This window comes from Rhinolophus ferrumequinum, chromosome 26 (genome assembly GCF_004115265.2).
Source record: "Rhinolophus ferrumequinum isolate MPI-CBG mRhiFer1 chromosome 26, mRhiFer1_v1.p, whole genome shotgun sequence".
Lineage (NCBI taxonomy): Eukaryota > Metazoa > Chordata > Mammalia > Chiroptera > Rhinolophidae > Rhinolophus > Rhinolophus ferrumequinum.
Window position 1 is genome coordinate 26,562,311 of NC_046309.1, and position 127,630 is coordinate 26,689,940.

General features: G+C 38.4%; 1 protein-coding gene across 3 annotated transcripts; it reads right to left on the reverse strand.

The window, feature by feature from the left end:
- Positions 1-55,698: 55,698 nt before the first annotated feature.
- On the reverse strand, positions 55,699-99,069 carry TES (testin LIM domain protein). 3 transcript variants are annotated; one of them, XM_033099180.1, is made up of 8 exons: positions 98,874-99,069; positions 77,211-77,308; positions 75,735-75,820; positions 63,928-64,180; positions 62,726-63,061; positions 61,631-61,846; positions 61,066-61,224; positions 55,699-55,983 (listed from the first exon to the last, which is right to left on the reverse strand). In XM_033099180.1, exons 3-8 carry the CDS (start codon positions 75,818-75,820, stop codon positions 55,795-55,797), a joined length of 1,239 nt encoding a protein of 412 aa, XP_032955071.1. In that variant the 5' UTR covers positions 77,211-77,308; positions 98,874-99,069; the 3' UTR covers positions 55,699-55,794. The 3 variants fall into 3 exon arrangements, with proteins under 3 accessions (XP_032955071.1, XP_032955069.1, XP_032955070.1); XM_033099178.1 differs by lacking the exon at positions 77,211-77,308 and having other exon boundaries at positions 98,874-99,068; XM_033099179.1 differs by lacking the exons at positions 77,211-77,308; positions 98,874-99,069 and adding an exon at positions 98,387-98,765.
- Between the last annotated feature and the right edge of the window lie 28,561 nt (positions 99,070-127,630).

Consider the following 127,630-nt stretch of genomic DNA (forward strand, 5'->3'; position numbering starts at 1 on the left):
GTCGGCAGAACCTGTGACTTGCTCCTAACCAATAAAATGGGGCAAAGGGAATGGAATATCACCGTTGATTAACTAGGTTGTGCAAAACTGCAGCTGGAGCTTCTGCCACTGGCCTTGAAGAAACAAAGAGCTACAACACGAACTGCCACATGCCAAGGGTGACCTCTAAGACCTGAAGGCAACATCCAGCCAACAAGCAGGAAGAAGCTGGCACTCAGGCATTCAGCCACAAAGAAATAACTTCTGCCAAAATCCTGAAAAAGCTTGAAAAAGTGGACCTTCCCAGTCAGGCCTGCAGATGAGATGTAACCCAGTGGACAGCTTGCCTGCAGCCGTGTGAGCTCCGGCTGGCTTCCAGCTAAGCAGTGTCCAGCCTTCTGATCCACGGACTGTAAAGGCTTTACATGGCTGAGTTTACAGGAATTTGTTACGCAGCATATAAAATGAATCTACAAACCTAGACTCATTACTCTCTTTCCCAAGCTTCTTGTATTTTCTCTTAATCAGCACCACTTGTTCCCCATGAAATTCATCTTTGATTCCCAAAGTCAAGCAGCTACCACATCCTGCTGAATTTATACGCAAACCACTTCATATGTAATTGCTCTCTTCCATCTCCCTTTCCATGTTCCTGATGTATGCCCTCACGTCTTCCTGTCTAGGCCACTGCACATCTTTCCGTTCCCTTAGCCTTTGGTATGTCTGTATCCTGCACAATTGTTACCCAAAGCTGTGCTTCCTCAAACACCTACAGACACCAGTCCATGAAACCTCCACTAGAGTGCAAGCTCTGGGAGGGCAAGGAAAGGGGCTGTATTGCCCACTATGGTATGCCCGATGTCTAGTAAGTATAGACCTTGGAAATAATAAGCACACAGATCAGAATGTTCCTGGCAGAAAATTGAGAGTATCATAAAAATAAAAGCCTGATAATTTTTTTGCTTCAGGTTACAAAAGGAAGTATAATTATTTTCCTACTACAAGAGTTTTCAGAGCCCACCAGAGACTCAGAAGAGCTGTGGGATATAAGTGCAATGAGCACACATCCCGCATAAGGCTCTCCTTTTAACTCAGCATCATCTTGGTTGTGACGATAATTTTAAGTTGGCGGTTGGAATGGGGTGCTAGTGCATGAGAATACTAGATCAGGTAATTAGGTAGTTTTCCTACTGTGGACCAGCCCATGCTTCCCTTTAAACATCACTGAATTGGGAAGAAATGTAGAGATTTGTGAAACTGAATATTCTTGATCTGTTGTTGTCGTTAAGCCATTGCAGTTTGCCAAGCCCTTTCACCCTGATTATAAATCTCAAAGGGAATTCAGTCCCATGTGTTTCTGATTAGCTTGCACTTGAATTATCCAAAAGTTTTGTAAGAACCATTTGAAATATAAAAACCTTTGAAAACTAAAGCCTATTATAATGTAAAGTTTTATTTATTTATTTATTTAGGTAGTGGTGTTGGGGAGAAGGACTTAAGGGCGTAGTAAAGAAGAATGGTGAGAAGAAGGTATTTTGAATTAGAATCTGGATCATCAGGAAATCTCCCTAACTTGCTAAAAATTCACAAAATAATCAAGTTAAGTCTTGAAACATGAAATCTATGTTATTGATATTGAGTGCGGCACAGTATAATTGCCTCATTTTTTAAATTAATTGCTGCCTATAACTAGTACCCACATATTTTCATAAATATGGCATTTATATACTATTAGATTTCAAAATGTCTTTTGTTTCCTTTTCAGAAATCACTTTAAATGCTTGGTTATATATCATTGAATATTAATGTAACCTTTCCCCATTAAACGAGAATGTCCAAAAGTAGAGAGAGCAAGAAAATATTAAGCAAAATAGAGATTACCAAAGTAATCACTTTGTCTAAAGGAATGAAACGTCCTTTATCAAATTCTGATATGTGTGCAGTAATATCATCTATGACTACATTTGAAATTAAATGACTTTATATAAAAAAATATAAAGTTTGTAGAATTGTTACATTTTAAGAAGCATTACAAGTGCTTTATGCCATGCAGAAATGCACACAGACTAATAAGTTGTACTCAAAAACTCCTTTTTGTCCATATTTTTGGCCAAGTTTTAGTGTCTCGGAGGTACGGAGTATGCCAATGCGCCTGGAACTCAAGAACGGTCTCCTACCCCATTGGCTCTGTTAAAGGATATACGGGTTCAGATTTACTCATTGGATATTGTGTCTAAGTACAATGGCACATTTCTTGCATAATGAGTACAAGGACTTAAAGTTATGAAACAAAACTGTCTTATGAAACACGATTTCTTAATTTTCTGAAATTTAATGCCAAGACACATCCAGGATTGGAGCATACGTGCCTTAGTGCACAGCTCCGTGTCCTTATTTTGAGCTGTCACTGACCGCATTCGACACCTCTTATTCTGGCACAAAGGCCCTCACCACCATCATGAAAGGATTAACTTGCCATGAAAGTCATGCTCACCACATTCTATGAACGGTCCAGGATTTCATAGGACATACTTGATTCCTTCAGGAAACATGATGATTTTGGGGTTTCTGAGCAGATGCCTTTCTGCAGTTGAATAACAGCTTGCCAAGAAGTTTTTGAAATCTAGCTGTTGTAATAAGAAAAGCCAAAATAATGGTACAAATTGGTGACCATCTGTGAGTGTTCTTATAGAGAACATTACTGCCTTGGGTGGGAGAGGAGAATGCATGAATCCTTAGTGTCACCTAGTTCTGAGTCTATTATTCAAGCACCTCAGATTCATTTATAATTTTATACGATTTATTGTAGTTTACTTTGGGACTAGTTATGCATACATTTGTGTTATTTAGGATGCATAAATATACTTCTCAAGTCTATTCCTTTACCTTCACTAATATCTCTTCTTAATCTCTGATGTGCAGATGTTTTCAAAGGTGGAGTTGGGGGAGAAGATATTACTTCCCATGTCATGTTATAAACAACTTAAAAATCCTTTAAGGGGAGAATATCCAGGAGTTTTAATTTTCACTAAGGTAAAAATGGCTAATATCAGAGCTTGTTCAGTGAGCAAACTGGGATAGCAGACACTAGACAGCCCTGAAGGTGTGAAAAGGGGCACCTTACAGGACAGGGGTGGCCCCCTCGCAGGATGGGGGCCACCATCTCACAGGGTAGCCACAGAAAAGAGTCTGGAACTTCACTGTTTGCTTTAGAGTTGACCCATCTAGTCTTATGCCTTTTACAGGCACAAAAATTACATTCACTCCACAATTTTAGACTTGATAGTTCAGCACCCCAAAGTGTAGGAGAATACCCTTGAGTGATTACAGTGCAATATTATTTCACTCTACAAATATTGGAATTATTTTCATTAGGTAAAAATGGGCAATCAATCTACAAATAGCACTGAATTACATGCTACAAGGAGTGTACAGAAGTACAAAAGGTAACAGCCAGTTTTAAATAACACAGAAGGAAAGGAAACACTAATCTTCAGAATAAATTGCCATCCTAATGAGTTAAGACCAAAATAAAGTATTTTTGCATCAAATTAAAAATGTAATCCCTATCAAAATTATTTTTTCACAACATCTATCTTTACTGACCCAAAGTAGGTTATTGTTTAGTTAAAATAATAATAATAATAATAATAGTAAGTACTTATTACTCATTTCCAATAATAATATCTGGCAGAGGAGCAAATTGGTTTCTGTTCGTTTTAACAGGCCATTCATGACCCTATTAGGAGATGTTTTAATGGCGTTTCTTAGCATTTTGAAGAAAATATTTGTGCTCCTTGCTGAAAATAGCTTAACATGAACATGAGGTCCCAGAGGAATCCTGTCTGCCTCATGAAGTTGCGTTTCTGACTTTCTCCTTCCAAATGCAGAGTGGATATACATTCTAACTTCAAATTCAAGCTTTAAAGAAATAATACATTTATCTTTCTAAATAACGGACTTTCCCCCCAATTCTTTCAATAAGGACAACTTGATACACTAAAATTCTTAATCCCTATTTTTGTAAGTGGTGAAATATAAATTAATTACTCACCCCATGATGCCTAGTACACTCAACATAACTTCCCTTTTCATAGGTAAAGATATGTGTATTCTTTTAACTCGATCCATATACTAACCTGCGGAGCCATGTACTCTGTTGAAAGTGTGACCTCTAATTCAAAGCTCAACCAGCTGAAGAACCTTGAGCAAGTTACTCTGTGTAAGGATTCTACTTCCTGGACTGTAAAACAGGATCGCAGTGATAACCAGCAAATACAATAGCTGTACCCCGGAGAAGGTGAGATAGCGAACATGGAGTTCGTGGCATAGCAGCCCGCAGGTAGAAAGCTCTCCATAACCCTTAGTGGTTTCCCCCTATTGTTAATTCATCTCTTTCCTGGATTTTGTTTTTCGAAAACTGACACTCTGTTTTTACTTAATTAAACAACTCTTGTGTAAAGAAGAATTATTTTTGCTTTTACTTCCTTTGCCTTTGAGGTCAAATTCATAATATCCTCTCCAAACCCAAGATTCATGTTGAGTACCTTTGCTTTCTTTTATGCAATTTATTGTTGCAAGTCTTACAGTTAGGTCTTTGATCCATTTTGAGTTAATTTTGGTATATAGTGACAGATGGCAGTATACTTTCATTCTTTTCCTCGTGGTTTTTCAGTTTTCGCAGCACCATTTGTTGAAGAGACTTTCTTTTCTCCATTGTATACTTTTGGCTCTTTTGTCAGAAATTATCTGCCCATATACCATGTTTCCCCGAAAATAAGACCTACCTGAAAAACAAGCCCTAGTTAAGATCGCCAACCAGATGGATGCATTTAGTACGTTATGACAATGTTACAGAAGAAGATGGCATGACTGTATTTTGAATAAATGCAATTGTTGTACATGAAAAAATAAGACATCCCCTGAAAATACGCCTTAATGTGTCTTTTGGAGCAAAAATTGATATAAGATCCAGTCTTATTTTGGGGGAAACACGGTATATGTGGGTATTTCTAGGCTTTCAGTTCTATTCCATTGATCTGTGTGTGTGTTTCTCTGTCAATACCATGATGCTTTGATTATTGTTTCTTTGTAGGATAAATTGAAGTCAGGCAGTGAGCATGATACCTCCTCGGGCCTTGTTCTTTTTTCTCAGGATTGCTCTGGCTATTCTGGGTCTTTTATGATTACATACAAATTTGATGATTTTTTTTTTTTTGTATTTCTTTAAAATATGCCGTTGGAATTTTTATGGGGATTGCATTACATCTATAGAGTGCTTTGGATAATATGGCCATGTTAAATATGTCAATATTTTAATAACATCTTGTAGTTTTCAGTGTATAGGTCCTTCACAACATTAGTTAAATTTATTCCAAGGTATTTTATATTTTTGTTGTTGTAATTGCAAAAGTAATTGTTTTTCTTTCTTTTTTTTTCCTGAGATTCTATTGTTAGTATATAGGAACACAAAGGATTTTTAAAAAAAGATTTTTATTGAAATATAGCTAACATGCAATATTACATTAGTTTCAGGTGTACACCACAATTATTTAATATTCATATATATAAAGAAGTGATCACCATGATAAGTTTAGCAATCATCTGACACCGCACCACATTATTATGGACTATATTCCCCATGATGTACAATTACAGCCTTATTTATTTTATACCTGGAAGTTTGAACTTCTTATTTCCCTTCATCTTTCTCCCCACCTTTTAAAATTTTTCAATGACAGTTGACATTCAGTATTATTTTATGTTAATTTCAGGTATATATTATAGTGTTTATACATTTATATAATTTAGAAAATGATCCCCTGACTCGTCTAGTACTCAACTGGCACTGTACGTAGTTATTACAATATCATTGATTATATACCTTATGCCATACTTAATATACCTGTGACTACTTTGTAGCAACAAATTTGTATTTCTTAATCCCTTCCCCATTATCACCCAACCCCAACAACCTTCCCATCTGGCAACCATCTCCCCAGAATTTCTGATTCAATAGGTCTGGGATGAGGCCTTAGAAGTTGCATTTTTAACAAGCTCCCAGTTGATGGTGATGTACCTGGTCTGAGGACAATTTGATATTTTTTTAAATCTTAAATTATCTAGTACAAATATATCATTATGCATAAAATTCTGAAAGAGCAAACCAAACAAGGTTGAAGAAATAGGGGTCTTCATTTTTAAGTCTCTTTAAATAGGTCGTCTTCTAATCTATTAGCATGATATATGACATTATTTTATTTTATCTTCTCTTTAATTTCAATTAAAAAAGTTTTATATAAATATTTTTTTGGATTTATCCCTGTTATACTGTTTTTATATTTTCAGTGATTTATTTTATTTTTATTTTCTAATATGTTTGTTGCTGGTATATAAAATGCAGTTAATTTTGAATATTTATTTTGCATCCAATAACCTTTGTTAAAAGGTTTTGTTTTGTTTAATAATGAATACATGAAGTTTATCAAATGAATTCCCTGAATTTATTGAGACAATGATATGGTTAATCTGTTAATGTGCTGAATTACATGAACTGATAATCTGTTGTAAATCAACTCTGCATAGTTGGGATAAAACACTTTGGTCATTGGACGCAATGAGAGTTGTGGGGAGTGAGGAGGGTGGCGCAGGGTTAAGAAAAGACAGTGGTCATGAATAGAGTTTTAGTGCAGAGGCCAAGGGACCCCCCAATCTCAAGGATTGGAAGCCCTGCAAAGGCCTCCCATCAGCTTTTATTAGTTCAGTGGGGAAGTAAATGAGATAAAGCTTGTCAATCTCAAGATCTGTGAATCCTATACATCATAATAGGAAACCGATTTAAGTCAATCACCCTTGCCTGCAGACAGCTGGACCTTAAGTCTCAACTTCCCCAAGCGACAAAACCTATATGCATATGAATCGATGGAGAGCACCTCATTGAATCACTTCCCTTGCAGGTTCTGGGAAGGAATGCAGCCACAGAGGCTGAGGCTTTCCTTAGCCTGAGGAAGGTGGGGAGCTGTGCCCACCTCTGTGAACCCTGTGGGTTCTCCTGTTGGTCCCCACGACTACATCTGGCTTGAGCTGTTCCTTCTGTGAGGAATCTTACTCGTCATTGACTGTCCAGTCATCTTTCTGGGACCAAACAGGGAGGCATAAGGTGCAAACACAAAGGTTTAGCAAAGTCCCTGAAAGGATCCATCTTACAGACTCTCCTTTCTTTTGGGGGCAGATAGAAGGAAACAAATGGTTAAGCTGCTTCGTGGCGACAGGTCATGATGTAATAGCCTTAATACACTGCCGGGTACACTTGGCTAATATTTGGTTTGGGATTTTTGCATGAGTTAGCCTGTCATTTTCTTTCCCATGCTGTCCCTAGTATTTTGACATCAAGCTACAGAGTATTAGAGAGTGTTTCTTGTTATTTTCTTTGGTAGAATTTACACAGCATTGCAAATATTTGTTTCCTCAATGTTTTGTTAGAATTCAGTGGTGAAGCCGTTTTTGTTTGGTGTTTTCACTTGGGGACAAATTTTACAAAATGATGCAGTTTCTTTAACTCTTCCAGAAAAATACAGGTTTTCTATTTCTTTTACAGTTCGTTTTAAGATACATTATCTGAAGAATTTTTCAATTTTATTTAAATTTTTTGGAATGAAATTGTTTTTATTATCTTCTTACCATTTTTTTTTTTAAATATCTGCAACAAGGCAGCTAGTTATACCTCCTTTTTCATTCCTAATACTGACTACTTGTGTCTTTGCTCTTTATCAATCTCATCAGAGGTTTATCAATTTTATTAATCTTCACAAAGAATCATAATTTGGCTCTTTTCTCTCATATATACTTTTATTCTTAAAACTAGTTTATGCTGTTTTATATGTTTTATTTTAGTTTATTTATTTTTAGATTGTTGCTTAGCAGTAATTCTGAGCTTTTGTTCTTTTCTAATATCATAGAAATTGAGACTTAAGTACTAATTTAGTTTTGTCACATAAATTTTGATATGTAGAACTTTCATTATTATTCAGTTTTAAATATTTATTATAATTTTTTCTTTGACCCATGGGTTATTTAGAGGTGGTTTTCTTCCAAGCATATGTTTTTCTAGTTTTCTTTTTTTTTTTAATTTTTAGCAAAATTTCATTATAGCCAGAGAACAGGATCTGTCGGCCTCAGTTCCTTGAACTTTGTTGAGACTACTTTTGGACCAGAATATGGTCAGTTTTACAATATGCTTTGTGTATGCTCAAATGCTTTTGTAATTTGCAGTTGGTAGATATAATGTTTTATATATATTTATAAATTAAGTTTTGTTAATTATATTTTTCAAATCATTAATATGTTACTTTTATTTCATCAAACTCTCCCATTATTATTGTGCATTTAGTTTTTCCTCTTTTTCCCTCCAGTTTTGATTGCCATATTTTGAGGCTGTGCAAACAGTTTTAAAACTGTTATATTCTCTTGAGTTACTGAATCTATTAACATTATCCAGTGACTATTTTAATCTGTCTTAATGCTTTTGCTATTAAATCTATCTACAGTGATGCTAATAGCTTACCACCTTCCTTTTGCTTAGATTTTGATCAGCATATATTATTTTTTAAAAAGCATTTTACTTCCACATTTTCTGAATCTTTAGGTTTCAAATGTGGCTCTATAAATAGCTCTGGGTTTTTGTTTTTTGGTTCTTTTATCCCAGGAGGCTAAAGCATTTTAAATCAAATTCAAGCTAATTATCAAATACTGTAACAATAAAAGAAGGCTGTAGAACTCTACTTACCTATCTGGATACCTACTTTTACTCAGTGATGAGACTGCCTTTTAACATTGCTAATTCATTAATGATTTCTAAGAATATATATTTATTCAGGATTATTCGTTGGTTTCAGCAGGGGGTTGATCCAGATAGCTTGCCATATTATAACAAGGCAAGCTTGCCATATTATCAAAAGACAAAATAGTAAAATTTTAATCCACTAAATTTTATGATTTAGTTATAAGATGTGGTAATTCATACATGTTAAATAGTTATTTAATATTTATTGATGGCATTTAATTTTTTCTTCTTTTTTATAAACATACACTTTACATACAATAAATTTTATCCATTTTAGTGTATAATTTTGTGGGTTTTGACAAACAGTTTTATATTTTTTGTGTGTGTAACCACCACCATAAAAAAGACATTTAACAGTTCCATCACCCAAAAATATTTCCCATGTCCCTTTGAAACAACTCCTTGCTCTACGTCCCACTCATGGCAACCACTGATCTGTTTTGTGTCCTTATAGTTTTACTTTTTTCATAATATCATGTAAATTGGATCATTCAGTATGCAGCCTTTTAAGTCTGGCTTTTTTCACTTAGTAAAATCCATTTGAAACTTGTCTGTGTTGCGTTTGTCAGCAGTTAATTCCTTTTAACTCCTGAGTAGTATCCCGTTATAGATGTACCACAGTTTATCCAGTTACCAGTTCAAGGGCAGTTGTGTTCCAGTTTTGAGAAATTACACATAAAGCTGTCATAAATTTTGCATACATACTTTTTATGTAAATAAAACTTATCCTTGAAGTGGTATTGTGAGTGGATACTTAACTTTGTAAGAAACCATCAAACTGTTTTGCAAAGTGGCCATACCATTTTGACTCCCACCAGCGATGTATGGCAGTTTCAGTTGTTCTATATGATCGTCAGCATTTGATATTGTTAGTTCTTTTGATTTCAGCCATTGTAATAAGCATATAGTGGTATGTCATTATGTTTTAATTTGCATTTCCCTTATAACTGATGATGTTTAGCCTCTTTTCATGTAGTTATTTGTCATATGAATATTTTATTTGGTGAAGTGTCAATTCAAAAATATTTTCCATTTTGTATTAAGCTGTTTATTGTTTTATTACTGAGTTTTGAGAGTCCTTTATATATCCTTAGTATAAATCCTTATCAGATGTGTGATTTATAAAACACTGTCTCCCACTCTGTGGTTTGTCTTTCAAAAAGCAGAAGGATTTAATTTTGTTGAATCCATATTATCAATTTTTCTTTCATAAATTATGGCTTTGGGATCATAGCCAAGAAATTTTTGCCTAACTCAAAGTCACACAGATTTTTCTCCTGTGCTTATTTTTAGAAATTTTACAGTTTTAGATTTCACATTAAGTGATCCATTTTGAGTTCATTTTTGTATGTGAGATGTGATTTTTTCCTTCTTTTTATTCTCCCTTTCTGTTTTCTTCTTCTCTGTTTCTTTTGATCTTGCTCTCTTGCGTGTTCTCTCTGCATATAAATATTAAATTGTTTCAGCACCAATTGTTTGTGCATTGAATTGCCCTGGCATCTTTTTTGAAAATCAATTGAACATATATGTGTAGGCCCATTTCTGGACTCTGATTGTCTTCCATTGACCATAAATCTATCCTGTCACCAATACCACATTTGCTTGCTTTATATGTCTTGAAATCAGGTATTATAAGGACTTCAACTTTTTTTTTTTTTTTTTCCAAAATTGCTTGGCTGTTCTAGTTCCTTTGCTTTTGCATATAATTTTGGTGTCTAAAAAAACCTGCTGGGATATTGATTGGAAATACATTGAATCTGTCAGTTTGGGGTAAATAGACATCTTAATGATACTGAGTCTTCTGATCCATGAGATATATTTCTCCAATTATTTTGCTCTCATATTTATTTCACAGTGTTTTATAGTTTTTATCTTATAGATTTTTACATATTTTGTTAGTTTTGCCTAGGAATTTCACGTTATTTGGTGTTTTAAGTATAAACAGTGCTGTTTTAAAATTTAAACTTATAATGTTTCATTATTAAGATATAAAATATGATTGATACATTTGAACATTGACCTTGTGTCCTACCAGCCTGCTTATCTCATTTATTAGTTCTCATAGTTATTTTGTAGATTCTTTGGGATTTTCTATGTAGACAATCTAGGAACTTGAGTATGGTGTTGTAAAGGAATGATGAGAGCAGACATTTTTGCTTTGTTTCTGATCTCCAGCGGAAAGATTTAGTCTTTCACCATTAAGTATGACGTTAACTATATTTTGTTTTTCTTAAATAGATGTTCTTATTAGGTTAAGGAAGTTCCCTTCTATTCCTAGATTAATGAGAGGTGTTCTTTCCATATTGAAGTTTGTTTTGTCAATTGGTTTTTCTGTACCTACTGAAATGAGTTTTTTTATTTTTTTTTGTTTCTTAATATTATGAATTACATTGATTGATTTTCAAATGTTTAACTTGCCTTGTACTCCATGATAGATCCCATTTATTTATGATGTTTTATACTTTTTATGTATTATTGAATTTGACTAAAATTTTCTTAAGATTTTTGGATCTATGATTATGTAGAATTATGTTGGATCTATGATTATGGAGGATTTATGGTTATGTAAGTGTGTAGTTATCTTTTCTTGTACTGTCTGGATTTTGGACTAGGGTAATATAGTACTCATAGATGAATTGAGAGTCTTACCCTTTCTGGAAGAGCTTGCCTAGGATTGATATTATTTCTTTCTTAAAAATTTGGTACAAGCAAATGAAAATACTTGAAAGAAAAGGTTAATAACTTTAACATTAAAATTTAAAAAAAATTAAAGGTAAAAAGCACACTAGTGAAAACAAGAGAAAATTTTAAAACTTCTGAAACAAATTTAAGTGCATATATCAAGAATTATAGCTTTACAAATCAATAACCCAATGGATGAGTGGCATTGATTGTCAGTTTAGAAACAAAAATACATGGTTAAAAAATTTCTTAACGTTATTAGGAATACAAGAAATAAAGATCAAATAGTAAAATCTGAGTTTTTTGCCTCTCACGTTAAGCAAGACTTTTTAAAGTAAAGATAACACATATTACTAACAAGACTGTTGTTGAACACTGGTAGTAGAATTTTCAACTAACACAAATGTTCCTAAGGGCTATTTGGTGATGAGTAAAAGGAACTTACAACATTCGTATAAGTTGATCCTCTAATAATTCTAGGAGTTTAGCTCAATGAAATAATTTTAAATATGAAAAAAAAATATTTATGCACTAAGAAAGTAATCAAAATAATATTAATAATAGGAAAAAGTAGAAACATGCTAAATGATTAGCACTGACACTGGGTAAATACCTATGAATATTCACATGATAAAATATTATGCAACGATTATATATAATCAAATAATATTTAATGACATAATAAAATGTTCATGGCATAATGTAAATAATTATGATATAAAAGATATGTACATTAATATGAAAATTTATAAAAATGTAGGAGTGGGTTAGTGGGTAATTATGCGTATAAAAACAAAGACTGAAGGAATTGCTGAAAATCTCAATACTAAGTGGTATTGACTATGGGTGAGATGGATTAATTTTTATATTTTATGATTACCTATATTTTCTTTTGTAAAACAATGCAGCTTAACTACATAAAACATGAGCTCTGGGTTCAGACAAATAGATATGCATTTGAATCCTGCAATTATTCACTTAGTTATATGCCATCCTCTCTAAAACTTTACCAAGCCTTGATTATTTGCCAGGTAAAACAGAAAAATTTTCTGAAAGGATCAGCAAAATTTTCCTGAAAAAGGTGATGTAGTACATACTTTAGGTTTTGTGGGCCAACAGGCAAAATCGAGGGCAATATGTAGGTAAATGTGTAACAAGGCAGGAAACAAATTTTCACAATTTTTTATTGACAAAATTTAAAAAATATAGTGATAATAATTAGATGCAATTGTTTTGTACTATCTGTCTGCTAATGAGAATAATGACACTTTTTTCCTCAAAATAATATTTTTTAAATTAGCTTTGAAAGTTAGTATTCTCTATCATCAAAATTAATCACAAATATATACATCTACTAATGTTTATCTGTAATGAAACTTTATGTATTTCACTTTGCAGATTTATTTTTACACAGATAGCTATTGTTAAATGCTTGTATCTATCCATGACCATAACATTTTAATTAAACATAGTTATTGTTTGGAAAGCATTTATAGAATTCTATTAAATTCTTCTTCATATTTGTTTTTTAGTATATCATTGTAATGCAGATTAGTTACTTGCAACTGAAAGGTAGGTGGAAGCTACTCAATTGCATAGTTAAATAGATTTTGAAATGTGACATTTCCTTCTCATTTGCATTTGGGTCCGAAAATACGTCTGTAACTATAGTTTGAGGTCAGAACACAGATCTGTTGTAAATTTGAATTGGACTGGATATCTCACTTTTGTTTTAAACTTTTGACAGCAGCTTGACATTTCTTATGATTCAAATAACATTAGTTGTTATTGAAATTACTGAAGTATAAGTTCCACATATGAGCACTGATTTGCCTTGTAATTTAAGATTAAACTAATAGAAAACACATTCAAGTCTGCAGCAAAAGCTAACTTCCAAAACTATTCAGTGTTTAGTAATAGTAGCTGAGAGTGGTTCTTTTTCATTCATAAAAATTTCAGTCTTGACCCTGAGCTCCAAAAATTTGAATAAAATTTTACCACTGCTAAGCCATTGAACTTCTGTATGATAGAGAAAGTCAGGTTTTTCAGCTTCTATTTCTGACAAAAAATTCACAGAAATGGTGGTTAAGTCCATGAGAGTGAATGCAGTTCACCATCGATACTACTAGATCAATGACACATGATAGATTTAACTATTTTCTGCAAAGTACTTGCTGATGAATCAACATTTTACAGTTTTACAAATGTAATAAATGTGTCTAAATAAGCCTGTTTCTGCTTCATACATATTTTTGCTACTATCAGTTGTAACACACCGTAGATTCTACTTCAGGTTGTACTGACTAAGTGTTTTCTCAACATCTTTGAAAATGTTCTCCTCTGTATTTGCTCCAATGCAGACAAGCAATACAAGCTGCTTCTTCAGTCACTCCAAATTCACTATTACTTCTTGAGTCATGAAAAGCCAAGAAAAACCACTTGATATTATTTGCCCAGTTTTCCAATTGACTATTGATGTTACTCCAAATGTCCTCAACTCTTTTTTTAAAGATTATTATTATTATTTTATTAGTTTCAGGTGTATAGACCAACGTAATAGACATGTAAAACCCTCACAAAGTGATAACCCCCCTCCCCAACCTACTGCCCCTCTGATGTCATTTATAGCTGTTACAATGCCATTGACTGTACTCCCAATGCCGTATTCCACAGCCTATGACTATATATATATATAAAGTTATAATTGACATTCAATATTATTCAGCTTCAGTTTCAGGTGTACAGCGCAGTGGTCAGGCATCTACACTGTCCATGAAGTAGTCTCCCTAATAAGACAAGTGCCCATATGGCAACCTACAAAATCTTTATATTAATGATTATGTTCCCCAAACTGTCTTTCGTATCCCCGTGGCAATATTGTGGTGTCCTCAGCTCGTTAAGCAATTGTTCTTATGGAAAGGCTAATAGTTTTAGACAAGTTTATTTTCTATGAGCACATGCCTTCTGTTGGTACAGTGAAATATGACTTGTTAGCTCACCAGTGGTAAACAACTTTCCTTACTTGGCTAACAAATGAATTGTTCAGAAGCTTAATTTTGTTGCAGCTTCATTATTGATTTTTAAATTTTTGTGTGGAAATTCTGCACGATAAGATATTCTATTTTAAGTATCCTAATTTTCCTGGCTGTTTTCCTGTGAGTTGAGAATATTGTGAACTCATAGTCTGGGAATAGCAACACATATTGTATTCTATAAGCACAACTATAGTGTCACGGCAGTATAAACACAATGCTTTGCTATCAAACTCAGTAAAAATAATCCACACTCCACTGTGGATGATTAAACATATGGTCTTAACATAGAACCTTGTATTTGAAGTCCACTTTTCTATTCTTGTTTTAACATGATATGTATGCACTAGTAATAACTATAAAGTAGCAAGTTGCAAGATGGTGATATGCATAGCACTCAACACTATGTCAAGTTGTAACTGCTTCACAGTGATCTGTAGGACACCAAATAGCACTGCAAAACCAGGAGTGCCACATTCTGTCTCTGTCACAACCACTCAGCTCTGCATTGCAGAGGAAAAGCAGCCATGGACACTCCCTAAAGAAATAGGTCTGTGTTCCAATAAAAAATGATGTACGGCTAATGAAATGTGAATTTCATATAATTTTCAAGCAAAATGTATGAAATAATATTCTTGTTTTGATTTTTGGAAAAAGAAGTTAGTAATGCAAAAAGCATTCTTAGCTCATGGGACATGTAAAAACAGGTGACAGGCTACACTGGGCCCACAGACTTTAGCTTGCCTCCACCTGCTCTACTTGAGCCAAACTGTTTTGTGCCTTATACATCTCATGCTGTTTCTTTCCTAGTTGCCTTTTTTGATTTGTGTTGTCTCCAATACCTGGAGACAGCATAAATCCCCTCCATTCACTGCCCACCTCGCCATCTGCCTTGTAAGATTAACTGTTACAAGTCCTTCATGATCAGCTCACTTCTCACGTCCCCAAACTTTCCCTGATATGCTCCCATCCCTCAAGATTTTCTCTCTTGTTTCCATAATAACCTGCGCATAACTATTATTGATCTTATCTTACTATAATAGAATTTTCTGTTTATCCAATTCTTTCCCAAGAGACTATACAATTGCACACAAGAACTATGCCTTTTTTTTATTACCATGTCATTGGTACCTATACAAAGAAAACATGGGGTTTACTTACGATAGGCGCATATGAAGGTCTGACAATTAAGTTCATGAACTCATGCTAGCAAAAGTGCTACATACCTCATTGCTGAATATCACCATGGTCACCTTCTAAGTACTCCCCTTGGGAAGCTATGCACCAATGCCAGTGCCTAGTCCACCCTTAAAAACAATTTTGGAACTCTTTTCCTTGAATGGCCATCAGAGCTCTCGTTCTGTTACCCGTGATGTCCTGAATGTCATCAAAATGACTTCCTTTCAATATTTCCTTTATCTTTGGAGAAAGAAAGAAATAATTGGGGTCCAAATCAGGTGAGTAGGGAGGGTGTTCCAATATAGTTATTTGTTTACTGGCTAAAAACTCCCTCACAGATAGTGCTGTGTGAGCTGGTGTATTGTCCTGATGAGAGAGCCATGAATTGTTGGCGAAAAGTTCAGGTCATCTAAATTTTTCATTCAGCCTTTTCAGCACTTCCAGATAGTAAATTTGGTTAACTGTTTGTCCAGTTGGTACAAATTCATAATGAATAATCCCTTTGATATCAAAAAAGTTTAGCAACATCGTTGCAACAAGTTCCCAAACTTAATTGTCAGAGCTCATGTATTACACATACATAATTCATATGTGTAAATATGTGAGCATACATTTGTATATTTATATTATGTATATTTATATTACACATATGTAAAAGTCCATCTGTTTTTATCACTTTCATAAAACAAAAATCTTCAGCATCATAATTTATTGAAGTCACTGCCCATGCTTAACCTTATAAGATTTAGAAAACATTTGGAAAAAATTTTTGAGCCACGAAGTTAATTCTTGTAAGGAAAGCCAGGTTGAGAGCAATGCCAATTCCACATTTTCTAGGACTCAATTGAAAGACTACATATAAATATTTATTAAGCCAACTCTGGTTATTGGGCATCTATATATTCATGTAAAAGTGTCTAGTTTTCTTCCATATTTCTATGTGTCTCCTTTAGTATTTTCCTTTCTAAAAAACAGGCTATATTACTAGGCATATTTTAACACCACAATTAGTCATGGATGTGGTGATTCATCATGTTGGCTTATAAAGTGAAAGCAGCCTTGCCCTTCCTAAGCGTTCACTGTTGGCAGCTCTCTTTTCCCCCCTCTGAATCAGACATGTATTTGTTTGAGTAATCAAGAAAGAACTGTCTGTCTTATGACCTTAGAAGCTGGTGAAAGGGAGCAACTGAGTGCTTTTGGCACAGGAAAGTTAGCAGAACAATGCAAATCTGTAGACCAGAGAGTGCTCTGCTTGGCCACTTAGTCGGGGCAGACTTGAATGTCACACAGTCCTCTGATTTCCGGCAGGATTCTTTATCCTCGGCAGAAAACTATTTTAATATAAGCAGAATGGATTTCAAGACTTATAAAAACAATTCTGAAACTCTCTGTGTGCATTTTATTGAATTCTCTATCATTTATTAAGATCCCCAGTCTTTCCAAAATGAGCATTCTGAATTCTAGTGTGATAAGAGCCAGTAAGACAGCTTTACACCATGGATGCCATTTGGGGGAACAGCACATCAAATACCCCTGCTGGGGAATGAGTGAATCAGCCTAATGCAAATTTAGATGAGGCCATTGGACCACACAGAGGTGGTGTTGGAACCATTTCAAAGATGAGTGAAAGGGTGATAATCAGTGAGCCAAAGAATTTCGAATGCAGTGACAGATCTGATGACAATGAGGCTGAAGAATCCGGTGGAAGCAAAGACATCACTTCTCATAATGAATTCACTCTTCTTATTTGCCTGTTAATCAATGGGTATTTTAAAGTTAGCAGTTGGAGGTAGTCCAAGTATCTGACATAAGGACACCTATTAGGCTAGTTAAAAGAGAGTGACTCTCTCTTTCTTTCTCTTGCTAAGGGTACGAGAGAGATCATTAGAAGGCCAGTTAGAGGGATAAACTATAACGCAGCAAAATATCCCAGTGGACTCTTTCCTGCTTTGTTTGGAAATCGAAAAAAAATCTTTGTTTTATAGGAAATCTATGTCCTATATCTTGATTTCTTTGATCAATCTACAAAGTTCTTTGGCTTGCCTGGGGAAAATTATTTCATTAGCAGAATTGTGCTAGTACACATCTTTTTTGACTTATGTACCCAAGTGATCTTATTTAAGTATGATTTGCTGACAGTTGCATGCACTGTTCTGATATCTTCCTAAAATGAAATTATTTTGGAAAGAAGTCACTAATAAAATCAATTTAGGAAAATGTACTCTGTCAATATTCATATGAAAATATGAGCATTAATAAAGGCCTTGCTGTAAAAATACCAGTTATTTTTACTGGATGGCAGGTACAATAGAACAAAGATATGTCTTTTAGGGGAGAGTGACAGGATCTCAATTTGAGAAACATGAGGCAGCAAAGGTTTTAAATGATTATGTTCAAGAGGGTATTCTTGTCTAGAAGGGGGGAGGTAAATGCTGTGCTTACCATCTCTCACCACCACCTCAAATTTACAACTAAACTACAGAACAAACATTTTTGAGAATCACCTGAAGTCTAGCTGAACCAAAGTCCTATAACTAAGGATATACAGAAGAAGCCACATTGAGAATGATAGAAGGGGCAGAGATGTGGAACGGATTGGTCCAACACCCACATGTGGCAGTTAAAAACTGGGACAGACAGCTTGGCTGCAAAGGTCCCCATGGAGGAACGATGGGTCCCACACCAGGCTCCCAGCCCAGGGCTCCAGTGCTAAGGAAAAATGACCCCATAACTCCTGGCTGTGAAAACCAGTGGAGATTGTGGCTGAGTGAGACAGAAGGTGCTGAAGTCCCAGGCACTCCTCTTAAAGGGCTCATGCACAGATTTACTCACTGACAGACTCAATACACTGAGCTCTGACACTGGAGCAGCAGCTTGAAAGCCACCAGGGACATACAGGGAGGAACTGAATTGTCTGGCTTCAGAGAGAGGACTGGAGAGGCAGTTTAGTCTCAGATGGAAGTGCTGACACAGGCCATTGTTTCTTTGTTGAGCCCTCCAACCTCCCAAAATGCAGGTACAGGCAGCCACCAGATCTGGGTCTCCATCAGCCTGGCTAATGCCAATCACCCTGCCCTGGTGATTTCCTGAGACCCAACCCATCCAGCTTGTGGACACATCAAGCTGCTTCCAGTAGCTTTTCCATATAAATGGCCTATTGCAGCTCATGCTGAGGAATTTCCTAAAGATATCTCAAAGGTTCACAAAATCCAAACAAGGATCACTCGGCCTCAGCATGCCCTATACCTCTTGCTGAGCAGGCCCAATCTTGACACTAGCAGCAGCCATGCTCAGTTCACAGCTTGGCATTTTGAGGCACCTCCAAGCCCAGCGCAGGTGGTTGCTATCTAAGAATTGCTTTGTGGATCATGACAGGTAGTTCCAGGCAGGGCACAGGTGGAAGCTGAACTTGGCATGCAGTCAGGCCCCTCCCAGGAGGACTTGGGGCCTGCACACAAGATTGCCAAGTTTGGACAGAGCTGGATTACCAACCAGCTGCCTCCACAGATGTCACACACAAACGACAGAGTGGGCAGGCACCAGAGCCTTGCTAATGTGAATCCTGCTCTGTAGTGTCAGTCCTTGCACAAGGCCCACTCTACTGTATTCAAGGTCAGTCTTTACAACCAATCAACCCAAGGGTCAATCTCTCCCGTTGACATGCAAACAACAACCAAGGCTCAACTACAACAGGGGGCACACATAACCCACACAAAAGACACACCTGGAGCACCAGCTCAGGTGATGAGGGAGACTGTCACTGGGTCACACAGGGCACCCACTAAATAAGGTCATTCTACTAAGACAAGGAGACATAGCAGCCCTACATAATACACAGAAACAAACACAGGGAGGCAGCCAAAATGGGAAGACAAAGAAACATGTCCCAAATAAAGAATAGAACAAACTCCAGAAAAAGGACTAAACAAAATGGAGACAAGTGATCTACCAGAAGCAGAGTTCAAAACACTGGTTACAAAGATGCTCAGTGATCTCAGTGAGAATTTTAACAAAGAGATAGGAAACAGAAAAATGGAGATAGAAAACATAAAAAAGAAACAATCATAAATGAAGAATATAATAACTTGAATGAAGAATACATTAGAGGGAGACAACAGTAGATTAGATGAAGCAGAGAATCGAATCAGCAATATAGAAGATAATGCAGCAGAAAACAGTGAATCAGAATAGCAAAAAGAAAAATGAATAAAAAAAATATGAGGATAGTTTAAGGGGCCTCTTGGACAACATCAAGTGTACCAACATTCGCATCATAGAGGTACCAGAAGGAGAAGTGAGAGTGCAACGAATTGAAAACCTATTTGACGAAATAATGACTGAAAACTTCCCTAACCTGATGAAGGAAATAGGCATACAAGCCCAGGAAGCACAGAGTCCCACACCAAGACATATAATTAAAGATAAAGAAAGGATCTTAAAAGCAGCATGAGAAAGGCAATTACCTACAAAGGAGCTCCCATAAGACTGTGAGTTGATTTCTTAACAGAAAATTTGCAGGCCAGAAGCGCAAAATATTTATAGTGATGAAAAGCAAGGAGGTACAACCAAGATTACTCTACCCAACAAGGCTATCATTTAGAATTGAAGGACAGATAAAGAATTCCTCAGACAAGAAGGTGATGGAGTTCATCAACATCAAACCAGTATTACAAGGAATGTTAGAGAGATTTCTTTAAGAGGAAGAAGAAGGAGGAGGAGGAAGGGAATGAGGACGAGGAGGAAGAAAAGGGGAGGGAGAGGGGAAAATATGAATAATAAAATGTCAATAACTATATACCTATGAATAATTATTTTAAATGTAAATGGATTGATTGTTCCAATCAAAAGACATAGGGTGGCTAAATGGTGAAGAAAAGAAGACCCTTATATATGCTGCTTACAAGAGACTCACTTCAGATTGAAAGACCCACACAGACTGAAAGTAAAGGAACAGAAAAAGATATTTCATACAAATGGAAACAATCAAGAAAGCTATGGTAGTAATATTTATATCAGACTTAATAGACTTTAAAACAAAGGCTATACCAAGAGACAAACAGAAACATTTCATAATGCAAAACATATCAATCCAATGAGAGGATATAACCCTTGTAAACATTTATGCACCCAATGTAAGAGCACTGAAATATATAAAGCAAATATTGACCAACATAAAGGGAGTGATCAACAGTAATAATAGGGGACTTTAACATCCTACTGACATCAATAAATAGACCATTCAGATGGAGAATCACCCAGGAAACAGCTACCTTAAATGACACATTAGATCAATAGACTTAATTGATATTTTAAAGATATTTCACCCCAAAGTAGTAGAATATACATTTTTTTCACGAGCACATGGAACAATTTCCAAGATAGACCACATGTTAGGCCACAAAGCAAATCTCAATACAGAAGACTGAAATCATATCACGTATCTTTTCCAAACACAGTAGTATGAAGCTAAAAATTAATTAGAAGAAAAGAACTTAAAAAACACACAAACATATGGAGGCTAAATAACATGTTAATACACAATAAATGGGTTAACAATTAGATCAAGGAACAAATCAAAGGATACCTTGAGATAAATGAAAATGAAAACATGACCTCCCCAAAAATCCATGAAATACAGCCAAAGTAGTTCTAAGAGAGAAATTCATAGCAATACAGTCCTACCTCAAGAAACAAGAAAAATCTCAGCTAAACAATCTAACCTTCTATATTAAGGAAGTGGAAAAAAGAAGAACAAATATAGCCCAGAGTAAGTAGAAGGGAGGAAATAATAAGGATCAAAGCAGAAATAAGTAAAATAGAATCTAAAAAATATAAAAGATCAATGAAACCAAGAGCTGGTTCTTTGAACAGATTAACAAAATTGATAAACTGTAAGACTCATTAAGAAAAAAAGAGGAACCCAAGTAAATAAAGTCAGAAATGAAAAAGGAGAAGTGACAAGGCCCACCACAGAAATACAAAGGATTATAAGACAATTCTATGAACATTTATATGCCAATAAATCAGACAACCTGTAAGAAATGGATAAATTTCTAGAAACATAAAACTTTCTAACACTGAATTAAAAAGAAACAGAATATCTGAACAGACTTATAACTACTGACAAAATCAAATCAGTAATAAAACAACAACAACAACAAAAATCCTGGACCAGATGGCTTCACAGGTGAATTTTACTGAACATTCAAGTAAGAATTAACACATATTCTTCTCAAACTATTCCAAAGAATTGAAGAGGAGGGAAGACTTCAAATCTCATTAAAAGGCCAACATTACCTGATTGCAAAATCAGACAAAGACATTACAAAAAAAAGAAAATTATAGATTAATATCCCTGATGAACATGGATGCAAAAATCCTCAACAAAGTACTAGCAAACAAAATCAGCAATACATTAAAAACATCAGACACTATGATCAAGTGGGATTTATTCCTGGGATGCAAAGTTGTTTCAATATCTCCAAATCAATAAACATGATACACTTGTAAACAAAATGAAAGATAAAAATTATATGATCACATCAATAGATGCAGAAAAAGCATTTGACAAAATCCCACATCCATTTATGATTAAAAGCTCTTAGCAAAGTGAGAATATAGGGAATATACCTCAACACACTAAAGGTCATATATGACAAACCCACAGCTAACAACATACTCAATGGTGAAAAGCTGATAACATTTTCCTTAAAGATCGGGAAAAAGACAAAGATGTCCACTTTCTCTACTTTATTCAACACAGTATTGGAAGTCCTAGCCACAGCAGTCAGTCAAAAAAAAAAAAAAAAAGCATTCAAATTGGAAAGGCCAAGTAAAACTGTCATTATTTGCAAATGACATGATACTATACAAATGACATGATACTATATGTAGAGAACCCTAAAGTTTCCACCAAAAAAATAATAATAATAGAACTGATAAATGAATTCAGTAAAGTAGCAAGATACAGCATTAATATTCAAAAATTGGTTGCATTTTTATATACCAATAACGAACTATCAGAAAAAGAAATTAAGAAAACAATGCCAATTACAATTGAATGAAAAAAAAAGGTATAAATTTAACCAAGGAGGTAAAAGACCTATACTCAGAAAATTATAAGACATTGAAGAAGATACAAATAAATGGAAGCCTATACTGTGCTCATGGACATGAAGAATTAACAGTGTTCACATGTCCATACTACCCCAGCAATCTCCAGATTCAATGCAATCCCTATCAAAACACCAAGGACATGTTTCACAGAACTAGAACACATAATCCTAAAATTTATGTGGAACCATGAAAGACCCTGAATAACCACAGCAATCTTGAGAAAGAAGAGCAAAATTGGAGGTATCACGCTACCTGCTATCAAACTATACTACAAGGCATGGAACTGACATAAAAACAGACACATCGATCAAATGGAACTGAATAGAGAGTCCAAATATAAACCCATGCCTATATTGTCAATAAATCTATGACAAAGGAAGCAAGAATATGCAATGGGGTAAAGACAGTCCCTTCAATAAATGGTGCTGGGAAACCTGGACAGATACATGCAATAAAATTAAACTAGACCACTTTCTTACACTATATACAAGAATAAATTCAAAATGGATTAAAGACTTAAATGTAAAACCCCAAACCATAAAACTCCTAGAAGAAAACATAGGCAGTAAACTCTTTGACATTGCTCTTAGTAATTTTTTTTGAGGGGATATATCTGCTCATGCAAGGGAAACAAAAGAAAAAAATAAACAAATGGGACTACATCAAACTAAGAAGTTGCACAGCAAAGCAAACCATCAACAAAACCAAAACACAATCTACTGAATGGGAGGAGATATTTGCCAGTGATACATCTGGTAAGAGGTTAATATCCAAAATATAAAGAAATCATACAATTTAACACACAAATAATTAATAAATAAATAACCCAATGTGATTAAAAAATGGACAGAGGACCTGAATAGACTTCTCCAAAATGGACATACAGATTGCTAATAGACATATGAAAAAATGCTCACCATCACTAATCATTAGAGAAATGAAAATAAAAACCACAATGAAATACCACTTCACTCCTGTCAGAATGACTATCATCAGTAAATCAACAAACAAGTGTTGCTGAGAATGTGGAGAAAAGGGAACCCTCGTGCACTGTTGGTGGGATTGCAAATTGGTGCAGCCACTGTGGAAATCAGTATGGAGCTGCCTCAAAAAATTAAAAATAGAACTGCTTTATCACCTAGCAATTCCACTGCTGAGTATTTACTTGAAGAAATCCACACTAATTTGAAAAGACATATGTATCCCTATGTTCATGCAGAACTATTTACAATAGCCAAGATATGAAAGCAACCTAAGTCCCATCGATAGAAGACTGGATAAAGAAGAGGTGGTACATACATACAATAGTTTATTACTCAGCTGTAAAACAGAATGAAATCTTACCATTTGCAACAACATTTATGAACCTAAAGGGTATTATGGTAAGTGAAATAAGTCAGATAGAGAAATATAATTTCAGTTATATGTGGAATTTAAAAAACAAAATAAATGAACAAAAAAAACAAAAACAAACTCATCGATACAGAGAACATTTTGATGGTTGCCAGATGAGAGGGGGTTTGAAGGCTGGGTTAAAAAGGGGAAGGGATTAAGTACAAATTGGCATTTACGAAACAGTCATGGTTCAGTATAAGAAATATAGTCAATAATATTGTATTATTGTATAGTCCATAATAACTATAGAGAGTGTCAGATGGGTACTAGACTTGTCAGGGGATCAGTTCTTAAGTTATATAAATGTCTAACCACTATGATGTACACCCAAAACTAATATAATATTGACTGCTAACCGTAATTGGAAAACAGAAAAAAATTAAAAAGAAATACTTTATTAATTTGTGTTGGCAAAAATCTGGGTGACACATGTGGGAATGAATTCTGAAGGGGCTAGACCAGGAGGGTGTAGTTTCATGTGTGTTCATTTTGCAAAAATCCACTGAGCTGTTCATTTATTATATATGCCCTATTTTTCATGCATATTGAAATAAGTAACACTTTTAAACATCAACAAATCTGCATGTTCAGTCAAATGTGAACATGGTACTAATCCAACTAAACTTTCTTGCTTTACTTTCTGCAAATTGCTCCCCAGTGACTTTTGAGTTTACCTTTTGTACATATCTGAATCATTTATGACATTCATTAAATTCATCCCCTTTTATAGGTGCTGGCTTTTATAATTAAACAAAGCAGTTCCTTCCAAGATTTGAACAGAATGGGGCCCAAAAGGGCTGCAGAGGTAAAAGCAACCTGGGACTCTGTCCCCAGGTCTTCTTCCCTCTTGGGAGTCTGCGACACTGATTGCTGCCACTCTTACCTCCCAAATTTTTACCACCCTGGCTCCAGCACAAAAAAGCCTTTTCTGTTGCTTCCACTTTGAAAAACTAAGACAGGTTGATATTTTCAAAATAAATTCTACTAAATAGGAATAAAGAAGTACGATAGAAATCTAGAAAAGAAATTAAGCCAGCATTGCAACAGTCAGGTTTCTAATACAATTTCTCATCCTGTCGTAACTACCCTATTTCCCTCCTCCACCTCTTCCATTTTCCTACTATTTTGTATTGGGAGGGGTAGGTAGTAGCTAACCTTAGTATTTCGTCCATAGCTTACAACATTTCAAGACAGGGTCATGATGGAACTAGAGGGGGAATGAGAATTTCTGAGGGACCGTAGCTGGGAACCAAATGTAGTAACTCATGAGATTTGAACTACCTTATTTAACGTGGATGGAGAGTATTTTATTCACATGGTAAATAGTGCCATAATGTTGGATAAGAAAGTAGTGTTTGGGAATTTTAAATAAAGAGGGTAAGTGTTGGCATCGGGCAGCAAAGGATAGTTACTGGGCGTGCCCCACATTTGTGAGTGACCTCTAGCTTTTCGAATACTCTTTCTACACTTCAGGAAGCCACAACGCTATTGCCTAGTCTCCTTTGCATGTAGGATTTAGGCATGTGATTCAATCGGATGCATCTATATAAGTAATTAGGTAAATTAAAAGTATCCCCTTAAGGCAAAAAAAAAAAAAAAAAAAGAGAGGGAGAGATATGAGCCTTTTATTTTCTCATGAAATACACTGGTTCTGATTTGAGAGTGTGCCCTCAACCTGGGATCTTTATAAACCAAAAGATAGGTAGATAGGTATAGAGCTAGGAGAAAAGGAGGCTGAATTTTATCCATTTCTGAAGTTTTACCAACTTATGAAAAAATTCATTTGAGCACAAATTCTGCTTTATATGTGTCCCTTTTAACACTTATTGCTTTAGAGATGGTAGAGGTTCAGTGAGGATTACATACCTTATTATTTCAAAAATCACCCAACTACTATGTTGGCAGATATTCCACGTCAAGGTTAGTGTGACAAGACATATGAGATCTGACAATTAAGTTCACGAACTTGCCACTGTGTGCTTACACTGACAAAAATGTAGCAAACATTCATCGAATTGTGAGTCAAAATTGTCGGCTGACTGTAAGAAGCATAGCAGACCAAGTAAACATCAATAGAGAAACAGGAAAATGTTAACTGAAAATATGAGCATGAGAAAGATGTGTGCTTTCTTTTTCATGAGAAAAAGCTCTTGTGTCACAACAATGCACCAGCTCACATGGCGCTGTCTGTGAGGCAGTTTTGAGCCAGTAAACAAATATTTGCATTAGAACACCCTCCCTATTCACCTCATCTGGCCCCAAATGACCTCTTTCTTTACCCAAATATAAAGAAAATATTGAAAGAAAGACATTTTGATGACATTCAGGACTTCAAGTGCAATACAGCGAAAGCTCTGATGGCCATTCCAGAAAAAGAGTTCCAAAACTGCTTTGAAGGGTGGACTAGGCACTGGCTTCGGTGCATAGCTTCCCAAGGGGAGTACTTCGAAGGTGACCGTAGTGATATTCAGCAATGAGGTGTGTAGCACTTTTTCTAGGATGAATTCACGAACTTAGTTGTCAGACTCTATGTTAATATGTTAAACCAACATATACTAAGGGACTTCGCAGCATCTCTAGTTTTAACTCCATAGTAGTGGGGTAAGGAAGGGAATGTAGGGAAAAATAAAACATCCCATTGTGGAGCTGGGAAATATTTTGAATCTGACATCACAATTAATATGAGGGGAAAACAAAATTTTCCTAAAGCATGAGCTCAAAATTCCACAGGTTCTTGCCAGGCAAGGACAGGCCTTGGTCCAGCTACAATAGTTGTGTTAGCGCCAAACCCTGAGATAGAAGAGATAAGAGTAACACAGGGATCATACATGTAACTTAGAAAAAACGGAGGCTTTTTAAAGGAAAATTGTGAGGTACTCAAGAAGTCCCATGAACTGTCAGAATGAAATCTGGCGCTTTGGTTAATTGACATCTCACTGACTCCATGTAATGAGAGATCACAACTTATTCCAAAACCTGTGTCCTTCCTAGTAAGCCATTAATCAAAATCTCCAAATGGACACTCAGAAAGTCAGACACCTTTTAATTTCAATTAAATGTTATGCTTAAATTAAATACATATGAATATCAGATTTAAAATATATATATATGTACTCATTGCCCATATTCTTGTGAAGGTCAATTCATTCTTGTCTGCATAGAGATGGAGAGGAATGGTGGTTCTTGAAATAATGTTAAGGGAACTATTAGATAAACTTAAGTTCAAGTACAATATGTGTGGACTCAGCCTGAGTGATTTGGCTGTGGAGTTCCTTGCTTCTCTAGCCCACATCCTGTATTGTCAATGAGATTAGTTAGCTAGAAAAAGATTTTGAAAAAACAAAATCCAGCTTTATCATTCATTTTGACTTCTCCACAGATCAAAGGTTGATATTTGCCTCACGCTTGCTATGGATTGGAGGAAAAGCTTTCTAAAAAATGACGTATTTTATTGGATTCAAGAAAGTTGGTAAAAAACATCATTTATCTCTAGTTGGCCCATACAATCTCTTTAGTATACTTATAGTTTTGTTAGTTGGCAAGAGTGTCAGAAAAATAGCCCATTCATTCATCACCCATCAAAGGAGGCTTCTTAGATGCTCAGGAGTGGGAATAACACAGGGTGAAGGTATGAGTCACTTGCTTAAATGAAAAGAGTACACTGTGTCATCATCCATCCTGCTTCCAGACGTTTCTAAAAAGTTTAAAGCACTACAAAGCCCTTGAAGTTCTGAGCTGTTGTCGGTAGCATTGGGGTAAACAAGTTTGCTCTATTAGTTGTTTAAGGTTGGACCCCAACATGGTAGTCCCCGGCTGGGCCTTGCCATCGTGTGCTCAGAAATTCTAAAGTCATGTCTGCAGCTGAATTTGATCCTGAAATCCTTTCTCACTGCTTGCTCTGATTGCCCAATCACCTCCTTTCTGATCTGGTCTGTTACTGCTAATGAAACACCTGGCTGCCTGGAGGAGTCAGGTCTGAATCATTCAGCAAATATTTATTGAGCAACTGCAAGAAGCCAGCCCCCAGGCTTGTTGCTAAGGACGCAGAGTTAAATAACATTTCTCCACTGTTCAGTTACCCAGAGTCTAGTGGTGTAGCAACACTGATCTATTCCTTTCTCTTGACAAATTCCTTGATACCTAGAAGGTTTAAAATGGTAGCTATAGCAATGAACTGAAGTAAACAAAGAAAAAGCATTGGACACATTCTAAAAATAAGAAATAAGATGAGATGGCCTTACAAGTCACATGTGAATGAATGTTTCTGAGTTGGTCTGGAGGACTTAAAAGAACAAAATTTTGCATTAAGTTAGATTTGGGTCAGTAGTTTCTAAGAACCTGTAGAATTCTCAGTTCTACCCCAAATCTGAGACTAGATTTATCAGGTGGCTCAAATTTCCCACGAGGCCCTGAGTAGCATTGTATTTTCATTCTCCGTGGCTCTTGCCTTTAGTCCCAGAATAACACAAGCATCAACTTTCTTGCCTCCAAGTATTTCTCCTTTGTATTTCCATTTAAATGATTTTGTGGTATTTCCTGTCCCTTCCAGTACCTTCCCTAACACCCGTAGCCCCTTGCTCTTCTGGCTTATTTTCACAGGTTGTCTCCTACTTTCTTAAGGCCACCTCTCACTCCAGTAAAATTTGTCTTTTCTACCTACTGCTTCAAAGTCATGATGCTAAAACCACCAATTATTTCTTCATTAATATTCTTTTCTTAGAAAAAAAGTGCTTCCCAATTACAAGCTCCCAAAGTATGCAGCTTCATTATCACGTGGCCCATGACAATGACTGATCGAACCAGGAGTGGAAAACTGCCTGAAACTGGGCCAATTGGTGTGCAATTTTAGGAATTTGACATTGAGACACACCTGTGTCAGGTTAGAGTGAAGAGTTCACAGAAAGTGGTAATAGAGAATCTAGGCTGGAATCAAAGCCATAGTGAGCCAAACGCACACATAAAAGCTAAATTCACGCAGGAAGCAGGAGAGCCGTGATGAAAGCCATGATGGAGACTCTTCAGACGAGAAGGTGGGGGAGGTTTTCAATGAAATGTAAGGAAATAAGAAGACACCTGAGTGGAAATTGTATGGTTCCAATTGTCAGGTTTTCCTTGACCTTCACAGATCATTTGTTCCTTTTGCGTGTTCTGAGTCCTTTGGGGGAAAATAAAATGTAAGCCTTGGAAATTTAACTATAGCTTTCTATTTATATTTTTGAACACTAACATGAATACATATTTCATTGTGTTAACTTGGAGAATTTCCCCAATGTATATGAAATCTGATTCTAGAAATATCAAAAATTACTCCCATTGGCTCAGGTGGCTCCGGCTGGCTCTGTTTACTTACAAACGTGTACGCTGGGCCAGTTGCTCAATGTCTCTGTGCCTCCATGTCCTCATCAGCAGAACAGGGATAAAAATATTATCTTTATAATAAGGTTTTTGTGAGGATTAAATGAGATCACATGTAAAGGAGATAATGTATAACAGGCTTCTGACTGCCTGGCTCTTGGTTAGACACACTAGAAATGCAGGTCATTATTGGTGGTGGCATGATCAAAATGGTATTATCAACATCAGATTTATAATCAAGTTCACTTCCACCACCATTTCTTCAGATCTTTCCTATCTCCTGACACATCCTGTCCCCAGCCTCCTCCACCTGAGGACGGAACCCTGGGTCAGCTCTCTCCCAGTATCCATACTCTAAAATTACCTCTGTTCATTGTTTCACCTTCCCTCATTCCTCTACCCGTACCTCCACTCTCCATCCACAGTGAATTTTTTGAGAGCTCAGAGTCGTGGATGGGAGCAACCCAGTCAAAGTAATTCACATTAAAGCTAGAATATCTAAACGACTTAGGAGGATTGGCCTCTTAAAAATAATACTTGTTTAAAAAATCTTAAACTGGAAAAACTTCAGAGAGTGTAATGAAAGAATGAACTGTTTCTGGAAGATTTTAAAGAAACAGGAGATCAGAAAAGACTGAATCTAAACTGTTTTAAAAATGAGTTGAAATACATGTAATGGCCCATTTTGTAGCAATGTTGTATTTATAACATTTCTGAGCAATGCAGTGTTCTGGGCCAGTAAATCTAATAGTTTCTGAGACCTGTTGTTTCAGTTCTAAAACCTAAAATATAAAGGGGGCGGATATGTTCGTGCAAGCTTTTCTAAATTGCGGGATAGATGAGGGCACTCTGACAGAGTGGAAAGAGATGAAATCTGCAGCCCCCCTCTGCCCAAAATCAAATCCTGATTCTGACACTTACTTATAATGACAGTAGTACTTAAAGTCTCTTACCCTCAGTTCCTCATGTTAAAAGCAGTGACAATATTGTTTATTCAATGTGGCATTTTAATTAATATTTTAAAATGTTATTATTAATCTAAAGACTGGCAAATACCATAGCAGTTAACTTGTTATTCAAGTGGTCAGTTACCATAACACTGAAAGTTCACATACTGAGTAACTAGAAGTTATGTTAAATAATTTGATAGAACTCTATGAGTAGTCCACATATGGCGTCACTAGTCACTACATTCTATCTTTTGAAATTCCAAGATGCTTGGTGATATTTGTGACTGGTATAATATGGAACGTATAGCCTGTGTTTAATAAATGCTTGCTCATTTATGGATGTTGATCTGATGACTTCTTCATTTCCCAGTAACATTTATAATCTGGCACCTTTATTAATGGTAAGGAGATTTTACTGTAAAATTTTTAGTGGCGATGAAAGAAAATAATTTTTTTTGATATTGTCTAATAAAATGAAGATGCACATTTTTAAAGCTTTATAATCCCTATCACATTCAATTTACTTTCTGTCTCTGTGGGTTACAGAAATCCAAACTTCCAAGTTGTCTAAGGGAGGATTTCCATAGTTTTATTTTAATCTTTTATAAAATTAATACATATTTTCATTGTTAAAGTTTAATCAGTTGAGAAGTGTATCTTCAGCATCCCTTTAGCACCCCTCCCCAGCTCCACTTGCCTTTCCAAAGAATGTTATTAACAGTTGTGGTATATCTTTCCAAAGTCTTTTCTAGGCATTTATGCAAAATGACACACATTTTTACAAATGGGATCAGACTTTATATATTGTTTTGCAACTTCATTAAAAAAATTCTAGTGTCTTGTGGATCTCGCACATCAACCCATAAATTTTATTTATAATTTTTGCATAGTATTTCATGGTATAGATATATTACAATTTAATTAATCCTCAATTGATTAACAGTTGGATAATTTCCTGTTTTTTGCTCTTAAAACAATGTTCCATGAAACTTCCTGTTCATGGTTTGTTTTTTTGGTAAACTGTTCTGGCATTTATTCAACTGTTATGTACCAGAAGTCTCAAAAAACAAGCGTGAACCCAAATCTTTACAAAAATTTTTTAACAGCTTCACTGAAATATAATTTCAATGAAGGGTCTCATTGAATCCTTCATATATTTGATGTGTACAATTTGATAAGTTTGAACATATACAGACACAAGTGATACCATCATCACAATCAAGGTAATAGACATAAGCAATGCCCCCAGAGTTTCCTTGTGTCTTTTGGGGGGTTGTTGTTGTAAGAACAGTTAACATGAGATCTACCCTCATAACAAATGTGAAATGCACAAATCATAGTTTTGGATAATCATGTATAAATGTTTTTCTAGGATAGATATTTATAAGTGGAACTGCCGGCCCAAAGGCTATGAATATTTTTAATTTGCGTAAATCCTGCCAACTTGGGAGTGACATTTTTTGTGCTTCAACTTCTGGCTCTCTAGTGTATCTGAAATAACGTCTGACCTCCCCGCAAAATCTTTGACTGCCTTGCGGACCAACATTCCTAGTATAATGTGGGCTTAGCAAAGTTCCAATATGTTGCAGGGGCTCTGGGGAGGTATGTAGAGTCACTGCATTGAACAACTCCACCATTTCCATCTTTTATTGTACACAGATGGACTCACAAAACCTGGGGAAAATCAGATGTGCTGCTTCCATTGGTAAACAAAGTATTTCATATTGTGTCTTCTATTCCTCTTGGCACTTGCCATGGGTTTCAAATATAAGGAAGAAACTTCCTCTTTTCTGATGGACACTTTACTGGGAAAAATCCTTTTACCTTATATTTGGTTATAAACATGAATAATACAGAAAAACACTTACCTTCTTTAAACAGAGAATATAGATTTCTTTCAAACACCATGGAACATGTATAAAAATGCCAAGAGTCCTTTTTAAGGTAACAAAGAAAATTCAAAAATTCCAAAAGGTAGAAAAAAAGAAAAAAAAACTGGATGTTATTATATTGACATGTTTGTTGAAAATAAAGATAATAAACCTTTATATACTGTGTACCATAACCTTGAAATACATTTAGAAAAATTTTTTTTAATGGAAATGAAGTTCTAAAGAAAAAAAGCAGACTTTTACACAAATTTCCAAGTCCTTGTTTAAGACAGTTAAAATGAAATGATATAACTTGAATTCATTGGACCTATCAGGTGTAATATAAAGCAACTTTATTCTTTCCCCATAGTCTCTGAAGCTCAAGCTCAACAAATCTTTCCCCCACTGTTGAACAATATCACAGGTGGGTCACTAAGCCACAGGGACACTCACAGTTCAGTAATTAAAATGCCCACTCCAATTTAGTAATCAGAACTCAAAATTTCATTTAAGGTGAAGCTTTCTCCCTTTCCTCAGACAGGGAGCAGTTCACCCCACATAGCCTTCCTCTGTTGGAGTCCTTTGTATCTCTAGGCAGCTTTCTTTTCTATTCTTTCTTTTTTTAAAAATTGAAATTTATTGTGTTGACAGTGGTTATTAAAGTTGCATAGGTTTCAAGTGTACAAGTCTGTAATACATCATCTATATATCACATTGTGTGCTCACCACCCAGAATCAGTTCTTACATTTGATCCCCTATTCTCTCTTCTACCGTACCCCTTCTCCCTTACCCTCTGGTAACCACTACACTGTTGTCTGTCTATGAGTTTTTGTTTCTTTATCTGTTTGTCTTGTTCCTTTGCTGCTTTCAGTTTTATATCCCACATATGAGTGAAGCCATATGGTTCCTGACTTTTTCTGTCCGACTTATTTCGCTTAGCATAATAATTTCAAGATCCATCCATGGTGTCGCAAATGGTACTATTTCATCTTTTGTTATGGCAGAATAGTATTCCATTCTGTGTATATACCACATCTTCTTTATCCAGTCATCTATCAAAGGGCACTTTGGTTGTTTCCATGTCTTGGCCACCATAAATAAAGCTGCAATGAACATCGGAGCACATATATCTTTACAGATAAATGTTTTTCAGATTTTTTTGGCATACATCCAGGAGAGGATTGCTGGGTCATATGGTAATTCTTATCTTAATTTTTTGAGAAAAAAAAATACTGTTTTCCATAGCGGCTGCACCAATTTACATTCACTTTAGGCAGAGTTCTTGAATAAGGGCCCTTTTAAAACTTCCCAAGTATGTTCCCTCCCAGAGAACTACTTGTCTCTTGTCAGACATGCTTGCCCTACTCCTTGGAAAGTATAGTTTGTGCTCAAGGCTCCAATTTCTGTTTACTAAAAAAAAAAAAAAAAAAAAAAAAAAAAAAAAAAAAAAAAAATACCAGTCATTAGAAACTTCCAAGGAAGCCTCAGACACCATTTCCTCCACAAGACATGCTAACTAACACCTCAAGATGATTCTTTCAGAGCCCCTTGTCACCTGACTGAGGCGATGGGGAAACCCTTCCTCACAGTTGGGGACAAGGGTGGGGGTGATTGTGGGGACACACAGTGATTTAACAACTTCTCCAGCTTCTTTAGCCATCAAACTTGTGTTTATTTGGCTTGAGGTGAGAGCATACAAATGAATATTCTCTTTAAACTCTTTAACACTTCATTCCTTAGTCACTGAAGGTGTGCAATCACCAGAGAACCATTTACCTTTTGTGGGGCCTGAAGTTGATGCAATTCTGTGGGAACATTAAAGAAAAAATGCAAAATTAGGAATGAACATGAATATTTACTAAGAAGATTAAAAGAAATCAAAACTAATTAAAAGTTTTGGAAGCTTACAAGTACCCTAGACCTCACAAAATTAAAAAATAACAATATTTTTACTAATTAACTCTCTGACACACATCTAAAATACCTTTTTCCCTATGATGTTTGGTTGCATATTCTTCAATCTCCTCTTCATATACCAATGATTTTGAAATACTTTTTTCAATAGATATATTAGGAAGATATTTCATTTTTTGCTCTAGCATGATTATAAAAATTTGTGTTTTTTATTATTAGTTAAAAGGTTTATTCCACCTTCCCACCCCTTATTGGAACTGCCATGTAAATTTTTGGAATTCTTGTAAAATTTGGGAAAAATCACTATAAACTTTCTCTCACGTATGAGCTGTAAGATTTCAGGATGCTTCTAGTTTTCTGGTGCAGTGATTAAATATCCTTTTAATGGACATGATTCATTGTCTGGGGAGGGGCCTGTGCAAGTTAATTTGCAGTAAATCCGCTGTGACCCGCTAATGTTGGAAGAACTGGTTTTATAATCTCTTGCCATGTATCATCTAGGTCATCAGTCCCTTCACTTGGGATGTGGGGACTCTCATCATCTAATCTATTGTTCTTAGTCTTTAAATTGTTCTCAGTCTTTGGGGCTTCAGCTAAAACCGAGACGTTAATTGGTATTACATAATGACACGTGGAGTCTGACTAAGAGGGTCACGTTTGTTTCACAGACTAAATCAAATTCTGTACCCTATAGACAGAGAATAAACATCCCACCTTTCAAACCATGGAACTTTTAAGATGTTGTTGAAAGGGTCACAATCTCTGACAACAAGGCAATCAACCTAGAAACTCATTATATAGTGACCGTAGAAAAGGTCACCACTTATGTTACACAAGGTACTGGAAAACAATTTTTTAAAATCATATAATTATATAAGAGTGATCTTTTGCTTGTACTAACCCTTATATTTATATTTTGATGTGAATGCTAAGTGATGATTTGCTTAAATTTGCTCCCACCCTATCTCAGTTTCTGTTATATAATGGACTATTAGGTAATAGTACGTCTCATAGATCATCTCATAAAAGTCTGCTCACTTACAGATGAGAAAAATGAGAATCAGATATCAAGGTGGCTTGCCCTAGGGGCACACTAGCATCCAGGATTCTGACCTCCAAGTTGGGTCAACTTTCACCACCACACACCATGCTAACCTCTGGTATTCTGTGTGCTCACAACCCAGTCTTCCATTTGCCCCTAGTATTCAAGGGTTTTTATTTCTTCATCTTAAACTGGTTCTTTCATCTGCTGATCCCTTAGGTGGAAAGTCCTAAATCCCACCCACTGCGGCACCAACTACATTGAATAAAGTTTTGGCCATGAACTGATTGGCCAAACTTACTGTCTCCCGAGGTCCCAAGATGATTGGCTTTGTTGGGTTTTACTTCCACTTTCTTCAGGGAGATCAATATCACGTCAGCTATTTCCAAGCAAATCTAACATTCCAGCACAGGAATGACTGCTTCTTCTGGGCGTGTTTCTGTGTGCACGGCTTGTTCTTTTCAACGACCTCCCCATGAGATTCTGGAATGTGAAGATTGCTTTCCTCTGAAGAAACCACTGGCCTACACACTTCTATTAAAAAACAAAACAAAACAAAAAAAAAAGATTGTTACAAGGGGCAATGCTGTAACAAGTAACATAAAGTCCTGGAGTTTCCTACTGATCTTGCTGCCTTTATCCGTGTGCCCAAGAAGAGTGATGCAGTTTTGAGAATCAGCTACATAAATGAAATAAAGAACAAGTATCTGAAGGACAGGCATCCACCTGTAAAGCCAGTGCTTCCACAGTGGGCTCCTCTCTGCTGCATGGCTTTCTTTACAAACACCCTGTTTTCCTTACCACTTACACTTTCGAATTCCTAGCACTCTGCCTTCTCTTAAACCCAGGTCACTGCCTTTCCTTTCTGCCCCTCTTCCCTGTCTCCACTGCTGCATTTCCTTTAAGCATTCAAACAAAAGTGCAGTTTTAATCATTGAATCATACGATACTGGTTGTTATCAGTTAATAATCCATTAGTAATATTTAGGTTAGGTCTAAATTTTATTTTGACTTTTTGCTCCAATTTTCTCATGGTGGTATAAGACTTTTTTGTAATACCAACAATAAATGTAGAAAAAGAATGAGTTTTGTGTGTGTTTGTGTGAGAGACAGAAACAGAGACAGAAAGAGATGTAGAGACAGATCGCAGATGAATGTTATTTTATATTACTTGGCAACACTTCCAAAAAAAAAAAAACAGAAACCCAAGGGACATTAGCAAGATCAAGCCTCTGTAATACTTAAGTGGAGTCTGAAGAAAGTAGCAAAAGATACTGGAAAACAATTTTTTTTAATCATGTAATTATATAACAGTGATTCTTTTGTTTGTACTAACCTTCCCACTTACATTTTGATGTGAATGATGTGATTATTTCCTTAAATTTACTCCCGGCCTATTCTCAGTTGCTGTTACATAAAATCTTGTTTCTTAACATATTAGAAAGAGAGGCAGAAAAATCATCCTGGTCTCCAAGTGACATGTGCCATACCCACTCCTAAACCATCCATTAGAACAATTCACGCGTCTCCCCCCTCCAATTCTAAGGGAGACTGGGGGATGGAGGCCCCTGCCATACTTGGGGTAGTTGAAAGTGCACAGGTCTTGGAGTCCAGAAAATCTGCGTTCCACTCTACCTCAAACTCAGCAGAGGAGACAGCACTTTTCATTTTTCAATCAAAAGGCATGCTCTACTTCTCCATATTCCCAATCTCATTTACAATCATGCTACAACACCTAACTTTCAAAAAGTTATTTATTTTTTTCAGTTACAGTTGACTTCAATATTATTATATATTAGTTTCAGGTGTACAGCATTGTGGATATGCATTTATATAATTTGTGCAGTGATCCCCCTGATTACTAGTACCCACCTGGCACTATACATAGTTGTTGCAATAATATCGACCATATTCCCTATGCTGTACTTTACATCCCCTTGACTATTTGCTAACTACCAATTTGTATTTCTTAATCCTTTCACCGTATTCACCAAGCTTCCCAACCCCTCTCCCTTCTGGCAACCATCAGTTTATTCTCTGTATCTAAGAGTCTGTTTTTGTTTTGTTTGTTTGTTTATTTTGTTCTTTAGATTCCACATATACGTGAGATCATATGGTATTTGTCTTTCTCCGTCTGATTTATTTCACTTAGCATAATGTTCTCTGAGTCCATCCATGTTGCTGCAAATGTAAGATTTCATTCTTTCTTATGGCCGAGTAATACTCCATTGTATTACGTTGATGAAGTAATTGTGGTTTAAAATGTTAAAAAAATTGCAAAAACTGCAATTAATTTTGCATGAACCTAATATATATGTACCATCTCTTCTTTATCCGACCATCTCTTGATGGGCTCTTTGGTTGTTTCCATGTCTTGGTTATTGTAAATAGCTCTGCAATGAACATACATAGGGGTGCATATATCTTTTCAAATTAATGTTTTGGATTTCTTTGTATAAATACCCAGATGTGGAATGCTGGGTCATTCAGTAATTCTATTTTCAATCTTTTGAGGAACTTCCATACTGTTTTCCATAGTGGCTGCACCAATTTGCAATCCTACCAACAGTGCACAAGTGTTCCCTTTTCTCCACATCCTCATCAATACTTGTTGGTTGATTTATTGATGATAGCCATTCTGATAGGTGTGAGGTAGCATCTCATTGTGGTTTTTATTTGCATTTCTCTGAGGATTAGTGACATTGAGCATCTTTTCTATGTTTATTGGCCTCTGTATGTCCTCTTTGGAGGAAAGTCTGTTCAGGTCCTCTGCCCATTTTTAATTGGATTATTTGTTTTTTTTTGGTGTTGAGTTGTATGAGTTCTTTATGAATTTTGGATACTAATCCTTTATCAGATATATCATTGGCAAATATCTTCTCCCACTCATTAGGCTGTATTCTCATTTTATTGAACACCTGACTTTTAAATGGACACTTTTTGCTGAAAAATATGTAAAGCCCTTGATTTATTGTTGTCATTTTACTTGAGAGCATTCATATGGTATTCTATGGCAATATATAACATTTCCAACAAAATCAGAAGGAAACAACAGAAAACACATAGGAGAGGCATTTATTTTATGATTTATTCTTCTGTTGATAGAATAAAAGTTACACATAAAAGAGTGTATGTGTCATTAGTGTGAAGTTCAATGAATTTTCACAAACTGGCCATACTTGTCCTGGGGCTGGCCACACAGAGGGTTGCCATTGGCATTTAACTCATTCTTTAATTGTGATGTGGTTTCCTCTCACTAGCGTTACTCATAATGTATGGTGGAAAGACCAATTATTTTCTATAAAAAATATCCATAGTTTTGGTGGGAAAAGTGTAGTTTCCTGGTGAGTCAGTACTAGGAAAATGACCCATCAGAAAATATTTCCAACTTTCATTTTGATTTTCATTAAAGCATTCCGTAAGCATAATACCAAAGACCCTGGGGAGGTGGTAGATGGTAGTGGAAACTGCTTTACTGCCTTCTGTAGTTGAGTTTAGAATTATCCTAAATTCATGTGCTGGTCTGTTCGAGCTTCATTTTTATTAATTCTCTGACACATTACTTTTTGAGAGGTAACAAAAGTTTTGAGCAATTTTCTTCAACTCCCATCAGGTCATAGTTTGCTTTTCGCATTTCCTTTTCACCAACTTCTGTCTGCTCACTGCGGGATTTTGCTCATATGAAACTCCCCCCGCCTCTTCTAACCGCCTTTGTCCCAACTTTCCCCAACATTGTATTGGGATGAAGATATCTTCCCCAAGATGGTCTATGGGTACAGTTTATTGAATAATTTTACAAAGAAAATACCAAAATAGACTACTTGGTAATTTAAAATGCGTGACTGGTTAGCTTTTGGTGTTGTTGAACTGCACTGATGGGCTTATAGTTTTCACAGTTCTTAAGGCAGAGGAATAAAGTGGAAAGGTGGATTGCTTTCTTCTAGGTCAGGGCATGGTAATGCCAAACAAACACAGGCAGAGCATGAAGAACGGTCGCAGTCACTTCTAGAAGCTGCCTAGGGTAATAGTAGTGCCAGTGGTCCCGGCAAGCACAGAAGGCATCTGTTTCTGAAATTGCCGGGCTATGAACAGCGCGGGGAGGGTCCTCTCATCCCAAGAAATACTATCTGCATTGTAGTTAGAAGTAATAGAACGCACCCTTTGGATGAAAGTAAGCACCCCGGCAGTTTCCTGATGGTGATAAGGAGGGGCCCCCAGAGGAAGCTGGACCCTCTATGCATCTAGGCAGGTGGGATTCTTCTTACTAACTGGCTAACAGATGTGGCACACTCTGTGTCATTGCTCCATTGTATAAATGGGAAAACAAGGCGCAAAGAGATTCAGCACCGCGTACAAGGTCACCGATAATAAGGGGCAGTCAGAACCACACACAGGCAGTGTAGCTTGACACTCTGATATGATTTGATTAGCATTTAAATCCAGTAAAGAGAGCGGAAGGATGACTCTGTTGCTATTCAAATAATTGGGCCAAGAAAGGGAAAGAAATTGTGCATGAGTACTTACATGTTAGTGTGAGTGGATGGGAGGATATCTCTGGCATTTAACACGAGACAAGAGTCCTGCAAGAGTATCTTGCATTTGTATTGGAAAACTTGAAACTGCCTTGTGGACACAGACTGAGATATTTGTTTCAGCAAAATATTTTGAGTCTGTTCATTTTTATACTCTGAGGTTTGGAAAACCTGACATTTTGTTAGCCTCGCTAGTGTAATCTATTTTAGCATTAGTGTTCTCCATTTTCCAATGAAATTCGAGTTTTAGGTTAAAGGGAAGTATTTATTCAAGCAAACATTGTTTTTACTGTAGTGTTGTTTAATTTAACTAAACCGGTAGTCCAAGTTGCCCCTGGAATGCAAGCTCTATAGATCGTGAAGCTAGGAAGCTTAAAACATACAACTGAGTGTGTTCTTGAGGAATCTTAAAATCTCAACTAATGTGTTATCGTTTCCAATCACCTTTTGCGAACGTATACAAAATCCATTTCACTGCCCGTTAAAGTCTAGGAGGCCAGGTCGTAGCTCGGGACCCCCAATGTCCACTGACTCAGTTATTTAATATGAGACCCAAACTTCTCTTCTAAACTTACTTGTACGGCATTTATGTCAGTGACCTTTTGGGGAATATCTAGCTCGTAAAAAAAGTGGTAAAATTTCATGTACTGTATTTAGAGAGTAAAGATTAAGCCAAGGCTAAAGTTACAAGTTTGGTCTGGCTCAACTAAAGTTGTCTGCATAGAGAGAGAAGCTCTCATTTAATTAAAAACACCAGCAGGTGGAGACTCTCACATCCAGATGCCTTCAAATCACAGACTCCAGTGTTCCCTGTTTCCAGAACTCCAGGCCCATCTTATCAGGCATGTGCCCCTGGATACGATATTAACATTTTACAGAAACATGCCCCCAACAGGCCTTACCATCTTTTTCTGTCAAGCCCGCTCCTCCTCAGCCTGTGGCTAGATCCATCCCTGAAGCTACAACTGCAGAATCAGCGCTGACTTCTGTTTTGCACCTGTTGGATTTGCAAGTATAATCGCTGTTATTTTTTTAATGTGTTATTTTGAAATAATTTCAAATGTATAGGAAAGTGGTAAAACAGTACTAAGAATTTCCATTTGTCTTTATCTAGATTGGTCATCAATTTTAAATTTTACCGTTGTCTCATATTTGCTTTATTGTTCATTTTTTCCCTCTCTGCATATATATACATTTATGTAATTTCTTTCCATTCTGTTTGAGAGAAAGTTATGGACCTCATGTTCCTTCCCCCCTAACTATTTCAGTGTTATTTTCTAAGATTAAGAACATTCTCCTACATATAAACAGTAAAATTTTTGAATCATAAAAATTAACATTGACACAATGCATTATCTAATCCATAAGACCTACTCACATTATTCCAATTATCTCTTTAATATCTTTTAGAGCATATTTTTTGCTGGTCCAGGTTGGAATTCAGAATCACACTTGCACTTAGTTTTCATATCTCTTGATCTGGAATACTTCAGCCTTTATATGTCTTTTAGTGACATTGATATTTTTGGGGAGTACAGTCCATTGATTTTATGTCTATCAATTGGGTTTATCTGATGTTTTTCAAGATTAGTTTCAGTTTATGCATTGTTGTCAGGAACCTAATGTAACTGATACTGTGTGCTTCTCGGTACATCACATCAGGAGTCCCAGGGCATCCATCTATCTCTATATTGAAAATCTTTCGCTTTTTTACTTTACTTGGTTAAGTCATTATTTACTCTTTCCTTCTCATTCACTTCTTCACTCATATCCAGCTAGCCCTGTGATGCTGGCAACTCTGAAAATCTCCCCAGTTAAGACTTTCTCCTCCATTCCAATGGCCTTTTCTTAGACTGTTGTATTAGCTTCCCAACTCATCCCCTAACTCTGTCTCTCTTCCAATCCCTCTTCCTTCCCTGATCTTGCCAAAGTTGCATTTCTGAAATACAAATTTGGACATGAACCTTCAACAATTAAGACCTTAATTCCACTCTACTGCTTATAGTAGCATTTCTAGTGCAACAAAGTTTCTTCAAAGTAACCTGTTCAAAACAGGGTTCTACGGTCAGTAAGTGTGGGAAATCCTATCCTAGTTACCTGGTCTTGTCTAACCATATAGAATAACATATTGAAGACTCTGAGAAGTTCTGCAGAAATAGGTCCAACATTTCTCAAACTTATGAACAAGAAACCTTTCGTTTGCCCAAGTTCACTCCACATAACCCAAGAAACAAGTGGTCTATGGAGTTAATATTGTATAAACGCCTTTGGGAAGATATTGATGTATAGTCTATGCTCCTTAGCAAGCCTTACAATGAAACTTACACCTTGGCTATCTTCACCAGCCCGAAGTCTATCACTTTCCCCATCAATAGTCCCTCCCTTTCATCAGTCGAAACTACTACTACGACCTCATTACACCCTATACTCACATGCCTTGCGACTACACAAACAATGCCTTATATCTAGAATGCCTTTTACTGCTTCATCTGTCTTATGGAAAAACCACACTCCTTCTGTGTGTCTCTCACTACTCACAGAACCCGTCTGTGGTGGCAGCAGATGTTTCCTTACTTGCGCACTGCATTACTTTCCTTCTGGCATTTCTGATCAGCAAATGTGTGAGTTATTCCCAGACCAAACAACTCTGTATCCTACAATTTTTCTCAATTCCAACACGATCTTCTATGTGAAGATGGCTTTAGATGCCACAGGTTAAGGGCTCAGTCTTATAAGACTACCTTCTCAGCACTGCAGAAGCCAGTCACAAGTCCAGGCTGTTACCTGTGTGTCTGACAGACTGGCTATAAATCTGAGGTACCCACAACTCTTGCATTGAATTAATTTTCTAATGCTGCTCATGCAACTCAGAAAAACAGTTTATTTACTAGATGACCAGTTTATTATCATAGGATATAACTCAGGGAACAGCTGGATGAAAGAGATGCGTAGGGCAAGGTGTGGAGAAGGAGTGAGGAGCTTCCATGCCCTCTCCAAGCACCCCATCTTCATGTACTCAACACCCCGTACATTCCCTCTGACCCTGTCCTTTTGGGTTTTTGTGGAGGCGTTGTTACCTCGGCGTGATTGGTGAAATCGTTGGCCATTGATGACTGACCGCAGTCTCAGTCCCTCCCCCGTCTCCAGAGGTCAGGGAGGGGTGCTGAGAGTTCCAACCCTCTAATCACAAGGTGGGCTCCTCTGGCACACCCAAGTATGGTTGAAAGGCGCTTGTGATGAATAACAAAAGACACCTTTGTCTCTCTCATCACTGAGGAGATTCCAAGAGTTTTGTAGTTCTGTGCTGTGAACCCTCACTGGAGCGTGTCCCACTCTGGCCAATGGCCCGGTTCAAACGCTGCCCCCTCCTGGATGTGTTCTTCTCTCATCTCCATGCCCCTCAACTGAGGCTCCACATGCCCCACGGTCAGTACTTGTCTGCATGTCTGCCTCTCCCCACATGGCCAGCTTCATGAGCTCATGGCTCCTTGTGCACTTGGTAAACATCAGTGTTGGGTAAACTCTGAGTGACTGATTGTTAAATAAATGAATGAACACAGCTTGATGTTTTCTACATGCTGATGAGGCTATTGTCTGGTGAATTTGCCAACATCAGCTGTACCTAGTGACCGTATCAGATTATTGATACTGAAGTGACTTGTATCAAGCCAAAATTTTAAGTATCCAAAATAGATTACTTATTTTTTGTTCCCCTTTTCTCACTTCACTCACCTATATTTGGAAATATATGTTATAAAGTATGTGAAGTAATTAACGACTTGTTTCTTTGAATATTAATCAAAATCAGCAAGTGCCAATTCATTTTGCCAGATAAGTGCATATTACTGGTATGAAAACCCATTTTCTTCAACTTAGTAAAAACCATGGTGGGAAACAGCGTTTGCACATCTGTTCTGACCTATCTTGTAATATTTTTTAGCCTTCTTCTTGCCATTAAAGGTGTGATTCATCAGATTTTACATTTGTTGAACAGAATTGATAAGAGCCTTTGTCTGTGGCAACCGTGTATTCTCAGCCATTCCTGTTTCCACCCTGACTCACCAAGGAAGGGCTACTTTTATTACCCGGACAGGAAAGCTAGGTCATCGGCAAGGGTCATGGAACTGACTCTTTTCTGATCGGAGACCTCGGAGCCTGAATGTGTGCAACTTGGTCCGTATCCCTTTGAAGACAATCATATGTTTCTCAATTTTTCCACAGCAGGAGAGACACCATGGTTTTTCCATGCTGCACTCCAATTTCTTGAGAATGTGCTTGAAGTCAGATGTTGAACTAAACTTTAGATTTTTGTCTTCTCTTTAAAACGCATTCCATACAGATTATGGCACAAGTGCAGGGTACACCACTTAGCCTTCCCACGCACCGTGATTCATAAGGAAACCCCTTTTACTGGCTGCCAACCAACTGGGAGCTCAGGACTGCACGGTTCCAGAGCACGTCCTCAGAGTGGGCTCGGGCTGCACAGGAACGCGGCGTGCATTCCAGGTTGGCAAAGGGTACAGTTTGCAATTGCCAGGCAAGGCGGACCTGCCCGTGCTGAAAAAGAGTCAAGGAGGCTGTAAATACCTAGGAATTGAGGCCAAGGAGTAAATGAGATCGTAACTCTGATTTTTCTCTCCCGCCTCTCTTTCTCTCTCATTTCTCTAATGTAGTTTCAGAGCTGAGACGTTAGATGTAAATTTTCCACAGTCCCTTGTTCATCGTGTCACTGGCACCACTGCGTGACACCGTCGCTGTTTGTGAAGCTACACACTGATCCATTTCTGAACTCACCACTACACTAACGCTGAAGGGAGTGTGTGCTTGTCTGAAACGGCACTGCCATACAAGGCAGCTTTGAATTCCTCATGCTAACCTTTTATTACTCTTTTCAAGCTTCCCTAGCACTGCCAAATGTCTTGAACTTTCTGGAGTGATTATAAACTTTATAAACATAAACCTCTGATTCCACTTGGTAATCTGTTAGAGAATGCCAAAGTTACATTAACAGGGCCCATTTCAGAATCAAAGACCTGGTGTATCATTTTGATTACTTTGACCCTAGAAAACATTTGTTGGTATCTCTGGACAATTGATAAACGGGCATTGCAACAGCTGTGCTGGTTTGCAAGAAGATTATACGACCCAGAAACAGTGCTTAGGCTGCAAAGCTGGTCTGTGTGTCTGGGTTGTTTGCAAATGCCTCAGATATTTAGAAATCTGCCCCTTTAAAATCTCCAAAACATTTGTTAGAAACACTTCATAATACAAGTATGTTTCCTTTGGCACCTCAGTAGGGCAGTTCTATGTTCATCTCAAAATATGAGAGATCTGGTTGAGAAACAGAATGGGTTTCGTCTCTCGCGGCTGACACGGTGGCTGCTGGTTACATGGCCCCGAGTCACTGCCACGTGGACCAACTCCTGCGAGGCAGGACCTTCGTTCCAGGACAGGCTAACGGTGTGGAAGATGCAAAGGTGTGTGCAAGAAATCTCCGTGGAGGGCAAACAAGCAAATGCAAACTATTTGACGTGGTCCTGACATAGTTTATCTGAAAGGGAAGCGATGTGCTCAGTGAGACGGTGTGTTGAGGTAAATCAGAATTCAGACTTTGGGGCCGACTGCCTGGGTTTGAATTCCAGTCCTTACGGCTCCTAGCTTTGTGGCTTTGATCACATTACATGATCCCACTGTCCTTAGTTTGCTTACCTAGGAGGTGATATAATAAAACTGCCTACCTCCAATGGTGATCTTAAGGATTAAGTGAGTGTGTGTATGAAGCATTTAAAGCAATGATCAGCTCCACTGCTCAGAGGAATGGCAAGGCAATTCCTAAAAGGAGAGTGACTGAAAATGAACGTCGTTTAAAAAAATGTTTCAGCCAAAATTTGCTCTCACATGATAACTCTTGACTCAAGACATACACGCATAAGAAAGGTGATTCTGAAGCTATTAACTCTTGCTTTGGTAAAATCCATATTAAGTACTCCCAAAAAGGCTCTACGACTATCTCCCAAAGACCTTTTGGTTGTAGATAAGTAATGGAAATTCCCATGTTTGTTTTATAAGTAAAGGAGCCAGAAGTATTCTCAGCTTTCCATGGGAATACCGAACCCTCCCTCTGGGATGCAGCCGCCTGGGGCCCCAGCCTGTTGCTCTGTCTTATGCTGCCATGGAAGTGGGCAGGGCGAATCCTTAATAAATACTCAGTGCTGCTGATGATTTCACAGTAGTGCCTTAAGTCGCCTCACAGATTTTGCAAAGCCGTAAGGTGTATTTCCTGATATTAGAAAATACTAGGTGCGGTGCCATGTGGTGGAAAATCAACTCAGAGTGAAAGGACTGCTTGTCGCTGTGGTCCTGTGTGTCCTCCAGTTTCTCTCTTCCGTGCTTTCCTAGCCCCCATTTCACCACCATTAGCAGAACTTCACTGGGAACAAGGAGAGAGAGAATGTGTGGTGAAAAAATAGTGCCCTATATGCCTTGGTCGGGTAGGACGGCCAGAACTCGCACGTGCCCCCTTGTTAGTCACTCTTTCATACAGATAAGTGCTTTCACGGTGTGATCCCTAAATTTTATAAATTACAATTCAAAGGAAGTAATTCATTTTTAAATTTCAGAAAAAAAAATTGTAAGAAATCAGGTAAATAACTGATTATGAAAGTATCTCACGCCATTATTCTTTGGTAAACTACAAGTATTGACAAACTTCTGGGCTAATCTCCAGATTTTCTGTCTTCTATTTGGTTTATCACAGTGGATTGTTAGTGTGTTTAAACACCTGTCTCCTTTATGAGACATATAGTTTTATACTTACATTACTGGGGAGCTTGTGGGTAATGAATAAATCCCCTCTTAGTTTTCCTTCAATAAACTTTTACTTCATAGAAGTTGGAGAATAAATAAGGCCCTGTGTTCTAAGTTCTTTCCCACTAAATCTTTAGTGGCACCAAAGGTGTTTTTCAACTTGGCAGCTGGTGTGCTGAAGATTCCATTTGTCCAGCAAACAGATTCAAAACCTGAAGACTCTCCAGGGCATAGAAGTCTCCTGCTTGTTCCCAGACCAGGACCCTAATCCCTGGAATGTACTGTGCTGAAATAGAGCTCAGCAGTTTTCTGAGTCTAGATGATTATAAATGTTCCTGATGTTTATAAATTCTACAGGTAGAGTTTATGGACTTAGGTTTACTAAGACTGCACAACCTTATAAATCCTGAAGCAAAGGGAGAGGAAAGGTGGATAGAAGGATAAAGGCTAATATCCTAAGTAGTGCATTTGTATAAATAACACTTTGTAGCATGCTGAGTAGTCAAATGTTTTCCAGGCATTCCCCTTTACATGTCAAATAATTCTGCTCAATAGGTGTGACAGATACCATCCATCGCTATGTAACAAATTACCCCCAAACTTTGTGGCATAAAACACCATTCATTTAAGTTCATGGGATCTCTGGTGTGGGAATTTGGACAGGACACAGTAAGTTCAGTGCGTCTCTGCGGATGTCAGGGTCTCCAGCTGGAAGACTCAAGGCTGGGGTGAGGGGGTGCGGTGAACTCATTTGGAAAGTCACTCATTTGGAGAAGCATTCACTCGCATCTGGCAGCTGAGGCTTGGAGCCTCAGTTCGTCTTCACACGGACCCTCCAAGTGGGCTTTTGGGCTTCCTCACAGTGTAGTAACTGGGTAGTAACTCACAGTGTAGTAACATGACCTCTCCAAGCTCTCCCTGAGACAGAGCTTGGAGAGGTCATGTCACTTGTTATGACCCAGCTGAGGAAGGCAAACGTGCCGCAGTCTGGTCATCCAGGAAGTCACTAAGTCCCCCTGAGGTCCAGGGCAAGGAAGAGACTCGCAATGGTGAGTGGCAAGTTTCCGGAAGAGCATGTGGGAGCAGAACTATTACTTATGGCTATGTTCGAAAATGCAATCTGCCACCTGGGGATTGGCATTCCCATTTTATAGATGACAAATTGAGACACAGAGAGGTTAAGAGTGATTGTTCAGAACTTTGTGGAAATGTTAAAACTGCTAGAATAATTTTTATTTCTTCAGAAAAGAGAAAATACACTGAACTTGTCTTAATTTTACACTGGAGAAAAACAGAGTAACATAAAAATCATCTCAAAAGTATCATTGATGTAATGTCACATTTCATAAGGAGAATATGTTTTGTGTATGTTAATGTGAGATGCTGACATAACTTTTATCCATTGATTTCTTTATCTACATCTCTAATCAGAGGGGTTTTTCTTTCTTTTCTTTCTTTTTTTTTTTTTTTTGAGATTTAGATTTCAGGTCCCAAACTTTACCCCTCCGCCTGCCTCAAGCTCCACATATTCCAAAGCAAACTTTCATTTTCTTTCCACCTAGTGGATTTCTTGTTTCTGTTGATATCACCTCCATGTTTCCAGTTGGCAAGGGCTGGAGCTTCGGGATTGTCCTTATTCCTCCCTGTCCATCAATCCCACTGTGACTAGGCATTTTAAGCTCTGTTTTTGCATGATTTCTATTTATCCATCCACTCAGCTAGGAAAACCATGAAAATAATAATCTCTGTTATTAGAGAAGACATTTCAATATTACAGTCACTTTCAGATCATTTCCATTGTCTCCTTTCAGGGAGAAGTCTTCGTTACTTTAATTTCCTGTTTACCCATCTGTGTCCTTCCTGAGACCATGAGTAACTGACAGCAGAAGTCTTAACCTTATTCACCTCCAGTTTCCCAGCATCCTAATGCAACACTTGACCTCATCAAGGGATGTCTGTAGAATGAATAAACGGTCTGCTTTATTTATCTGTACTAGTTGGGAAAGGCTAATTCCTATGACAAACAACCGTAATCTCAGTGGCTTAACACAATAAATGCTTACTTCTTCCTCACAACATGTTCCAGTGCGCGACAGTGTGGAGAGGAGTGCCTCCTTCATCTCTTGGCTCTAGCATCTTCTAGGGAATCCTGACTTGTACTGTTCAAGCCTAGAGGGGGATTACATTACATCTGCTCATGTTCTATTGTACAAAACTCAATTACAAAGCCCCACACAACTGCAGTGAATGCTGGGAAATATAGTCCCACTGGAAATAAGTTTGGTGATCATCTAGCCAATCTCTGTTACGTTATCCTTCTATCTAGCACTTATTTGCAATTACAATAATCGTCTTGTAGATGGCCCTCTAAATTGCTGACCCTAAATTTCTTTACTCCCATTCTGTTCCCACTAAAGCCTCATTTGGGGAGAGTTTTAACTGTTTGCTTAGGTTGCATGACTCTGCCTCCTGGGCATAAACTGGTTTGAACAATGGGAAACAATTGGTATCAACCAGATTTTCTTTTGGGGAATTTGGAATCAGAACCTGGAGGCAGTCCACTAGTCTCTCAGTGTGACTGAATTTGTAACATGAGCCCAGAAATGTTAGGGCATCCATCTTTCATGTGGACTGAGGGTCAGAGAGAATGTGTCCAGAGAAAAAGAAAAATGGAGCAGATATGCTGGGAGTGACTGGGATGAGAGCAAGATGGGGAAAAAATTTGATGGTTGCGTATTCCAGTTCCTGTTCTCTCAGGCTGACAAGTTCCTGCTGGTACCCTTATAATGAATAACGCTTTTGGTTATTTGGAAAAGACAAAAAATAATGCTAACTAAAAAGACACCCATCTAACTCCACAAATAATTTGAAGTAGGTCAAAAGGAGAACTTGTACAAAAACTAGTCTGAAAAACCAACAGATATTTAAATCATAGTAGCTGTGAGAATGGCGGCTCAGATTTTGTTTCAAGCTTCCTGGAAGTCAAAATTAAAGGGAGGTATAGTTATCTGTGTCACTCTCAATTTCGGAAATGAGGAAATCATACCTTCTTTTGTAGAGTGAAACTCTGTTAGCACTAAGATCTAATAGTAATTTCTTAGGCAGTGGGGTATAAATGATTCATGTGGGAGAGTTTACAGCCTTCCGTCAACCCTCTCAGACTGTCAAAAAGGACCCCAATTCTCACATGTAAAGACAAAGGGCAATGCTTGGAATCTTAGAACAATTTGAACCTCCTTATAGCAACTATGTAGGCCCTTATTATCTAATACTTTCAATGGCTTTGACCTCCTTTTATTATTTATACTATATTCTCTGATCTTGAATCTTACTCTCCCCATTCGGCCATACTTCATTGATTGCATGTGTTAGAATTCCTTTTTCTTTTTTTTTTTTTTTTAAATTGGGGATAATTGAGGAACAGTGTGTTTTTCCAGGATGTCGTCATTGCTGTTTTTTTTGTTTTTTCAATCTAGTTGTGGAGGGCGCAGATCACTGGCCCATGTAGGACTCGAACCGGTGACCTTGGTGTTATGAGCACTGCGCTCTAAACACTGAGCCAACCAGCCACCCTGTGTTAGAATTCTTTACTGCTATTCTCTCTAAAACATAAAGCACTGTGAGAGCAGGGATCTTGTTTGTCTTGTTCACTGCTTTGTTCCCAGTGCCTGTGACCAGTCCAGGCATACAGAAGATGCTCAACAAATATTGACTGACTGAATGAGTGAATGAATGAATGAATGAATGAATGAATGAATGAATGAATGAATGAAGCAATGGAGAGAAGTGGAGATAACAGAGTACAAGAGAAGCTAGGCAAGATTGAGGTTTGGGGAACTTGTGGAGATAGTAGCTGGAGTGTGAGGAAAGCAAGTAGAAGAGGAAATTTTAATAAGATTGCTGAGGGCAATGCACTATGATCCTTGTATCAGCATTTAAAAAATTCAATTAAACATTCAGTTTTTTAAAACTCAAAGTGACTGAGCTATGTTTCTTCTATTGCTCCATTCTTTAGACCAAATGAATTCCGTCTTGACTTATAAAACCCTTACCTGGTTTTCAGAGCTTATTCAGATGTCACTTACTGTGTATAATGCAGTTTTTTTGCCCAAATTTGTGAGGGAAAAATGATGTACATTATACATGGGTAGTATCTATATAAATGTTTTTCATTATTTTATTATGCTTATGAGTTAAAAGTGTAATTCTAGAAATCAATAACGATATCCATATACAAAATAATACCCTGGAATATGATATTTGGTTTTGTTGAACTTACGACAAACTTGCAACGACGAAGAGTTCTTGGCCTTCTATGATGCGTATATATCATAAATTTGTTACGCCACATAAAATTTCTTGTACCTTGTATTTGTTCTTGTGTTTTGTAGTTATTTGCTACACAAAATTTCTTGTAATATTTAAAAAAATAAATGCTAAAATTCCTTTATAATACAAAACCCAAGTACTTAAATGTAAACAAAAATTTGAATTAAAAAATTAAAACGAAACATTTTTCCCCTGAAAGTTTGGGCCAAAAACGTGGTGCACATTATACATGGGAGCGCATTATGCATAGCAAAATACAGTAATTCATTTTATTATTCACCATTTTGGAGGCACATATCATGTGTTAAGCATTCTGTTGGGTTCCAGGGAAAAAATATAAATAACATTGTATTCCTGCACTCAAGCAGGATGACCTCTTCATCTCCTTGCTCCTGCTGATACTAGTTACCCTTCAGGGTCTCTGTTTCCTCTGTATGTTGAACTTTGAAGTAGGAGCCAGTTATTATTTCTCCCATGTGGGCATTTCACAGGGCTGTGAGGTTGGTGACTTACTCATTCTGCACTCATTCCTTTTTATTTCCTAACAATCAAAGCTCTTTGAAGTATAATGCATGGCCTCGGACTTCACTGCTTCATTTCTATCCTTAGTTGCCATCTTCTATCAAACTCCAGAACACTCCTTCACATTGTTTTGATAACTTTAGCCTCTGGTTCACTCTTCTCTTCACCATTTTCCCTGTTATTATTCTTGGTGACATAATACATTTATAGATGTCCATGCCACACTTGGGCCTCTTATTTCCTAGACTCCTCAAATCCAACCATCTTGTCCCCATCCTACTCAGCTGTAACTCTGAGGAGAGGGATAATCAGGGGACTTAGCCAGAAGGTCCCTAGACTCCTAAACCCAGCCCTCTTCCTTTCAACTATACTACAATGCCTTCCCAATCAGTATTTCTGGTGATATCAGTTCTAATGTTTCTGCATTCAGCAATGGCTGACTCTAGTAATGATAACTGGGTACAAGTTGTTTTTGTTGCCGTCTGAAGGTCAGGATATCTTGGGGAGAAGTATCATTGAAGAAAAATCAGTAGCAGCCTTCGTTAAACATCAGCATGAAATGCCATTCAAAAAAAAGTATAAAATAATGATACCTTGTTTTGAGTGTTTCCAAATACATTATTAAATAGAAACTACAATGACCTGTTATTTCCCAGGAAGAGATAAAATAATTAGCTAAAGCTATTTAAGCATCTAATAAATATATGAAAAGAAGATTCTATTAGTCAAGCAAGAATGTGTTTCAGGTTGTATATTCAAAACACACCCATGTACCCTGCACAATGAGTCCTTTTCATACGTGTGAGTATTCAGTATAATTGTCAAAGTTGTCACTGAACACTTAAATCAGGAGGGGCCAGGGAGGGGCAGAGAGAATCCAATAAGAATTGTACAGTGCTATTTCATGGAGACATTACTGGAGTCATAAGTTTTCTGAGGAAGTAAGTGAACAAGTTCAGATATGCCAGGGCATCTTGAAACAAAGGCGTAATACTGATCTTGGGTGGTGGTGTCTCGTTGGTAACCATGGTGAAGTTGGATGAGCTTAAACACTGTGTTGGAAATTCCTTAAGAATGAGTCAATAATGAATCTTTTGCCTTTGGTGAAATTAGGCTGAAATACTTCAAAGTCAGATTTGGAGATTTATACTTGAAGACTTCAGAGTCATAGAAGTTTCAGCTAAAGTTGATTAAAGGAAAAACAGCCCTCAGCCCCTCATTTCTTAAAAAAAAAAAAAAAAAGAAAAAAAAAAACCCAAAAAGATACCATACACAACGAAGGCCAGTGAGTCTCTTGAGCAACTGTTATTTCTTAATGGGATTAAATAACCCAAATCCACTGATTTCTCAAAATTATAACTGTATCCAAGGGTTCTGAGCAAAATTCTGCTTAGAGATGAGTGGGATACGTGCACATTCTGGGAATGAGTTCATGATTAATCACTCTAATATGGTCTATTCCAGTAGGACGATAAATGTATTACTTCAATATACTGCAGCAACTGACAATGTGTCAAAATCTTTTTTGAACTTCCTGGGTGTCAGGAAAGAAATATCTCCCGTCTTTTTTCTCTTCCAACCCCTCCTGTTCTCAAGAACTCACTGCTGACTGGCGGAGTGGGGGGATGACAGAATCAGAAGTCATCATTATCCCTTCTAATATCCGAGATGGTGGCTTCTGCAAAAGGGCCAAATACATCTCTCTTCCTGCTCACCGGTGCCTTCATCATGTTTCCTATTCTGGTACTCTCTCCCTCCCAGTCCAGTCCCATTCGGGGTGAGGGTCTGTTAAATGCATTTAATGATGTGACTGTTAAATGCCTGCTGTGTTGAATACAAAACAAGAAGAAAAACTCTCTGAAAAACAGAACTTAACTGGGATTTGGAATGGCAGAGATTTCCATTTACCGACCAACAGGAACTAAGTAGAACAAAAGGTTATTCTTCACTATTTACTTTTGAAGAAAAAGAAATTCATGAATCTAGATAAAAACTTTTATTACTTCTCTATCTTTTCCCCATTGCAAGGGAAGGATTTCACCAATCTAATAACCATCTTATTCTCTTAAGTGTTTGTGGGAGAAAGTATTTGAAAGTTTTTGTTGTTTTTTTTGATTGTTTTAAACATGACTAACAATTAAAAATGGCAGGGGACTTTGAAATCTCTCCTATAGAAAGTTCATTCTCTTGTATTACAAGGCCAATCTAAAAATAAATCAGGATCGAGTCAAACCTGGTGGTTCTGTTTATCTTCCAGGCAAAGTAGTTTATTTTTTTAGGACATGCCTAATATACATGCAATTATTAGGTTGGTGCAAAAGTAATTGCTGTTTAAAAGGTTAAAAATAATTGCAAAAACCGCAAGTACTTTTGCACCAACCTAATAGAATCTTTGGTAGTAAATTATGGATTCGGTCAAATATCATGGGCCTATACTCCCCAAACCAGTCTGATTCTACCTCAGCCCCAGAAGAATGGAGGCCCGGCAGGCAGACATATGAAGAGTGGCCATGTTAGCAGACAGGGGAATTGTTTCAATTTATTCCCACTTAGCCATGTCTGGCAGTGGTAGTGGTGGTGGAATTTAAGGAGAAGCACTATCAGCCAACAAACAGGAACTGAAAAAAAAAAAAAAATCAAAATCAAATTATTCTGCGTATGTGTTGGAGAAAACTGCTATTCCCACTATGACAGAAATATTTCACACTGAGGGAAAAAATAAGTCTCATGATTTGCTAGTATTAGGAAGAATGAGTCTACTATGATTCCATATTTGCTTCCTTTTCACAATAGGTTGCTATGAAAAAATTCTTAGAAAACCAAATAGAGTTGCAATTTGAGTATAAGAGTGATATTTGTTTGATTCACCTCAAGAGAATATAAATTTTCCCAAACTTCAACTAAAATGACACTTTCCCTTTCTCCTGAAAGAAAAAAAGTCCCACATGACTTGAAAATGAACAACTTAAATGCCTTTATTTACTTTAAAGTTTCATAAAACTTATCCTTTTATCAAAACGAAAAGCCTCTTTCTGTCCTGTCTTGTCAGAAGCAGCCCTTATTTCAGTTTGGGTAATTTTTAATCCTTGTAGCCAGCGCCCCCTGCTGTAACAAGTGCTTAATTGCAGAAGGATTTTTTTTGCTCTCAAAAAAGATGAACAAAGGTACAATTATTAAAGTGAGATTTTATTTTGAATAATAATATACGTATCAGTCATTACATTTAATTTTCATAGTGCATAGTGTATGGAAGTATATAGGGAAAATAAACATTAGGAATACCTAAGAATGGAAGTATATAGGTGAAGAAGACATTCGATAAACCCATGAACAGGCTTAGAAGCATCACGGGACAGTATCCATTAGAAAAGAATAAAACCCTTGCAAAAAAAAAATCTACCCACACCACGTCAGGCAAGTGCAATTGGTACAAGTTATAGTTTCTTGGGTATAAAAAGTATATATGTTCTTTGGATTGAAAACATTGTATCAATGAATGGCTTGGCTTTTATATCCAAGCCAAAAGTCATCTATAGAAGTAAAAAGTGTGGATACCACATGTGACAATAAAATATCCAAGGCCACAGATGGAGGTCACCAGCTTACAAAGAGAATACGTTTATGAGAGGAAGCGTAAATGAAGACAAAAAGAGAAATGCAATAAAGCCACCTCTGCCTAAATTAGGAAATAGCGAGGACCTAGGAATTAAAATGATAGCAGCTGTCCATCTGATGCTGCGTCTAGTTCTCTGTTAGAAGAATTCACTACATGTCACTACAGAGTTCAGTGCCTAAGATGAGGCAGTAAGTGTCCAGCCTTGGCGTAAAGGTATGTTTCATTTCCTTTGCATTTCACAGTAGAGGGAAGCGGGGATATACAGAACCAGAAATGCTCATCTTCTCATTCAGCACACTACATTGTAAATGTTGATATGTACTATTTGGCACAAGGGGGATGAGGACATAAAGATTAATTAAACCCAAGCTTCCAACTCAAAGATTTTACACCTGGAAAGCTAAGGAGAGATAAAATTCTTTACCGTTTTTAAAATCAAATGCTTAAAGCAGGGTTTAAATGTTGAGATGAAAAAAAATGGGTAGGGAAAACCAGGAAAGAAAGATACTTAACAAAATCTTCTGGTTCCCATATAGTTTCTTTTCTTCTATTTATTTTTCCAAATTGCATGTTACAGTAGCAAATCAGAGCGCGGGGCCTGGCGTGGCTCCGCTCGGCCGGGGCCTCCCCCTAGGACATCATCTTCTTACACTCCACGGAGCAGAAGACCATCCCCTCCACCGGCATGAACTTCTGCCCCAGGAGGCACTTGCTGCAGCAGGAGCACAGGAAGCACTCGGCGGCCGCGTGCCAGCTGAAACCGTTATAAGTCACCCGCTGCACTTCAGGGTCGATGGCGTTGTGGCACCCTTGACACACCTGGGAAGGACACAGGTAAGAAGAGAATGAGTGACCTTCTAGTCAATCTCCTCAGCCCACAACCATTAATGGGGGTCTGTGCTGAGCACCAAGGGAATCATCAGGTGACTGACACCCCGAGGTACTGTAGTCAAGGCAGAGTCTCGATGGTGAGTTCCAAAGCCGTGCGTCTGGTTCCAGCGTATTCTGTTAGACTACACACTAGGAATTATTAAAAAAAAAGGTCATGATTTTCCTACAACTCCAAATGCTGGGGAGGACGTGGAGCCACAGGAACTCTCACCCACGGCTGGTGGGGACGCAGATGGTGCAGCCAGTTTGGAAGGCAGTTGGGTGGTTTCCTTTAAAAGTAAACATACTCGTATCACACAATCCAAGAATCATGTTCTTTGGTATTGAAGATAGGAGTTGACAACTTCTGTCTACTCAAAATCCTGCACCTGGATGGTTATAGCAGCTTTATCCATAACTGCTAAATTGGAAGCACAGATGTCCCTCTTTGGTGAATGGATAAATAAGCTGTGGTCCATCCAGACAATGGAATATTATTATTCACAGCTAAAAAGAAATGAGCCATCAAGGCATGAAAAGACATGGAGGAAACTTAAATGAAAATTACTAAGTGAAAGAAGCCAAAATGAAAAGGCTGCATACTGTATAATTCCAACTATGACATTCTGGAAAAGGCAAAACTATGGAAATGACAAAAAGATCAGTGGTTGTCAGGGGTGGGGTGGGTGGTGGGAGGTGGGAGAGAGGAATAGGCAGAGCACAGAGAACTTCTAGGGCAGTAAAACTTCTCCGTACGATAGTATAACGGGGTGTGTGTGTGCGCGTGCATGTGTGTAAAACTTTCCGTTCTATACACTGTCCAAACCATAGAATGCACAAGACCAAGAGTGAACCCTTAGGTGAACTATGGACTTTGGGTGATTGATGTGTCAATGCCGGTTCATCCTTGGTAACAAATGTGCACTCTGATGAGTGACAATGGTAATGGGGGAGACTACGCCATGTGGGGGAGGTGGCGTATGTGGGAAATCTTTATCTTCCTTTCAATTTCGTTGTAAACCTAAAACTGCTCTAAAAAAATAGTATTAAAAAAAGACTTTTCCTCACTCATTAAAGCTTTGCAGTAATTTTATCAGTTACCTATGACACATGAGATTATTAACACCACTAATTTCTAGACAGTAGTAAATGAAAGTGATGTTCAAAGTAATTAAAGATTCAATTAAAAACACTGATAACGAGAATAATTAGTTCGCACTAAAAATATAATTTGTAAAATAATTTGTAATTAATTGGCTTCTGCCTTGTCTGTCATTAGTCAAAAAATACATATCATCTAATATTGGACAATAATAATTACATTCCCTACACCATTCAGTGTATATGTATGTTATATATAAACATATTTATGACAGAGACACATCCACACCCACAAACACACATCATTTTCTTCTTTAGCTGTATATGTCTGTGAAGAAAATAACTGAGTAACTCTCATAGCAGAAAGTGAAATTACCCAACGGAGACCTGCAAAACACTACAGTCCATATGCCTTCTTGTTTATACACGTTCTGAGTGAATGTGACTATCTAAAGTTTTTGTTCTCAGTATTTTATAGCAAGTGAAGAAATCAACCAGATTGTCCCACATTACATGCAAGTGACTAAACTTCAGCACTCTTGGTCTCTTCATGTGACTGTCAGGACTTACTGAGAGCTGATGAGTGGGTGGGTTGAGGGGAGTTAGTTAGCCTGAGCCCCGTATTTGAAAAGACCTCAATATGCGGCTGCTACTCAGTGGGTAGATTGGTTTCGGTGTGAAGTGAGGCCTTGTTACAAATATCCATTTGAGGTCTGCAATATAGTTTCCAAATTTTTAAGAGATACATGGCTTCTAATTACAGATATTGCAGCTGCTTAACTCACACATTATATCAATGCAGTCTTCCCTGAGAAACAAGGGAGCTATTCTCTTTGTACGTCTGTCAGTACACTATTCCTGAAGCCGGCAAAAGTGAGTCTTCTAATAACAGGCGTGCTCCTAAGGGTTAGCTGTACCATGCAAACACTTGCTTTTGCATATTCATTTTTTATAGCTTTCTAATTCATTTAGAATGTTCTCCTTTGTAGTTTTCTATATATTAATTTTTCAATATTTTTAAACTTGTTTGTGTAAACTGAAGCACTTCACAGTCCATTTTTTATTCCTTTGCTTTTAGACCACGATTTACCTTTTTTATCTCAGCCCTGTAATAAGATTTGTGGTTCTTTTTATAATCTTTTAAAACACTGATTTTCATCATTTGCAATTTATAAAAGAGATAACTACTATTCAACTATACATAAAATTAATGAAAAAATAACTAATGGGCACACTGCATGGTATCGGAATTTACGCTTTGCAGTTTCATAAAATTTAGTTTTCTTACTATTTGATTGCCATTCATCCCAAGTTCTGACATATAATCCTAGGTAACGCCTTATGATCCCTAATTCTTCATAAATCTGAAGCTCTCCAGGCCTCCCTGAGGGCCTGAGGACTACAAAATCCTTTAGGGGATGATGAGCTGCTTCCCATGTTCTTACACCTCAGCTAGCTCAGAGTTCTTATTTCCTTCAAGCCCTCCTACTTTTTTTACTTGGATAAGTAACGTGAAATAGCTAATGACACTTGCTGTAATGAGCTCCTGGCAGCAGATCCTGTGAAATCCTGAAGATGCGAATTCTGGGGGTGGCCACTTCAGACTGGAATTCAGAGACAGTGCAGAGAACAACTCAGTGCATTTCCCGTTATCCTCCTCCTTCCAGGTCACTTTATTCCTCAGAAGAGCTCTGTTTTGAGCAGAGTTCTTGGTGTCAGGTTAAAAACAATTTGTATGTCCCTCCTTTAAAAAAACTTAAAAGATCTAAGGAGATCAGTGCCCTCAACTCGATAATCTTCAAAATTTTAGCATATTGCATGGGTAGCTTTCTTTGCCATCAGCTGGAGTTTGTTTAGGGGATAGATATGTTTATTTTGATATTAAGCAAAGGGCAATACTATGTCTTAAACAAAAGTAAACCTTTAAAACAAAGCATGCCATATTATAAAGCTAAATAATTTAGAGATTCTCTCTTTTTGTAAAAATCACACCTGTGGTTATAATCCTCTCCATTAATTAGATACAATGTAATATAGATACAATGTAAAGGTTTTTTAAAAAGCTTCATCTATTTAAAACTTTATAAAATAAAGTATTTTATAAATAAGTATTTATCGAGTACCTACTCTTTTGTTATAGTGTTGGAAATAGAACAGAAAGCAAAGCAGACAAAAATCCCTGCCTTCACGGAGTTTACATTCTAGCCCTTAAGACCAAGGTCACACACCCTACAATAAATACACATCATGATAACCCTCTTCTGCAGAGAAACTGTTGCAACAAATTCAGAGAAGCACTTTTTTGGCTAAATTATGTGTCAGGCCACATTGTGATTCAGCATCTTTTCCCAGATATAAGGAGGGCTCATGTGGACCCCAAACAAATGAGAACTATCAGAACACAAGTCAGTAACTTAGACATTTCTTAGGTACAGACATTGAGGAGATGGAAATAAAAGGCAAGCTCTATTCTCAGCTGCTTACACTCTCCTGGAGAAGACAGATGAGTGCTATTAACAATTACACACTTGGGCCCCAAGGAAACAGGCCTCCAGCCTAGCCAGAGAGAAAAGTGTGGAGCTTAGGGTAGGGAATCAGGAAGGTGTTCTGAAAAACGTTAAGCCTAAACTGAGTCTGGAGGAATGTGGAGGCATCGTCAGGTGAAACAGGAATAGGAGGGTGTATCAGATAAAGGAGTAAGTGCAAGCAGAAGACAAAGAACAGTGTAGAAACTAGAAAACACTGGTAACTTGCTGTGCAGATATATGATTTGGGTTGGATAACTAGTAGAAGTGTCTAGACAGGCAAGAAGGGTCAGGATCTATTCAGCAAAAGCTGAAGGATCAGATTTGCATTTTAGAAAGAGTATCTTCCAGCATTATAGAAGGCGGCTTTGAACAAGATCAAGAATGGAAGTGGAAAGACCAAATATGAGGCCACTGCAATAATACAAATAATGAAACATAAAGGCCTGCAGTAGAGTAACTGTAACTATGAGGATTTGAGATCTACTGATGAGGCAGAGTTGACAGAAATGACTGATTATATGTGGAGACAATGAGTAAGGGTCGAATACTGGCATTGACACCAAAACCTGTTACCTGATTTTCATAGCATCATATTCCTAAAACTATATCAATATGTCATTTTATTTCTTAGCCAGAAGTCTCCTCTACTTCATAGCTAAGGGGGATCTTTAACTAATATGTATTTTCCTGCATATAAATACTTAACATATATGGTTAGTTTTTAAAATTTACCTTTATTTAAATTATCTATCTCTTGGCCATCACGCAATAGCAGCTCTGTGTAAATAGGGTAGAGCCAAGAAAAAAATATATACTCTCACATTAAATATTTAAGCGTTTGGCTCATGCAAATAAATCATTTAGATTTATTTAGTTCAACTCAATGGTAAATAGTAAATCGTTAAGATTTAGCAAATCCAAACCAAAATTTGCAGGTCAAGTTTTGTTATACTAAATCAATTCAGTATGTGTTTTTGAAAATTGGCACAGTCTCTAAGCAGCACAAACAAAGCCCTACTGGGTGGTTGAGTAACACGAGGAGAAACCATAAACACTAACATAAAGCTAAAGAATGTCAACAGCCCCTGGGAATCTTATTTAAATGGAATCTGATCTGTATGATGAGAATCAATCAATCTCATTCTCATTAAGGCACTTTTTTAGCGGGGATCTGATTATCACGCAGCATCTATACTCCAGAGTGTAAACTGCACAGGTAAGAAATCTGGAGGTGGCCCTGTCAGTGCATGTACTGCTTTTGAAGTATCTGGATTTTATAATAACAGCCTATGGTTTCCTACTTGAGAGCAGTGCTTGCTGTTTCTCATTTGTAAGAACTTAAATGGAGGTACAAAGTCCGTCATAATGCAGGCGGAGGCAACAGCATCAGAATACGTCTCACCACAGCGTGGTTCTTCACGTAGCAGGGCTTGCACACGGGCTTGTCATCGACCATCACGTATATTTCCCCAGCTAGGATGTTGTCACAGTCAAAGCAGCAGAAGTGTTTCAGGTGCCAGTTTTGGTTTTCTGCCTGGGTATACTCATTGCTGAATATCAGCTGGGAAGAGGATAAAAATAAGATGAAGCATGGATTTTGCTTTTTGCTACAAATAACAAAGCTAGGTTCTTTAGACAATAAGGGATTTAGATCCACAAGTAATCAACTTACTTTCTTGGGTTGAAGTTTGGAAATAACCTGAAGTTTGAACTTAGGTTACTATTTGGTTTTGTCAAAATCTATCTTTCATGTTTCTGGACAATCTTTCATTAGTCAACACAATTAACACAACACTCAGAATGACTGAAATTTAAAGTTTTTTCATTTAACTCCTTTATATGTAAACAAAGCAATTGCTGCTTGGTTAATTCATGTTGCCATCTCGCTAAGGTAGCCTTAGAATGGTAAAGGGGCCGCATGTGGGTACAGAGATGAGCCTGCATGCAGGTGGCCCTAGAGAACAGACCTCATCACAGCCAGCACATCGGGGTTTCTCGCTGTCACAGTAGTGTCTGCCACAGTACAGCTTCCCATTCTTCCAGAAATAAATCATGTCGACCAGGAGTTCCTCGCAGGTACTGCAGACGAAACAAGCCGGGTGCCACAGTTTATCATAGCCGGCCCTTTCAGCATAGATGGCTGGGTCACCTTCCTTCATACTCAGTTTGCAGCAGTAGCAGGACTGAAAGGGAAACCATGCAAACAATCTGGTCATCATAAGACTGGCGTTTCTCATCATCAGCTTTAGGAGAAATATGGAAAAACTATCAACAAAAATAATTTCCACTGAAATTAGTAGTTTGTCCAGGTAGACAATTAAGGTGTTGGTACTTCCTGTGAAACAGAATCTTCCAGGTGGTTCAAACCTAATTCTTGCACCCTATGTGTAACAGAGGATTGTTTCCTTAATTAAAGCCATTTACAGAAAAAAGCTAAATTTTAAGTGGGTATCTAAAAACTGATTACTATTGAGTTATTAGTACTTAAAATTTTTTTTTACAAGACTAAGCCTTATTGGTTGATGTGCTAATTGGATCTTTGAGAAAGATACTAAGTTTAATTCTTGTTTTTTTCATCTAGTTTCTTCAAGGTATAAAAAAAGACTCGAATTTCCCTCTCTAGGAGATTTAAAAAATATGATTGAACATACATGCACGTAAATTTGAGTTTGAATTTTAGGCACAGTCTCACAAGCAAAACTGAATTCACCTAAGCTTACATTATTTTTATTCATGGGAAGAGACAAACAATTGACACCAAAATTATGTTTAGAAACAGATTCTAGATTAGTATGTTGTATTCCAGAATGATACACTGATGCTAACTACTAATACATACGTAAAACTGCAATTATACTTGGCAAAAAGCAATCAGAAAACTGGGCCTTAGGCAGAGGTTTCAAACATAATGATTCTCTAAAATCCGCCTAAACTGACAGTTTATTTCCCTCACTTACTCCCTTTTGGAAACAGAGGAACAGCCCCCAAAAAAGGTTCCAAGAAAGGGAAAAGGAACCTATAGAATCCACCAGTTGGGCCAACGGTGCGGCCGCTCTACTCACATACTGAGTTCTCCGGTGCTCGGCCGACTTGCCGTCCATGGCCCCCACCGCAGCCGCCGTGCTGCGGTCCCCTCCAGGGCTGTCCATCCTGGGGGGGCCTTGAGCGTCCATTTCACGGGGAAGTTTGACGTCTCCTACTCCCAGAGCCTCGCTCTTATATTTCTTCACAAACTGCTCCATCTCCTTCACCTCTTTGGGAGACAGCTCATGGCACTTGGATGGGTCCTGGTCGTGTGCGGGGAGCTGCTTTGCCAGCTGCTTCTTCCGGTACTGCGCCCCCTCGGAGCCCGCCACCGGCTGCTTCTCCTTGGGCAGCATCTGCATGTAGTGCCGGGCCTGAACCACGAGGGGAGCAGTATTAACGCGAGGCGCGGCCATCAGCCGTCACACGCCCGGAGCAAGTGACTAATCAAAGCCGTCGGTTTTATCTATTACTAACAAATGGTCTTCCTCATCTAAATATCTAAATGTTAACAAATGGTACACTTGCTCAAAAAATGGAACACTAAACAGATTAAGTTCAGTAAAAATGGACACTTTTATTCATGAAATTAGTTTTTTTCTTTCCAATTTGTAAAAGATTTTGGTTACTAATGTTTACTTGTGCTAAATATATGTAAGTGAACAACTGGAAAAGAACACATATTTTTAGGCAGCATGTTTAGAATGATCTATGGATCAACAGCATTTTCATTATAAAAATATCATCACAAGATTCATTTTAATGATTTAATTAACCTTAAAAGACTCCCACATGTCTCATCTAGTTGTTAAAATAGGAGCATGACACAAAAATGCCTTACATAGTAAATGCTTTACATAGTAAAAGAAATAGTGCTGGACATTTTTTGAGTTCTAAACAATGACAGAAATTTTACTCCTTTGGTATTATTTACCATCTTAAGAGAAATCGTCTCAAGAATAAGTTAGAAGAATAACTAGATTTGTATAAAACATCTGTTTTTAATCTAATTATTAAGAATTTCAGACCATTCCCTCAAAAAGGTTAACATATTTGGTAGTCAGAAATAATTATAGGAGATATCTTACTTTGAAAAGACTGTAATACGAGTTCAAAGTCAAAATAATGAGGACCCCAGGAAAACAACAGACTTAAGGTGGATACGGTCAATGAAGGAACTGCCCCAAATAAGCAGTCCAGGAACTTTCCTAAGGAGACTTCTGCCTCCCTTATTACTTACCAATGCCTGATTCTGGACAGGAGGAGCCCACTCATAGGTAACTGTATTGATCGAGACATTCTTCTTGGCAGCAACCGGATTGGTCAATATCATAACGTTGCGTTTATACATGGGAATTCCATCTGATTTTAGCTTTGCAATCAGGGTCGTATACTTGGTGTCTTCAAAAAGTTTCCCCACTTTTCGATCCTCTTCATTGCTCAATAGGACATCATGTTCTTCTTGGCCACACTTGCAGTTACGACATATTTTTCTGTAATTTTGGAGAAAAGCAGGCAATGATTAATTACACCTAATCAAAAATAATTATGTGCATACATTTATAATTCATAAAATACTTTTACACACATTTCATTTAATGGTATGCAAAGGCAAATCTTTTTTTGGGGGAATACTAAGTAGCTACCTATAAATTTGAGCAAAGAAACATAAAAATGTACCTTTACTTTGTAAGACTTTGAAAAAGATTTTGATTAAAAAATACATGCTCAAGGGGGCATTCTGAGTGTAATCCCAACTGGTATTCCTCAAATTCCTTTATTTATTCTTTCAAATAAATAAATAAATAAACAAATAAATAAAACAAGACCATCAAAAAAAAGCAAAGTAAGAAGTTTCATATTTTATTCCATGATCACATGTCATAGCCATTACTCAAGTTTTTTTTGTTTGTTTCAGTTTGTTTTTTTTAGTGAGAGGGAGATTGATACAACTTTTCTCATCAAGGACTGTAATTCTAGATTTAGGTTTACTTTTTCTGTCCCCTTTCCAATATGTTTTCCACTCCTTCCTCATTAGCCATTTCCTTTCTCCTTTCTTTCCCTTCCCTTCCCCCTTGTCTCATTTCTTCAAACTTACTGATCACCTACCATGTGCTCCATTATGTATAAAAAGACAGATAAATGAACGTCTCTGCTCTTCTTATAGTTGATGGACACCGTCCACTCCACCAGGCTGATTTGGCACATAATCACTCATTCATTCATGCAACATGAGTGTCCATGTGCCAAGCAATGTATTTGATATTAAGACATAATGGTGAAAAAAAATAGGTCCAGTCTCTGACATACTAGAACTTACCATCTGATAGGGAGATGGAGACAGACATTAAACAAGCACACACATGCGCGTGCGCGCGCACACACACACACACACACACACCCTATAATTGCATTTGTGACAAGAAAGAAAAGTACAGGATACCTCCAGAGGGTATAATTTTGACCTTGGAACTGATGAGGAAAGGGCTCCTTAAGAATATTACTCCGTAAGAGTGACATTTAGGATGAGATCTGAAGGATGTGGAAAATATAGGTATGGATGGGGTATGTGTGTGTGTACATTTGTGAAAGGGAAAGAAAGGAGAAGAAAAGCCTCCAAATGTTCTGGGTAGAAAGAGTACCTGTGGTGGTCCTGAATTAGGAAAGAGATTGTTCTTTTAGGTTCCATGATCAGAGAAGGCTGGTATGACTTACTGAAGGAAGAAATGCGGCAGTGACAGGATGGGAGCAGCCAGGAGGTTTATCAGGGCCTTGTAGAACACATAAGGAGTTTTGCCTTCACTCTAAGAGCAATAAGGAGGCACTATAAGCTATGAGATCTGTCATTTTCAAAACCCATAAGACCTGCCACGTGGAGAGAGGATGAGGGATAGACACAACTAGAAGGAGGGAGACGGGTCAGCGTGTCAATGGTACATCTAGTTTGCAACGGAATGACTCTAAGTCCCAGGGATTCCACTGGTACTTCACAAGTGTAATGAAGTTCCATCTTGGATGGTTATTGCTGTGGTCCACATTAAGGTGTGTCAGAGCTGGCACTAGAGTGTTTGACAATGGAGATGAAAAAAAGAGCTTTAAGATCTCCTTGAATGTAAAACTGAGTAAATTTTGTGGTTGATTTGGACATAGTGATAGTAAACGGAAGGCCCAGTTTGTCAAAAAATAATACCATAAAACAGACCCACCTTTCTGGGATGAGTAAGTTGGTAGGAGTGTAATTTATTAAGATAGTAAATACAAAAAAAGAACAGATCTGAAGTAAGTGGGGAAAAGGTTGATGAAAGGTCTCCAAAACTGAACTATTGATAAGTTTGAAATGCCTATGAGACAAGGTAAAGATCTCAAGTAGAATGTAGGATATATAGATGTAGTGTCAAAAACTGTAGCCTGGTAGGAAATACAAGCTCGAGAGTCAGGGATACGAGGCATATGGAGTTGAACAGATCACCTTCACTTCCAGGAGAAGAGTAGAAGGAAAAGGTGAGGACTCAGGAAGGAGTCTGGCAGAGGAGCAGAAGTTGGAAAAGGTGACAGGGGAAACCGGAAGTAGAGAGACTGGTATTAAAAACAAACCAAAAATCCAAGGCAATGACAGCATATAAATCAGAGGGGAGAATCTGGAAGTTTAAAAATAAAAATATTCTAATATCCTTACATTGTCAGGATGATATTAAAGATATAGACTGACATTAGATGTTAAGTATGCATGTTAAAAATATCTGCATAACTAAAGAGAGAAATAGTGTATGTAATTTCTAAACTAATAGAGAGAAAATGGAATAAATATATAAAATGCAATTAGTGAAACAGAACGCAATAAGAGGAGAAAAAAGAAACAGGAAATTAGGAAAGGTAGAACACACAATTAAGATGGTTGATATAATCCAAATACTCATATATCTATAATCACAATAAATGGACTCAGTTCTCCAGTTAAAAACCAAAGGCTTTCACTGGATAATACAACAAAATCCAACTATATGTTATTTATAAAAGACATTTAAAATTTAACACACAGAAAGGATGAATGCATAAAGATGCAAAAAGATAATACAGGCAAATACTAGCAAAAGTAAGTTAGATACCTATAGTAATATCATACAGATTGGACTTTCATGTTTTTTCCTTTATTGAATATTAAAGTCACTACATAGTGACAAAAGTTTAAAAAACACCTCTATGATGTAACCATTCTAAATGGAATAATATAGCCTAATAACCTAATTTCAAAATATTAAAGCAAAAATAACAGAACTATGAGAAACAGACAAACCCATCATTATAGTGACACTAAAAAAATTAGAAATAAAGCTTTTAATAACATAATAAGTTTGATCTAACACACACATAAAAAATACCACATCCAGTGATTGCAGAACACACATTCTTTTTATGAGAATCTGAAACACTTGTAAAAACTGAACACATATAATTCTACAGAGTAAGTCTCAAGAAATGCCCAAGGACTGATCATCAACAACATTATCTGAACAGAAGGCAATTATGTTAACAATCAACGACAAAAAAGCAACTAGAAAGTACTTCATAAAAAAAAAAATAAAAAATTCAATGTTGAAAAAAACAATCACAATAGAACTTCAAACAAAAAATATTTTAAGAAAAAAAAAAAAACTTACTTCTGAAACTTGCAGAACACATCTAAAGGGATGCTTAGGAGGAAATTCATAGCTTAAATGCTCAAATTAGAAGACAAAAGATTAATAAACTAAGTGTTCAAGAAGTTTGGAAAAATGCAAAATAAACATAAAATACAAGGAAGGAGATTAAAAATAATAGCAGAAACTAATAAAGTAAATGTCTGCTTCTCATGAGATGCAGAAAAAGCATTCAACACATTTCAACATCTTTTCTGATTATATTTTACTTATTAATTTTCGCTATCGTGTTTCCCCGAAAATAAGACCTAGCCGGACAATAAGCTCTAACGCGTCTTTTGGAGCAAAAATTAATATAAGACCCGGTCTTACATTATATAAGACCCGGTATTTTATATTATTATATTATATTATATTATATTATATTATATTATATTATATTATATTATATTATTATTATATTATACCCGATCTTATAGTAAAATAAGACCAGGTCTTACATTAATTTTTGCTCCAAAAGACGCATTAGAGCTGATTGTCCGGTTAGGTCTTATTTTCGGGGAAACACAGTATAGAAGGGAACTAGAAAGAATTTTGGAAAGGGTTTCTGTGAAAAACCCCACAAACACTCAGCATACATTATACTCAGCGCGTTAATTTTATGATGTGAAGCAAGAAAGCAGCCTTGCTCCCACCACTTCATTCATATTGTCCTGTGGGTACTAATCGGAACATTAGAGAAAAATCAAAGAAACAGAAGTTATAAGGCGACATCAGGAAGAAAGAAACCAAGCTGTTGTTATTCACAGATGCTATGACTAATCATATAAAAATGCAATGTGTTAGCATCAATAAGAGTTTAATAAGTTTTCTGGATTTAAAATTAATATAAAATAATTGATTTCTCTATGTTAGAAAGAAGAAACAAACACCTGAAAACTCTTAAATAAATATCTTTGCCAAATAATTATTAAATAATTATTGATTTTTGTGTTCTTAGTTTGCTTAAGGTCAGTTTTGCAAACTGAAAATATTAGATCTGACTTGTACAGTTCTAGAAAGAGAGAGACAGGGAGTCAGAGAGGCACCAACATGAGGGTTGGGGGGGCAAACCACTTTCCTTGTACACAGACTGGTCAGAAATCTTTATTTGGTAAGAATTTGCTGAAGAGTTTGCATATTCTGGTTTAGCTATAAAAGACTCCTATCTGGTTATCTCACACTCCCATCTAGTGGAAAGGAGCATATTATTCTACTACAGTATGTTCTCTCCATTCTTGTTCTTTGGTTAACGAAAACAATATAGTCATAAAACTATCACACTGCTTTTGGATCAAGTTTGAAATCATACCTTCCTGAGGGGAAACAGGTGGGGTGGGGAATTAGTTCTTAATATAAAGAGATGTTTCTATGGCTCTGCTCCCCAATAATTAACAAAGCGATTGACTAAAGAAGGAAGTAATAATGTTACAAGGCTATGTGATGGATGCTAGACTTCCTTGGAAAGGTTCATTATCTAGTGCTACACCAGTACAACATGTACACCACAAAATAATGGGAGTCAGATTTTTAGAATTTGAAAGATAAATAGTAAAAGAGTAAGTGGAATAAAGCCTGCTGGCTTCTAAAGCACGAGCTATGATGACAACCTATAGTGTGGTTAAATAAGATATTTATTATGAAAGTGTTATACAGAGGGTGCCAAAAATATAAACATTTTAAGAAAGGAAAAAAACTGTGTTAGTTGTAATAATATATACCAATAACAAAAGATGAATACAAGTCACGCATTTTGGGGGCACCCCCAAAAATAGAAAAGTATATAGAAAAGTTTATTAACCAATGATATAAGAGCTACCTCTATACTTGTTCTTAGTATTTGTCTTCGCTATTCTTGGAAGATTCACATTCTGAGGAAATCTGTTTTCTCTACCCACCCCCCTTCACCCACCCAACATATCCTTATTAAGCAAGTAAAAAACAGGTTAAAACAACACACCAATAGAAGTAGCTAAAGAAGTCAGACTGTGCTCGATTGTCAGTTTGCTGAGTGTTGAAACCTCTGATTCATTACAGCTTTCAAATCACAAACACTTTCTAAGCCTTGTCTGCATCCTCACTCCAACATGGCGACCTGCTGTCACAGAGCACTCAGCAGGAAGGTGACTCAAGAAAGGGAGAACGGCTCTTTCAGCTAGACTTGTCATCACTGAAGCAGCTGCAATGACCACATACCTTCCAGACCCCTTGCATTGGAGCTCCATTTGTACAACAAAAAGGGAAAACTACAAACCACTACTTAAAAAAGAAACCTATAAAGTCTGGGCTAGGCGCCAAGAGCTATCCATTGTGGAAATCTGTGGTGTTCACTTCTAATCTAGTTCAAAAATTGTTTTAGATCCTTTTCAACAGTGTTTTATATTTGAATCTCTCATATTTAAATTGGTAAATTTTATTTTTAGAAATAATCTCTTAAGAGCTTCTAAAGTCATTTGGAATTTACCTGATAAACTTATTAAAAAGAAAACCTTATTGAGAAATTGGGCAAGAAAAGGATACTGTTATCTTGGTATTCAAAAGAAGTCATGAGAATGAATGGGACTTTTATCACATATTTCAGTCTATAATCCAGATTCCATCCTTCTTAAAAAAATTAAGGACTTTATAAAAGTGGTTTTATGTGAAATGAAAACAAAAACAGGGCACATGCTAGGGGCTATGTTTGTAAGGTTGGTGTAGTGTCCTTTCTCCAATGATTCATAAATAATTTTTGATGATATATGTAGATCTAAATAGTCTATGTTTATTAAATTCATTTGAATTATACCAACTTGATAGCAGTTTTTCAGGAGTACATAAATCAATTCCCACATTTAATTAAGCACACTTGGGAAATATAAATCCTCCTCTCCATGGATTGTTAATAAAAATTATGTGGGAAAAAGAAGAAGGAGGGGGATAAAGAATTTAGTTTAAAACAGCCTTTTTTTATGACTTTAAAAGAGGGGAAGGTAGAATAGTAGACTGGGAAGCTCTCAGATTTGTACTAAAAACGTGCATCGTACAAAAAAGTTTCCATGTTAATACATACACATACAAAGGCTAACGTGCATCACGAATTAAAACTGTATACTCACAATTTTACATTACAACTTCAGAATTCTTGTGTTAATCCCCAGGCAGTACTAAAATGTACAAGAAGCATTGCCTCAGAAAAATACATAGATTTAGTTTCAAGCTGAAGGCAGTCAAGAAACTATCCCTCATCCTCCCAAAAGAGAAATGAATTTTTGTATCCCTATTTGTAAAAATTATTATTTTTACAAGGCAAGTAGTAGCAGCTGGAGTGCTCTGACCCGCTGCCAGCATTCACAGTGATTTAAGGCATGATCATGGCACGGCTACAGACCATAATTTTAAGAGGGTTGGAAGCTGCCCTTTTATAACAAGGATACACATATATGGACTGAAGTGTGGGCCTCTGTTATAGAATTCAACACAGGCATTAATCCATTTATGGTGTGGAATTTTTACTTTCAGCCAGCTCTAAACCAATCAGAAATTCTCTGCACAGATGTATGCTATATTCACGTAACACTTTTCTTGTAAAAGGCATATGTTTTATTGGAAGGCTTTATCAAACTAAGACATAAGAATAATTCTTTTATGTGTATGATAAATAACCTGTGGTTCCAATGCTACTACTATGCTTTCAACATGAAATAACTGGCTATAAACTTCTTAAAATTTTGGGTTTATGTCTTGTGTTTCATAAATATTTGTTATCTCTAAATATTACTTGAAAGTGTCCCCCAAAAGTAGTAGGTCTTAGTTAGTATGTGTCGGGCATCCCCATCTTTTATTCTCTCTAGTCTTATAATCACTGGTGCACTGAGAAGGGGAGCTCATAGTTACAGGACCCCACTGTCCACCAGGATGCCCATGTCACAAAAGCACCACTTAGGGAAGACAGCCTGCTACCATCTGAAGTTCACTGCTCATGAGAGTGTAAGCATGGGTTCTCGTTTCTGCTCTGCCAGGTAGGAGGGTGGTGGTGGCAAGGAAGGTTCTGGCAACCTTTGGGTCCAAATTCCAGGTACGCCATCCTTCACCCAGGCCTTCGGTAAGTTATCTAACTTTCCCAAGTCCCTGATTTCTCATATATAAAATGGTTAAACTTCCATTTAACCATTCATTATGAATTTGTACCAACTAGACAGTTAACCAAGTTTATTATTTGAAAGTGCTAAAAAGGCTGTGTGAAAGTTAGAGCACCTGAACCTTTCGCCAACAATTCATGGCTCTTGCATCATGACAATGCACCAGCTCACACGGCACTGTCTGTGAGGGGGGTTTTAGCCAGTACACAAATAACTGTATTGGAACACCCTCCCTACTCACCTGATCTGGCCCCCAATGACTTCATTCTTTACCCGAAGAGAAAGGAAATATCAAAAGGAAGACAGTTTGATGACATTCAGGACATCAAGGGTAATATGATGACAGCTCTGATGGCCATTCCAGAAAGAGTTCCAAAATTGCTTTGAAGGGTGGACTAGGAGCTGGTGTTGGTGCATAGCTTCCCAAGGGGAGTACTTCGAAGGCGACTGTAGTGATATTCAGCAATGAGGTATGTGGCACTTTTTCTAGGATGAATTCATGAACTTAATTGTCAGACCTTGTAAGCTGCTAAATTTGTAGTAATTCATTATGCAGCAATAAAAAACTATGACAAGTGCTTATGGTGTGCAACACATAGGAATGCTCATAAATGGTATTTCTTATTAATAACTCATAAGCTCAAACAAGTCATTTTAACTTCCTTGGCTTTTACAGATCTTTGATCTGCAAAATGAAGTGTGGCTAGCTAAGTTCCAAGCTCCCCTGTAAACTTCCATAAACTAAGAAATCATTTTTAGCTTTCACCACTGTTGTGACACACCTTGAACAGGCAGTGATGCCTGCTGGATCTCATCCATTCACTCTCTAGATCCAGGCAACACCCTTCATTTCCCTGTGCTGTGCCCTAGGAGGCTGTGGCCTATGCCTGCAGCAGTGGGCCACCTTGTGCCAGAAATGGAAGGGCTGAGTGATGAACAGTCAGGTCTGAGTATTTACTTCCTGGCTTCCTACAAGTGTACAAAGTGCCAAGGGAAAAAAAAAAAAATCATCCCTTATTTTACTTTGGGGGTGTTTGAAAGCAGGGGAAGAGGGCATTGTGGGCTGCACTGTATCCCCCACCCCCCAATTTTTATGCTGAAACCCTAATCCCCAAAGTGGCTGTATTTGGAGACAGAACTTTTAGGAAGCAATTCAAGTTATGAGGTCATAAGGGTGGGGTCTTAATCTAACAGGACTGGTGTCTTGATAACAAGAGGGAGAGGGATGTCTTTCCTTCCGAGTGCCCACTGAGGAAACGCCATGTGAGGACATAGCAAGAAGGTCTACAAACCAGGAAGAGGCTCCCCAGAACCCAACCCTGCTGGCACCCTGATCTTGGACTTCCAGGAGGAAGACTGTGTTTTAAGCCACACAGTCTATTGCATTTTGTCAGAGAAGCCTGCGTAGACTAAGGCCAGGGGCAAGCAGAACTTGTCAGAGGTAGTGTTGGAGCTGAGTCATGAAGGATGGAAGGACTCTGTTTCCTGGTGTTGAGACGTAGCGCCTTTCCAGGCAAAGGTAACACACAACAAGGCGCAGAAATTACAGGGAGCAGCCAGTGGCCAGCAGCTAGAGCACAAAGTGCTTGGAAGGAAAGTGGGACAGGAGACTGGAAAAGCAAGCTGAGGCCAGACGAGGCCACGACTGTGCCTCCATGATCACGTCTCCTGGGATAGCACTGAACGGTTATGCCGCTGGGAAGTACAAAGGACCGTTTCTGGGGCTGTGTATAAGGACCGACCAGTAAGAAGTGGAGAATAATTTAACTCTTTCACATTGTGCCTCATGAAGTTGTAAGGGTCCTAGAAGTCAGGGGCACCGAGAAGATGGAGGAGGAGGCCACTGGGCAGGTCTGGGCGCCTGTCCACTTCAACCACAGCAGTTTGGTGGTGCTAGGCTAGACCTGGAATCTTTGTTACACTTGGGACCACCAGCCTAGAATATTTGACTGCATAGACTACTGAAAAATGGCTCATCTAGAGGTCCCAGGCACTTGCTCTCCAAGCCTTCCATTTGTGGTGGAAAAGTCAGGGAATTATCAAGAATTCTGAGAAAAATGCGTCTGGAGTCCTGTTGGCAGAAGACAGAACTACTAAGTAATCCCATGTGGATGGACCCAAGCTAGATTGGAGGTCATTCCAAAGCCCTTTCATTGATTTCATAGTCTCTCACAGCTCTTAACAGATTCTCAGACCACACTCAGGCAAGTAAATGACTCTGGAAAAAAAAATTTTTAAGTGATTTTCATGCCACAGAGAGCTACTCTTATCTGACCTATTTTTATCTCAAAATGTCAGATTATAGTGAACTACAATAGAAATAGAGCAAACAAAAATTACTATTAACTAACCTTCTGCTTTAGAGAACAGAGGCTATCACTCAGGCATGAGCTTTAAAAATCTCATAGCCATTTTGGCATCTGTATAGCTGAACTAAAAAGACTATTTTAGGACTGTAAAGTAAGAACTGGGCCCAGCAGAGGGCAGTGCAGCTCTCCACAAAGCCGGTGAGACCAGTAGAGACGGGTGTGCATCTTAGGAGCTGAAACATTCTAATCTACGAAAACTATTTAGAGTGTCTAGTGCCTTTACTTTTTTAATACACGGCAGACACTTTGCCTAACTGCTGTGTCCCTTGAAAAGGTAGCACGAGAAAGAACTATAAAAGTCATGTAATTAAAAAACTCCTGGGAACATTAGGTCCCTACAAATAAAGAACTCTACCATCATTTCTGGGAGGGCTGAGGGTTACATTGCCTTCACTATTTAGAACAACTATCTCTGTTTCCTAAATCTTGCTAAATAAGCTAGCTTTTATAAGAGCCTCATATCACAAATTTTATTTTGTTACATTCTCCTTTAACATGCTGCATGCAGCCCCAATAGTTGATGAGACTTTATTCTAGAGAGTACCCTATGGAAATGGGCAGTACAGAGGTGGTTCTCAAGTGAGATCATTCTAACAGGCAGCTGCCAGCAGAATAATATCGAACTGCTTATTTTTATTTTTTCTGTCTAACAATAATGTGCTGATTCTCGCTTTGAACAGACTAATGAACGAACTACCATTACGGTCTTGACAGCCACTGATGAGCAACATTTATGTTCTTTATAAGAACATGTTTTAATACCTATTGTAGGCTTACATGATATAAATATTACTTTAAAAAAATCATGATGGGCCGGCCTGGTGGCTTGTGGTTGGAGCGCCGTGCTCCTAACTCTGAGGTCACTCGTTCTATTCCCACATGGGCCAGTGAGCTGCGCCCTCTATAGCTAAGATTGTGAACAACGGTTCTCCCTGGAGCTGGGCCGCCGGGAACAGCCAGAGGTCAGCGTGAGCTGCTGTGTGTTGCCGTGGGCTGCCATGTGCTGCCATGAGTGGCTGGTAGCCAGCATGAGTGGCCGGCAACCAGCGAGAGCTACCGTGAGCTGCTGTGAGCGGCCGACCGATGACTGGCGATTGACTGCCTCTTCTGGAGGGAGCGCAAGGCTCATAATACCAGCATGGGCCAGGGAGCTGTGTCCTATACAATTAGACTGAGAAACAACGGCTTGAACCAGAGTGCAGCGGGGGTAGGAAAGGAGGGGCGAAAAAGACATTAAAAAAAAAAAATCATGCAAGTAAGATCTATACAAAGTTCACATCTTCGATCCACTAACATTTGTCCTCCACATACATAGACACTTGATTCAAATCAAGACACTGGCGATGAATCATTATTTCATCATTATTATTATTCAAAATTCAAGTGCTTCAAAGTTTTTCAGCGGAAAATTTACAGCTGAAAATTTTGAAAAGACCCTGATTCAAGTCCATTTCCTGGCACTCTGGACACGAATGCTCAATTCATCATTCACATTTGTTATTTATTGCAAATATACAGACAAGATGTGCAAAGTTAACAATTTTTAAGACTAGTAATTAAATTAATAAATAGTCCAGGGAAATTACCACAAACTTATCTGTTACTCAGAAAAGAGACATATTCAGTATTCTAGACTCCTAGGAAATCTAAAGGACAGCAGATAAATCAAACAACTCTAAATACAGTAACTACGGCCCAATTAGGTAAAACTTAATGACAGGAAGAAAGAAAAACTTTATTGTTTATTTATTTCTTAAAAGAGAATATAACAGATCTGCCGCTTAGCACCCAGGCTTAAGAACTTGTAAGTGATCCCCACTGTCTGCGGCGCATTGCCAAAGAGCAGAAATCCCTAACGTGATGCAGTTTTCCAGACGTTACCTCCAAAAGTGAAGCTCAAATCCTTCGCATTTTTCTTTGCATTTTAAACAGGGGGCTCCAAATCCTTGCTCATGACCTAGGCCCATCTGTTAAAAAAATAAACAAAAACAACACAAAAAAATCAATGTGGATTTATTATTACATTTTTTAAAAATCTGAAAAATTCAATAAATTGCACTTTTAATTCCACTTCCCACTCCTGTTGATAAAACTTTCAAACAAATCTTTTATAAGTCTCACATTGTTTAGTCAATGGTGACACCCAGCTATGTATATGGTGGCTCCAAGTACATACATAACATACTTGTATTCTTACTGCTTTTTTCACGAAAAGAAAAGCATCAGAATACAACTATATAGAAGACCACAATATCAGAATTTGCAAAAAGTCATGAATTGATTACCTTTGGCTACTACATGCCCTGTACAGAACAGGTACAGGGAGCTCAGAAAGCAAGCCTGGCCCCAAATAACATATTTTGCAGCAAACCAGGAACGTGTGAAAGATTTTAGGTATTAGAATAAAAATATTATTTTATATTATAATATAATGACAGCAACAACAAAAGAATTGAGATAAGCACTTATCTCATGGAAATCTTACAGAATCTCATAAAATGCTTATAAAGTAGAATATTATTTTCCATTTTAGAGATGACAACTGAAATTCAGAGAGGTTATGGAACTTGCTTAAGATCAAGATGTTAACAAATGAAAGAGAAGAGATTTGAGTGCAGGTCTGTCTGACTCCAAGCCTGTGCTCTTATGCCTGGGGTGGAGGTGGGGGCTTACCAGTGCCCTTATTATAAATAAGTGCCCTTAAAAAATAAGTGCCCTTATTTTTTTTTCTTTACCATATTAAATAATTCTCAGGAACTAGCTGATAAGCGTGGGGGCAGGCGGGGAGGTGTGAACATGAGGGCAGGACACAGGAAGACAGTGTAAGCTCTTTTGCTCAACTACTGATATCACAGTGAAAAACATCAGCGGGCTTTGCATCAGCACGTCGGCAAACCACCAGCAACCAGCTTATGTTGTGTTTTAATATCACATCAGTGACGACTGACAATTTGTTATGTGCTAGTGCCTGGAGTATTAGTTCAAGCCAGACAAGTAACAGATTTTTCCAATGGCACCTACAGTAACCGTACTAGGCTGTACATGTCAATAGGCACTCACAACCACATTGTAACCTGTTCCTTGCAGATCAGCCCGACCATGCCCTAAAGTGTAAATGAAGCCCTTCCTTTTTCTGAAAAAAATTACTACATCCTCTTCCCATAACTAAGGGCATATTCAAAAGCAGCTGGCCACTCAGCTGCTTAGGAGAGCCCGTGTGACTTTAAGTGGAACTATCTCAAGCATGCTTTCTAACGGTGATAAAATCTATCCAGACTTAACTGAACTTCATCAGCTTTGCCATGTCTACATTACCAATTTTCAAAAGAATTACAACTCTCTAAATTGTATACTTAACTTTAACAGTAGACCACACTTTTTTTTTTTTTATCTCTTGAATTAAATCGTTTCCTTGTCACTGATGATCACAGTTCACAGTCCAGAAATAAAGTGGGCTAAGAAAGCAAAAGACAGAAAAAGATGGCTATTTCAGTTTTTTGGTCTTTTCTAAGGGGCGTAATTAAAGCTCCTCAAAGTTTTCTCCATTACGATATCCACAGTAAAATGAACAGCAAATCTAAAAAGGTACACATATTCTTTTTCATGCCCTTTCTAGTTTTCCATGAAGGACAGTTAACAATCCTGAATCAGCCTGGTGTACAGATTGACTTCATACTGTGTTCTGTGCATCTGCTAAACTCTGATCCCAAATAAAAATTCAGAGTTTGTTATTAAAGCTTAATCACATAACTCATCTTAAATCAAGTGCTTTTAAACTCTCTTGTAATTCACAGTAAGAAATACATTTTACCTCATGATAGAACATGCATACACACACAGAAACTTCTGTGTGCATAAGTATGTGTAAATCCTGAAGCAATGACTTACTGGCTGAGATAATAACCAGGAGTAAGTGTGCTTCTGCCTCTAAATTAAGTGGCCATCTAAACAAATTCTTGCCTGCCTTCAAATCTGAATCTCCTGGTCTGAGCAACTTGGGCATAATAAAATACTACAAACAATCCCCATCTTCTTCTCTGTTTCTGAATGAAATTAGGAGTCTCAGCTAATGTAACTGGGACCTCAATTAGTCGGCAGACATTTTACACTAAGGCCTCAGCGTAGCTTACTGCTGATTTTCAAAGTCAGCCTTGGAAAGGGTCAAGTAGTTTCTTTCCTACCTGGTTTTTATCTTCTTAAAATAGTCATCAGGTTATTTATTAGAATGATTAAAACTGGTACTAGTCCATGAACATCTACTCTTAAAGTGCCCACATCTCCTCAGTGCTGGACAGGCCTCGGTGCCCCGGGTGTAAGAGACCAGGAGACAAATGCAGAGCAGACGACCTGCTCCCTCCAGGGCGCACAGCGAGTCAGCAGCAAGCCAACCAGAAACTCCGCATCCGCATCCGCATCCGATCAGGCAGCTCTGAGCCCTGGGGGCAGACCTCAGGCTTCCAGAGAGATTCCCTGGTTCGCTTCTGTTTCAAGGAAAAGGACTACCAGCCCCCAAAGCCTCCGGCAACACATCGAAATGTGGATGCGTTTGGAAGAGCTCTATAGGGAAGATCTGAATCTGTCAGGAGGTTGGGGAAGCTCTCCTGAACAAGTGATGCTGGAATTGTGGTCCAAAGGATGAGCAGAGTCGAACTCACAGAGAGGAGAAGTCTGTTTAATGCAGGGGGCACCTACACGAAGCCTGTGGCAGAAGAAGGCACGTTGGAGCGAAGGACACCTAAGAACACTTGGAAGGTGACAGGGCCAGCAAGCAGACTGGGTTTTTCCCCACCTTTTCTTTTCCTTTTCCCAATGAAGAAATAATCTCCTCAAGCATTTGGCACCATCTTGGGATACCAAGTTGAAGGCATTCGCAGAGACAGGATGAGACTGGTAAGAAGGAAGTGCTAGACAAAAGCCAGGTAGGCCATGAGGGTGTGGAGACAAGAGCCCCTGTGATCTGTGCTACCCAAACCTCAGAGGGGGGACTCTCAGGGAGAGTAGGAGACCTGACTCTGAAAAAAGCAGTAATTTGAGAAAATAGCTCTGCAGCCTGCCCTGGAAAGCTCTGGAAAGCACTGCTCCAGTGTTCTTCCACCGCTCCCCACCCCCTTGCCAGGAAGGTCAACTTAATCTACATACAGCCTCCTTCCAGTACAATTGTGACCACCTAAAAGAAAGTGTACCTCCCCACCTTGAGAAACACACACACTTTCATCTCCAAATGCTCGGACATGACAAGTTAGGGACTTGGAAAATATCCCAAAAAGAGAACAAGTAAATGAGAAAGTGGAATGAGGTCATGACAATATGATACTCTCTCCTGCTATAACCCAACGAAAGCAGTTCTAATTAAAAATAAACACCCAAACAAACCAGGCACCTGGTTTTACAACCATTGTTAGCAGCTAAAGCGTTGAGAGTTTCAGACTGACAATGAACTTACTTTCCTTGGGGAATTGCATTTACAGAAATATTTTATAGCTACAAATATAGAGCTATAAAACTTAAACCTAATTGACATTCAGCATTGAGATCTGTAACATGCCACATTACTGGATGGGGATTTCTTCCAGATTCTTACCCTCTTTATCAACCTGTTAAGATAAAAAAGCACAATGTCACTTAGACAACAAAGACAAGTGTTCACAGGCTAGTTTAGATTGCCTTGTTCCAGACTGAATTATAATCTAGAGTTCTATCCTGTTCTCTAGTCCTGTTAAATCCAATGCATATGATAAAACTGCACTAGGGCAGACATCTTCTCCTAGTGTGAGGTAAATTGCTTCTGCGTCTGTTCCCCCTCCAATTTAGGCATCTAGGCATCTGCTATTCTCCCCTTAACAAGTCAAACATATGTCAGGTGAGGGAAAACACACTAATTCTACTCTGATAAAACCTGTTTCGGAGCCAGAACAGCCCCGGGAGTTTCTCAGGGCCTCTTCCCAGACCCCTGGGGGCACAGGTCCCAGGACGTGGGATTCCTGCATCTTCCTGGTCAGTTCAGTTCAAGCACTGGATGGAACCCCATCTGCCCCAAGAGCTCAGCCAATTTCTCTCCCTCCTTCACTTTGTGTTCTGGATTTCCTGCGGTCCAGGACCCAGAATTCTTCTCACTACACCTCCTCCCCTGTCTGTACCCTCAACACAGACCACACCCCGTGGTCAGCAGCTTCTGCTTTCCTCAAGAGCCACGACTGTTCCTCTTGCACATCTGCGTCTTATAGGGTAGTTTCTGCCCAGAGGTCTGAGCTGGAGTATTCTTGGTGAGGGAAAAGAAAAGGGAAGGTGTTATTTAAAGAGACCTGGTTTGCTGGGGAACGTGGGCAGGGCTGCTGGAGAGGATAGGGAGCCTCTCTCTCTTTTTCATTGCTTTAGCTGCTAACAATGGTTTTAAAAGTAGGTGTCTGTTTTGTTCGGGTGTTTATTTTTAATTAGAACTGCTTCCATTGGGATATAGCAGGACAGAGTATCAAACTGTCAGTTAAGGCAACCTGGCTGCTTAGAAAGTGAAATGATCGAGTACTGCACAGAAATATATCAATTACACCTCAATTTTTAAAAATAACATGGTTGTAGATACTAGAGAACTAACAAAACAGAGAACTGTGAAAATGTACAAGGATCACTGAAGGACAGTCAGGAGAACTGTGGTCTTGTCCCAAGGTGTCACTGTCAAGATCAGTGATTTTAGAAGTCACTTCTTTCTTCTCTGCGCTTCATCTAGATAATGAAGGAATTGAACTAGATCAACTCCAAGATACCTCTTAATTCTGTAATTATGGCTGCAAATCATGTTTCAGATTAACTTCACCTCAGTTTGTTATTCAACATGGTCATCTGTTCAATGTTTTAAACACTAAATAGAAAATAATTATTCGAGAAAGCTAGTATATTATTGGCTCTTATAAGTCAGAATCATCTGAATTCAGTTTGGAAGAGTAGTTTATAAAGTACACATAGGAAATAAACAAATTAAAATTTAAGGGCTAAGACTCAGTTCTGTTGCATGTAATTATTTCAACAGCAAATGTGATATGGTATTCCCGGCAGAGTCAACCTGGTGCCTAAAAGCACATGGTTTTCATAAGCACACAAGTCCCAAAGCTGTCTACTTCATATAATTTTAGTAACACATTCTGGCTGGCCAGCATCAATACAAGGATATGACAGATTAATTTTTCTTCTTCAATATCCAAGAAAACAGGTCCTTCGGGTTGACTATATTCGGAAAAACTATAGTCAGGCTTTGGGAGTACCTTTCAAGATCCTTTTAAAAAATAAAAATGACCATAATATTTTTTCGTGTAACACTAGACATAGAAAAATAAACTTTTTAAATACCCTTAAGTATAGGCTCCAGATACTGAACTTACATCCCCATGACCTGTGCCTCCAAATACCCTTACCCTCTGCTTATTTTAGAGTAAGAAATGGGAATAGAATCAATTTCTCCATATTCATAATTTCAGACAACCAGATAGGTTGGCAACATTTCAGGTGACCCTTCTGACCCAGAAAAGGGTATTGCATGTCAGATACTGTAAAGAAAAAGGAAGGAAGGGTAGGGAACATATGGTATTTCAAACATGGTCTGAGTTGATTTGGGTCTGGAAGATATTATGCGGTATTCACGGTGAGATCATCTGATCATGCTGTTTTCATAACCAATTTCCCTCTGAGCCAAGGAATCGTATGTGGTTACTAAACAAGCAAGCGTTACTAAGACTTCTTTAATCATCTTGGAATGAGGCTGACCAAGGTAGATTACATGAAATATGCATATATGTTCCCTCCCTCCCCCATGTATGTACATATACACGTCTATTATCTACCTATCATCCATGTATACATACACACATAAACATGTATATACACATATTCCTACTATACTCCTATAGAGCATTTTAGAACTTGTTCACGCAAATGAATATTCTAGATAACATCCCCTCTCATGAATCAGTATATTTTGATTAATCTGACTCAAGATTTTAAATTGTTTTAATTTTTAGTTCATTGACTGTTTTCCAATCTCTACCAAGACTTGTAGTATCAAAACAAAGAGGGAGGTTACACAGAAAACCAGTCTTAAATATGAAAACAGCAGCACCCTTCAACTTTTATATAGTTTGCCAACTTTCTTGGGTGAAAATATAATTTATTGTGATTAAGAGTGCCTATTAACCATTTCTAATAAATTGCTAATAAGTACTTCTTTGTTTATAAGAACAAAATTCCCCATCTCTCTCTTTCTCAAGCCTGAAATGCGTGAGAAGAAGAATGAAGAAAACGCCTGGGGCCCAGAGGCCTCCTTATCCTTGTGAAGTGAATGTTATCCTGCTCTCAGAGTCCTAGGTCTCTCTCTAAAACAGCAGTTTGTTCCCTCATTTCCAATCCATTGCTCATGTTCAATCTTCTGTCATGTCACCCGGGGACCATTCTCTCCTAATTGATCGCTCCCTTTGTATGATGTCATGTGGCTGCTCCCAATAAAACCTAAAGATGATCACAACAATCCGCTTGTTAGGGTCTTCAAGAAGTTCAGTGACTGGCACAAGTCTTACCAGACAGTGAAGGGCCTTTTCATCCTACCACCCCCTCCTCACACACCTCCCCTACCACCCCCTCTTCACACACCTCTCCTCAACCCCTCCTCACACACCTCCCCTCCACCCCCTCCTCACACACCTCCCCGCCACCCCTTCCTCACACACCTCTCCTCCACCCCTCCTCACAAACCTCCCCTACTACCCCCTCCTCACACATCTCCCCTACCACCCCCTCCTCACACACCTCCCCTACCACCCCCTCCTCACACACCTCTCCTCCACCCCCTCCTCACACACCTCCCCTCCACCCCTCCTCACACACCCCTCCTCAAACACCTCTCCTCCACCCCTCCTCACACACCCCTCCTCACACCCCCTCCTCCACCCGTCCTCACACACCTCTCCTCCACCCCCTCCTCACACACCTCTCCTCCACCCCTCCTCACACACCTCCCCTACCACCCCCTCCTCACACACCTCTCCTCCACCCCTCCTCACACACCTCCCCTCCACCCCCTCCTCACACACCTCCCCTACCACCCCCTCCTCACACACCTCTCCTCCACCCCTCCTCACACACCTCCCCTACCACCCCCTCCTCACACACCTCTCCTCCACCCCCTCCTCACACACCTCCCCTCCACCCCTCCTCACACACCCCTCCTCAAACACCTCTCCTCCACCCCTCCTCACACACCCCTCCTCACACACCCCTCCTCCACCCGTCCTCACACACCTCTCCTCCACCCCCTCCTCACACACCTCTCCTCCACCCCTCCTCACACACCTCCCCTACCACCCCTCCTCACACACCTCTCCTCCACCCCTCCTCACACACCTCTCCTCCACCCGTCCTCACACACCTCTCCTCCACCCCCTCCTCACACATCTCCCCTACCACCCCCTCCTCACACACCTCTCCTCCACCCCTCCTCACACCCCTCCCCTACCACCCCTTCCTCACACACCTCTCCTCCACCCCTCCTCACACACCTCCCCTTCACCCCTCCTCACACACCTTCCCTACCACCTTCTCCTCACACACCTTACCACCCCCTCCTCACACACCTCCCCTACCACCCCCTCCTCACACCTCGCCTACCACCCCCTCGTCACACACCTCTCCTCCACCCCCCTCACACACCTCCCCTACCACCCCCTCCTCACACCTCTCCTCCACCCCTCCTCACACACCTCCCCTACCACCCCCTCCTCACACACCGCTCCTCCACCCCTCCTCACACACCTCTCCTCCACCCCTCCTCACACACCTCTCCTCCATCCCTCCTCACACACCTCCCCTACCATCCCTTCCTCACACACCTCCCCTACCATCCCTTCCTCACACACCTCCCCCACCACCCATCTGCTTCTGCAGGAGCTTGCCCTTTGCTTGGATCTCATTCCCCTCTCCTCAGTCTGGCAAAGTCCTACTCTCCATGGACCCAATTTGAATTCCTCTGTAATACCTTTCTTCAACTACTCTGTGCAATGTTCTCCTGAACTCCCATCAGTCTTGGCACAAATTTGATTATTTAATCCTTTCTTACCATGACTGTTTACATATCAGTTTACAGGATTAGACTATGAGTTTCTTGTTTATATTTGAATTCCTAATGTCTGAGACTTATAGAAATGAGTTTTATTTATTACATGTTTTAAATATCAAATGATCTTTAACACAGTATCTTAACCCTAAGGAACTCCCATTACTTTTCTCACAAATACACACACACACACACACACACACACACACATACATATGCACAAGCTCTGGCAGGGGTGATGATAGTAGCAGCAGCAAATATTCATTTTTCTTTTTTTTGTTGAGATATAATTAACATGACATTATATTAATTTAAGGTATACAACATGATTTGACATTTGTACACATTGTGAAATAATCACAATAAGTTTAGTTAACATCCATTGCCTTAAATACATTTCTGTGTGTGTGTGAAGAGAATTTTTAAGATCAACTCTTTTAGCAACTTTCAAATATGCAATACAGTATTATTTATCAGGCACTCATATTGCCAGGCATGGTTCTAAGTTTTTTACATGGATCATCAAATTTTATCCTCATAACAATCCTATGAGAATGTGAGGTACGTTAATTATCATCTACATTTTCATCTAGATGAAGAAATTGCAGCAGAGGACTTTGAGCTTGCCCAAGGAGACTGCGTGGCAGAATGCCTGTTCTTAACCACCAGTGCCTGACCACAGGAAAAGACCTGGGTTAGACAGATACTCAGTAAATCTGCTTGATTTTTTTAAATGGAAAGAAATAGAATTTTTAACTTAAGACCAATGGATTATAGCTCACGAGTAGAATAATCAACTAAGGGTCTTTAGTTGTCAATACCACGTATCCAGAAAGCAAACTGGAATAAAACTCTTCATCGCAGAGTCTAAGATTCATTTTATATTCCTTCAGCTCTTCAGTGAATGAAGTACAAAGCCAGAGCCCTACATGAATCTATATCATAAAATGAACTGTGAGTCAAGTGGACTGACTTTGTTCACACACAGTAGTAAAAAATTCACATTGACTATCCTGCTAGGAAAGGAAAGGAAACAAGTGATCTTTCAGCCTAAATGTTTATAATAAATTCTATTCTGGGGGTACTGGGTCAGTTTCCTGGAAGTAATTAAATAGATGCCTCCCCACCCGCCCCCAATCTGCCCCTCCATTTCTTAAGGCTATACAGTGACACAGGGACCATCACAAAGGCAATTTGTCTATACCGTGGTCTGAGATGTAACCAGGTTGTAGCAAACTACCTAAGACATCTATACAACCTCAATAACTATGGTAACATATTTGACAAAGATCAGAAGTAGTTGCTAGTGTGTTTTTTTTTCTAGGAAACATCATTAATTTTAGTTTGGGTAGGGCACCTTGAAGCATTTCTAATTATACTGCTGGTGATGATGGTGGAGGTGGTAGTAAAAATATCTCCACCACCATATGCTAAGATGCTAGTACCTGCCAGGCACAATACACGCATCATCTCATTTATTTCTCAAAACCACCTATAGGAAAATGCTATCATCCCTATTTCACAAATAAGGAAACAGACTTGGAGAGATTAATTTGTGTAAGATTGCCCAGCTAGCAAGTGGCAGCACTGAGATTTGAATCTTGGCATTTCTAACTCCAAATCCTGAACTCTTAACTACAAAGTCACCAAGTTTTTTCCTCCAAAAAGAGACTCTGAAGGTAAGTAATAATTCAAATGAGCAATATTCCTCATCAGTAACTTCTCTAGAACAATAATAGGCTTGATCTGAAAGACTGCCTATTTGTCACTGGCCAGGAGCTCCTCCTTGCTAGACAAATCTGAGACTGAGTATACAGAACCTGAATGTCTGCACACCAGCTGCACTAACATTGGAAACCCTGAGGTGATTAATTCACACACAAAGAGGGCCCTCAGGAGAAGGGGTGTGAGTCAAAGAAAAACTCCAGGGTCCTGATGCAAAATAGGTCTCTTCCAATGTTATAGTGAGAGAAAAATGTTAAAAGAAAACAACCAAATACAAATGAACAAATTAAATCTCAGAGCTGAAAAATCTTTATTCAAAATAGGTAGGCTTAGCACTAGTACTGACAATCATTTGCTGTACTATATATAAGATTCCACACATTATTGCAGTGGCCAGGGGTAACATAAGGAGGCATAATCTGAAATACCGTTCTTTTCATTCTTCTTCAAATCGCTAAATTTCTAGATTTATAATGCAAAATCTGTTAGTTACAAATTACCCCAAAACTTGGTAGCTGAAAATAAACATTTGTCATGTAAGTTTCTGAGGGTCAGGCAGCTGGGAGTGGCTTAACTTGGTGGGCTGCTGGCTCAGAGTCTCTCCAGAGATTGTAACCAGGGGTCAGCTGCGGTGCAACCCTCTGAAGGCTCAACTGGCAGGAGACCTCCTTTTAAGCTCTCACAGGTCACTCTGGTGACAAGGCAGCAGGTCCCCCCAGGGTAAGAGACCCAGAGAGCGAGAGCACCCAAGATGGAACCGCAGTCTTTAATCTTGGAAGTGACATACCATCGCTTCTGCCATGTTATACGCTTTGGCAGCCATTGCACAGATCCAACCCACACTCAAGGGCAGGGGTATACATGGGACGTGCATTCTAGCAGGTGGGAAACCAGTGGGGCCATCTTAGAGCTGCCTACCACAACTTCTTTTCCTCTTTTGGCTTTAAATCCAAAGACTAAGTGACTTGTGATGAGACAGTCATACCACGTTTCCCCTAAAAAAAGACTTACTTTCGGGGAAACGGTATTACAAAAGGAAGAGTACAAGGTGGTGCTTATCTACCTACCGACTCTTGACTTTATTTTTTCCATTTCAAACATTTAAATGTCACCATCTGAACGGGGATAGAAAATAGAACTTTGCTCCTATTTTACCAGGGCAGAACTAGTTTTTAGTCTCTAAGCCTTATTCTCTACCCATCTCAACATATATACACACTTGTGCATACACGTATACACACACATCTCATATATGTATGTATAGAACTTGTTATAGAACTCAGTCACAAACCAGAATATAAAATATCAGGTTTAGTTAACAAGAAATTTCCAGAAATACATTTAAGAGAAAAATTTCACAATTTGTATAACATGCCATAGTCCTCCTGAATGAACATAAAAGTAAAATGGGAAAAGACTTATATAAACTTTATGCTATTACATAAATCTATCTGGTGATGAATTTAGTAAAAGAAAACAAATATAGCACTAATTTATGTTATCAGGATGCAAATGACTTTATTCAAATTAGATAGTATTATAGTTAGCAGTTTGTAACTACTTTTCCAGTACTGCTTACTGATTCAAAACCTAATGTATCCTCACAGTATTGTTAGGGGCAAAACAATTTAGATTTTTTAACAATCCTTGTTCTATTGGTAAGCAAATGATAAAAAGAAATGTATTCTGTCTGTTCAGTTTATACTGGTTCCTTATAAACATGTTCCAAACTGACTACCATCAAATTTTTTTATACTATTGCAGAAAAGAAGTTGCTTAGAATGTCTTTAGGAAGACCTTGTTCTGTCTCGGAAAAGGCCTCCTCCTGAATCTGTGACTTTGAGAAAGACAATGCAGGCTATAAAAATGTCACAACAGGCTATGTATGACTGCTGCTGAAATGGCTTCTTAATGAGAATGGGCTGAGATCTGGCTGCACAGCAGGACTCTGCAAGGGCACGTGCTTTATACTTTGTACACAGCCCTCAACTCTCACCATTATTAGTTCAAAAAGGGATTTTAAAAACCTGATTCCAAAGGCATCTGTAGGGTTCCTTTAAAAGAATTTAGATCATGACAAACAATCCTAATTTGGTCTTGTGTTACTACATCCAACTGGCTCTAAAGAGGAGATCTCACAGCTGAATATGGAGAGGACTGTATTCAGATTGTGTGTACCCCAAACATGACTACTGCCCTCATTTGTGAGGCCTAAGGGCAAAGGTATTATTTCTTTAGGAGTAATCTGTTATAACAGATGGGCGAGAGTCACTGTACAATAAATAACTTATTGCCACTAATTTCCTAACTATCTAATCAGAGCACCTGCAAGAAAAGAGGACAGTACAGGTGTATTTTTCACAGAGCAGAGAATGAAGGGAAAGGTTTGTGGCACTGGCTGAAAGAGCCATTCGAGGAGGGTAATCAGGAGAGCAGGAGGATCCAGGGCCCCTGGAGAGAAGGCACAGAAAATTGGGATGCGGGGGAGGGGGGTTCAAAAAGAAAATTGGCATTAGAGGAATTTAGAAGAAAGTTTTACAACACAGATCTTTTACAACACAGGTCTTGTAAATGGAGAGAGGAGGGGAGAGATGCAGGCAACTTCTTGCCAGATGTCTTACGCTTCTTCACTTATTGCCTAGACTTTTCACTCCAGCCCTTACTCTGGAAAAAATGAAATATGTTTATACGGTGTGGTGTGTACACATAAGAACCCAAAAAACTTTGACCCATGTTTTGATATCTGTTAGAGAAGTGGTCTGATTTCACAAGCTTTTGTTCTATATTTAGACTATAGACCAAGGACTTCTCCACTACAAAATACATCGTTTTAGATTTGTCCAATGGTTCAGGGGAAATAGATAACTTTGAAAACATGCATACACCTTTTTACAGCTAAAATCCAATTTCACTTGCATATTATTTTAATTTTCCTTTATCTTGATGGAACAACAGAGAAATCACTATTCGAATGGACTGATTAGAAGGAGGGCCCACTCTCAAGCGACCAGTGGTGTCAAGGCAGCCGCAGTGTCCTGATTCTGTTCTTTTGCATGTACAGAGGGCTACAAGGGTGATTCCGAGGGGGAAAGCCGACTCTAAGCCCTTTCCAAAAGCTTTCGCTGACGGAGAAGACTTGCAGCCAAGTAACAGAGGGGTATACGGTATGATTCGTTGCCTGAAAAACCAAAACACAGTGGCTTAAAACTACCGTTTATTCTAGTTTCTGTTCATGATGTTCTGCTCATGCTTCTGCAGTCTGGCCCCTTGGGCTGGGTTCAGCTGGATGGTGCTTGTGGTCTGAGCTGGGCTCACTGCATATGCCGTCACTTTGGAACAGTTGGTCTAGAGGAGCCTCGACTGAGATGTTTCATCTGTTCTGCGTGGTCTGTCATCCTCCCACAGGCTGAGCCAGGCTAGTTCACATGGTAGCAGCAGGGGTCCAGGAAAGCAGAAGCAAAAAGGTCTCTGGAGGTCCACGCTTGGAGTACACATACATTATTTCCACTACAGTCTACTGGCAGCCCAGATTCAAAGAATGGGAAAACAGACTCCATTTCTCAATAGGAGGAGCTGTAAAGAATTATGGTCATTCTTGTAATTTACCACAAAAACTCTGAGGAAGATGCCATTCAGGAAAACACACCTGTTCACTATACTAGACGAGAATATCTGGTAATGTTAAATCAAATGCCTCTTCCAGAAAACCCAATTAATATAGCTTTGGCAGATACTCAAACAAATACTGGAAACAATCACTTATGTTTACTTTCATCATAAAAAGTTAAAATCAATACAATTTGCAAATTATAAAAAGAAAAAATTAAATCCCATAATTTAATACACCCAAACTACTGAATTTTAAATGAACATTTCTTTGTGCCCAACAAAGTACCAAGTATCAATAATTTCCTGAAAACAAGTTGTCATAAAATTCTTAATGATATATTCAGGTGCTTATTAAATGGTTTGAAGATCTATGTAGGATTTTCCTCCCACTGCACTGGATTTCTTGATAATGATCATGATACATCTGTTTAATGTCCATGTTCAGCTCCGCTATCCTCATACCCCTGTGAGAGAGACGGCTGTAACCCATTTTCAGACAAGGATCCTGAGGTTTGAAGGTTAAGTAACTGCCAAGTTCACAGAGTGAGTAGGTGCCAGGGATAAGAACTGAGCCCAGCATTCCAAAGTAGATCATCAACCTCCATACAACGCCCTCTAGTGCTCTGGCCTTCGGCGTAAGGTACCCAATGATCTAAGGAGGACGAAAGATACAAGGGAGCATCATGGGAGCATCCAACCCACAGCCTGGAGCCAAGCCGAGCCCACATCAGCTGGCCCCAGGGTGGCATTTTCTCCTCCACCTTGAGATGACACAGTGTATAAACAGGAATCAAGAGTCAGATAGATGTATAGATCAATAGCTGTAAGCTAGGCTCCTGTACCAGCTCAGAGACATACTTCCTTAATTCAAACCTGTGACCTTGGAGAAGGACAAATTACTGCTGAGTCTATACCTTGGCTTCATTTTAGAAGAGTCAAAACTGAAAATGGAAGGGGTGAATACCAAGAGTTTACTGACTTTCCGCAGCCACGTTCTTTGGATTCATGCTATTATTTCTTCCTGGAACGCCTTCTTTGCCTAATGAAATCAAATTTATCCTCTAGGGGTTAGTTTGACTGTTGTTTTCCCCATAAAATACTCCCAAATCCACCCAATTAATGTTAATTACTTCTGCATGTGAGACCTTACATGAGTGCTGTGTGTTCCTATCACTGCAGCGCTACTCAAACTATGTGCTGAGACAAACTGAGAGTAAACAATGTGGAATTACTTAACCATCTGACAGTAATTTTATGCTTGATACACTTAATAATTTTTTAAAAAATTAGCCCTGTATTTGTCTTTTCTTTTTAGCAACTCCTATTTATTGTGTTTTTAAAAATATCAGCCTATAGATTGAGTTTTTAAAAAACCAGTTCCACTCCACAGGTATTTTGAGAAACACTGTATTATAGCATTTATTTCATTCTATCTAGCACTGTGGTTAATTTACATATCCACCTTTCCCAATAGCTATCTTGCCTGCCTGCCTTTTTTATCTGCCAAAGCTGACATCACAGTGTTTTGGGTGATACACACACAACTGGTGATATTGAGAGAAATGGGGTTGAGATTCTGTAGTCTTACATTTAAACGGCCCTTTTAATATTCTCTATGAAAAACAAAGGGTAACTTTACTTTGTTTCCCCCAGTTATTTTTACTGTAGGCCAGTACCCCCCTTGGGAAAAAACAGATTCCTTACCTTTACTTTGTGACTCGTTCTATCAAGGCTTTCATGACTCATACAAAGAAAAACTCCAGCTAACATCTGGACGATCATTTTGCAATGAAACATGATATCACTTTATCTTCAAACAAAGCAAGGGCAAGGTCACTGTGGCTACAGACTTATTAATGGACTCAGCACCAAGAAATCTGTGCTAGGCTTTCAGCCTCTTTTTTTTTTTTACACTCACTGTTCAGATAAAAAGTTCTGCAACCACCACACGGAAACTTACCTTTTTACCGTTTTGCATGGTAGTCAGAATGTCACTATAATGAACAGGCTGAGTCATTCATGATTTGAGGATGATTCACCAATTCAGAGAATACATATATGTATATAGTAGTAGCTTTGTTGTCTTTTAGCAAATGAGAACTCAGCAGTCCTCATTGCCTAGTTTCTCAGACAGCTCCCCCACTCTAAGTTTTGCTCAAACCCAAGCAGTCCCCCATTCTTAGCAGACTACCTAAGGATCAGAGAAATTGGTAATTTAAACTGCGGTCTTCTCCTTTTTTGAATATGAGCAAAATAAAGGCAGTGACATGTGGAATCAACCAATTTTTATGGCTGTGTGTACTCAGTGTGACAGAAACAGGAAGCATTTTTACAGGACTGTTCCTTATTCTACCTAGTGAGTGTGCTGTGGACGTTTCTTCTACTACATTCTGTTCTTCCCAAATATTTTGGGCAAGGAATAGTGGTTATATGGTTAGTTGAGAAGGAAAAAAGAGAAAAGCAATTGAGAGTCATTTTAGGGTGACAGCATGAACTTGCATTAGAAAATTATCGTCCTGTATCCCTTCACCTCTCTGGTCTCCCATTATTTAAGTAGGGATTACAGATCGGGCGCTTAGAAAACACAAATAAGTGGAACTACTCTCAATTTGATTGGAGCTGGATAGATGAAAAAAATAACATCTAAATTTATTTATCTAATAACAGTACCTAAGGCAAATTTTAAGACCTTAATATTCACTTAAAAAACAGATGAACTTATCAATTACCAAATTACTTTCCCTAAAATTTTGAAAATCTAGGAGGTTTTGAAATGTGTTTTCCATCTGGTTAGTCTTTTTTTCTATTTTCCTCTCCTCGAAAAAGTCTATTTCATAATTCATAATTTACATATTGTTCTCTTTTTGCTTTGTAAAAAGCAAAGTGATTTCCTGTATGTACTGTATATTAATGATCTAATAAACAGATTTTTAAAAATTAAAGTTTAAGTTACCATGGCAATAGTTACCAAACAAAAATTAGCAATGACTGCAAACAGGAAACACAACCCAAGATTGACTCTTTTATAAGGCATTTGTAATCAGGAAGACGTTTTCTGTACTTACAGGTATAAGATTATAATTATATAGCCTTATCCATTTATGAGCTTTTTCATATTCTAGTACATACAAGCTTCTTTCTCATTTCTTTTCCATTTGCCATTACTTAATATACATAAAATAAGAATTCCTAATTACAAAGTTTGCAAAACCAGGAACTAAGAATCACCACTAAAATTGCCCATTCTTTGTGCCAGAAGTTAAGTGAACTGCTGACGCGTAAAGAGTCACCGATGGGTGTAACCCCAGTTGTGCTTACTTTCAATCATTTACTTTGTCATTTACTGTTTTGCTCTGTCATTCCTCTTAAAAGTGTAAGTTGTGTTACAAGGCACCTTGTAATTTTTGTTCAGAACATACCCCCTGAGTCTAGAACTTTATGCTTGGCACATAAAGTACTCACACAGTTTTTAAACGAATCATTGTATTTTGGGGGAGATAACTTTTAAAGATTTTTTAAAAGCTCCATTACTTTTCATTTTCGTATAACTGAATACCAAAGAAAGTAATACATCACTCCTAGGCTTATTTGACCCAGGCTAATAGAGCATTTGAATCTCCATATTACAGATTTAAATTAATTAAACTTAATGTCCACAATATTAAAAAGGTGAACTAATTAAGTAATAACAAGTTGAAAAATAGGTAAGGTTTATGAAAAAAATTATTCAGTTAGTATACCATGACATTTCACTAAAATCACACATATGTTTATAGATTCTTGACTTGTGTAATTTTTAAGCGCTGTGGAACATTAATATTTGTAGACTATTTATAATATTTTCCACAGTCAAAGAGTCACAGAGTTTGGAGAAATCTTAGAAATCACTTGATTCCCCTACTATTTTTACAGATATGGAAACTGATCCAAAGTAGCCAACATTACAAAAACTAGAGTGGATCAGATCAGCTAACTCTCAGCCCACTGATTTTAACCATATCAGATTGATAAACAGAAGTGTCACAGCTGATGTACTACAAAAGATCTTTCCATACACTATAGCTCTTTACATACTGCATACGTACTGACCTTTGCTGATTGCTGAACACATTGTGGTGATCTGGTTTGTAAAAACTTGTATTAAAAATATCAGGCCAAACTGTATTCTTACTTCTAGTTCTCAGAAAAAGAACATAGGAAGTAGTCCTTTTCTATCATTTATCACTCAATAATAATTTATTGAGAATGATCACCAATGTATCCATCTTTTTCTACTAAGTACTTTTCTAAGTACTTTTAGAAAAATACTACTTTTCTAAAAGTTCTACTTTTTCTAAGGCGTTATTCTACCTCAGAATAACGCCTGTTTCCTGCGGTCCATTGTTGATTCCACACTCACAGTGCAGGTACTATCCCGGAGCTTAGTGAGAGCCTCAGGAAATAGTTGATCACTGTGGTGTTTTCCAGTGCTTCTTAACAAACCTTTTTGTATGAAGAATGGGAAAGTTCAAATAATGACAACAAAAGTCAGTTCCCCAGCACTGAGTTTGTTTGTTTTTGTTGTTTTTTAACTACTCTGTTCTTAGTCGTCTGGTCTGCCAATTCAGGGCACCTGAAGTACTTTTCGGCTGGGGCAGAGAGGTTTAGTGTTATGTGCAAGGCTTTCTATCTACTCTGGAGTTCAACAGGTAGAACAGATTCTTCCACAGCGCAACCATGAGTGTTCCTACACAGTTTCAGATGTCACAGGTAGAAATCCCAAAGCAGAGAGCCAACTGCAGGGTCATTATTGTTCAGGACCAATGAAGTAGTAGGAGGCGGCATTACCAGGGCTCCCAACAAATGCTGGGAAGTTGGGAGACTCCTATAATATATGGCCCAGAATATTATTGGAGCTTATGGAATTTCTTTGCCTGTGAGAGTCTTCCAAAAGTTCCTTTGCACGATATTTTACTTTACTTAGACTTAGTCTCTGTCCAAACAAGGTCAATGATAACTTACACTAAAGGTCATACAGACAACATGGATAAAGTATAAGTAAAATATAAAACACCAGTAGGGAGGCAATTTTATTGGAATAGAAAACATTTCCTCCAATATAATTTCTTTAAACAAATAAAAATGTTGAAATGTACCTTATGTTATTTCTCTTTTAATATTGAGATAATTCACTCACCATACATTTAGTAAGCAAGGCAGGGAAATAACAGGCCTCAGAGGCTAGGTGGTATGATGGAAGGAGCAGGAATTATGAAGACTATGGTTTAAGATCATAGTTAGGTTCTGCCAGTTTCAGACTAACCTATCTAAGCCTCAGTTTCTTTAACCTTAAAATGAGGCTAAAGTCTACTTCATAAGATTGCTTTGAACAGCAAACAAAACAACTATGCACGTATAAATAGGATATAAATCTATTTCTCTAGGGGGACAAAGAGATGAGTGTCCTAAGAGTTACAGATCCCACGTTTGGTAATTCAGAAGAAAGAGATTTGGCATCTAGTTTAGGAGAAGAAGAGTTCATGGAGGATGGTGCATGGTAGGGGGTATCTTGAAGAATGAGTAAAATTCTGTATTGCAGATGGTCAAGCAAAGTCAAGGAGTAAGGTGATGGTACACAGCTAATAACCAGTTGAGATATAAATCCCCAATTCTACTTCATAACATAGTATAATGGAACCAAATCAATAGAAAACCTACTCAAATTCTATTCAAACCAGTATTTAGGGCAAGTTAGGGAAAGTGACTTTTCATAACCAATTAATGTAATGGATTAGAAGAGATCAAAGCCCAGTTGAAGACTACTTTACTTTCGTCTGTACTTGTTTTGAAAGACTAAGTAACTGCCCCTAAGACAAAGCCCTGGAAATACCTTGCCCGGTTCTCCCATTTCCCTCCACCTTGCCAATGATTCTTGCAGCAAGAATGGCGTCAAGCAGAAACCCAACTATAGATTTGTCCATCTAAGTCACTGTTTACTTTCCTTTTCCACTTCAATCAGGGGCTACCTAAAAGAAAAGGCTCATTCTAATTTCTAACAGAAATAATATCTGTGGTTCAGTATTCTTTCCAACTGCAATCACTTGTTTCACTATGGGTTTTTTGTTTGTTTGTTTTTGTTTTGGCTAATGACAGAAGCTTTTAAAACAAGTTTAGATGCTAAGAAAGGGGACTTTTAGTGACCTGTACTCTATAAAATGCACATCTTTTAAAAATAAAATTAAAGAAACAAAGAAAAGAGTACTAGAAAAAAACGCAATATGTTAGAAAGGATCAAAAGACAGAAGTTAGAATGAAGGCAAAAATGAATAAAGTATAAAATTAAAAGCCTTCCAGCAATTCCAGGCAGCATACGGATATTAATGGAATTTTCTTTCTCTCTGGTATGTTTTTAAAGGAAAAAAATGTGATTCTCAGGGGAGAGTAACACAGAAAGCAAAGAGGAAAACAGCTGGCTGTGGGCCATGATTTACCATTCACCACAAAATGAGATTCTGTTTCTGTTTCTCAAAGGCCATTGTTTTTTTCCAAGCAGACATAGGCTTCTACTTACACAAAGTCAATTATAATGAAGAGACTGAAGACATGAGGACGAGATCTAGACGCATAACTTAGAAGACAAGGCAAAGACATAAAAGTCAAATTCTAGTCTAAAATATTATTAAAACAAAAACTCTGTATAACCAAACTAGCTACCACATCCTAGCAACAGCTCTCTTACTTCAAACAAAACAAAATATAGCAAAATCTAATTATAAAATCCCTTGTCTTTGTGACGGTGGGTTTTAACTGGTAATTAATCCAAATGTGTGCAAATGATGTGGACACCAACTTCTCCTTTTATAAAACAAGAATCCCATAATAGGATCATCCACCTAGGATGTTGTGGAATAAAGACAACCCACTTTAATTCTCCTTACACAAAATGTTAATGGAAAAAAATAAATGACATTTTTCATCTGCCTGGGGAAAATTCCTTATGAAATAAACAGTATAAGGGTTTTAGAAGGAAACAATGCCACAGATTTTAAGACAGAAGTCAAATTTAGTTTTATTTAGCTTTTTAAGCTTATTTACCTTTAAAAAAGTTACATTCAAACGATTACTTTTCTTGTATAACCAAGTCAAAAAGAAGAGACACCTGAAAACTACCTACGTACCAAAATAGGGTGAGAAGGCTCTGCCAGTAGGTCAGAGATAATCTTGTAATGTTTTCTTCTTCTAGTAAGTTAAAGTTCTAAAGGGAAGGTAAGGTGGGTTTTTGGGGGTGTGTATTTCTTTTTGTTTTTTTTAGATTACAGCTAAGACTATGAAATGTATTCCTGGGACCTCTAAACTCTGTGCTGGGAAACTTTGTATGGAATCCACAGAACATCAGGTCTGTCTAGGGTCCTACGAAGGCACAGAGAGGGCATGGTTGGCAGTCACACTGGACATCTTTGGGGTTTTCTAGTAGTTTCCAATTTACTGGTTGACTGCCCTGACTACCAGCTATGACAAGATAGTGTAACTGGGTTTATTACCATCATGGAGTTATCTGCAAAAGCTTTAAATTTATGGGGGTGGGAAAGGAAAGGAGGAGGATTACAGAGGAAGATAAGATTCTCAGTTGAAAGATAACCTTTTAAAGTAAAGGGAAGATGGAGGAGAAAAACTTACACTACATATCAAGGGCACTGTTTATCATAATCTACATTTTGAAACTAAGAAAATTGTTTATAAATGTCTGGATTTTTCCCTTGCAAGCACATGTCATTCTTAACTGGACTTTCTTCCATTAAATTACTTTTTCCTTGTCTCCAATGCTTTCAAAATCACTTTTGGATGTTGACTTATTTATTTATTTATTTTTTAAGTACACTTTATTTTTCAGAGCACGGTTAAGTTCACAGCAAAACTGAGCAGAGGGCAGAATTCCCATATATCTTCAACCCACTCAGCTTTCGCCAGTGTCTATATCCCACACCACAGTGGTCTATTTGTTACAACTGATAAACCTACACCGACACATCATTATCCTCCAAAGTCCATAGTTCTTATTAGGGTTCACTCTTGGTGTTATTTATTCTATGGATTTTGACAAACATAATATAATGACGTGTGTCCACCATTATAGTATCATAGAGAATTGTTTCAATGCCCTAAAAAAAATTCCCTGCTTCACCTATTCAGCCCTCCCTCCAAAGGATGTTAACTTTTAAAAGTTTTTGAATCAATATTTGTAAGCACGACAAGACTTCCACCCCCCAAATTTTAGACAAGTACTAAATTAAGTAGCTGTTACAAAATAAACACTGTTCATCAACAGAAGGCTGAGCAGCAACCAAAATGCTTTTAGTGGCAAGCAAGATTAACAAAAAATATTAGTGTCGTTTAAAAGCAAATGAAACAAGAAACCAAATGGAAGAGAATAGAATGCAATCACGTTACTCTTAAATTTTGCATTATCTTTCCGGTCCTTGGGTTCCTTTTTGAAAGCTGGTTCTAGTCATAAGCGACAAACTGTTTTCCCACTCTAAGTTTTTATTTTTCAATGCCTTCCTAACCTAATATTTTGCATTTTTGTACATTTTCAAAATTCCAGTTCTGAGCATGAACAGAATTAATGCTCAAATCAAGAGCTTTGTCTTTAGAAGATGAAATAGCAATATTGGCAACTATGATGGGCAAAAAAGAAAATTAGGTTCTATTCTCTCTGCAAAACTTCCTTCCCTATTTGATAAGAGACAGCTAGCTTAAATTTACCGAAAAGTAAATATGAGCAATTCATTGGAATGAGACATTTCCCACAGAACGTTACACTGGAATGTGATACCAGCATTCCGTTTGACTCACAGTCTGGTTCCCACCCTTTCCTCGCAGGGGACCTGAGGCTCCCATACGGCGGGGCGGGGGGGGGGGGCGTCTCAGGTAGGGCGGTGGGTCCCGACGTCGGGGACAGCCACGCGGGAAACGTCACCGGGCACTAAAAGCACTGGTGACAATCACCGTTTCGGGCGAGCTGCCAGCAAGGGAGAACGTTTTCTATGAGAAGTAACTTCCTACGAGGGAGGCAGTGCTTTGGAAATCAAGAAATGAATGACCAAAAAAGAAAAAAAAAAATCATCACCTCCCACGTTCTCCCAGGCGCGGAGCGCGGAGTGCATTCAATCAGCACTGTCCTTAGGAGCGCCGAGCAGCGAGCAGGGCGGGGAGGAGGGCTGAGCTGTCAAAGTCACAGCACCGCTCCCGGATCGCAGAGGCTGAAAGCGAACTTCCTGAGACAGGAAGAAGCGGCGCACGGTCTCGCCCGCACTCGCCCTAACCTCACGCACTTCTCTTCGGGAGGCACAGGCGCAGCCGAGACGTTCTACGGGAAGTGGCAGGCACTTCTAACCGTCGGAAGCGGTTAGACCGGAGAGAAAAGTCCTGCGCCCGCCCCGGCTCGCGCGCCCGCCTTTCAGGAGTTAACCGGGCCGCCCGGCACCCCTTCCACCCGGGGGGCGGGTACAGGCCCGGGACCCGGCGCCCCGGAGCCGGCTCGCGCCCCACCCACCGCCGGCGGCCAGGGGGCGGTGCCCCGCGCAGGTGAGGCGGCCGCCAGCCGCGCCCCCTACCTTCTTCACTTTGACCGCCAGGTCCATGTTGGTGGGTCAGAGGTTCCTTCCCCGGTCCGGGATCTCACGCACGGGCTGGTCCGACCTCCGGCTCCGCCGCGGGTACTTTGGGGACCTATGGCTGTCCGGCGCCGCTACCGCAGCCACCCGTCCCGCGCAGTGAAACTTCCGCTGCCCAGTCCGCGGCAGCCGGCCTGCGGCGGGGACCGGGAACAAAGAGGCCCACACAGCCAATGGCAGCCTGGCAGCGCCGGGCAGCCACCAATCACCGAGCGCCTCACGCACCTTGGCGGCCCGAGCGCGGCGCTGGCAAGGTGAGGGGCGGGGCCGCGTTAGGGGCGGGGCCCCAACGAGAGCTCTCGAGTACCGACCGTGGGCCCCGCGGAGGCGCTGGGCGTCAGTCCCCAGCCTGTGAAGAGCTGGGGCCCGGCTTGCCTGCCCCTGAAGATGAGGAAGAGCCCTTTCCATTCTGGCAGCTTCTACCTGTGTTTCCTGTGGACCTTAGATATGTGTCCTGGGGAGTACTTATCCCGCCATTAGCTTCTTGGTTTATTTTCAGGGCAAGGAGAAAGAGAAGCTACTATGAACATTCGTAGGGATCACTGTGATGGCCAATGCACCCTAATTTCACTGTTGAGTTGTGGGTATGGACTTTTCTCAAATGCTTTCCCCATAATCCCAAGCACTGGCAAGGAACCTCCTGATCTCAGTGAAGATTCCTACATATGTTTTCTGAGTCTTTGATTATTCAAAAATGAGGATGGTGTGATTCACTTCGGAGACAGGTTGGGCCATTCCTTTGGAAGTAGAGGCTTGTTCTTTGTCCCTGCTACGTGAGATGGTGTGAGGCTGCTCATGTGTCTCTTGCTGGGATGAAGCAGTTTCATAGGACTAACGAGCAGCACTGGAGCAACTGCACGGGATCCGTTCCATGGCCTAATTCAGGAGTGACTGCAATGAATACTCTCAGATGGGTGGATCCGGACGGCATTTAGGGATTATTGAGTCTAGCTTTCTCATTTTGCAGGAAACTGAGGACACCAGAGGGGCAAGAACCTGCCCGCTTTCTTACTCTCTTGGGGCAGAGCTAGTGTTCATGAGTCTGTAAGCAAATGAGTCTCCAGCAAATTTGGGACTGTCAAAACAGCTTTTTGATTTAAGTAAAAGAGAAAAGAGTCCTTTGTTTTCCAGTTTGTTGTTATGACAAAAGATTATAATGAGTGGACGGCAGGTGATTTCCTAATCTGGCATCTACTTTGAAAATGCAAAAAGTCCCAAATAAAGTAGATATTTAGGTCCAAATGTCTCTCCTCTGTGCCTCTGGAAATTTCGTAACAGAAACACCCAAAGTTTATTTGAGCCAACACTTTCAACCCTTTGCTTACTTGGCTATTTGTTAACATTATTCAACAGAACATTGATTTATAATGTGAATGTTTTCCTCATCCTATTAATAAACTAAAAATGGAATGACAAAAATGGATCACAAATTTTTCTTGTCACTCAATTGATGTAAAAGTTTCCCATCCCATTTTCCCAAACCGTCCTAAAACTTTGGGCCTCTACAAAGTTTATCCAAGTGTAAGCTCCAATGAACATGAGTTTTGTGACAAGGCAATTTGGTCTTTTTCATGGAGATTAACAGATGGAAAATGTCCAGTAAAACAGTTTAAATAAGGCATCAAACAAATGTTGTAACATAAATTCTGGGCTTATTTGGTGGGATTTCAGAGATGACAGTAAGAAAAAGATCTGGAAACTTCTTTCTTAAACATCAAATTCTGCCCTTCCTTTTTTCCTGCCAACCCTCCCAGCATCACTGTTTATGTGTATCATTGCCAAGGATGGAAGTTGAAATTCAGTGATTTCTATCTGGACTCATTACAGTGCCAATTATATAGAAAATAAAATTGAGGTAGATAAGTACTAAGTTAGGAGGCTTGGATTGTGAGTCCTTATTTAGCTGGTAAAGTGTTTAGCTATATATTAAGGAGTTAGAAGTGATAATACTTGGTAGTTGATGACACAGGAGTGAGTAGAAGATGTCACACATGTTTCTGACTTGATCATCTATCTAGATGCTTCAGGAAAAGAGAAAATAAAGGATGAGGGGCAGGATTTTGTTTAGTTTTTCTTTCTTTAGGGGGTAGTGGGGATGAAGAATATCATGGGTTTTGAATATCATGGGTTTGAGGCTGGGATATTGAAGTATCTATATATAAATCTTACAGATGAAACCTGAACTGGAATAGTGATTTAGGAGTCAACACCGTACATAGTTAAATGAGTAAAAGCCATGAGTGGAATACCATCAGCATGGGAGACTGCAAAATAAGACAGTATTGGTTAGGACAACTGAGCAAAGCTGAGCAAGAAAAGCACAGAAAGGAGATGAGGCTAGTTAGAGGGTAAGGAAAAAAAAAAAAAACAGCCAGAGTAGAGCCCCAGCAACCAAGAGAGGAAATTCAAGAAGTAATTATCAACAATGTCAAATTGTAGAGAAGGGTCAAATGCCCATTGGATTTAACAAAAATGAAATGATTGGTAAACTGGAGGCATGCTAGCTATATCCCACATGAAATTTGATGGCCAAAGTAAGGTAGAGCAATGGGTATGGGGAGTTAGAAGAATAATCAGTGTTATTAAAGAGAAAGAAAATCTTGGAATTAATACATTGGTTTGAAGGGAGGGAGTCTGGAATGACTCTTGGGAACCTATTCTGGGTGACTGGTATGGTAGATGACCCTCAGTCCTTAAGGTTAGAAACAGAAGAGAAGGAAGACTGAGAAAGATAATGGGTTTAGTTTTGCATGTATTGATTTTGCAAGGGCAATTCGGTCTGAGTCTGGTGGTCAAAAGAAAGATCTGGGCTAGAGATACAGATGATTGATTATAAATGCACAGGCACACACGCATACATATACAGAAATACATGTGCATACAAACACACACACGGTAAACATAAGCACTAGGGAAAAGAAACACCAATGGAAAGTTTTCTACACCAGATGAAGTAAATTTTCAAGATAGAGATGACTACATCTGTTTCCTTGATTATTAATGTGGTCCCAGGAGCCCTCTTTAGAGATGTTAATCATTTATTAACATCTGTTAGAGGAACTCCTGTGCTACTGATATAGCCATTATTGTTCATTAGCAGCTTGTATAGGATTACACATTGTTTTACATCTCAGAGCAAACTATTACCTATTAAAAAAAAAGTTTTTATTGACAAAACACTAGGGATTAGCTAAGTAAATAATGGATGATCCATATGATAGATTTATGATAGGTTCTGAACAATAATACTTGAGAATTTTTATAATAGTAAACACGGTAACAAAACAGAATATAGAATTGTATATACATTGTGCTCACCACTCTACAAAATACCATGTAAAAAGAACATGAAAATACGCTAAAATGTTAGCAGTGGTTTGCCTTTGACTAGTGGGTCCATAGGGATTCCTTCCTTCCTTTAAAAAAGAAATTCCATGATGAGCATGACATTTTTCTTAATGGTAAAACCTCATTTTAAAATATATTATTCAAAGCATTTTAGGGATATGGGTTGAGGGCTGCATAATTTTCAATCTCTCTCAAACCCACATTAAAAAACAACAAAAAACAGACCAACTAATTAGCAAAATCAAAAACCCTTGGAAAACCTTTACAACAAAACTAGGTGACCAGGTATCTCCTTAAACCCCAAAACATAGCAGTGAGGCCAAACCACCAAAAGCCACAAGATATGTACATATAAACAATTTGTGGAGATAGGAAGGGAAACAATACAGTGGTGTCTGATGGACGGAACTCAAGATGTTTTTCTCTAATAATTCATTTTAAAACACTGCAGGCCAATTTTCTAACAGCAACTGAAACAGTAAGAATGACTAAAGGGGCTAAAGCAATCTCACCAGTGGGAGATCTCAAAACTGACCCTCCTGGACTCATTTCTAGGAGAGGGTCCCACAATAAGAAACTGCATGTAGGGAAATCAAAATGGAGTAGGATGGTGCAGAAGAGGCGGTGGAAAGTGAAAAGCTAGAGAAGCATTCTCTGATATGGTAGCCAGGAACCACATGTGGTTATTTAAATTTTAATTAATTAAATTAATTTAAATACTGGACATTAATTAATATTTAAAATTCAGCTTTTCACTCGCACTAGTCATACTTCAAGTGCTCAATAGCCCGAGAAGGGAACAGAGTTAGGAATTCCCAAAAGCATGCTGTGTTTTTTAAAAAAGATTTTTATTAAATTATAGCTAACATGCAGTATTATATTAATTTCAGGTATACATCATAGTTATTCAACATTTATATACCTAAAGAAGTGATGACCATGATAAGTCCAGCAACCATCTGACACTGTATCGCGCTATCACAATATTATTGACTATATGCCCCATGCTGTACACTACTTCCCCATGACTTATTTGTTTTATACCTGGAAATTTGAATCTATCATTGCCCTTCTCCTTTTCCCCTTTTTTAATTTTTCAATTACAGTTGACATTCAATATTATTTTCTATAAATTTCAGGTGTAGAGCATAGTGATGAGACATTTATGTAATTTAAGGAGCGATTCCCTGACTAGTACCCACCTGGCACTGTACATAGTTATTACCATATTATTGATCATATTCCTGGTGCTTTACTTTACATCCCCATAACTGTTTTGTAACTACCAGTTTGTACTTTCTAATCCCTTCCCCTTTTTCACACATTACCAACCCTCTTCCCATCTGGAAACCATCAAAATGTTCTCTGTATCTATGTGTTTGTTTCTGTTTTGTTTATTTGTTTATTTTGTTCTTTAGATTTCACATATAAGCAAAGTCACCTTGCATCTGTCTTTCTCTGTCTGACATACTCCACTCAGCACAGCACCCTCCAGGCCCACCCATGCCACCACAGATGGCAAGAACCCATTCACTTCCCTAGCTGAGCAAAATTGCATGGTATGTATGCACAACCTCCTCTTTATCCATTCATCCATCGATGGACACCCCAGCTGCCTCCACATCTTGGTTATTGTAAACAATGCTGCAATAAACATTTGAATACACACATCCCTCAAAGTAGCATTTTGGGTTTCTTCAGATAATTACCCAGAAGTGGATTATAGGTTCCTTCTTTGTCATTTGTTACACCATTTGGTTTCAAGTCTATTTTGTCTGGTATAAGTGCTGTTACTTCAGCTTTTTGGGGGGGTTTTGTTTGTTTATTTGTTTGTTAACATTTTAATAAAATATTTTTTTCCATCCCTTTAATTTCCATGGTGTGTGTCTTTCAATCTGAAGTGAGTCGCCTATAAGCAGCATATGTAAGGGTTTTGTTTTCTTATCCATTCAGCCCACCTATGTCTTTTGAGTGGAGCTTAAAAGCTCCATTTGCATTGAAAGTAATTGTTGATACATATGTAGCTATTACCATTTTATTATAATTTTCATAATTTTGATCTTTTTTTTCTTTTCCATCTTGGAGAAGTCCCTTTAACATTCCTTGTAATATTGGTTTGATGGTGATGAGCTCCTTTAGCTTTTTCTTGTCTGGGAAGCTCTTGATCTGTCATTCAATTCTAAATGATAGCTTTGGTGGGTAGAGTAATCTTGGTTGTAGGTTCTTTCTTTTCATCACATTAAATGTTTTGTGCCAATCTCTTCTGGCCTGCAAAGTTTCTGCTGAGTTATCAGCTGATAATCTTATGGGAGCTCTCTTATAAGTTGCTCATTGCCTTTCTCTTGCTGCTTTTAGAATTCTCTTTTTGTGTTTAACCTTTGCCATTCTAGTTATAGTGTGTGTTGGTGTTGGCCTGTTTGGGTTCATCTTGTTTGGGACTCTCTGTGCTTCCTGGGCTTGTATGTTTATTTCCTTGACCAAGTTAGGAAAGTTTTCAGTCATTATTTCTTCAAATAGGTTCTCAATCCCTTGTTTTCTATCTTTCTCCTTCTAGTACCCCTATGATGCGAATGTTGTTATGCTTGATGTTTCCCAGAGTTTTCTTAAACTCTCCTCATTTTTTTGGTTTCTTTTCTTTTTGCTGTTCAGATTGGCTGTTTTCTGCTACCTTCTCTTCTAAATCACTGATTCAATCCTCTGCTTCATCTCGTCTGCTGGTGATTCCTTCTAGTGAATTCTTCATTTCAGTTATTATTCTTCACTTCTGACTGGTTGTTTTTTATGGTTTCTATGTCCTTTTCAATGCTTGCTATCTCGTGGTTCTCACTAAGTTCCTTGAGCATCCTTATAATCAGTGCTTTGAAATCTGTCTCTGGTAGGTTGCTTTCATCCATTTTGTTTAATTCTTTTTCTGCAGTTTTCTTCTAGTGTTTCATTTGTGATGTCTTTCCTTGTTTCTTCATTTTGGCTGCCTCTTTATGTTTGTTTCTGTGTATTAGGTAGATTGGTTATGTCTCCCATTCTTGGTCGAATGGCTTTATATAGTAGTTGGCCTGTGGGGCCCTGACACAGTCACCCTGGTCACCTGGTGCTCCAGGAGTGTCCCTTGTGTGGGTTATGTGTGCCCTCCTGTTGTAGTTGAGCCTTGATTGCTATTGGCACATCACTGGGTGGGATTGACCCTCAGGACGATTGGCTGTGGGATTGGGTCTTGTCCACAGCTTACAGTCTCAGTGTAGGCAGCTTACCCCATTGAGTGGGATCCTCTCAGTGGGCTCTGGTGCCTATTGAGACCACCTGTTGGGTGTGCCACCTGTGGGGCCAATTGGGCAGTGCTCTGCTGTGGTCTGAAGCCAACTTCCAAGTATGTTGACTCTGGGGCCTCTTGGGAGGGGCTCTGGTGCAGGCCCAGGTCACCCACTGCTTGTGACCAGCTGGGGGCTACCTGGTAGGAGCTACAAAGTGATCTTAGTTGTTTGCTGCCTGTGTAACTCTGGCACGTGGGAGAGTCCACGCTGGGAACCAAGGACATTTGCCACCAGTACCAGGCCTGAGGTAGCTCTGCAAAATGCCAGGGCACCCAAGGCCTACTGCTACCTGCCAGCTGTCTTAATGTTGAGCCACTGACAAACCCTCATGTGGTACAAGAGTTGGGTGAGGCAGGGTGTCAGGGAGTCACTAAAGTAAGAAGAGTTGTGGTCACCAGTTTAATGTAGACTTGGGTTTGGTGCCAGTGTTGAGCCTGGAGCTACTCAGCAAAAGTCTCAGAGCAAACTGGTGCCAGTCACCACCTGCCTATGGCCCAAGGACTCCAATAGTTTTCCAAGAAAGAGTGCAATGTGAGTTGGGTAAGCAGGGTCCCAGCTGATTTAGCAGAGCAGAGCAGTGGAGCTCCCCAGAAAAATGAAGTTCAGATTTGTCTGTGAGGGGGCAGGCTCAACACAGGAAGGATGGCACCCTCCTGCCAGCTACATTAAAGGAGGACCCCACGCAGGGAAAGTGGCGACTGTCCTCCAGGCCTTGCTCTGCAGCCACATACCTGAGTCTGCCCGCTATATGTCTCTGAGTCCCTGAGTCACTGCCCCTCCACTGGAGCCTGAGGTGAGTATCTATTAGTGAGTCTGTGTGTGGACCCTTTAAGAGGATGCCTGGGTTTCCTGCTGCCTTCCATCCCATCTGGTCAGTGGCAATCCACACTGTTTTTCACAGCCAGATGCTGTGGGAGCTCCTCTTCCTGGCACCAGTACTCTGGGCTGGGGAGACCAGTGTGTGGCTGGAGTCTCTCACTCTTCAGCGGGAAAACTCCATGACTGAGATATCCCTCTTGTTTCTCAACCGCCACACGGAGGTTTGAGGCTCATTTTGCATCTCTGCCCCTCCTACCAGTCTTGATGTGACTTTTTCTTTATATTCTTTATATTCTTTATTATAAAACTTCTGTTAATCCAGACTTCAGGTGGTTCTCTAGGTTCTCTAGGTTGATAGTTCTATAACTTAGTTGTAATTTTAATGCAGTCACAGAAGGAAGCAGGCACAGTATTTATCTACTCTGCCATCTTGGATCTCTTTCCATATTGTATTTTTTAACATTTCATAAAAACAAGGGAAGACGGAGCTTTCTGAATTTGGACATGATTTTCTGACACTGCCTTATGGTACAATTTCAGGAAAATTAATATCACATAAAAATGAGCAAGAGTAAATTGCCAAGGTAAAATCCAATACCAAATTGTCATAAGAAAAAACGAGAAATAGAGCTGAATAACTTCCCTAACAGATAAGGAAAAAACATCAGAAAGATGTGTCCACAAAACAGAACGATAATGTAAGCTATTATTTTAAAACAAGCTAAAAGATATTAAAAAGTTAACACATACCAAGAAAGAACAATACAAAACAGAATTTTAAAAACTCAGAAGTGAGGTGATAGACCTCAGGAAAGAATTACAGATGAAGAAAACAGTATGTCATAAATGAAGACTAAACTAAAAAGAGTACAAGGGGAAAAAACTAATAATGCCTAAGAATAATGGAAGGTAAAACAGGAGAAAAAAGAAGAAAATTTTTATAAAAAATCAAAAATAAATGAAGAAAGAAATATAAAGTATTCTAGAGAATGTAACAAATATTGAAAATAAGATAAAAAGATCAAACATAAGGTGATAGGAATTTCTGAAGAAGTAAACCAAACCAAAGGAACAAACAAATACTAAAATCTATGATTCAAGAAAAGTTTCCTGAATTAATATATACATATATATATACATATATATGTACATATATATATGTATATATATGTATACATATGTATACATATGTATATATGACTACATGTTGAAAGATCACACTGCATACCTGAGAATATTGACTCCAAATAACCAACATAATACATATTCTAGTAAAATTCCTGGATTTTGAAGAATAGGAAAAAAAAATTATTTGGGTATTCCTGCAAGTTTAGGGAGGGATATATCACTTACGTGTAAGGGGAAGAAAATTATATTATCAGCAGAATTTTTCTACAGTAATTCTTTAGATCAGAAGAAAGTAGAGTAACATTGTGGGGACAGAGCCCCAAAAAGCAGTTTCCAGGCTCTCAGCCTCACATAGAAAGGTGCTGGCTCAGGTAGTAAATGGCCATCGACTGCTGTGATCAAATGGCCAGCAGCTGTGGCTAGTTGGCTGTCAGCTGTAACCAGTGAGCCATTAGCCATGAATATAACTGCCGAGGCTAGGCTAGCAGAAGAAAAAGGGGGGAGCTAGCAAGAAGATGGTGGCTGAGTCTGCAAGCGGCACAATGAGGGTTGAGAATTGTGTTGCTCCTGGTTCCTGTGTCTCCAACCCAGCCGCCAGTGAGAATATAGTGGTATGACTCCCCTACTTGTGGCTCCGTGGGTGTTCCTTTTTGGCCTCACCATGTCCTGCGTTCTTGTGTGGGGAGTGGGACCAGAGACCCCGCCAGACACCCCGCACGACACATGGCGAAGTCGGCAGGATCCCCTGCACTACACATGGCGCAGCGAGCAGGGTACGGTGCCGGCCAAAGCTCTCCGAAGGGCGGTGGAGCAGTTTATGCCTATGAAAACTCAGTTGCAGGAAGACTAGGAGGAGCAGCTGCCTGAGAGCTGGACCCCGTAGAGGGATGGAAAGACATGGACGGTTCCCCAACCAACAGAGGCCAGAGAAAGCGAAGGTCGTTGCTGCCCTGTGGGCTGGGAAGTGCTTGCTGAGGCAGCCCGGATGCGGGACTTGTAGTCCCAGGAGGAAACGCTTGCTGAGTCCTCCGTGGGAGATGAGGGTGAGGTCAAGGTCATCCCTCACCCCCAGGACAGCCCTGGCAAATGACTATGGACTATGGGGAATTGCCTTCCATCCCTAATTTAATGGACCACTTGACTGTTTGGGAACATACCACCATGTAGAGGAACTGGGGGATGTTTGCTTTTGTGTCTTGACCAGCCACCACTGAGAATATGTAAGCACCTTGACTGTGAGCCGCTGTTGTTCCAGCACGGTACCCTGAGAGCCCTGGCTGTGTCCAGGAAGTCTGGCTGTGTCCTGAGAGAGTGGCAGTGCCCTGAGAGCCCTGGCTGAGTCCAGGAGGTCTGGCTGTGTCCAGAGAGAGTGGCAGTGCCCTGAGAGGCCCTCGTGTGCCCGGGGAGACTAGTGGTACCCTAAGAAGTCCAGGAAGTCTGTCTGTGCCCAGAAGTACTGGTGGTGCCCTGAGAACCCCTGGCTGTGCCCGGGGAGACTAGTGGTACCCTAAGAAGTCCAGGAAGTCTGGCTGTGCCCAGAAGTACTGGTGGTGCCCTGAGAAACCCTGGCTGTGACCAGAGAGCTTGGCTGTGTCCAGGAAATAGCATTCACCTCCAGGCTCCTCGCACAGGGCCCCTCGTGAAAGACGCTTGTCGCGTAGATTGTGAGGCGAGACCCTGTAGGGGTGGAGTGTGGGGACAGAGCCCCAAAAAGCAGTTTCCAGGCTCTCAGCCTCACATAGAAAGGTGCTGGCTCAGGTAGTAAATGGCCATCGACTGCTGTGATCAAATGGCCAGCAGCTGTGGCTAGTTGGCTGTCAGTTGTAACCAGTGAGCCATTAGCCATGAATATAACTGCCGAGGCTAGGCTAGCAGAAGAAAAAGGGGGGAGCTAGCAAGAAGATGGTGGCTGAGTCTGCAAGCGGCACAATGAGGGTTGAGAATTGTGTTGCTCCTGGTTCCTGTGTCTCCAACCCAGCCGCCAGTGAGAATATAGTGGTATGACTCCCCTACTTGTGGCTCCGTGGGTGTTCCTTTTTGGCCTCACCATGTCCTGCGTTCTTGTGTGGGGAGTGGGACCAGAGACCCCGCCAGACACCCCGCACGACACATGGCGAAGTCGGCAGGATCCCCTGCACTACAAACATAATAAAGATATTCAAGAAAGACAGTGTGAGCCAAGGACTTTATATGAAGTGACTTTCACGTATGAAGGGCACAGACAAACTTTAATCAGGATAGAACTCAGGAAGTGCAGTTCTCACGAGCCCTTCCTGAGGAATCTTCACAGGGCTGTTTTCTCTGTGTGTGTGTCTATGTCTGAATATTTCTCTCCTTTCTCTCACGAAGACACGAGCCAATGGATTTGGAGCCCAACCCCTAATCCAGTATGACTTCATCTTAACTAATTATATCTACAAAAGCCCTATTTCCAAATAAGGTCATATCTGAGGTTCTGGGTAGAGATGAATTTGGGGGAGACACTATTAAACCCACTACAGTGGAGGAATGAAAGCAACATAACACAATAAAGCTCCTGCTTGGAAAAAACAGAAGCAATCAGTGGTCATTTTTCCACAGCAAACACTATATGTTGCAGAATCACAACTAACTTTATTGTCAGTGTAGTGTATTCATCTTCCATTTTAAATGCACTGGATTGTTACTTCTTGGAGGTTCTTCCTTATCCATTGGCCCCTAAGGTGAGTGCCTAGAAAGGCACTATTTGAGATTTTTCTCCTTGAGAGCTGTGCTATCATAAAAGCCCCTTTTGGAGTGTTGGGGTATTTGGGATAACAAAAGGAGATGAGCTACAGGCCCCCTATGCCAGGCTTGAGACGGAAGGTAACCATATGCCTGTCACTTTTATTTCAGGGGAACTTTAATGCAGTATTTCTCAACCATGATACCCATGACATCTTGAGCCAGATAATTCTTCGTTGTAGGGGGCTGTTTTATGTATTATAGGGTATTTAACAGCATCCCTAGCTTTGACTTACTAGATACCAGTAGCACCCTACCCCAGTTGTAACAACCAAAAAGGTCTGCAGATTGTTTTTTGTGGAGCAAAATCATCCCAGTTAACAACCACTGCTTTAAATGATTCCATAAATCTATTAGCTATTATTGTATAAGAAGCCACCTCAAAACTTAGTGGCTTTAAACAACAAAACATTTATTTTTTCACAAATTCGCAGCTTGAGCAGGAAAGGCAAGAATGCTTTGCCCCTGCTGTATACCACATCAGCGGAGAAGACTGAACTGGAGCACTGCAAGATGGCTTCACATGACCAGCCTGTTGGTACTGACTGTTGGCTGGGACCTCAGTGACCTGTGCAGGTGGGGGCCTCAGGTATTCTCGAACATGGTCTCTCTGAGTGGCTTGGGCTTCTTTACAGCATGGTGACTGGGTTGCAAAAGCAAGTGTTCTGAGAAAGTGAGGTGGAATTCATAGCATTTTTATGTTCTGCCTGTGAAAGTCACACATATAGTGTCACTTCCATCGTGCTCTATTGCTTGAGGTAATCACAAAGATCTGCTTAAGTTTAGTGGCAGGAGACACACACCCTGTCTTGATGAAAGGAGTGTCAAAATCACAGTTTAACAAGAGTACATATATAGGATGAGAGATATTGTTGCAACTTCTTTGGAAAATATAATCGACCACCTGCCCTATTGTTACAAAAGTTCACATCCTTTCCACATACCAAATATAATTGTTTAATCTTCTAGGACTGTCAAGTCTCCTCAGTTCAAAGTCTAGCATCTGTCATCTAAACCAAGTCCAGGTGAGGCTGCTGCTCCTGAGGTCTGATTAATCAGGTACAGCTCTTTGAGTACCACTCCTCTTGCTCTGAAAAGCTATGAACTAAAGAAATAACATATCTGTCCTTCACACACACTCAACAAATAGTGGACGGTCCTAGAATATCTGCTATATACAATCCCTTTTGAGAATGGGTAGAACTGGAGGCACATAACAGTCATTGTTCCATAGCAATTCTGAAATCAAGCTAAGAACATGTTGTCACTTTCTTGATCAGGATTCATTCCTACTCCTTGGACATTGTCCTTGGCTCCACTCTCTGGGACCTTGGTTCTGCTTTCTGACTCATTCTTCCTTTCCCATAAAAAATGTTCCATATTTGCATCTGAGTCATTTTCTCACCCTTCTTCCTGTATGCAAAAGTTGGGAGTCCAAAGGCCTCTTTGCATTTTGTACTGACCCTGTTCCTTTCAGTACAAGCTGTTATAATTATTTTAAAAACCTTGTGTGTTTCTTATGTATCAGTGTATAATGAATTTTATTAAGCCAAAGCCACACCTACAAATTTCTTTGATATTATCCTTTCTCTATCTTGTGCTCCCAGTGTGAGATTTCCATGAGGTAACTTATTTAGTATTCTTTAGTATTCTTAGAAACTCTTTTAAATGCAGGTTTATGAGTCACACTCTTAAAATCCTTAAAGGGCCTTTGTCTGTCTGAAAGGTTATATGAGTCCCTATGTTAGATATTTCTAAAATCTTAACAAAGGCTTTTACATACCACCTTGGATTTAATCTTTACTCAGAAGTCATATCTTAATTCTTAAGTTAATAAAACATTTTCCATATGGAAATGCTGGATATGGAAAACAATTTGACTTTTGAATCCAGAAAGTACCAATCCCCTTTCAGTTAACAGTGCATTCTTTAATTGATTTTTCTTCTCACATTTTATCATAAATCATAAATTCAGGCAGTAAAAAGGTGGCATTTTTAATAGTCTGAAATCATTAAGTTCTAGGTATTTTCTATTTTCGACATTACTGCAGACAATAGTCTTGGTGGCAAACTTTCTGCCACTACATAACAATTGCTTGCTTTCCTCCAGCTTCTAGTAAAATTTCCCTGTTTTCCTTTTAAGCTCACTGACAGCCTCCTCCAAGTCCCTTAGCTTCCTCTGTCTCCTAGAAATCCTCTAAACTTTTACACAGCATCTGAGAGCCCTCTGAGTTTCTTCTCACTTCTGCCCAAGTCCAAGGCCACGTTTTCAATTTTTTTGGCAGCACTCTACATCTATTATCCAAAAGTGGTTATAGTATTTATTGCTTTGTGATGAACCACTCCAAAGTTAATTGCCCGAAACAGTCATTTTGGTAGACTTAGAAATTGTGTGGACCAGAAATTTGGTCAGAACATAGTGGGGAAATCTGGGATGGTCTTTTTCCATGATGTCTGAAGCTTTAGCTGGAAGTGTTGAAGACTAGGGACAACACAGTTGTTGGGAGCCAGAATCATATGGAGGTGGCTTCACACACGTGGTTGATGCTGGCCGTTGAGCAGGACTATCAGAAGAGCATCTACATATGATCTTTCCATGTGTTCTTTCTGCATGGGCTGGTTTGAACTGCCTCACAGCATGGCAGCTGAATTCTAAGAGTGAATATCCCAGGGAGCCCGGTGGAAGCACCTGACATCTTTCTGAACTAACCTTATGTGCAGTGGAGGGTTAACTTAGCAGACTCTGCATTTTCCAAGCACTGCATATTCTGTATAAAGACTGGCTCTGACTAGCTCCTAGGAGATAACCTCTAAACCCTTGGAATATCCTTCCTGATAAGAATGTCTTTGTATACGTGGAAACTTAGGGCATACCAGATAGTTTATACTAAAAGTGTGACTTGTGGTAAGGGGCTTGGTCCATGCTATCAGTTTGACCACGTGAGGAGCTATAGACTGAGAACTGAGGTCCATCAAACAGACACTCCACACCTGTGTGAATGACCGCGAATAATAACACTAGACACAGAGGCTCAGATGAGTATACCTGGTGGACAATACTTCATGAGTATTGTCACACAGCATTACTGGGAGAATTCAGTGCCAGCATTGCAATTCTACTGGGAGAAGACAAGTAGAAACTCATGCCTGATATCTCCCAGATTCTGTCTGTGTGCTGTTTTTCTTTGCTGATTTTAATTTGTATTTTTTCACTGTAATAATCATTAGTATGATAGCTTTTCTGAGTTCTGTGAATGCCATGCAACCCTTGAAACTGAGGATGGTTTTGGAGACTTCAGACATAGGAAAGACTTGTTTCCTGTGTGTTTGGAGCTTTAGCTGAAAGACCTGAATCCTGGGGGTGACTCAGTGGTTGCAGGATAGAATCATCTGATGATGCCTGCATGTGTCCCCTGGTGATGGCTGTACTAGGACTACCAGCGAGAACACCTACAAATGGCCTCTCCATATGATTTTCCTATATGGGCTACTTTGAACTTCTTCACGCTTGGTTAGCTGGGTTCCAAGAATATCCCAAGAGAGCAAGGTGAAAGTGCATGACATTTTTCTAAACTAGCTTCATAAGTCTCATGGCATCGCTTTGACTCTTTTGGTCAACGCAGTCACAAAGGTCCACTCGACATAGACCTCACTGTGCAACAGGAAGAATGTCAGTTTCACATAGTAAGAACTCGGTATGGGAGATACCACATCTTTGGAAAACACAATCTGCCACGTTTGCAATGTAAAATGTTCGTATCTCTAGCTTGTAGCCATAGAGTTTTACCTCTTAGCAACAATTTGGGGTCTCTGTCTATCTCCTCTACCCTCAATTTAATTGCTTTCTCTGGGCTACTGTTTTAGAACAGCCAGAGATAATAGAAAGCTTCACTTTAGTGCTGGGCTGATCCCAGTTACTGTATTTTGAAATAAGGGTTTGGAGAGGGATAATTTCTCAAATATTTCCTTGTGGGCATATTCAGGGAGTGCTGAGTAGTATTTATCGAATTACTATCTAGAGCAGCATGCTTCCTGGGTGGAATACTTTTGAGCAATAAGCACGGAGGGCTTTTTATATTTTGCTTAGTAATCAAAAGCGCTGTGGAAACGCTCTGCGAATAAAGAACGATGAGCACTGCTATAGCCTGAATGTTTGTGTCCCCCCAAAATCCAGATGCTGAAACCTAATCCCCACAGTGATGCCGTTAGGAGATGGGGCTCTTGAGAGGTGATTAGGTCATGAGGGCAGAGCCTTCACAAATGGGACTGACGTGCTTATAAGAGACCCCAGAGAGCTCTGCCACAGGGAGAAGAGTGCAGGCAATGAGCCCTCATCAGACAACTACTCTGCAGATGCCTTGATCTGGAACTTAGCAGCCTCAAGAACTGTGAGAAATAAAAGTTGGTTAAGCCACCTAGTCCATAGCATTTTTGTTATAGTAGCTGAAAGGACTAAGAGAAGTACGATACAAAATTTAAACAAATATCATCCATTGTCTTACATTCTTTTAACAATAACATCGATTTAATTTTTAAAGAATGTAATTATAATTTTTCTTGTAGGTAACGAGTCCAGTGCGTTAGTGCAGAAATAGAGCAGTTGGCTTGTATGTAAAGTACCGTGCTATATGCACTTCCTACAAGGCTCAAAGCTCACAGATACTTTTAATTTTACATTAATTATAACACAACACCTGGCCCTGATGCGGTATTACTACTTAATAGTTAAACTAATTTTACTTTATAGTAAAACATTCTTCTACTATATTGTCATTTAATATATATATTTTTTTACTTTAAAAATTTATACAAGATCTCATTTTTTAAACTGCCTTTCCTTGAGTATACCATTTCCTGAGAGCTTAATATATTATGGCTAATGGAAATGTGTACTTTTAAGATTGCCTCTTAACTGTACTATAAATATGAGTCTCTGGTAAGCCTCAGTGTGAACAAAAGCTACTAATTTATTTTTCATAAGTTGAATCAGTCCTAAAAAGGGATGGCACCAGCCGATTGGTGACTATTTTAGTGTAGTGCTGCTGTAATAGCTGGATAAGGGGGGAAATCAATTACAGCGCTGAAAGAGATGCAGATTTTGTTCACTTAAATCTCAGGCTTTTAAGCCCCGGATAAAAACCTAGCCTGGAATGCATTCTGAAAGGCTTCTACTAAAAGAGGATGTAGTAATTCCTAGATGCCTATCATTTAAACAAATGGATTAGTCAAAATAATGATGTGAGAGATATGCCAAATAAGGCCAGCTTGCTTTTTTTTTTGGATGTGTGAAAAGTAAATTGTGCAACGAAATTTCCATCGTATTTCATCTGTTTTTGATAGATCACAGAAGCTGTATCAGTATTCATATACACACCAGAAATTCCAAGAATATCAAAGGTGAATGAATTAATTGACTTGTTTGCTTCTTGTTATTAAGATTTAATTTCTCTGTAACTTTAAAAAGTAATGACGTATACATATTCAAAAGAATGACGTATACATATTAAAAATATGTATACAGTTAATTTTTTCCTGTTGCTTCTGCTTTTCGAGAATTAACAGGAAATAAACTATGTCATGATACATTTCACTGCCTACAGCAGGCTACTAATTACATTCGATTTAATTGAAATCAGTTTATTTCCTACTGAGAGCTCATAGTCAATATGATATATAAACCCAAAACGTTAGATGATCTTGTTTCTCTCAAGTTCTAGTGTGAAGAGAGTAAGTAGTAGGAAAAGTTAAATAGCAATTCATTGATTCAATTAATGCAACTTATAAGTGATAGACAGTAAGTGCTATAGACTTTAAAAATGAGATATGTGTAAGCATGTTTACAACAGCTCTGTTCGTCATTGCAAAACACTGGAAAAAACCAAAATGTTCATTATCATTGGAGGAGATAAGTAAGTTGTTTATATTCACACAATGGTATTCAACATTTAAAATGAATGAATTATAGCTATATGCATCGACAATGATGAATCTTATACATAATGTGTTGGGGCAGCTAGGTAGCTCCACTTAGAAAAAGATACAGTTAGATCCAGTCCTTATACTAAATACCAATAAAAACTCAAGGACTTAAATGAAATCATTTAAGTTCTAGATGAAGACACAGGAGATTTTTTATATATATATATATATAAAATTGGATTAGGAAAGTATATTCTAAGTTAGATTAAAAATTCAGAGCTATTTTAAAACAAATTAATTACATGAAAAAACTCATGTCAAAACTATCATATGTGCAAAGTGAAAAGACAAATAATCAGAGAGAAAAATTGTTACTTGTGCAATTCTAAGAATTAAGATGCTAAGGAATAATTTTTAAAAAGTATCAATAATCTAAGAGAAAACATGCAAAGGAAATGAAATCTATCTCACAGAAAACATAAGAAAAACTTGTACAACTTTACTCATAATAATACAGTTTCAAATTAAACTACAACAAGATACATTTTTCACCATTAAATTAGCAAAAATCTAAGTTTAATGAAGCAGATGGGAAATGGGCACTCTTATGTATCATTGGTATGAGTATAAAATAGTACATCCTTTATGAGGGCAATTTGGTAATGCCTATCCAAATGACAAATGTATTTCCCTTTTGACCCAAGAGTCCAACTCACAGGAATTTATCCTACAGAAATATATGCACACATAAAAAACATCATATGTTATTATCTGAAACATTGTAATAGTAAAATATTAGAGAATATCCAAGTGTCCATTAATAAGGCACTGGTTATAAAAAGCTATGGCAGATACTCATCATAGAATATTACATATGCAATTATAAAGAATGAGAAAGTGCTCTGAATACAGATATGGAATGATCTATATGTGATAAGTTAGGTGCCCTTTTAGTTTAAAAAATGGGGGAAGTAAAAATACAGATGTGTTTGCTTATATTGGAAAGATTCAAAAGAAACTAACAAAAGTGATTACCTTTTGGGGAGGAGGTAGGGGTGACATAGGGTGGCTGCAACAGGGGAGAAAATAAGACTTCAGTATATTGTATTGCATTGTTTTGATTTTTAAATCACATATATGATACCTACTCAAATTAACTAATAAAACCATGGTGATAAGAAGGAACAAAGTACAGAAAATAAATACAGCATAATTGCTTTTGTGTGAAGTTAAGAAAACAAGGAAAGTATAACAGTTTATTAAAACATGATCTCCCCTGGAGAAGGTTCCATGTGCATTTGAGAATATATATTCTAATGCTTGGGGAATGTTCTACAGATGTTCTCTATTACTATGTTTATAATGTTGATCAACTTTCTATTTCCTTGTTGATCTGCCTACTTGTCCATTATTTAAAATGGGGTATTGAAGGTTCCAGTAATTATTGTTGAATTGTCTATTTCTCCCTTCAATCCTGCAGTTTTTGCTTCATGTATTTTGGATTTATGTATATATATACACACACACACACACACACAGATGGACAGATATAGTTATAGATATAGATAGATATAATTGTTTTATCTTCTTAATAAATTAATCCATTTATCATGATAAAGTGTCCCTTTTGTCTCTACGAACAATTTTCATCTTCAAGTCCATTTTTCTGATACTGCTGTAGCCACTCCAGCTCTCTTTGGTTACTGTTGACATTTGTCTCCTGAGACAGAGTAGGGGGTGGTAAGAAAGAGGAAACTATTGTTTATAAAGCTTCTAAAATTTTCTATACTGCATTATGCAGGAAAATTTCCGTATAAGAAATATTCTTTAACTGATGCTGCCTTAAAGAATGCTTAAAGATGATGACGCTTTCCAGGAATGAATATTTTCTGGCTTACCTTTATGTTGCTGTTGTATAATGAAGGGCTAAGTTTTAGTAGACAAGGCATGGAATATTTGAAAAATCAAAAAATCCCATTCTATGTATCACATTGAAATTAGTAAAAATCATTCCACAGTATAACTACAGATGGGCCATGATTGTGTTTATAGTTTAATAAAATAGACCAGGTTTAACCTTCAGAAACACATGATTTGGAATATGATTGATGTAGAAAACACACACTCTCACTCACATCCCTTAATAAATAATTGATTTAGGTAGGTATATTAACTTTTTATTCCTGCTATAATACATTATCACAAATTTGGTGGCTTAAAAAATATGAATGAATTATGTTACAATTCGATAGGTCAGAAGTCCTACAGGAGTTTCACGGGGCTAAAAATCAAGGTGTCAGCAGGATGCGTTCCTTTCTGGAGGGTCCCGGGAGAATTTGCTTTTTTGTTTGTTTGTTTGTTTTAGCTTCTAGAGGCTACCTCAATTCCTGGCTGATATTTCCCTTGTTACATTTCCAAAGCCAGCAACGTGGCATCTCTCTGACCCCGCTTCTACCATCACAGCTCTTTCTCTGACCACAGCCAGGAAAGGTTCTCTGCTTTTCTTAGAAAGGTGAGTAGCTTGGACTCACCTAGATAAGGACCCCATGGCAAGGTCCTTAACCTTAATCACATTTGAAAACTTCTTTTTTCATATAATGTAACATATTCCTAGGTTCTGGGGATTAAGAGTTGAATATTTTTGTGGGGACATTATTCTGTCTATCATAGTAGGATTAATTACTGGATTCTAAAACCATTAGTAAAAAGTTGATGGGGAACACAGATTATGTGCAGGTCCCAAAAGAAAAAAATATAACTCTAAAACGGAGAAATTAGCTTGTCTCCCCGTAATGTAGGAATCACATTTACTATCACTAATAATGGGATATCAGATAGTATATGCCTCTCAGTGTGCTGCACAGTGTTGTAGAGGTCTGACAATTAGGTTCGTGAACTCATCCTAGAAAAAGTGCTACATATGTCATTGCTGAAGATCACTACGGTCACCTTCGAAGTACTCCCCTTGGGAAGCTATGCACTGATGCCAGTGCTTAGTCCACCCTTCCAAGCAATTTTGGAACTCTTTTTCTGGAATGGCCATCACAGCTGTCATCGTATTACCCTTGATATGTTCTGAATGTCATCCAAATGTCTTCCTTTCAGTGTGTCCTTTATCTTTAGATAAAGAAAGAAACCATTGCAGGCCAGATCAGGTGAGTAGGGTGGATGTTCCAATACAGTTATTTTTAACTGGCTAAAAACTCCCTCACAGACAGTGCCTTGTGAGCTGGTGCATTGTCGTGACGCAAGAGCCATGAATTGTTGGTGAAAAGTTCAGGTCGTTTTTGTCTAACTTTTTTTTAATTTCTATTTTTTTGAAGGGGAAAAGAGTGCATTTCCAGGATTTTTTATTGGAGAACAGTGGTGTGTTTTTTCCCAGGACTCATCAGCTCCATCCAAGTCAAGTTGTTGTCCTTTCAATCTTCGTTGTGGAAGGCGCAGATCAGCTCCAGGTCCAGTCGCCATTGTTAGTTCCAGGGGGCACAGCCCACCATTGCATGTGGGAGTTGATGGTTCAACCTTATGGTTGAGAGCACATGTTCCAACCAACTGAGCCACCCAGGAGCTCAGTGGCATCTCAGCTCAAGTTGTCGTGTTCAATCTTAGTTGCAGGGGGCACAGCCCATCATCCCTTGTGGAAGCTCAGCTACTGCTCATTGATTTTGTTCTAGTTGTGGAAGGGGCAGCTCGCTGGCCCATGTGAGAATCGAACCGGTAGTCCTGTTGGCCAGAGCTCGTGCTCCAACCAACTGAGCCACCTGTCCACCCCTTGTCTAACTTTTTTACGCAGCCTTTTTGGCACTTCCAAATAGTTAACTTGGTTAACTGTCCAGTTGGTACAAATTCATCATGAATAATCCCTCCGGTACCAAAAAAAGGGTTAGCAACATCATTGCAACAAGTTCACGAACTTAATTCTCAGACCTCATATACAGCATCACCTGGGAATTATTCTTGTGAAAAATGTGTAACTTGACTATAATTCAGCCTCCAGTGTATAGGAAATATGGAGGATGGAGGATTAATTTAAAGGATACCACAAAGAAATGGACAGACAAAACAAGGATATGTAATATTCTACAAGATAACTTACCTCTTTGAAAACTTTGTATTATGAAAGAAAAAGGAAGAGGAAGTGGCAATTGCTTTAGATTAAAGAAGACATAACAACCAAATACAATTCTTGGTCTTTGATTAGATCTTGGCTTGAAAATAAAAAGAGCTATAAAATATGTTTAGGAGACAAATGGTGATACATAAATACAGACTGGAAAATAGGTGACATTAGGAAGTTTTCTAAATTTGTTAGATGTGATGATAAAACTGTCAATAGGTAGGAGAATGTTCTTATTTTCTGTAAGTGTATGCTAAAGTAGATAGGTTGAAGCAGCATAATGTTTATAATTTATTTTCTAATGGCCCAAAAGAAAACATATATAGAAAAAACAAATATGGCAAAATGTTATTGCTGTAGGAAGTACACAGGGGATATTGTGCTCTTTCTACTTTCCTGTGTGATTAACATTTATTTTCATTTTAGTAGAACTTAAAAAGTCCAATGTGAAAGTACATATACACATAACTTACTCAATTGCATTATAATCTGTTGGAGGTTGTCATAACAGAAATGATGTCTGCAGGAATAATTAGACAAAGGAAAAAGTTTAAAAAGTAAACATTTGTCAGTTTTTTCCTCACCTTTTCTCAATTCTAGGCGACGGACTTATTTTCCTCTTTATTTTAGAGGGGAAAAACAAATAGTTTCTAGCATGATGGAATTTGTTTTTAGAACATTCAGTTCTTTTCAGGCTGCTTGGGGGTTCACCTTATATGGAGCTTCAGGATGTCCTAAGCAGATAACCAGTCTCAATTCTTGAAACAGACAGAGTATGTCTCATTCATGTATTATGTGACCAGGCTGCCAATACCAGAGACTACATAGAGGTCCGTAAAGCACGGACCATGAATCACTTGAAGGACCCGCTGAACTTCAGCTCCATCAGGAGTGTCAGGCATCCAGTGAACCGCTGCTGTTGTGTGAGCACCAGGTCTTCTTGCTCAATGGATGTCAACTGCCGCGAAAGCCCTTGTAATAACGGCTAAGATACTTGAGAGCTCGCCTGACAGACGTTGCAGAAGGTTGGAGACCCCTGGTGGCAACATGGAGGAAAATCAGCTCACCACAAAGACCCAGTCTTTCTAATAAGAAAAACAGAGTAAACGGAAACTGAAACCAATCTGAGTCTCCTTTACTTCTCTGACCTTTACATTTCACTTTTCTTTCTCTCTCTATTTAAATACTTTGTCATCCCTTAATGGTTTTTCCATGCCACTTTTCTCATTTACATGTCCTCTTTAACTTACCTCATCCATTCACCAGTTCATACTTTTAGCATGGTTTTCTCTATTGAGCCCATGCCTGTATTTCCAAGTCACTGCTAGATATTTCTATTTAGATATCTCTTAGACTTAACATACCAAAATAAAACTTATTGCCCAAACCTGCTAGTCTTATATTTCCTATCTCAGGAAATGAGATGGTGTCACAATACAACAAGGCCAGAGGGCTTATACTTCAATAAAGCATAAAGGTACAAAGAGTCTTGCACAATTAGAATGTATCAGGCACAGGGATAGGTGCTGGGATAAGGAAAATAAAGACACACCTTACAGCAGAGTGAAGAAAACAGACCCTTTAATGTGACAGAGGAGTGTATATCCTGCTTTGGGAATTCTGGGAAGGAGACGTAACTCAACCTGAGGTGGAAAGATTCAAGATGAAGGATTCCGAGAAGAAATCACTACCAAGCTCTGTATTGTCACAGTAAGAATTTGTGTTGTGAGCTGACTCCTGTCCCCACTACCACACTCAAAACTTGAAGTCCTCACATCCAATACTTCAGAATGTGCCTGTATTTGGAGATAGTCTTTAATGAGATAATTAAGTTAAATGTGGTCATTAAGGTGGGCTCTAATCCACTATGACTGGTGTCCTTGTAAGGAGAGGAACTTTGGGCACGGATACAGAGAGAATACAACAGGAAGACACAGGGAAAAGACGGCCATATGTGAGCCATAAACCCTGCCAACATGTTGATCGTAGGTTTCCAGCCTCTAGAACTGAGGAAGTAAATTTCTGTGGTTTTATCCACCCAGTCTGTGGCACTTTGCTATAGCAGCTCTAGCAAACTAATATATTCTGATTTCTTTTCCAAGATAAAGGTAAGAGACCTTTCTAAGCAGAGGGAAGAGAATATGCAAAACAAGTAATCATGATGGATTATAGCTTACCTGGGAATCTATAAGCAGTTCAGTAGGACCAGGTTACTGGGCATGCAGTGGGGAAGAGACCTGGGGAATTTGAGGCAATGAGGCAGGAGAGATAAGAAGAAACTAGATTATGAGAAGAGCTCCAGTGTACCAAATTAAATAATGGAAATCGGGACTAAGAAATAATAGTACTAAGGAAGAAGTCGTTTGCTCCCTCAAAACAAACTTAATCATTGGTGTACAATTCTTAGGGCTTTGTCTAATTCAGTTTTTCATCTTAACAGCTATTATTTCATGATGACAATTACCAACTGTCCACTAGATAGAGCAGTATTTTAAATAATCCTTTTCTTTCACAGGACGTTTATCCCTCCTGGGCAATCTAAATATTACTTTACCAAATTTTATGTCAATATTCTTTCCTCCACTCCTTTATTTCAAGCTTCAGTGATTTTTTTTTTGTCTTCAGTGTTTATGATTTAACAATATCTGGAATTTGTTATAGCACATCTGTTGGGTTGGTGCTTATATACGTTGGATTTAACTAGAATAGCATTACTTTTTAAAGTCAATGTCTCTATTTCTCAAGTCTTAATATTTATTTTCCTTCTTTATAATTAATTTTCCTAATATCTCAGGCATGGGTAATTTATCTTTGTTGTTCTCTCTGCAATTTTCCTCTTATCTGTTGATTCTTGACTCTCCCATGGATAGAACAGAATTGTTGTTATAATAAAATAAGGTGTAAGCTCCATGGAGGGAGTAGCCATGACCCACTTTTTCATCAGTATGTTACCAGTACCTGACATAGTGCCTGATACATTATTGATAATAAATATATTTTAAATGAAAAATATAATTTACTCTCAGCCATCCATCAACAAATCCTTATGAAACAGTTGTTCTTGAATTAAAGTGGTACTTTAGAACCCCCTGGAGAACTTTTTCAATATACACAGGTGCTAGTTTTCCACACACCAAATCTGAATTTGGGAGAAGGAAGGAGGGACCAGGCATCAGTATAGTGAAAGAGCTTCCAATATTATTTTGATATCCATTACTAATGGATAAGGGGAGAAATTATTCCTTTCACCTCAGTTAAATTCCTCCTGACCTAAGTGCAAAGATAAAAAAATATGTTATGTAGTGAGAGAAAATGGAGTAGGAGATTTTACCTAGAATTTTTCAACACCTCCTTTAGCAGATTTTATTTATAAGGGTGGTCTCTACTGAGATCAAAGTTCTGTGTAGCATTATTGTTAAAATGGTGTCTTTGTATATATCTATTAAGTCTATCTGATCTAATGTGTCCTTTAAGGCCTATGTTTCCTTATTGATTTTCTGCCTGGATAATCTATCCATGGATATAAATGGGGTATGAAAGTCCCCTACTATTCTTGTATTGCTGTCAATTTCTTCTTTTAGGTCTGTTAATATTTCCTTTATATAGTTAGGTGCTTCTATGTTGAGTGATAAATATTTACAAATATTATTTCCTCTTGTTGGATATAATATTATAATTATAAAAGGATAATATCATATCCTTTTATAATTGTTTAATGCCCTTCTTGTCTTTTATTATAGTCTTTGTTTTAATGTCTATTTTGTCTGTTATAAGTATAGCCGGTTCAAATTTCTTTTGGTTATCATTTGCATGGAACATCTTTTTCTATCCTTTCACTTTCAGTCTTTGTGTGTTCTTACATCAGAAGGATCTTTTTAAAAATCCATTCAGTCACTCTCTGTCTTTTGATTGATGAATTTCATCCATTTACAGACACACACACACACACACACACACACACACACACACAGAGGAATACTACTCAGCCATAAAAAAGAATGAAATCTTGCCATTTACAACAACATGGAATTACACTAAGTGAAATAAGTCAGACAGAGAAAGACAAATACCACATTACTGAAGTTATATGTGGAATCTAATAAATAAAGCAGAATAAAACTCATAGATGCAGAGAACAGAAAGGTGAGGGGAGGGAGGTGCGGGGTTGGTAGGTGAAGGGGCTCAAAAGATACAAACTTCCAATTATAAAATAAATGAGTCATGGGAAATGTAATATACAACATGCTGACATAGTCCATAATATTGTAGTGCATATCTGAATCATATCAAGAGATTAAATTGTAAAAGTTCTCATCACAAGAAAAAAAAAACACCAAGAACTGTAACTTTGTATGGTGACAAATGATAACTAGGCTTATTGTAGTGACCATTTCGCAAATATTGAATCATTATGTTGTATGCCTAAAACGAATATTACATTATATGTCAATTATATCTATAAAAAAAATAGTGGCTCTAGAAGGATGGGAAGACCACAAGACTTAGAATCAAAAGCCTGGGTTTATTGCTAGCTTTCACATTTATTAGGTTTGGGAGATCAAGTAAATGTGTTTGGGAGATCACATTTATTAGGTTTGGGAGTAACCGTAGCTCTTGGAGCTTCGGTTTCCTCACCTGTAAAATGAGAATAATAACGTCTATTTGAAAAATAAGTAAATACAAACATTTGAGGTATGAATTGTTTTGACTAATTTTTGTACTTGAAAAGTACCACTTACCACTCTAACCTTTAAGGCATGTGTTTAGTCAAGTTTTATTTATAGAAACAACGATGGGTAATGTTCTTAGTAATAGACTTCTAGAGTTAGCTACCCTCATAACTAAAATGACTGCTAATTGATTTCTCCTTCTATAACTCAAATCAGGACGTAATTGCAGTGTCTTTGGGCAATGGCCCTTTTAAGATATGGCAGGTCTTTCTGCTATGTCTTCTAAGGCCTACATATGACCAAATTGATCGTTTTTCACCACTAGAGATATTTTCCCCTGTGTTTTTCTCAAAGAACTTTTCATTCCAAACAACTGAACCTCTTAAGATAGTTTATCTAAACTTGAACAAATGATAGAGTTTACACAAAATACCGTTGTCCCAAGGACTGATATTGGGCCTCATATAGGTCTCGGATCAAGAGCTGGAAAGCCATAGGAGCTGAGAAATACCATAAAACGCCAATATCTTATATTTTGGGGATGCTTTATAATGGTAACTTCTATTTAAAATAGAGAATATGAGACCGAAGGACGGAGAAGTTGATTTAGGAAAAAGGAGGACATATAAAATATTGAATATTTGGCTGTCAAGCTATAAACATTGATATGCTTTGCATTTTTATTTTAAAAATTGCTTTAGATGTTTTGTTTATTTTGAAATTAATATTGAGTACATTATTCAAATATTAGAAAATGAGAAAAAGTAAATGCAATCCCCCATATTCCTATCATCTCAGTGCAGTAACTGTCTTTTGGAGTTTGTTTTCTTATGCATTCTCCACCCCCATGCTCTCAGATGCAAGCATGAAGGTACATAAGCTTGGTTAAAAGTTGGAGTTGGGTACCCCAAGGAATTTCTTCATTGTGAAGGCCTAAGTTTTTGGGTTCCTGATAGAATTGGAATTCTTTCTGAGACTGCTCTGATCATCTCAGTGAACCAGCTATTCAAGTTTCGCTGGTGTGGTGTGAATTCTTATGGAGGATGAAGGAAATGGTCTTTTAGGATCCGATGGAGAAAGAGTGTCAGCCTACTCAGACAACTACTTCAGGATCCCAGATGGCACTGGGAAGTGCTACAGTGTCCATAGGAAATTCCACTGAATTTCCCAGGACCTTAGAGAAATGTGCAGAGGAAATAATGCCACCGTGAACTATTGAAGATACATGGGGTAAACTTGTTAGATAGATATTTATGTGAAAATTCAAACAGAAAAAGTGAGATATAAAGGGTAAATCCAACAGGCCCACTATATGATAGCTGTTCTAGAAAGAAAGAAGAGATATGGCAGGAAGAAAGGTATCAAAAACATACTAGAAGAAAACATCTCAGAAAAAAAATTGCAAGTATGATGATAGAAAGAGCAGAGTTCAAAACAGGATATAAGAAAAAAATGACTCACACCTACATGTATTCCATGGGATTCAATTACCTCTTTTTCAAGTTCCAATGAAAAAAGCCTTCAATTAGGTGTATTCTTTTGTTTTCCATAGCTCACCACTCTCAGATACAAGAGCAGGATGACACGGATGATACCTCCCAATGCCCCAGGATAATTGCCCTGGGATCCTTTCTTCACACACTTCCTGTGAGATTCCAGTGAGACTGAATATTTGACAGGAACTTCAAAATACCACTTTTGTTACTTTTTAAATATGTGAGCAGCTGTACTTTCATTTATATAAGTTTATACTTTACTAACATTTATAAACACATTAATGAAATATAAACCTGGAATTTTGACTACATAAAATCGATTGTCTTCCAAACCACAAATTACCCTTGGATTGTAGCAATTTTCTTACCTTTAATACCTTTAATACCTTTAATAGTAGCATACCCTATAATCATTGTCTCTGAGGTATACTGACTAGGTATATATATAATAGATTTTAATTGAGTTATTTTTATTCATGATCATTAAAAATAACAAATACTTATAAAACACCCAAGGGCATCTAAACTAAAATTCTAGTCATTTTTGTAAACCAAATATGACAAAAATAATTCCTTATATATTGAAAGATGGGTTATACTCTAGGAAGCTGAATTTATGACTAGCCTCCTACTGGGTTTTGATTATCTCGTTGATGCAGACCACAATGGGAGCTTCCAAATAGATGTTCCCAAGCTTTGCATGCCCTTAAAAACAAATCCAAGGATTTGTTAGCACAATGGCAGAGTAGACATCTCCAAGCACCTGTCTCGCCACAGAAACACCAAAAAACAAGCAGAAATTGGCCTAATCAACTTTGTGGGAATTTTGGAAAGCAGTCAAAGATTTACATAAACTTGGTGAATGCTGAATCAAAAACAAACAAACAAAGGAGCCTAATAATGACAGGAAAGCTTTGTGGCATTTTTACATGCTCTTGCCCTCGCCTTCCTCAGCTTGGTGGTGTTCTTGAAAATGGCAGCCCACCTACCCAGTGCAGGACCCTGGCCCCTGGTTCCAGAGGGAGCAGGGCACATCTTATAGGCAAATCATTGTGTTTGTCTATTCTAATCTGTCTGGTGGGCTACCTGAAACACTGTTGCAGGGTCTCTGTTTTGCTTAAGTTAGAAG

What these genes read in the sequence shown, in the direction of transcription:
- TES (XM_033099178.1), bottom strand. Translation starts at nt 98,900, where the DNA reads ATGGACCTGGCGGTCAAAGTGAAGAAG. An exon ending in TGGCGGTCAAAGTGAAGAAG is followed by an intron (nt 75,821 to 98,873) that starts GTAGGGGGCGCG and finishes TTTTTTTAACAG; the next exon opens with ATGGGCCTAGGTCATGAGCA. An exon ending in CTGTCCAGAATCAGGCATTG is followed by an intron (nt 63,062 to 63,927) that starts GTAAGTAATAAG and finishes CTCGTGGTTCAG; the next exon opens with GCCCGGCACTACATGCAGAT.